The sequence below is a fragment of a genome, unplaced genomic scaffold (genome assembly GCF_019419815.1).
Source record: "Pyrus x bretschneideri cultivar Hongxiangsu unplaced genomic scaffold, Pyrus_bretschneideri_v1 Contig17, whole genome shotgun sequence".
NCBI classification, from domain to species: domain Eukaryota; kingdom Viridiplantae; phylum Streptophyta; class Magnoliopsida; order Rosales; family Rosaceae; genus Pyrus; species Pyrus x bretschneideri.
The window spans coordinates 877,548-1,020,320 of NW_025999468.1; the positions used below are offsets into that span (position 1 = coordinate 877,548).

At 36.8% G+C, this 142,773-nt stretch overlaps 13 protein-coding genes and 2 non-coding genes across 16 annotated transcripts in view; 7 read left to right on the top strand and 8 right to left on the bottom strand.

Annotated features, from left to right (window-relative positions):
* Nucleotides 1-8,875: 8,875 nt before the first annotated feature.
* On the top strand, nt 8,876-13,082 carry LOC103956998 (auxin response factor 17). The gene is made up of 3 exons (XM_018649812.2): nt 8,876-10,096; nt 11,302-12,046; nt 12,756-13,082. Exons 1-2 carry the CDS (start codon nt 9,011-9,013, stop codon nt 12,007-12,009), a joined length of 1,794 nt encoding a protein of 597 aa, XP_018505328.2. The 5' UTR covers nt 8,876-9,010; the 3' UTR covers nt 12,010-12,046; nt 12,756-13,082.
* A 527-nt stretch (nt 13,083-13,609) lies between these two features.
* LOC103956997 (protein GrpE) lies at nt 13,610-16,507 on the top strand. Its single transcript, XM_009369057.3, has 3 exons — nt 13,610-13,988; nt 14,480-14,992; nt 16,072-16,507. The coding sequence occupies exons 1-3, from the start codon at nt 13,725-13,727 to the stop codon at nt 16,258-16,260; spliced, it is 966 nt and encodes a 321-aa protein (XP_009367332.2). The 5' UTR covers nt 13,610-13,724; the 3' UTR covers nt 16,261-16,507.
* A 1,175-nt stretch (nt 16,508-17,682) lies between these two features.
* On the bottom strand, nt 17,683-21,764 carry LOC103956995 (pentatricopeptide repeat-containing protein At1g19720). Its single transcript, XM_009369056.3, is given in 2 exon segments — nt 17,683-18,077; nt 18,455-21,764. A coding segment is annotated over 1 exon segment (2,205 nt). The 5' UTR covers nt 21,451-21,764; the 3' UTR covers nt 17,683-18,077; nt 18,455-19,245.
* A 12,687-nt stretch (nt 21,765-34,451) lies between these two features.
* LOC103956999 lies at nt 34,452-36,093 on the bottom strand. The gene is made up of 2 exons (XM_009369060.3): nt 35,372-36,093; nt 34,452-35,285 (listed from the first exon to the last, which is right to left on the bottom strand). Exons 1-2 carry the CDS (start codon nt 35,726-35,728, stop codon nt 34,668-34,670), a joined length of 975 nt encoding a protein of 324 aa, XP_009367335.2. The 5' UTR covers nt 35,729-36,093; the 3' UTR covers nt 34,452-34,667.
* A 19,162-nt stretch (nt 36,094-55,255) lies between these two features.
* On the bottom strand, nt 55,256-55,328 carry TRNAR-UCU. Its single transcript has one exon. It is a non-coding gene; the product is annotated as a tRNA-Arg (tRNA).
* A 162-nt stretch (nt 55,329-55,490) lies between these two features.
* On the bottom strand, nt 55,491-58,791 carry LOC103957000 (RHOMBOID-like protein 8). Its single transcript, XM_009369061.3, has 6 exons — nt 58,389-58,791; nt 57,651-57,814; nt 57,372-57,535; nt 57,008-57,279; nt 56,777-56,903; nt 55,491-55,962 (listed from the first exon to the last, which is right to left on the bottom strand). The coding sequence occupies exons 1-6, from the start codon at nt 58,709-58,711 to the stop codon at nt 55,840-55,842; spliced, it is 1,173 nt and encodes a 390-aa protein (XP_009367336.2). The 5' UTR covers nt 58,712-58,791; the 3' UTR covers nt 55,491-55,839.
* A 138-nt stretch (nt 58,792-58,929) lies between these two features.
* Nucleotides 58,930-59,001, top strand: TRNAW-CCA. Its single transcript has one exon. It is a non-coding gene; the product is annotated as a tRNA-Trp (tRNA).
* A 988-nt stretch (nt 59,002-59,989) lies between these two features.
* Nucleotides 59,990-65,506, top strand: LOC103957001 (phosphopantothenate--cysteine ligase 2). Its single transcript, XM_009369063.3, has 12 exons — nt 59,990-60,109; nt 60,194-60,281; nt 61,548-61,709; nt 62,113-62,284; nt 62,382-62,505; nt 62,587-62,631; nt 62,739-62,824; nt 63,686-63,738; nt 63,851-63,910; nt 64,019-64,120; nt 64,422-64,541; nt 64,997-65,506. The coding sequence occupies exons 4-12, from the start codon at nt 62,137-62,139 to the stop codon at nt 65,234-65,236; spliced, it is 978 nt and encodes a 325-aa protein (XP_009367338.2). The 5' UTR covers nt 59,990-60,109; nt 60,194-60,281; nt 61,548-61,709; nt 62,113-62,136; the 3' UTR covers nt 65,237-65,506.
* A 104-nt stretch (nt 65,507-65,610) lies between these two features.
* On the bottom strand, nt 65,611-67,906 carry LOC103957002 (uncharacterized J domain-containing protein C4H3.01). The gene is made up of 5 exons (XM_009369066.3): nt 67,598-67,906; nt 67,414-67,488; nt 66,594-66,733; nt 66,294-66,431; nt 65,611-65,980 (listed from the first exon to the last, which is right to left on the bottom strand). Exons 1-5 carry the CDS (start codon nt 67,839-67,841, stop codon nt 65,771-65,773), a joined length of 807 nt encoding a protein of 268 aa, XP_009367341.2. The 5' UTR covers nt 67,842-67,906; the 3' UTR covers nt 65,611-65,770.
* A 7,184-nt stretch (nt 67,907-75,090) lies between these two features.
* Nucleotides 75,091-78,561, bottom strand: LOC125467834 (transcription factor TGA7-like). Its single transcript, XM_048581469.1, has 9 exons — nt 78,274-78,561; nt 77,595-77,756; nt 77,420-77,491; nt 77,175-77,234; nt 77,002-77,079; nt 76,821-76,884; nt 76,401-76,672; nt 76,076-76,303; nt 75,091-75,582 (listed from the first exon to the last, which is right to left on the bottom strand). The coding sequence occupies exons 1-9, from the start codon at nt 78,310-78,312 to the stop codon at nt 75,430-75,432; spliced, it is 1,128 nt and encodes a 375-aa protein (XP_048437426.1). The 5' UTR covers nt 78,313-78,561; the 3' UTR covers nt 75,091-75,429.
* Nucleotides 78,562-117,956: 39,395 nt separating this feature from the next.
* On the top strand, nt 117,957-119,312 carry LOC103957024 (ABSCISIC ACID-INSENSITIVE 5-like protein 3). Its single transcript, XM_048581797.1, has 3 exons — nt 117,957-118,724; nt 118,968-119,039; nt 119,232-119,312. The coding sequence occupies exons 1-3, from the start codon at nt 117,957-117,959 to the stop codon at nt 119,310-119,312; spliced, it is 921 nt and encodes a 306-aa protein (XP_048437754.1).
* Nucleotides 119,313-121,640: 2,328 nt separating this feature from the next.
* On the top strand, nt 121,641-123,714 carry LOC103957005 (nucleolin-like). Its single transcript, XM_048581798.1, has 4 exons — nt 121,641-121,759; nt 122,062-122,117; nt 122,293-122,530; nt 123,244-123,714. Exons 1-4 carry the CDS (start codon nt 121,652-121,654, stop codon nt 123,712-123,714), a joined length of 873 nt encoding a protein of 290 aa, XP_048437755.1. The 5' UTR covers nt 121,641-121,651.
* Nucleotides 123,715-124,146: 432 nt separating this feature from the next.
* On the bottom strand, nt 124,147-130,994 carry LOC103957006. Of its 2 annotated transcripts, none has more exons than XM_009369073.3 (14): nt 130,810-130,994; nt 130,390-130,508; nt 130,168-130,255; nt 129,376-129,475; nt 129,217-129,290; nt 129,057-129,128; nt 128,730-128,807; nt 128,348-128,472; nt 128,017-128,089; nt 126,400-126,461; nt 125,934-126,314; nt 125,504-125,606; nt 124,662-124,891; nt 124,147-124,359 (listed from the first exon to the last, which is right to left on the bottom strand). In XM_009369073.3, exons 2-13 carry the CDS (start codon nt 130,467-130,469, stop codon nt 124,694-124,696), a joined length of 1,434 nt encoding a protein of 477 aa, XP_009367348.2. In that variant the 5' UTR covers nt 130,470-130,508; nt 130,810-130,994; the 3' UTR covers nt 124,147-124,359; nt 124,662-124,693. The 2 variants fall into 2 exon arrangements, with proteins under 2 accessions (XP_009367348.2, XP_048437238.1); XM_048581281.1 differs by lacking the exon at nt 124,147-124,359 and adding an exon at nt 124,518-124,555.
* A 451-nt stretch (nt 130,995-131,445) lies between these two features.
* Nucleotides 131,446-134,782, bottom strand: LOC103957007 (uncharacterized protein At4g37920). Its single transcript, XM_009369074.3, has 6 exons — nt 134,528-134,782; nt 133,640-134,061; nt 133,109-133,277; nt 132,604-132,848; nt 132,029-132,216; nt 131,446-131,902 (listed from the first exon to the last, which is right to left on the bottom strand). Exons 1-6 carry the CDS (start codon nt 134,670-134,672, stop codon nt 131,743-131,745), a joined length of 1,329 nt encoding a protein of 442 aa, XP_009367349.2. The 5' UTR covers nt 134,673-134,782; the 3' UTR covers nt 131,446-131,742.
* Nucleotides 134,783-140,103: 5,321 nt separating this feature from the next.
* Nucleotides 140,104-142,773, top strand: part of LOC103957008 — a 4,952-nt gene continuing 2,282 nt past the window's right edge. Inside the window, exons 1-2 of the mRNA XM_009369075.3 lie at nt 140,104-140,382; nt 141,317-142,640. Coding sequence (XP_009367350.1) covers nt 141,408-142,640 — 1,233 coding nt within the window. The 5' untranslated portion in view covers nt 140,104-140,382; nt 141,317-141,407. The remainder of the gene's footprint in view (nt 140,383-141,316; nt 142,641-142,773) is intronic.

A 142,773-nucleotide genomic window follows, 5' to 3' on the forward strand; every position in this document is an offset into this window, starting at 1 on the left:
TTTAAAGAGTATTTCAATCTACTTATAAACACATGTAAAATTTCTTCTACCATTAATGCGAAATTCATTTTTAACAAAAACTTTAAAACGGGATAAAAGAGCAATCATTGATCCAATGTCACCCTTCTCTTACAATCCAATTTTATAAGAGCAAGTACCATCCACGAGCGCTTAACATTCGTCACGAGTTCTTATTGTCAAAGTCATCTTTACACAAATTTTAATATTACCAAACTCTCGAGTCCTTGTTAACAAGAAGACAAAGCTTAATCCATTATCTTCTTCGATCCAGTGGTTCCATAAAGTTACGTAAAAAGTTAAGATTTTTTATTTTTTTTAACAAACGATATTATCTACATTAAAATTGAAATAGTGACCTTAATCTCATAATGGACTAGCAATAAGATGGTTCAAATTTGCTTTTGGCTAAAGCCGAACTTAAGACCTTTCACTTATAAATAAAGAAAAATATCACTAAATCGTAGTACTAGATGATTAATAAAAAGTTAAGTTAACGCCAAGTATTCAAAACAAAGTTTAATAAATGTGCTTCCTTCCTTCTTCTTCTTTTTTTTTTTTTTTTTTTTTTTTGGAATGTTTTATTTTTTCTTGTGTTAGGGTCAAAATTTTTGTCCAAAAGTGCAAGATACCAACAATTACACGAGTTATGTCTACGTCATTGACTGTAGATGACAAAACAAATACAACAAATTGTCAAATTGCCACTCATGTCACGATAATACGTCACACGCGATTCCTAACTCACAAAATTAATAAATAATCACATCAAGCTTAGCAATTAATATATTAGCTAAGACAAAATTCGGGTTTCGTGTTGCTATTTTAATACGATTTTTTTTTTCTTTAGTACCGAGAAATAAAAAATTGTGTCCATATTATAGGCTAGGTCTTCGTTTCATATGGCATTTTGTCTTTTTATTTTTATACAGGTTTTTTTTGGTGCGAGATTTTAAGTTTAATTTACTTTAATAATGAATTTGATTTTTAATTATTATAGTTAATTTATTGTATGACTTAGCTTAAATTGTCCTCATCTTACATTAGAATATTGTTGTATATATAAAAATGCTGGGAAATTAGTTTTAATATTATTGTTATTTTTACTATTTTTCTTGTGGGATAAAGATTTGAATTCCTTGTTTGTTAAGTTTTTTGTCTTGTTCGTTAAGTTAGGATTTGCTTTCATTTTCTTCTACGAATAGGATGGTTTATACCGTAGTTGGAAGTAAATTAGTTAAAATGTATTCTCTCGGGTTTTGTAGCCTACTTGACAATTAGTAGTGTTTCTTAATTTTCAATTAATAAAATATTATTTGTAGTTTTATACTCCCGTTTGTTCTTCGCCTACTCTTTCAACCATATGTGACCTCTAACTCTTCATAAAAAAAAATTTGATAAAAACTCTGATATCTTTTTTTTTAGGGAATAAAACTTAAATAACAAAGCCTCACACTAACAGTCTAACAGTCACAACATTAACATTTTAATATTAAATAACACCTTCTTCATGAAAATGATATTGAAAAATATAATAAAAACAGAAATAAAGCATGATGATTATTTTGAAAATAAAGCATAATGATTATTTTGAATAAACTTGAAATTTGAATAAAATGTTAAGTAAATAAAACACAATCTCTATCCTCACTTAATTTCAAACATTTTTAATTTACTGTAAATAAAAGTTCCAAATATTAGTATTGAAGAAGTATTTTTATGCTTTATCATTACAAAAAGGTGGAAAATTGGAATTCAAAACCCTAATATCTGATTGCCGTCAATTAGTATTACGGTCCAGTCCTCTTCGCTTGTAAGTAAAATATCTTAGATTTGATTCTTGTCAAACATAAATTTAAACTACATTATTGATAGTTCATTATGAAACTTAACTTACTCTCTCATTCTTTAATGTAGATAACTTCGTTTAAAAACAAAAGAACTTATCTGATTGGCATTGCCATTGCCATGCTAAATTATTACAACAGAAAGTTCGTTTATAAAAGTAGAAAACTGAAAACGTTTTAAATGACAAAAGAAGTAATGATTAATTAAAACTGAGGGAGTAATTGATGAATTATGACGGTGAGAGTCCTTGTCTCCACACAACAACAGCTACGCATTAAAATCCGGTCCGTGCCGTCGCTGCCACTTTGACACCAACTCCTCCTCTTATCTTCTATACATATACGAGTGTGATATCCACACATCCTATTTTACTTCTCACATATCTTTTTAATTTTTGTCTGTTGGATCGGATGAATTGAAGAAGATCAACGGACAAAAATTATCAAAAGGTGAGTGAGAAATAAACAAGGTGTGTAGATAGCATACCCCTACATATAAAGCCAACCCCAATTAACAGTGTTGTTTGAGTCACAATGTTTCAAAATAAGTGGACAGAAATGTCCCTTAAACAAAAAACTTTAAAAGCAATTCAAAATAATGCATCAAATATGACATTAGTATTTTCTTCATTTTAACAGTATTTTTTAATAATTATTTTTTTTATAGTTTTATTTATTTATTTATAATTAGCACCTCACAATATGCTAGCAATAATGTAATTCAATCAGTTGTTCATTAAATATTATTTTCTCTATTTTTAAACTTGTTCAAGACATCTTAAGAAGCGTGTAATACCGGTTGTAAAAAAGATCTTTCGAGAACGTGTGCATGAAGACTAGTTTTTTTTTTTTTTTTTTTTAAGAGAAACAATAGCAGAATTTATTAGAAAATTAAAGGGGCATATAACATTGGGTGGTTTTATATAAAATTAATAAAAAATTACAATGTTATTCAATAGATTAATAATATATTTTTAATTATAAATAGATCAATCATGTAATGTGATACTTAAATGCACTTAAAATAAAAAATACAATTAAATTAAACAAAAAATTACAAAATATGTCCACTACAACTGACGCCTCCTTTTTTATATTTTTATATTTTAATATTTTGGAATAAGTCAATATGGATTCAGACACTTCAACGCAATGTATGTTTCCTGGTTCCGTTTTTTACATTTGGATTCAGACGTTGCGTTACAGTGTCCATTTCCTGGATATGTTTTCTTCATCACTCACACGCCTCCTACACTTCACACCTCTCGCAACTATTGTTTTTTTTATATTTGAATTCAGACACTTCAACGCGATGTTCATTTCCTGGTTTTGTTTTTTACATATGGATTCAGACGTTGTGTTGTAGTGTCCATTTTTTGGTTCGTTTTTCCATCCCTCACACACCTCCTACATTTCACACCTCGTGTGACTCTTGTTCTTTACATTTGGATTCAGGCACTACGTTGCAGTGTCCGTTTTCTAGTTCATCAGAAGCTAATGTACACATGCGACCAGTCCTTCTATAACCTCGCTGCCACCATCTGCTTTATGATCTCATGGAGGTCGTTGATGGTTCTCGGAGGAATCGTGTCAATTGCTTGATCAACTAGGAGGGAGCCAGTATGAGAGAACAAAAATTTGAATGTCTAACCATGCCCCACGCTAAAATCAACACAAATATTTCAATTGAACCTTACTACCTGAAAATGAGACGTACAATGAGGAATGAAAAATTACAAATATCAAAAATATGTCCGCCTGAATATTGTATTCTGCTACACAGTTTAAATCTACTTACATAAATGTTCATTGAGTCATAAGCAATGGCACTGGAACTCTCAGCAGCAACAGTTCCCATGGCTCCAAAATTTGCAGATGAAATTGAGAAAAATATGATGGAGGTATGATTTAGGGACAAGGATTGTCTGCCCTTTCACTTCCAGTGCCCTCCTATTTGTGTGGTCACGGTTAAGCCACGTCAACATTTTATATTACTATTCATTTTTGTCTTATTATCTCTATAAAAAAAAACAATATAAATTGTTGACGTTACTTAACCACACAAAACAGGAGGGCATTGGAAGTGGGAGGGCAAACAATCCTTGTCCATGATTTAGGTTGCATGAAGAGTGAATAATATGATGGAGGTATGATTGGAGAGAGATGGAAATAAAAGAGGAAAAGGACGGGCGGGAGTTAAGTGAGAGAATTGAGGAAAGGCCAAGATAGAATAGACTAGAAAATGATGAAGAGGGGCGAAGAGATAAGGAAATGAATAAGGTGAAGAGAGAAGGGTAAACATATTTGGCATGCTTCATTGACATATTTATAATTATTATAAATATTTCATTGATTATGTCCAAAAAAAAATTGACCAATGATATATAGCTGATTGGTAAAGATTTTATTGACCTTTGGCTAAATAACCTTATAATATATATATCAGAGGCTTCTTGAATCAACAAGAAATAAAACTTAAAAATAAGGTCAACATTTTTTTTGTTCCCTAGTCATCTAAAGCAAAAACCAAAGAAAATCTTCACTTGCTTATTTAATGGGTAATTAGCCCTAGTTTGGTATTGAAGTGATTATGAAAAAAGTGGCTATAAAAAAAAGCTAGGAGCTTTTTTATGTTTGGTAAACATTCAGTTTTAGCTTTTTTCCATAGTTATGGTTGAAAAAAAAAGCCAAAAACACTAAGCTGCAAAACCCATCTTTGAAAAACCAGCTTTTTTTCACATTTGTTTTACATAAAAATTTATCAAACACTATAATATTGCTTTTTTTTTTTAAAAAAAAAGCACTTTTACAAAAATGTTTACCAAACACTCTGCTGCTTTATTTCACAGCTGCTTATTCTCACAGCACAGCAGAAACAGTTTTTTTTTCAAAGCACAACAATACCACACCAGCCCTTAGTCATATCCCTTGTTAATACACAAAATCAGTGAGACTTTGGAACAACGTAAAGTGTCGAGTTTGTGACATTCGCTTAGTTGCTCCGGTCACCTAGTGATGATAATATGTAAAGAGAGAGATAAGGAAGCAAACACAAGATGTACATGGTTCACCCTAAGTTTGGCTACGTCCATGGGGTAGAGGAGTTCTCATTAATAGTGAAGATTTTACACAATACATAGGTTCAAGCATAATCAACATTAGTGGCTTCTAACGACGAGTTAAGCAGAGTAATGACATTCAGAATTAATTGTAGGAGAATGATTTTCTTTTATAGTTGAGGAGAGTTGTTGGCTTCCGTTCGCGGTCGATGTGGGACTCTAGGAGCTTTATTTTGATATTGACACATGTCGTGTTGTGATTGGTCTCATGATTGGAGAGGAACTTGTGTGCTTCGACAGGGATGCCTCAACACGAACCTTTAAGTGAGTCCCTAAAGGTATGGAGTTGACCGGTGCTATGTAGTTTCTGGATTGATGAAGTATGGTACAAACATCCCTTAAAACTGTCAAGTTTTTCTTCCATACCAATTGATGCTCCTAAAAGAAGAATGCATGTAGTTGAATGCCTCTATAAACCTGTTGGTTGGTCACCCCTACAAAAGTGAAAGATGATATATTTCACCTTTATATGGTCCCAAATACGTTCTCATTTGTGGGTAACTCGCGTCTACCATATAATATTTTCCTGACAAATAGAAAATTTGTTTGCAAATATAATAATTACACAAAGTGAGTATGCAAAATGTTAATAACAAGTATGAAGATTCCAAGCCCGTATTCTACACGACACGTCCTGAGTGGTGGATTACATGATGGTGGTCAGGGGGAGGTTGAAATGCCTTTATGAGTCCTCTCGGTACCCGAAAGGGTGAACTGCCGTGGCAAAGTCACCAGCTGGTCCTTTTTTTTTTTTTTTTAAAGTAAGAAAATTACCACTTGGGGGCATAGGAAAATTAAATTGGACTCCGTGGCACCGATAGAAAGCCCATTGTATCATATGGTGTCTTCCTATCTGATACAAGCAAATGTGAATTACATGTCTAATTACATGCGGCCATAACATTGTGTGTCAACCTTCCTTTCCTACCAATGTCTGAAACTTGACCCGGAGGTGGTATTGAAGTATCAACATGTACTACATCTATGACACCAATATAATCCTAAAAATAATAAGGTAAACGAAAACCGTCAACCAAAACATTATAATTACCAAATAAGATAGAAGAAGAATAAATAAAGTTTACCATAAAATGAGGCATGCATCTAATATTTTTCTTAAGGGATACTTTGGATGCGGTTCCTAATCCTTAACATTCTTTGATTAAAACCTTAATAGTATTCAAAGTTTGATCAAAGTCCCTTGACTTTGTACACCTCATTATATTACTATTAATATTTATATTTTTATAGTTTTGACATTAATTGTTTGATATTTTATGAGATTTATAATCCTATAAATTTAAAATCCCTCATTATAATACTATTAGAAATGGTTACAATAAAAAAATTCAAACATTTTGATTGAATAAATAGATAAAAACTATGCAAAAATAAGAAATAATAAATGGCAAAAGAATGTATCCATAGTGTTAAAAATATTGGTACATTTCACATATAACAAAGTGGTACATTAATAAAGAAGAATGAGTACATTATAAATAAATTAGGGTACAAATAAAAGATTAAAAAAATTATGAGTACAAATGAATTTTAAAAAAATATAGGCGCTAAAAGAAATTAATACATGGGTACAAAATAAAACTAAAAAGAAAATACTACTAATTAAAAAAAAATGTTGCAAATTAAAAGTGAGTACAAACTAAAAATATAAATATATGATACAAAGTTTAGGCATAAAACATAAATATACCATATGTAATTTTTCTATCATTGATTAAATATACAATGTCACGTGACAATATACGCATGGGTACAAATACAAATAAAACTTTAAAAAATATGGCCACAAAAAGAAACTAATATATGGGTACAAATTAAAAATGAAAAGAAAATTGGTACAAATTAAAAAGTATTTGCAAATTAAAAGTAGGTACAAACTAAAAATAAAAATATATGATAAAAAATTTAGCCATAAATATAAATATACTAATTGCAACATTTTTAACACTAAAGGAATATATTTTAAAAATAAAAATATTTTATTATTCAAATAATTAAATGATGTTATTAATACCCAAGGACCTTGATCAAAAATTGAAAATGAATAGGATTTTAATCAATGAAGTAACAAAAAGAAGGATGCGAACCTAATTTCTCATTTTCTTAATTTCTTGTGAAGTGCCACTAAACTTGGAATCCATCGATGCCATAATATCTATTGTCATTTGACATACAATATCCAATATAGCACCAAAATATCTACTAACAATGTCACTACAATGTTGAAATCTCACTTGTGGTAATCTATTTTTCACATCATGTCCCAACATATTATATTTTAGTTGCATTCATTCTCATTGAACCTCTCATTCCATAATTAGTTTGAACCATTTCAAGCAAATTAATCTCAGCAGTTAGTAACAGCAAACTAATAATTTTTTTGTTTTTAGTACAACAACATATTTTACACTAAGGGGAAGGGGGGAGTTTGGTTAAACCACATAATGGACAATCTAATTTGGTATTGAATTCGCCATCTACGAAATTCGAACCTAAAACCGCTCACTTACAAGTAGAGAGGAATACCACTAGACCGTAGAACTGAGCGGAAACAAACTAATAACTTTCAACACACAAAAATAGTGTATGGGAAATTATCCCATTAAACTTGAGTTGTGCAAGGCACCTACTTGGAATGTTTTGAATAGGTAATCCAACATATGGAAATACAATTATCCTTTCTTTTATTTTTCATTTATCCCAAACTTTCCCGAAATACAATTAACACAAAAAAAAAAAAAAAAAAAAAAAAAGCAGAAAATAGAAGCCGTTCATTCATAACGAAAACAGATGGACAAATTTAAGGCATATTCGGATATTCCTTTATTAACGTATAACTCGGAGTCGGGTATTAATCCCTGTAACCTAATTAAGAACAAACTTTACCATTGTTGGGACCGTAAATTCACAAAATTATCTTATTGGCCAATGGTAAAAAATACGTAACGAACACTGAGGAGAGTGAGAGACTACGTGGTAAAAAATATGTAACAAACAGGGGGCGGTTACGTTTTGGTGGGCTGGGCAACACTGTAATGTCGTCAGGACCAGCAATTGGCAGTTTTTTTTTCTTCTAATTAATTGTAATTTTTTTATATTAAAAATGTAAAAGGGAAAAATAATAAAATTAACCACCCTAAAACGAGGAGATTCTTCAATTATCAACTTGAAAATTAAAGGCTTATTTTAGGTATGCCTCGTGGAATTTTATTTTATTCTTACTTTGTTTATTGTAAATAAAAAATCATTATTTTATTCATTAAAACTTAAAATGCGTTTCATTTTAACTTGTGGACTTGCTTTTCTCACTGAAACTTATAGATCTTCTCCTAAAACATACGTGAAACCTAACATCCAATAAGATTATGTCACATGTGCAACAAATTGGATTATAAATCTTTATTATGCGTTAATATTTAACAATCAGAAAATATTAAGTTTAAAAGAAATTGAAGAAATGTATAAAAAAAAATGAAATACTCATGTAAGAAATTAACAGATCTAATTCGATGTGGAGTAAATTTTGAGTTCATATAGATGACTTTCAAGTTTTAGGGGCAAAATAAAATCAAAATCGAGTTCCAAAGGGCAAAGTGAAGTAAACTTTGAGTTTTATAAAGTAAAATAACTTTTGAATTATAGAGAACAAAGTAAAATTAAAAATTTAGTTACAAGAGTTAGCTAAAAATAAGCTAATGTTAAATTATTATTTTATCTTTTAAATTAAATTATTGTTCTTTAACATTTTAGTTAAAAATAATAACCTTTTCTATAAGTTCAAAATTTTAATATCGCCATCATTATTCCACTGCGCTTGGGTTTTGGTGGCGTGCCCGTTCTCCGACCCAAGCTTCCCCCCCCCTCTCTCTGTCCTCGCTCGCTCTCTCTCTCTCTCTCTCTCTCTCTCTCTCTCTCTCTCCCCCCTCCTGTCACACACTCTGAGGCAACGACCACCAAATCAGACACACTCCCTCTCTCTCTCATCCGTAGCTCCAAAAATCCAATATGCCTCCGCCCCATCAGCCTCACTCGCACTCTCACCGCCGTTCGATCGACCCCAAAATCTGGAGGGCCTGCGCCGGAAACTCCGTCCAAATCCCCTCCCTCCACTCTAGGGTTTACTACTTCCCCCAGGGACACCTTGAGCAATCCTCCTCCTCCAACTCCTCCTCCTCCGCCGCCCTCCTATCCCCTCTCCTCCTCTCCAAGCCTCTCATTCTCTGCCGGATCTCCGCCCTCCACTTCCTCGCCGTCCCCACCACCGACGAGGTCTTCGCCAAGATGCTTCTCGTACCTATTCCCCAGGAGTTCCCCAACCTCGAGCAGCCGAACGGAGAGGAGTTCGACGCCGATGATGGCGGGGACTCGGAACGACAGGACGACAAAGTCGTTTCGTTCGCGAAGATACTGACGCCTTCGGATGCTAACAATGGGGGTGGATTCTCTGTTCCAAGGTTCTGTGCCGACTCTATATTCCCTCCGCTTAACTACCAGGCCGACCCGCCGGTCCAGATGCTTTCCGTCACCGACCTCCACGGTGTCGTTTGGGAATTCCGGCACATATACAGGGGGACTCCGAGACGGCACTTGCTTACCACCGGCTGGAGCAAGTTCGTCAACCACAAGATGCTCGTCGCTGGCGACTCTGTCGTTTTCATGAGGAACGGGAGAGGTGAGATGTTCATCGGCGTCCGCCGCGCCGTTAGGTCCACTGCCAGCTCCGATTGCGCTAGGTTGAGCTCTCAGATAGGAGGCGGAGTGACGTACTCGACGAGGCTGAATACGGAGGATCAGGACTGTTCTGGAAGGAAGGTAATGTCAGCGGAGGCGGTGGCCGAAGTGGCGGAAATGGCGGCGGAGGGGAGGCAGTTTGAGGTGGTGTATTATCCAAAAGCGGGGTGGTCGGACTTTGTGGTGAAGGCTGAGGTGGTGGAGAAGGCCTTGAAGGTGTTTTGGACAGCTGGGATGAGAGTGAAGATGGCCATGGAGACGGAGGACTCGTCCCGGATGACTTGGTTTCAGGGAACTTTGTCAACGACCTCGGTACCGGAAAATGGGCCTTGGCAGGGCTCACCCTGGCGCATGCTTCAGGTATTGGTTCTTGAGGTTTTAGTCTTACTTGATATAAGTTTATTTCAGCTGTTATTATCTTCTAATTGATGCAAAATTAAGAAACTCATATGTTTTACTGGAGCCAATTCGTTTCCGAAAAACGCATAAACCCTGGGATTATCGTAAAAGAGGGACCTGAGTGACTCGCCCTAATCAAAGAGCGGGAGAGGGGCGAAGAAACTCGATCGGTTACTAGGGACGAGCAAGGGCGAGGCCCTTCTTTGAATTAGGGAACTGGGAACATATCGTGGTAGTTTATATTTGTTGAAATGCATCAGGAAGCAGATATGCACATAATTTTGAAGAACCATTCAATATTTGATTTGGTTTTGACCTGATCGGATGGCCTTTACGCTAAGCAGACAGTTTTTCTTTTGTTTTAGTTTATCCCCGAAGATGCAACCATGGCGACATTCTATCATGGCTATGTTTGGCTGATATTTCTGTTGAATTATAGTCCTGTTCAATTACTGGCATTTATTGATGAGAATTTTTGCTTCTTTTAAATGGTGTACAACAGGATAGGCCAATTTATGTTGCGTTTTAGTTTTTGGAGTAGAAGTTGACAAGAAAGAGCAGTTGATAGTTCCGTAGAGGCAGACGTGTAATTAATTAATTTGTATTGTGTGACACCGACTTGCCGGTAGAGTTATTTTGTTTTTGGTTCAAATATTTGATATCAATTAAGTTAAAATTCCTTAACTTATACATCTCTGACGGCAGAGAAAAAATGGAAAAATTAAAATAAGCTTTTGGTTGTTGCCAAACTTACTGTAAGAAAAGAAATACAACGTCAGAGTAATCTGAGTCGAGTTGTGGGATTTTCTTTCGAAAAGTTTGCCTGGTTTGAATCCCTACTTAGCCAGGGTTGTACCTGCCTATGGCTAGTTTTCATAAGTTGTGTGATCTTTTCTTGTCCTTTTAAGTTTGCGGTTTAGCAAAGCACAATTTCTCTGTGTCACACCAAAATTGAGCAACCTGTTAGATCAGCCACGGAGGGACAGGGAGAGAGGGGTATTATTATTAATATTAGTTTTTTATGCGGAAGTACATGCACAAATATTGTAATTTTCTACAATTGGTTACATTCTGAATTATTGTTCTTTTCTCTCTATTATTGACCGATGCTAAATTACATACTTCTTGATAAGCAATTCAAGTAATTAATTAGCTTTACATTATAGGTTACATGGGATGAACCTGAAGTTCTGCAGAACGCTAAGAGGGTGAGCCCGTGGGAAGTCGAATTTGTTGGATCAGCACCTTCAATTCATACTACCTTTTCCCCCACAAAGAGATTCAGAGCTCCTCTGAGTCATGGGCTGTTGACCAATGCAGAGGGAGAATTCTTTTTTCCTATGACGGGAGCAGCTAATTCAGCAATGGTGCCTTTTAGTGCATCCTTGTTGAACTATAACAATTTTCCTGCGGGCATGCAGGGAGCCAGGCAAGATACATTCTGTGTATCTAATCTATCCCACTTGTTAAGTGAAAACACTCCTCAGATGTGCACTTTCAATTCCATTGGCAAAAATGAGGGGCCAAAGTTGAAGAGGGTGTGTACTGAGTTGAACATTGGTAGTTCACAATCTGATGAATTGTCACCAGATAGCCAGAGTAGTGTGCAATCCTTTGGCATGGAACTTGATGGAAACCGGTCGCAGACAAAGGTTGGCAGAAGTTCGTTTCAGCTGTTTGGTAAGATCATTTATCTGAACCAGCCTGTTGAAGGATGTTTTGATGATGTTGGTTGCACCGAGGACAGTGGCAACAAAGGGTACAATGAAACTGAAGAAGGGCACAACCAACTGGATCTTTCTTTTACCAAACTTCTTGATAGGATTGATGTTCAATGTCAGAGAGCATCAGCTCTTGAAGCTTGTACTTTGTGAACTGCTGGTGGCTGCGGTGCCATAAGTTGCTGTACAGGTAATCTCTTCTCACCGAATGAGTTGTCAAGTATACAACATGTACCTTACAATCAATTTTGGATCGGACATGCTTCAGTCGTACGGTTGAGGGTTTTGCATCTTCATTCCTTTGTTAGACTTGCACAAATCCTGTTTTGCCACTCCCTTCGACAACCTCATGTACCTGAGATATTCTTTGTGTAGCTCTAAAGCTATTTACATCATTACACCATGCGGAACAATGTTCTTTCCATAGTTCAATTGCATTTCCCTGGGTTTAGGACAATGACATCGTTTTCATCAATTTCATCAACCATTTTATTAATTCAGAGATTTGCTGGTTTGTTAGATTTTCTTGAACTGCCTACATCTCTTTTTGCAACTGGAGGTACAATGTAGGATCTTTCCTGGCCTTGTCTTTTGTCCTATATATAGCTAGCAATGATATATTTCTTGTACTTTAAAGGATGATGAATCACATACAGGGAAGAAAAGAGGGACTGCTTTTTCGATCTCGGGTTATCACAACAATTTAAGTATTATGTGCATCATGTGTATCCTTTGGCATTTGAATCTTCAGCCGCATTGAACTGTCAGTTAAGCTTCTCTGAAGAAACAAAATATTATCCGACTGAACTGGTTTGAGCATCTTGTTTTTGGTTCGTGCAACCTGAATTTCTTTACCGGTGAGCTTTGCCTAATACTCGTCGTTCTGTATCTATTTGCAGGCGCTCAAGGCCGGCAGGAAGCTGGCTACTAGTCTTAAGGTGTTGCAGTAGTGAAGTGTTATTGTTGGGGTTTGTTTAGTTTGTTGTGTTGGACGGTTGAACGATCAGTGGACTTGGTTTCCTATGCTCCATCCAGACCAAGTTATTTGACGATGTTAATGCTAGAACGTGACATTATTATTGCTTTAGGAATTGGTGGCGCTCTTTGTTTCTTTGATGGGTTAATTTGATTGTTATTATTATTACTACCATAAATTTGATATGTTAAACTGACGTGGGTGATGCTTTCTTAAAAAAAAAAAAAACAGCAGAATTTGTGTCTTGTAATTACTAAATTGCTTATAGGTTTTATTTCTGGCCAGTTTTAATTAGAGGGATAGGAGGATAATTTCATTGAGTTTTGGTCGACAACTAGTTTAGATTATGTAATTCTTATGGTTTCTCATTGAATCCTATTCCGGATTTTGTGTTAAGAAGCGACGACGAAAGGTTTACGGCATTAATACACCGTCATTATAGCATTCAGTGTCATGAAAGTTGGTCTCCTTAAACGTTGCCATGAATTCTTGATTTTTTGAATAAAATTTATGTCGTCTCTTGTAAAAAAATAAAAAATAAAAATAAAGACGTGTTGCAACATACAATTGGGTGTCTAAAGATCTTTTTCGGATGTTGATAGAATCCCCTAGAAAGGTCATGGGTTCTTGAGCCCAAATGACAAAAGAGTGATGGGTCCTCAAGCCCATATATCGTCCAGTTCTCTGTAAACCAAAAGAAACCAAAATTACAAATTCATCCCTGCCATTTACCACACACCATCGTCCTCGTTGTCTGGAGCCTGAACCAGGAGCGGCAGCTGCCTACACAACAAGAAACATCGGCGCGGCGGCTTAAAGGCCTAGAGGGAAAGGTTGCCGCATCTCTATCTCACCGACCGTCTGTCTTAATTTTAATTTTGCTTAGTTTTTAATGGCGAATTCGTTGTTTCTCCCAAATCACACTTTGATAGCTCCGCCTCCTCGTCGCCTCTCCGCCTCCGTCTCCTCGAAACCCAACAAACCCCAACCCCCTCTTCTTCCTTGTCCTCCTCCTCTAGGGTTTATCAACTTCTCTCTCACCTCCAACTCTTCCTCCTCCATTATTAATCCCAGCAGCGGCGGCATCAGCAGCAGCAGGAGGCGAGCCGCCTCTTCCTTCAAGTCTCGTCTCGCTCCTCAGGACTCGGTTCCCCCAGTAAGTACGCCCTCTTCATCCTCTCATTTCTAATCGTACTTTCTCAATCATTTTAAAAATAAAAAATAAAAAAGGGGAAATTTGCTAAATTGTTTTCTGTTACTTGAGATTAATGGTCATGGATGCAGAGGATTTTCGTTCAAGTTTAAGTTGAGTTTTTAGTTTGCTGCCATTTTATATCTGAGCATTATTGCATCGTCGTTGCTGGATGTTTTGGTCAAAATTGAAGCAGCGATTCTAGTTACTTTGTTTCCAGTCAAACTAAACAATCAAGCATTTCGCTTTCGTAGATTCTGATACACTCATTTTAATGAGCTTTACGCTCAGGCCGAATGCCGAATGCCGAATGCCTACTCTGAGATTCATGTTTCGTAATCTTCCATGTTAGGCTCTTTTGTCTTGCCTTGATCCTTTCTGTAGATGGTTATCTTCTTTGTTTTTTGTTTATAATTTATATCTTCGCTTATTTTTCTTTATATTTTTATGTCTAGACGAATTCCAGAAAGGAAAGTAGTAAGAGCAATGCAGGACCTTCTGGAAGCGGAGGAGATGAAGAGCAGTTGCCCTCTTTGAAAACCCTCCTTAAAGTTTACAAGGAAGCTATTTTTAATGGGGATGGAAAAACTGTATCCGAAGTTGAGGCTATTATACGAGTGATAGAAAATGAGAAGAAAGAGTTAGTCGAGAAAGTATCTTCTGCATCGGCAGAGATAACGTCTGGGAAGGAGAAATTGATCCGCTTGCAAGCAGATTTTGATAATTGTAGAAAAAGATTTGAGAAGGAGAGGCTGACCGTAAGGACGGACGCCCAAGGGGAAGTGATTGAGAGTCTTTTGCCCATGGTTGACAATTTTGAGAGAGCCAGGCAATACCTTAAACCCGAGACTGAAAAGGAAAAAAAGATTGATGCAAGTTACCAAGGTATATACAAGCAATTCGTTGAGATTATGAGGAGCTTGCATGTGGCCATCGTTCCAACCGTGGGAAAGCCTTTCGATCCTTCGGTAAGTGAAGGCCTTTAAGATTTACTTCCTTCAACTTATGCTCCAAAAATTAAATTATGCCTTTTTTGGTCAACTTAAATTCTTGTGCCTGTTTGCTTATTGGTTTTTCATGCTTATTTTTTCTGCTCAACCAAATAAAGTGATCTTAGAATGCAACCTTGACTATGTGTACCTTTTGAAGGATTTAATATGATATATTTTCTTGGGTGCAAATGATGAACAAAAGTTACTCCGTGTTTGGAAGGGTTTTTGAGGTAGGATGACAATAAGGGAATGATACGGAAAGGAAAGGACGAAATTGTTTCCCCCTTTGCAAATTTTGTAATATTCTTTATGGTTATTAGACCCTTGCAGTTCCTCTACCCTATCCCTTCTACCAATTGAAGGAGAAGTTATCTTGCATTCTACTTTTTCCTACCCTCGTCCTTCCAAACATACTGTCCGTAAATTATTGTTTGTTTTACTGAGGTGTGAGACATTCTAGGAATAGAATTACAGTGTATATGGGTCAGTATAAATCAGGGACCTATGCATTCGAATCTTTTTACTCGGAAAAGATTGGGATAACCTTAATATGCACTAAGTCCCCAGTACATGCTCAAAGCATTTTGCGGTTTCCAGTCTCCGTACCTCCACTATTGCCCAAGGGCTTATCTACAATCAAACTTCTAGTACCTTCAGTGAACATTGGTCGTCTGTGTGTCTACTGTATACATCTCCCTGGTCAGGAGATTGTCCTGCTCTGCCAAGCAGCACTTTCTTGAATTCTTTTAAAGCTATTTGTTATTGACGATAAGGTGTGGAGTTTTCATTAAGATGTGGAAGATAGAAGAAATTCGTGGATTGGTATGTAGAGTGATTAATTTTGCACTTCGCATACCATTCTTATGTGTTTTGCTTCTTATTGATTTAGGCTTCGATGGGTCGAAATTTTCTTTGGAATGTATAGTAGATATAATATTTTTCTGGCTCTTGAACCTTGGTCATGACTGATGAAAATCTTTTTCTTCCTGCCACTAGTTGATCTGCACCTCCATAAACTTTCCCATGCCTTATAAGTTTTCAACTTTCTATTACAGTTGCATGAAGCTATTGCACGCGAAGAGTCTCAAGAGTTAAGGGAAGGGATTATAATCCAAGAAATCCGCCGCGGGTTTTTACTTGGAGGTCGGCTTCTGAGACCAGCTACGGTTAAAGTCTCATCAGGGCCCGGCAGTAAGAAACCCCCAGTGGCCACTGAGAAAACAACTGCAGGAGTGGAGAAATGATAAGCTCTCTCACGCTAGCTGAACTCGAAGATAAGATACATCTGCTTTCATCAGCCAATCCGGCATTTCCGAGGTATACAAGTTAAAATTAAATTGTCACATTCGCATTGTGTATGTGGTACATAATTTTCTTGAGGGGATATATAAATTCGTTAAACTTCGTTATTTGTTGGAAGAGATGCCAAGTGTGAATCGCCCGTCATGAATCTAATAAAAGGGTCCCAATGCAGACTGGTATTACACTGAAGAGGCCATTTGGAATTGTTTGGTAGAATGAAGGCTCATTAACATAACAAACGCACGAGTTCTCTCATAAAACCCGTCCTAACCTTTTTAATTTCAATATTACAAGTACTGACTGAAAACAAATTTAGGTACTGGTTAGGGTTGCAAGTTGGATTTGAATTGCGAGTTCAATATCTAAATGTTGAAATTTGCTGGTTTAGTATCTATTAGCATTGTAAGTTAGTGATATTCATCTTCACTTATAAGTGAAATATCTTATGTTCGGCTAAATCTCCCATTTAAATGAAATATGATTAAATAAAAAAAACGTCTTTGAGTATGAGGTCGAGTTTGGGGTTCTTATTCGTGTGGAGTCATAAGTTTTCAACTCAACGACTATAGTCCATGAGATTCGAATTGGGGATCTCCTTCAACAAAATGGAGTCTAAATGCCACGAGACAAATCCGACATTGATAAAAACAAATTCAATGATTATCGTCCGTGAGATCTAAATTCAAAATCTCCTTCAATAAATGGAGTCCAAATGTCACGAGACTAATGTGTGATTGATAATACCTGAAGGCCTCCTTTGGTACATAGGATTGAATGAAGAAATAAAAAAAAACCTAATGTCCGACCGAAGTAGACGATGAACTCATTAAGAAAATTCATTCATTCCAATCTATCGAAAAAAGTATAACTAGAAGGAAGAAGTTTTCTTCATGTCTAATCCCCTTATGTTCTTCTACAATAGCAACAACAAAGTCTTATCCCACTAAGATGGGTCGGCTATATGAATCCTAGAACATCACTATGCTCGGTCTTGTGCCATGTCTTCTGTTAAAAGTCCAAGTCTGTTCTTTGGATCTCTTTTTAAGTTTTCCTAGGTCTTCCTCTACCCCTTCGACCTGAGCCCCTATCTCGTAATCATATCTTCTAACCGGCACGTCTGTAGGTCTCCCTTCTATTCTTCTAAATATGAAAATCATTCTCCTCTACCTTTAATATACCTTGAATTTAAAAAATTATCCACTCCAATTCAATCCAAAAGAGACGAAACTAACTATTGCATGGTACGCATGGACAAAGCTTATGACTTGGCAAACAAGTTCTCTAAGGGAAATTCTTTGATTCAATGAATGGAGATACCAACTGGCCAAGTGGAAAGGACTCAAACTTCTTCCACACTGATTCCGTTCACTTTTAAATACCAATTAATGATATGAATGACAGTATGTATACATATACAATGTCCAAACGTCCTCCACCCTCCTATCTAAGGCTGCACAACAAGTGGGAGACTTCAAATTTGATAATGGGTAGCATGAAAGTCTGGTTATGTATATTTCTGCCTTTGCTTTTCTTTTCGGGGCAATGAAGCCCGTGTTCCTTGCTCGTTCTCAAATAACGGTAGCTGACAACAATAGAGTGCTAAACAAGTGTTGCAGGCTAGCACTGAAAGACGGGTTGGAATGTACTTTGAGTCCAAGCGATTTGATCCACGACATTACTAGTTCTTGGCCATACTCTTCGGAGCTTCTGATCAGCTGAATGTGAGACAATGCCAGGGAGGCATAAATATACTTGAACCCTGCAAAAAGTACTTGGCTGTAAGACATAATGTATATAGTCCCCGGAAGCACAACCTGCAACAGGGGTGCAACTTATGTTCGGTGAGTAATATAATTCTTGTAATATGTGTTGTGTGTTCATAACTTCATGTGCACCATGATTAGTTAATGAAGTTTCGATGTGATTTTGAGAAGCAAAATTGTTTAGTTAGTTCACTTAGAACATGGTTTCATAAACATTGATCAGAGCATCAGCCTGTAAAGGGATAAGGTCACCCCTTGATCTTATAAAACACAATTAATATTAACAATGTCATCGGCTTCGTTTATTTAATATGCTAAAATACACCCAAAACATAAGCAGAATGAACGAATAAACATTAACAAGGCAAACTACCTTCTCTGTGTTCTTGCTTCTTGCGGGATACGAACGCCTGGAAGAATGTCACGCCGAGAGTCTCCTCTAGTGGAAATCTGCACTGATCTTACAAATATCTTCTTAAGAGCAAACTTGGAAGGTCACATATCCGCAACAATGTAGGAATAGAAAGTGCCAAAACCTCTTTAACAATGAAGATAACTCTGTTGCTTTTGCAGCTTCCAACTGGTAAGCTCTATGGCATGACCAATGCAGGAACCAACTTTCTAAACTTATATTTTCTGGATGCTTGTGATACATGCTGCACAAGCATTCTCCCTCGATCAAACAACATCGAAGTTCAATCCAAATCTTCTTGTTTCCCCAAATGTTTTTCGTAAGCTCTTTTGACTCCAGCACAGATGTCACCATAGGAAGTAGCTTCCAAAACCTACAACTTGGTTCTACTTTGTGACTATACATTCGGGCATCTATGTATCCCGTCCTTCATGTGGTGATAGAAGCATAAAGATCTCCCTCTCATCAATCTTATGCAACTTTGTTCGATCTCTGGCAGTCAATAAATATTAAATTCTTAGACACGTCGATTGAAGGATTAGCATCTGAAAACTTTTTCATCTGTTCATTTTTGTTCTCCAAAACATGATTACGGAGAAATCAAAACTGGCACTACCGAAATAATTAACCATCCATGTGCCTGAAGGAGAAACTCAAAAAAGCACAAAGTTCGTTCTTCAATGATTTTGTGACATTTTCATCCTTCTTCTGCTACGCTATCATGATCACAAGCTCAACGAGTAAAGTAAAGGTTATACCTCAGGCTCAACCCCGAGTAACCGCATCTTCCGAAATAAGGCAATGGCCTTCTTGGCCGTTCCGTTAGTTAAATTAGCAGAAAGCAAGGAGCTCCATACAGAAACATCCCCTTTAACTTCAAAGTCAAAGACTGATTTAGCATCCTTGATACTACCGCACTTAGCATACATGCCTACTAAGGCACTCGCAAGGCTAAAATTAGACTGATCGAGATGACTCTTTATGATATGTCCATGTAATTCTCTTCCAAACCTGAGAGCTTCCAAATCACCACAAGTGAGAAGAAGTGTCATAAGCGTAACAGAGCTTGGTCCAAGACCTTCTTCCAGCATTTCACCGAAAAGCTCAAGAGCTCGGTCCAGCTGCTTGTTGTTGACATGGCCTGCAATCAAAGCGTTCCAACAGATTGTGTTTTTATCATCAGTTCTCCTAAATACTTTTGCTGCTGAGGCAATATCATGACATTTTGAATACATGTCGATCAATGCACTTGAGATATAGATATTAGGCTCGACGCTAGTCTTCTACGTGTATCCATGGATTTCCTTCCCCTGGCATAGTAGATTAAGATCAGCACAAGCTGCAAGAGCACCGGCAATGGTAATGGAGTTTGGTTGAACTGACTTATGGAGCACATCATTACCAAAGTAACCACTCGATGGGGATTGCATGGTCTGGAACACTTTCAAAGCTTCAAAACTAAGCCCAAATTGTTGAAATCCGGAAATTAAAACGTTGAACGAAATAATATTTGGCTTCAAATCCATTCGGACCATCTCATAAAGCAACTCATATGCCTCATTTATTTGCCCATTTCTTGCGTGGTCAGCCAATATTGTGTTATAAGATACCACATCAGGTTTTATGCCATGACTATGCATTACTCTAAGAAGTTCTATTCCCTTATTTGCTTCTCCTGCATTTACATATGCTGCAACCATCTCATTCCACATAGAAATGCTTTTACTCTCGGCTTTGGAAAAAATCCTCTCTGCGTAATCATTCATCCCACATTTTGAATACATATCAATTAACGAACCTTCCACGTAAACGTTCTCACACAGCTGACGCTTCAGAGCAAATCCATGAACAGCCCTGCCTAAGTTTAAATCTTTCAGGCCTGCACAAGATGGTAATATGCTTGCAATTGTAACAGAGTTTGGATCCTCAGGGAAACATAACATATTATTGAATGCATCCAAGGCATCCACAAAAAAGCTATTCTGAACACAACCGGAAATGATTCCGTTCCAAGTACTAACCCTAGGCTTCAACCCTTCTTCCTGCATCGCTTCCAAATACTGAAGAGCTAAATCAGTCTCTCCATTCCGCGCAAACCCTGATACAAGCGCATTCCAAGAGATCAAATCCGGTTCGACACCATTCACCTGCATGGACTTGAAAACCTCCATTGCCTCTTCAAAAAGACCTTCATTCATGAAAGCAGAAACAAGGGCAGTCCATGAAACTACATCTGTTTCCCTCATTGCATCAAACACAGTCATTGCAAATCCCAAGTCCCCACAATTGGCATAAAAATCAATAAGCGCATTCCCCACGAAAACATCGGAATCCAAAGCATTCCTTATCACAAGCCCATGAATCATTTTACCAGTCCTCAACATCCGCACCTGAGCACACGCTTTCAGAACCGTAGGCACAACGTATTTATCCGGCACAATGCCCTCATCAATCATCAACTCAAACACCAAAAATAAATCTTCCCACTGCTCTGACCGACAATATGCGCTTATCAACGCCCCATAAGTGGGTACAGTTCTCTGGGGAATATCGTTGAACATCTTACGTGCATGGTCTAAAAACCCATCACTCTTCGAGTAAAGCATAGCAAGCTTGTTTCTTACCCAACCATTAGCCTCAAAAGCTTCCAACTTCAGAGCTTGGGCATGAATTTGTCTACAGTCAGACAAAGGGTTGCTCTTCAGTAATGAAAGGAAACGACCAATTTCAGAACTGGGTTGGGCAGCTATTGGATTGTTGCTGATTTTGGCGGGAAAGGAGATATGGGTTTGTTGGTTTGCTGGGTTTGATAGTGTGGCGGTGGTGGAAACGCAGGTTGTGGCCGTGGAAGCTTGCAATTTGAACTTGGGTTTGTGGGAATTGCTGGGTTTTTGTGAGAGGGAGGGTTGGGCGAATAGGGGATTACTGGGGAGCAAACAAGTCCAAAGAGTTTCCATTTCCAAAACGAAAGAAATGGATAATGAAAGGACAACTCCGCCAAGTAAGAAGAAGAGCAAAGGGATGAGGAGGACGAGGACTCAGCAACCGAGCTCTACGGCGGCGCGCGAAGAGACAGAAAGAAGATGCGGAGAAATGGAAAATATTCAGAGGTATTTGTCGAAATGTCCCCAAACTTGTAGCCCACTGCTAATTTAGAATCCGTTTTACCATCAGATGCTAATTCAAAACGGTCAAAAAATGTTTGGACCAAAATGACGATACTGCCCTCTGAACTAACGGATTCATGGATGAAATGTGTGAGATTCAACGGAAGATGGGAATTTGGCAATAAATAAAAGTTTAGGACAGTAATTGGCTGAAATTAAATTCAAAGAGTAAATTAGCAGTACTAGGCTACAAGTTTATGAGGGATTTCGGCAAATAGGCTAATTATGTAATGGGCTTGTTTTTTCTGGTTTTTGAAGTGCAACCCCTCGCTGTTGATAAACACGCTCGTTGTCTTATTTTCTCTTCTACTTTTTAATATCAATTTTACGCTCTTGTAAATCGACATCTAAGACCAAAACTTATTGTCTGTATGGTAACATGGTTTTGCAGAAGACCGCTATTTTTGGGGCTGTAGCTCGTTGTCTGTATCGCTCTTCCTACCAACCAAGGCTTTCTCCTCCGAATTTCCGAAGAGAAAAGGTTGGTTGGCGGTGGAAAGGGGTTGCCGTCGAGTTGGGTTGGGTGGGCATAGATCGTCGGAGCCATTCCAGTGTCTTTTGCAGCCTCCCATGTCTAAATTTTTTCAATATTTTAGATCGAATTCTTAAATCATCTCTAAAGAATATGTCAAAATGATAAAAAGACGACAAATTTTTCCATCCAGTGCGTTTTATCTGATGTGGACTTGACGCCTCCCATCCAGGCGTTTGTTTTGACAGCAACGTCAAATCCTTTCCATTTGCATTATTTAATAAATGCCTCTAACAATCCACCAATCACATGATGTACCCAGACCAATGTGCACAATTTTTTTTTTACAAATTTTACAACAGTAGGACCCAAAATATATAATTAAAAAATAATTTGACTCATCCTTTGGAAAAATGAAAACTTAGCATCTAACTTCAAAGTGCCATTTCTCAATTGAAATTAGACAACCTAAATTTAACATCTGTATTGAAGATACTTTTATGCGAGCAAAACCTAGTTTTGCATATTGGTGATATGCTACAACATGGATGGCAGTATTGAACAATATCATCAACATATAGACAACAAATCCCAAACATATCGATAACTATAACAACTCATATTGACCATCTATTAGTATTATAGACAAAATTGTGAGCGAGCATACAAAATTGTGAGCATATAGACGATATACTCATGTTATCTACACTATGCATCAAATATCCGTGATATCTACACCGTATCAATAAGGTATCTACGTAGGGTTTTTTAGACATTTCACCCTTTCAATAATATGCCATTTGTGCAGTTCATGTCAATATTTCAATTTCAGCAAGTAGCGTTTTTAATCTTTCTATAACATCTAACTCCCCAAATATATTTGCCATCCTTTTTTCGACTTCATGAAACTATTGGATTTGGACACCACTAAAATTGAAAGGAAATATTGATAATTCTTGATAATTTAGGTGTGAGACCACTAAAATTACATTCAACCAAACTATATCATCTTAAGGTTAACTGCTCACTTGGAAACCTACTCAGAAATTACATTGCAATTAACAAACTTGTTGCATCACAGAATGAAGAAATCAAATAAATCTATATACAAGCAACATAATCTCGTGGCGTTCAAGGACCTGAATTTCCAATGCCAATTTGTTTTGTTGCATCAAACAAGCAAAATTTGGTGTCCGCGGTCCATCGCCCTTCAAACACACATGAAACTACCAAGTCTGCTATGATCGGATCCCGTGATTAGATTTCTTGAGTCAGATATCACTATTTATTGCAAGAAGCATTTCAACGACATTGTATTTAAAGTACGACGAAATAGGATTTTTAACACGTCATTGTACAATCCCTTGTACATACATTTATCAAAGATAATTAATATATGAAGCTGCCTAACATATGTTTCCTAAAGAACCATCTTTTCTATATTTGGAAAGAATCCCAAATGTTCTTGATTTGTAGGCAAAACAAAAAAACATATGACTAGTTTGCAAAAACATATGATTAGTTAGCAATAACCAAGGTTCTAAAAAACGTTAGGCGCTAGTCGGGCGGCAGGCAGGGGCCTAAGTGGGCACCTAGGCAGTTAGGTGGGGCCTAGATAGATTTATGTAAATTTATTATATATCTTGTAAATAAGTACTTATTTACACTTAGTACATCCATCCAACAAAAAAACCTATACTTGTATGGATAATAGAAGAATGATAAAATGCAAAAATAGAAGTAGAAGAATACACAAAGTACATCCATCCAACAAGTTCAATATTTAAAAAACAGTAAGTATATAATCATAATGAAGAGTATTCTTCAATGATATACTAAATTCCTCTTATTCATGATCCTTGCATTGGATTAGACATAGACTAAATTATTTAACATTGTTGTATCTAGTTTATTTTATTTTATTTTTTTTGTATGTATCCTTTCAAAAGTTCTCCAATTCATTTCACAATTAGATGAACTTGTAGTCAATCCATCCTTTGCTAATGAGGTACACCATTTCCATAAGTATACCACCATGAAACTAAAAAATAAAAAAGCACACAACTAATTAAAAAAAATCAAATCCGCCTAGGTGCTGCCTAACCGGCCACCTAGGACCGCCTAGGTGGCCGCCTAGCTCCAGACCGATTCTTCAAAACGATTTGCCCTAAATCGGGGCGGGTCTTCACCACCTAGGCCGATTTTTAGAATACTAGCAACAACATATGACTATTAGCAAGTTAAACTGCTACAAAACATAGATTATATTCAAATCCTTTAATTAGATATGAAATTACTAGCAGAAGAAACTCAATGGACCCAAATACTCAATTCTAGACTTGCAGAAGTAGAAATTCAAAAAAAAATAAAAATAAAATAAAAGAGCTTGAAAATGAAAATAAGAACTTACTATTTAGAAGTTGAATTGTTGGCTTCAATGGTGTTGTAAATTTTAGAAATACGACGAGTTTGGGGTTTGGGCTGGACTGGCTTCTTTTTTTTCCCGAAAATCTCTTGAACCAAAGGAACATGTGTAACAACCCGTCTTGAATAATTTTACGGATTTTAGAACGGAGGGGTATTTTGGTAATTTCATTGGGATTGGGCTAGATATTTTAAATTGTTGCTTTTGGGTTTTAATTTGTGTGCCTGGTGGGGCCCACTGGTTTTAGTTTATCTCTCCCCGACCCAACCTCATTTCCGTTCTTTATGTTCCATTTTTGTCTCTCTCCTTCTCAGACCTCTTTCTCTCAATTCTCTCATCCTCTTTTCTCTATAACATAGAGAAAGTCACCAAACTCGACGAATCAATGCTCCAACCACCACCACTTCCACCCTCTAGACATCACGAGCTGGAACTCGAGCTCTGTTACGTAGGAAAACCGAGCCTAGAGACTCCAACTCGAAGCTCTGACGAGAACAAACTTCCCCGACGTAACTTTGACGGATTTTGTAATTTTCCAACTTGGGTAAGCCTCAAAACACTCCAAATGTTTTTCTTTTCATCCTTGTAGTACATTTCTAACCGTGTTGGTGTGCGTTGGACGTTGAAACTGCAATGAAACCACCTCGGAAGGTTTTTCCCAAATTTTGGCAAGAACCCGTGAGTTTTAGACCGTTTTCCAGCCAACTCCGACCACCACTCGCCATGAAATTGGTACGAATCTCTTCCTTGTTCCTTGGGCTTCATTTTGGTATTTTGCATGATAGGTTTTACTTAGGTTTTAGGGTTGATCGGAACTAGGATAGCTCCAGTTTTCCTTTTCATCGAAATAAGCGAACCCAGCTTGGAATGGGTCAAACCCGACCTGCAGAACCCAGCCCAATCCTTTAGTCCGACCCAAACCTTAGGGCTACGTAACCAAGCCCAATTCGCTTAGCCCAGGTCCAACCCACCTAAACCTAACCCAAACCCAATTTAGAATTGGCCCAAAACCCCTCGACCCAACCCAGAACCAATCCCAGAACCCTGACCATGCGTGGGTGTAAGTCTTGGCTGGCGCGTGAAGCATATGTGCCTCCACTGGAGGTACTATGCTTCGCCGCCATCCACAGCGGCGTCGACGACTTTTCTGGCCAACTTTCCAATGACCCAAATAGGCGCATGCGGTGGTGCGTGGGGGTACTCAAGGTCCCTCATTATGTTTTTCAATGTCCTGAATCCATTTATGACCTCCGTTTCCTGAAATTCAATCATTATGATAAAGTTTTATTAATTGGACCCCTTATGTGCTTAGGTGCAATTATTTATGGTGTTTCCGTCCTCTCTTGTTTGCACAGCTCTTTGGTGGCGAAGTATTTGTGTGTGGACCTCTTCTAAAATGCATGATTTTACTATGAGAAATGCATGCATGAAAAGCATGAATTTATGGATACATTTTATGAAATGTTTATGAGTAAATTGATTTCACGCTTTATGAACATGCTTTATTGACTTTACGTTCCTTGTGGTATATATGATTGATGACTATATACATACTTGTGAACGTGGTTTTACAATATGACGTTTTAGCTACTAAGCTCCGTTTGTTTTAGCTACTAAGCTCCGTTTGAGATAGTATTTATATATTAGAAATATTATGTTAATGTTTTTATGTACTTACTTAGTGGTTATCCAGACGAATTGCCTACAGGCGAATGATACTTATATATTGGCTTCAATTGGGTGCTATAGGAGCCAACGTGCGATTGATATTTATATATTGGCTTCGGTCAAGTGTTGTAAGAGCCTACGGGCGATTGATATTTATATATGGCTTCGGTCGGGTGTTGTAGGAGCCAACGGGCTAATGAAGGCCTTCGGGCGAATGAAGTGTTCTATATGACTTCGGGCGATATTGATACCACTATTTAGCACCACTATATACGATATATGTTTTATGAAAGGTTCTATGGCTTGCTAGGGTTTTCAGAAAACCTATTACATATTACGCTATTGAGTTTTCATAAACTTTGGGGGATAGTACATTGTTGAATAACTATTTTAGTATTACTTATATATCAACTTGGTCCACTCATGTTTTGTTTTGCGCCCCCTCAGGACTTAGAATCGAGGCATACAATCCTGGCGTCAAGGTACTCCCGCATCGCCATCTTTGAGTCCTCACGGTGTATGACCCATCTCTTTGTTCATTCAATTTTATATTATTCCTATTTAATGTCTCAGATTAGTTGTATGCTCTAAATACGATCCACAATTGCATATTCATTATAATTAAATTTACAAGTTTTATTCATGTTAATTATTTATTTTTAGTTCTCATGCATCCTAATATGGCTTCGTCACCTTTGGGTGTCGGCCATCACATGTCTACCCTGTTGTTTGGTGAATATCAAGATCAGGCATGTCAATGTGAACCAGAACCAGTTTCCACACCAACCACCAACCTGAAAAATTCGATCGTATGCAAGAATTGTCACCGACCCAGATTCTCAATTCACATTCAATTACCACCAAAATTTCAAAAAAAAAATTAAATTAAATTAAAAAGTGGGGAATTTAGAGGAACGGTAACTACCAACGGAGATCAACGAGACGACGACTGTGATGGCAAAGATAAGACGCAATAGGAGGATGCTAAGGTAGTCCTAAGAGGAAAGCGACATCTTGGAGGAAGACGATGACTCCTTCGACAAGATCAACAAGTTTCTGATGGGTTTTAGTTCCAGTTTTGTGTACTGGGTTTTGACTTTAAGTTAAATAAGAGGCCTGCTTCATATGCCACTTTGTGGCACTACGATCTTGAGAATTGGTACCTAGATTTCGCCTGAAGAATGAGAACCTCCTCAAAATAAATTTAAATATTTTTAATTTTCTCCAATATCTTAACACAACTATTTCACCAAATAATATTGCTTGGAACAAAGTTGAATAGTTAGAGATCGTTCAAAATAACCTTGATGGCGGGCATCGGAGTCGTCCAATTACCGTCATAAAGCATGAAAGGTTATAGGGAGATGCTGTTGATGTGAAATTCAACATGCAAAGGGTAAAGGAGAGGAGTTTCAATTTGAAAGATAGCAAAGTGGCTGCTTGGTGAGGAGAAGTCGCAAAAGATTTTCAACTGGAAAAGAAGACGATTAGGCAAGAATGAATTAGGAGGAAAGACATATGTGCAAGGTATTTTTGTCCGTGTCAAACATGCAATAATGCAAACTAGCAGGGTTAAAATAGGAAGCACACTATGCTTATAAACATGGTTTCAAATTGTTTTGGGTTTCCCCTAATTGAATTATTAATCCCATGGTGTTCGGATGATTGTAAGATAGTCCTTGTAGTTAAAATATTAGTGTGTTATGCCCTCTGGTGAACTCTGTGAGGATTTGGGCCCAAAATTGAAACTGAACTCTCTGTTGATTGTTAGCACGTGAGGTATGTATCTATATTCCAACTACCCAATCACCGTGGGGACTATTAATCCAATTAAGCCTTTGGGTTTTAGTATAGATTAAATATAATTTGGGATTGGGCTGATGAGATTACGGTTGCAAGCCCAATTTAATCTAACAAGATCTTTACTGGGTTGGGTTGGTTAGCTTTCTTATAGTTTTTGGTCCACTTTGATTTGTAGAAAGGCCCAACCCAATTTTCACAAGTAGATTTCAAAATTTGACTTCAATTCGTATTACGTCTAACAATGTTAGAGCATCTCTTCATTGGAGACTCTAAATTTCACTCTTTAAATTTTATTTTGTTAAACTAAGTGGCAATTTAAAAGTAAAATTTATTAACTGAAACAAACTCTCAAATTTAATTATTTTATTTTTCTTAATTTATTAATTATTTTTATAATCTTTTGTTTGTTAAAACTGGGCACTTTTGGGCTCACGAAGAGGTACCAAACTGGAGAAGAGGCCTTAAGAGGCCCAAGAGACTTAGAAGCCCAAGGTTGAGAACATGGGAAAGAATGCGAATGAGAACATTAAACGCCGAACAATGTGAGCACCAACCAACTTGAGCATGTGGGCAGACTAACAACTTTGTGACACAGGTTTTTAGGGAAATGTCAACTAAGATGTCATTCAGGCCACGTGATGACTTGTAGTCGACAACGAAGACCCATGATGGGACACAAAGTGACTCGGAGCAGCGCTCGGGCAAATTATGTTGAGTAACCAAGGTTGATTGAGAGAATGGACTACATTATTCTAGGCCGACGTGTATTCAACTAGAAATCAGTCACGTCACTGTTGAATATCGAGTTGGCAAGTGAAAAAGGTGTCAGCAAGCTAGGCCATGTAGAGTGACACATTAAATGCTCACTAGGAAGTACACAAAGAGCATGGGGTTCATTGAAGGCCTATATAAAGGGGTGAGAAACCCCAATATTAGGGCGAGACAATTTGAGAGAGTGAAATTGATGTACTAGTCGAGCACTATCTTCAGTGTTATAATCAATAGAATTCGAGCAATACAGTGGACGTAGCCCAGGTTTTATGGGGTGATCCACTTACATCTTTGTCTATTTCATCTTCAGTCCATATCCAAAAGCCCAATAAGAGTTATATATATTTGATTGTTAGGTTTAAAGTTGGGTAGTGTCCACCTAAATTTGTCTGGGTTTGACTTGGAAATTTTTTAGCGTTAACATTGACTTCTTCTAATGTAGCTACTATTTAATTTTTTTTAATAGAAGAGAATTAAGTTGAAGAGTGAGAGTGAGGTCTCTAAATTTGTAGAGAGAGGAGGAGGTTCTAAATTTGAAGATCCGTCTTGTATAGTAGTCTCTTGAAGCATGTTTTGATGATGTGGCTCTACATATTTAGGTAGTTTGGTATTTGTTGTGCAGTGAAAATAATCACTTTGGGAAGTGACGTATGAGAAATCAGCTGAAAAAAAAAAAAAAAAAAAAACAATTTGGCGTGTGGTAAACTAAGTTTTAAAATTGATGTGAGTACAATAAGCAGTTTTTTAGTGTTAATAAATTTTGTATAAAAAATATTGTGAGATGTTTATAATGGCTAAGAAGTTCATTATTTTGAAATAATTTTTCAAAAGAAGTATTTGGTAGATACAAAAGCACTTAACTACCCCTTTTTATAGAGGATTTCAATACCATTTATACAATTATTATTTTATGGTAGAATGAGGCATAACAATGTTGAAATTATTGTTTTGCTTAGATTTCATGTGCAGAGGTCTTAATAATGTGGGTAACATTTCATGGATGACCAATTCAAGTGACGAGACATCACTGCAACTGCAAAAGTACCGAATACATACAAAATGTATCAATTTTTAACAGGTATTATGACATTAACCATCCCAACAGTCACAGAATGGATTATGAAGTTTTATGTATTGGTAGAGTAAATGCGCAGTTTACCTGTTGAGTTTCATGATGGTTTTAGCATCACATCTAGTTTAAGCATGTCATGATAAACTTTTATAACTAAGAGATTGAAGAAAGGAAATATGTCTTCTCATAGTTGTAGGGGTGGGCATATTGAGGCTAAACTCAAACCGAACCACTCAATGCCCACCCCTAATTAGTAGTGAAATTTTGGTCACTGGTAGTGTTGGACGAGAAAAACAGAAGTTACAGGGATGGAAAGTTGGAAACACCAACCTGGCAGCTTTAGGCCTTTAAGAAAATAGGGCAAGTCATTTGATCAATTGCTGACCTGCATTTGCTGTACATATCTGATGATTATAAGTGATGGCTTTAGAAGGAGCAAAGGTGTAGCTAATTTGTTCCCAATAGTGAATGATGGTTGGAGGTCTTATCGTTTCAGTAGTTCAATAAGCATCTTCCATTTGCACATATCCAAGTGTGCGACTGTTCTTCTATAACCCTTTTCCCGTTCACAATCTTATTGATACAGTGAGGAATTACGAAAGGGTCTGTGAGATGTGCCACATACTCTTAATAAAACTGCTATATTTGGTGATAATGGTGCTTTTTCTCCTGGAGGAGCGAGAATCGGTGAGTTGTCTTTGGCATTTGAATTTTATCTTCAGTATTCTGAAATTGCATGCGATGGTTTCTTCTTCTTTCTGCCTTCCTCGCAATGTATTGTTAAAAGTATTCTAATTCTTTATAAATTTCATGGTGGCATGATTCCGCAGCTTTGCTCAACGGTTGTCCTTTCTCAAAGTACATTTTCTTGCTCTTATGTCATTGTATCATAACGGATGCTACGCTCTCCTTTCTTTGTTCGTCTTTGCAGGTACTCCTGCTATGAGTACACATACAGAGGGAATATGGAAAATTCCAGAAAGATCACTGTTTCCATACAGAGGGAATATGGAAAATTCCAGAAAGATTTTATCAAAGGTCTCAAGAACAACAAAGATATTTACGAGCTCAGAAATCGGGTCGAAACATTTGCATCCCAGTTTGAAATGCCAGGATATGATTGATATATTAACATGTGGCTTACCATCTTGATTTCTTGGCAAACCCTACAATTCTTATTTTTTTGCCTCCAATTGATCTCTTGTAAATTAGAGAAATATGTTTGCCAAGTTTTCACAACTAGTCGCTGCCACATTGACATTCCTGCCCTCACTATGTCTTGGTTGTTTTGTATATAATTATAGGAAGTAAAATTATTAGGGAATTTTAACGAAAAGCTCACGGTACTGTTCACTTTAACGAAAAACTATATTTTTACACTAAAAAATCAAATCTGATACTATTCATTTTACCTTTTATTTTGTCTTTATCGTTAAAACTCAAAGTTTTCAAGTCTTTTTCATTAGTTTTCCTAAATTATTAACCTTCTACTTCTTTTGGTGAAAGTGTAATTAACTAAATTTATTAGGTTCGTTTATGTACTGGTTTGGTACTAGAGTGCTTTTATAAAAAATGGATCTAAAAAAAACTAAGCTTAAAAATGTATTTGATAAACACTTTAAAATAACTTATTTTCACAATTTTAGGTAAAAAAAAATTAAAAATATAAAGCAGCAAAAATAAACTTATTCTCATAGAACAACAGAAGTAATTTTTTATTTCTTCGTAGCCCAGCATGACCAAACCACCCCCCTCTCTCTCTCTCTCTCTCTCTCTCTCTCTAGTTGATCTGGATTCTAGATAAAGCCGGAATCATGAATACTGCAATGAACAGAGTTATACCTGTTTCTTTTGGCCATCTGTCATCAGATACACTTCATCTGGGTGGTTGTCAATTCCACTTTTGGACCCGGCTTTTTCTTCTGTGTTAACTATTTAGAAGAGGAGAATGGCTTGCATTGAATGAATTCAGTCACTATCACGTGATTTTTGATTAAAAATGTGTTGTATTATTAGACTGAAATATCGTGAATTTATTTTATATTCTACGTACGTTGCTCTCAGTGGTGTTCATGACTGATGCTACAATGTCACACTTTGTAATGATACAGGGCTCTACTGTGGCGGTGTACTCTTACCATCCAAGTTCCTCTCTTAACAAATGAAGCTTTAGCTATTGCAGCAGTTGATGGATGCAACAAAAAGCTCAAGTGCATTTACTCTATAGTGCGGCAGACCCAGAGACTACATTTGTCGGAATTTATTCAACATTCTGCAGATTTTTATATGATACCTCCACTGTGAAAGAAGCTGAAAAATCTCTCACGCTGCACTTTTTTCTTCCTTTTTTTTTCCCTTCTTTTATTTAGAAAAAGAAGGAATCATAATAATTGATGGTGTGGTTTTTTGTTTGGTGGTGGTTATGAATGTAAGCCGCTGTTTGCTGCTTTAAGGATGATAATGTCTTGTTGGGTCAGAGAAACTCTGAGGTGCTTGCTTCTGCGTCTGCCAAAAGTGCTTCTTTATGTTGTTTTCGGCATTGGTGTTCTGCTTTTTTCTGTCTTCTAATATTACTATTTTTTCTATTTATTAAAATAAGAGAAATATTAAGGAGACATATTTAAAAGTGAGGTTTTTCATGAATTTTATGTCATCTTATATTTTTTGCACAATAAAAGTAGGGACTAAGGTGGTCCCAGGACCTTCTGGATTCAAAAAATATACATGTGAAGGTCTTTTGAGGACCCTCCAAATTTTATTACAGGTCCTTTTTGTTTCTTCTAAATGCTTGATGTTCGTTATATCTCAAAATGTTGGGCCAATGCTTGAAAAGTTCTTTATATCACTCATTATATTGCTTAGGCATATGTCAATATATATATTGACATGTGTATAACAAGACCTCAAAGTGAATAAACTGATTTTTTTTGTTACGCATTTTGTGTGTTGTTCCTATCTAAAAAATTTGTATTTAACATTTAGATTCCAAAGTTCAAATCTTGAATCCACAACAAAATTCATAAATAGTTCCACTGAGAACAGTTCCTTTAACATTTCTCTTAAATTAATATGTTTTGTTGTCTTATAGTTCTTGGATTTGAGGAATATTATATTAGTTTTGCTTATGTTGGACGCTGCTATGGATCCCTTGGAGGGAGGCAAGGCATGAATTTCCGGCAGGGATAATAACTAAAAAGCATGGGATACGGTTGACAAGCAAAGCAAGTGACCCTAAATTTTCTCCCCCCTCCTTACTTTAATAATATTTTCTTCTAAAAACCCAAATCCAAAATCCCCAAAGAAGGGGGAAGAAAGAGCAAAATTATATGCGTGACAGCAAGAGAAAACAAGTTATACGTGACCGGTTTAGATGATTATATATCTACCTTTGAATTTGGTAGTCTGACTATTTAAACAACCTTACAGTTTAATTTCTTGCAATCAATCTTTACTGTTCATTTTTCGAGTTACTTAGCCGTCCGGATTACTAAAGAAAAATTACTATGTCTCTTGTAAGATGACTAATGAATTCCTTATGTGACTAATTAATAACTAGAAAATTTTTATGGTGTTTAGAAGATATGTGATAAGATTTTCTTCAAAACCTAAAGAAGGGAGAAGAAAAGCCGATTTTATATAACGAAGTCTCTATCGCTCTCATTACGTGATTGACCGAAACACATGTGAGGGAGGAAGAGATAGGGTTTGGTGATGATCAAGACCACTGCTTTGAAAGGGAAGGGAAAAATCAGACAAAATCTTCCTTCTAAGATGAAAAGAAGTTGGCTTTTTTTGACATAAAAGCAAATCCAGGAATCTTCATTCATGAGCGGTGCTTCTTCTTCCCTACATAGAAGAGACTGCTACAGTCTCAACCCTCACCTTTTTCATCATTCTTTCACAACTAGAATCATGACTCATTTACTATAACAACTCAACTCTCTCTCTCTCTCTCTCTCTCTCTCTCTCTCTCTCTCTCCTACGAGAGATTCACCATGAAAAACCCCAATTAGAGGCAAGAGGAAAACCTTTTCAAAATAAGAATAATCATAATCAACACTTTGGTAGCGTAGACTTGGTCGTAATCAAATTGTACTTGATGGTAACCATAGTCGTATCCAAACTAAGCAAAGCAGTTGTTAGTGCAGATGTGTGAATTTTTGTTTCCATAATTTGGATTAGATTATTGCTTAAATAAAATACAAAATTATCCAAATTCAAGATAATTAAATATTAGTTCATTAATAAATTAAATATTTTGAAGAAGATAATAAATTAATGGAGGATTTTGATTGTGCCACCAAGCCCTAAAGATAGAGTAACAAGAAGCTTCCATTCCAATTTTTCCCTATCTTTGTCCACCCAACCCTTTTTTTACTTTTACTTTTTCTTCTACTTTTGTGTTTTTTTTTTTAAATCAACTTGGAAGATCTTGCACCCACAATTGCATTATTATTATTATTATTATTTTAACCGTTTTATGGCTTAAAAATAAAAATAAAAAATGAAAATTCTTCATGTATTCAACCATGATAACCAATAATTACCTGTCAATGAGTCTACGCTTCGTCAAATCTAAATTACAAGAACGAAAATTCAAACTTGATTGTAGGCGGAGAACTAGTAACTACTAGAACAAAGTTGGAGAATGCACGAGAGAAAAGAAAGGTAATAAAAAAAAAAGGAAAAAGAAAATACAAACAGAAGTAAGAAGATGGGTTAAAAAGGTACAAATAAAACCCAATAACTAATTACTTCTCTCTCTACCCTGTAATATTTTTTTACTTTTTTATTTTTTACCTATGACTGCAAAAGTCCAAAAGCTTCTTCCTCCCCTCAACAATTTCATCAAAGAAATCATCAAGTTGGCTCGCAATATTCTCCGCACCAGATCTCAGCACCCCAAAACACGCTTTCAAGTTGTCCACTCCCTCCCTAATCCCGCCGCCGTCAACCTCCCACTCCACCACCCCCTGTTGGCCCCCCCTCTCCAGCTCCCCCCTCAGCTCCTCCATCGCCGCCTTCGACCTCCTGAACTCCCACATCAGAACCCCCGGCCTCTCTCTGATCTGCCCGATTTCCGCCGCTACCCTCTGCTGCAGCCTCGCCGTCGATATCATGAACGATGATCCGAAGATCATGCACCCCTCGTTGTACCCTCCCCTGCAGAAGCTCGACTCCTCCGGCAAGCAGAACACCAGTCCGTACAGCAAGATCATGAGTAGCAGCGAGCTCACGTTCCTCATTGCGTACAGGACTCCCCTGAACCCATTGAACCCGTTGAGCTTCGATTCGATGGAGACCCCTTCGTCGAATTTGAGCGACAGCGGCTGGATTCTCGTTTCCATCAGCCCCCTGTTCTCCTCTTCCAATCCGAACGCCTCTCGCCGACACCCAGAAATCGCGCGCACCACCTGTTCGACGAAATACCACAACGAATCAGTCAAACGTATAAAGCAAGTTAAAGATTGTGAATTTGTGATCAAATTGAAAAACCCACCTGGCGAGAGAGCTGGGGAGTGAGGTGGCGGTGGGAGTCGAAGGTGGAGGTGATGTTGAGGCCGGAAGTGTAGTAATTCTCCATAGCGGAGACGGCGGACTTGAGGACATGGCAGGCTTCCCAAAGCTTGGAGCTTTCGTCCATGTACTCGTCAAGCCACTTGTCCCCGACGGGCAAATGGAGCTTCTGGACGAGAAGGGCCAGCTGGGAGTGGAAAGATCGAAGAAGGGAAAGAGCCCTTTGGAGGAATTGGATTGACATGAAGTTGTTCGAAAGATAGACCCTTTCGAGATCGTCGATCCCTCGAGTCAGAAACGAATAGAAGCCATTGACAGAGTTGGTGGACGAAGGATCCATTTTTAATCTTCCTCTCCTTTTCAATTTCTTTTCAAATATCTTTTGTTTTGCTTGTGTAGAAAGCTTGAAATTTTGTGTGGGATTAAAAAAAAAAGAGGGTGCTATTTAAATGGATGAGAGAGAGAGAGGAGAGAGAGAGGAATGGAATTATGAGGAGGGAATATCTTTAGGAGGAGGAGAAGCAGCTCAGGTTTCTAAGGTTGAAAACGATTGTTGGGAGCAATGATGGGTGTTTCCTATAGAGGGGAAAGGATGAATGGTAATATGCCATTTTCATTGTTTTAATGGGATGGGATGAAACGATGTGTGAAAAATAATTGGAAAGACATAAGATTTATGAAACAAAACAAAATAGAAGCCTCAAAAAATAACCAAAAAGGAAACAGACTATCTGTGTGTGCTTCTTCTGAAATAGAGAGAGAGAGAGAGAGAGAGAGAGAGAGAGAGAGGCTTTGGGTCATTAGCTAATTAGCAGAGGAGCGGTATACTTATACAAGAAACAGAGCATGAAATTTTCATGAGCCAGCTCCCTTCCAATTTCTTACTTTTCTCTCTTCCAATTTTATACATGTAGGGTGGGGGGTAGAGAGAGAGAGAGAGAGAGAGAGAGAGGTACAAATGCAAGTGGGTATGATTACAAAATTTTAGTCGGAATTGTATGATATATATATTTTTTAATGTTTTGGATTTGAGGTTATTGGTTTGTAAAGTGTTTGACTGGATTGACTGAGTTTCTACTTGTTCTTGTTCCTCTTCTAATTCTCTTTTGGTTTCAATATTATTCTTTTGATTTGAGTGCTCTTTGGCTTCTTCTTTCCTCATTTCCTTCCTCGAGCTACTGACTTGGCTCCTTATTTCCCCCTCTACTCTATTGAAATTTGTGGGTTTTGTATTTCCTAGATTTATTTTTCTTGTTTTGTTTATTTTTTTCAATAAATGGAATGATGAGGTTCCTTGTATGTGTAATTTGTCTTGTAATTTGTAAACATTCTTACCAATACCAACCATGCAATAATCCCTCTTTTTAGGCCATATTTTTCTTTTAATATCTTGTCTTCAAAGTCTCTCGTTCTCTTAGTCACTTCGGGCTGTTTGGTGGGCTAATTGGGATAGATCGTGATTAATTAAAATAAATTTGAGTCCAGTCTTTTGTTTATCGTGTCAAATGTGAGATAGATATGACCATATATGATGAGTTATGAATCCACAATAGAGTGTGTTATCTAACCTATCATTAAACATGAGTTACAAGTCTTGTCTTACATGACTATGTCAATCCAATCTCAAATTTAAGGCTCAATCTCATATAGCTCACCAAATGACTGCTAGTGACTAATGATTTATGGTTATTTAGATTTGAATATAATATCGAGAATTGAAATTGAAAAATTAAAAATGCATCTATTTATTCTCCAATCTTGATATCAAACTAACAGTAAGTGAGTATGTATCACTTGATCATTGGGCGGCTGAGAGAACATTTCTTTTATTAAATAGTTTATATTGTTAATTAATTTTTCCTTTGGGGGCAAAATGGATGATGCTTCTTCATGAATTATGCCTGCAACTTGAATTGAATATCAATACATGACCCAATAATTTAATCCTAGCCGTTTAATGGTACTCCTTAGGACCCATCTAACGGCGGAGAAAGTAAATAAAAGTGCGAAATGATCAACTCCATGGGTCCCAAAATTTTGCTGCAGTCCACTCAATGAGGTTATGAATGATTAAGTTGGTTTTAAGACAATAATCTAAGGCTATAAACATGTTTAAAGGTAAGAGAGGTTTATGTGTATGTTTGTTTATTGCTTGACAAGCATTATCAATTATTTAATTATCTTTGGTTTAATAAATTATCAATTGTTTATTTATTTATTTTCTTTATTTATTTATGGGGGTCTTAGTTTCTTGATGTGAGGAGGAAGGGGGGGACCAGGAAATCTAATTTATGTTGGGGTATGTGACATTTTAGTGTTGATTTTATTTTAGTCTCGTTGGGTGCTCGTGGTTTTTTGGAAAATATGACACGATCTTAAGAGGATGTTGGTCTTTTGAGATTTCATTGGAAAGTGAGTAGGAAGAAGAAGAAAAAGAAGCTTATTTAGGAGTTAGGACCAGTTTTTTAAGTGGTGGTGGTCAAATCTTACCCATCCAATTTTCTTACCCTAACTTTTTTATACAACAAGTGCGGAATTAAACTACGCTGCATGATGGATGAGTCATAATTTGCCAATGGCATATTTTAACATTTGATATTTAGTTGAGATTGTTCATTAGAATTGTAATCAAAGTTGTATCAGAGATTGTCCATTTGAATCGTAACCAAAGATGTCTCAGTTTTTTTTTTTTTTTTTTTATAATTATTTTTTAAAATAATCTTAGTAAAAAAAGATGATGGTTTGACATCCTAATTTTGTTCAGAGCAATACACATTAGTCCTCAATATTTTGTTTTAGAAAAATACTATAGATATTAAAAATCCAACAAACATTTACAATTTTAGCACCAATTGGCATGACGTTGTTTTAATTGTTTTCATTTGGTTTGAAATTGTTTCAAGCGTTGATAACGATTTTATTATAATTTTAAGAACGGATACAAGCATTGCAGAAGACATTCTAAATGAAATTCAAGAGTGTTCCTCAATTCAAAATTTATTTGGTTAATGAATCACAGTATGAACTTTGAGTTTGGCTAACAAACTCAACCAGTTAAAACTTTAATTATCATAGTACACATGTAAGATCTCATTCGGTACTTTACTTGGGGATAAGGAGCCCCAGCCTGTGACCGACCACCAAAAATTTGGTTATCCAAATTTATTTTACTCTCAGAAACTCTCAGTTTGATGGTTAAAATATTCAATGAAAAGTGGATCCTTTTTTATTTTTTACTTCTTTTCTTGGTGAATTGTAATAATTGAGCTGTTCACCTACTGAATCTCATCCCATATACAGAGAAATTTTTCATGCGTATAGAGTAGTATATCATATGTCATTATAAAGTTTGAGGAAAATTTTATTTTTTAAATGTCCTTCCACTTATATAATTACATGTAGTGTATCATTCCGTATTCTTGGCACATTAAAAAATCTCTCCATATAGGCTTGTATTGGCAACTGAACCAGTTGTTCTACTAGGGAGTGCATAAAGAAAGAAGATAACTAGCCCTCTTTCTTTTGCAAAAAAATTCAGAAACTCATATTTGAATCCAACAAGAACACCAAGGAAGAAGAGCAATTTTCGCTGGACAGTTATTGTGATGTCTCATGTCAAAAGTATAGTGGTATGAAGCAATATAGTGACGGTATACCACTGGCACTGGCACGAGACAATAACCCTAATTCTTTGGTTTGGAATTTTGTTCAATGTTGAATGTAAGGAGTTCCCATTTTTGCCAAGCAAACAAAAGGACTTCCAAGAATCCAAATTTTGCCAAGTGAAATTGGGTAGCTGTAGATTTAGGATCCGGTGGGTGGGTGAAGGGTTGTCTGATTTTTAATGGTGAAAGATAAACTCTTGCTTGGAAAGTACAACAAAATTGTAAGTTGTGAATTGTCCTGGTTAAGATCTTTTACTACAACCAACTTTATTTCGGGTTGGTTGGTACCATACTGCACTAATTCTGAAGCTACCGAGTACTTATCAACTTCATACATTCAAGAACCCACTTAATGATTCGTGTTGAGGCAACCAGGAGGCCAATCAGAACTCAGACGCGTGTAAACATTAGAATAAAACTCCTAAAGTCCCACATCGACCGTGAACGGAAGCCGTAGACTCCCCTCAACTATAAAAAGAGATCATTCTCCTACAATTAATCTCTAATGCCATTATTGTACTTAAACTCGTCATTAGAACTCACTGATGATGATTATGCTTGAACGTTTGTATTGTGTAAACTTTTCATTATTAATGAGAACTTCTCCACCCCCATGGATGTAACCCAACTTAGATTGAACCATGTATATCTTAAGTTTGCTTTTTTATCTCTATCTCTTTACATATATCCTTACTAGGTGATCGGAGCAATCTTGCGAATGTCACAAATTGACGCTTTACGTTGTTCCAAAGTCCTATTAATTCTGTGCATCAATAGGATTCAAACGAACTAGATAAAATATATATATATATATATATATATTTTTTTTTTTAACAGTGAATGAAAGAGGTTTGACACCTCATGTAGGTCCATCACTTGAGGTGAAAGTAAAGCAATTGATGGCTAGATTTGTCCAACATCCCTTTCATCCCCATCATGATAATTACCAATAAAAGTCTCTGTTGAAGAATGTTTCATTTTCTTCTTAAATGAGCTTTAGATGGACACAACTTGATGATGGTCCACAGCCTCCTCTCTCAACCATGAACGATACAAAGGAATGATTCGAATGATTGTTTTATTTTAATTCAAATTAGGACACAATAGAAACCCTAAACAGGGAAATAAAAATAGTTGGCATCAGAAAAGTTGTATCGAAAGAGTTTTGACAATGTTTTGTTGTCGAATTTTGCATTGAAATTATTGATTACGTAAATTTTGGTTGAAGAACAAAGTATTCAAGCAAATCTATACTTTACTATCTCCAAGTGTCCTCTAATGATCCAATCTCCACTTTTTGGAACCCACCATCAACATTTAGCATAGCGATTTGGACATCCATCCTCCTATTGATTATTATGGACTTAGCTAGCTAAGAATTTTCCTTCAATGTCATATACCAATAATTATTTATTCAGCCTCTTGAACAATTTATATCTTAAGGGTGACGATTTTCACAATCTTGTTTTATCAAATTGAAACCTAAATCTTCACTGAAGTTTCGAAGATGTTCGAGAAATGATAATCTTTGCATCCCCTTGATGGAGAATGCACATATCCCTTCATAATATTATCCTTCGAGAAAAAAAACTTTGTGAGTGCGTATGCGTGATGAAACAGTGTACAAAATGTCAACCGAATAAGAGTTATTTTCTTCATTGAAAATGAAAGTTACTTACAAAAATTCTGTGTTCTTCGAAATCATTAGGTTTATAAGGAAAGATTGACATTTTTATCATTGAAGAACTATCTCGGTACATTTTAGTAGGACTTGACGTTGAAGTTTTGAAGATTTTGCTTGATGATGTTAGACTTAAACGTTCATGCAAGTAAAACACCAATGTACTAACCTTGCAAAGACATCACCCTAGCATAGCAAGCACTAAAAACTGCAGCAAGTACTCTCGAACACCTTGATCTGTAAGGAGGGCCTTCTGCACACTCACCACGACCGTATTACTCGAACCTATTGGGAGTTCTCTAAGTATATGTTTCGGTGGGGTATGCAGGGACCTTCCCTTGGTATTTATACTACTACAACCCTAGTGCGCATTCCCATAACCATACACTAAGATCCCTTATTGTACAAGGATATAATCTACCAAATCTCAATCCAAATAGGATAGTATCAAGAGCCCTTATTCTCCAATTATAATTGGATTATATACCTTACTTGGAGTCCAGGTTATAGCTTATAACTAAAACTTAATTGCACTTACATTCCATAACAATCCTTATTAAGTATATTGACCTATTGGCCGTTGGATTAGAGTCTAACATTCAACATTCTGCCACTAGATCAATTAGTTAATTCAAGAAAGAACCTCAATGAATCTGTAAGCATGATTCTTTATTGGCCAATGGATTCAGTTAAGCTATTAAGCTTTTTGCATACTTTTGTCAAGCAAAGATTACTCATTCAGAACTATCGGAGACTATGAACTTAGATAAGTGTTCATGAGCTCTTATAATCACTGAATAAGGTCACTTACATGAAGTAATCAATCACAGACTTGGTACAGAAGTGAGTTACAAAACCATGAGTCAAAAAAATCGACTCCATCGCTTCCAGGTCCACTTAATCAGTCTTATATCTGACTGTTTAATGCTTTTGATGAAGCTTTCAAGCTACAAGGATAGCTCACACATAATTTTGTGAAAAAACACTCAGTTCACATGCCAAGCAATCTCACGACACAACCAACTGCAGCTAATAACCTTTTGTTGCTACATTGTTTCATCGAAAAACACATCAATTGTTTATAACCTTTCAGCAACCTATTTCCAACAGAAAACATGAACTAAAACTATATTGAAACAATGTATGAATTACTGAAACAACATCTTTTTATTAAGCCTTCAATTTAACCAAGTGCAGCTACTAGCTAAACATAAAACCAAACTCAATACTAATTGTCACAATAATAACTACCATGCATAATTAAACTACATATTATCATTACTCCCACTAGTTCAACAAATATAGGGTTACAATCACTCTCATATTGAGTGCATGCTTATGAAAAGTTGCATTTGGTAATACCTTTGTGAGTGGATTAGCAAGCATTGCATGAGTGTTAATGTAATCAACCATGATCTCTCCAGACTTTACTTTCTTCCTTGTCAACGCATACTTGGTGTTCAAGTGCTTAGTTTCAGGGGACCTTTTATTATTCTTAGAATAAAAGACAGCAGCTTTATTATAACACCAAATTAGAACATGCTTTGCTATTAAATCCATAATCTCGAGACTATTGACGAAATTTCTCAGCCATATAGCTTGTGATGTAGCTTCATAGCAAGCTACAAACTCAGCTTGCATGGTAGAAATGGCAATAGTATATTGTTTCACACACACTGCCCCATTTGCCAACGTGAATATATAACCTGAAGTTGACTTAAGTTAATCAACGCAGCCTGCAAAATCTGAGTCACTATAGCCTACTAGTTTGAGTCTTGAATCCTTTTTCTATACTAGCTGATACTCTTTCGTTCTCTGCAAGTATCTTAAAACTTTCTTGGCAGCTATCCAGTGTGCATTACCATGGTTAGACTGAAACCTTCCCAATATGTTAATGGCATATGCAATATCAAGTCTGGTACATACTTGTGCATACATGAGACTTCCAACAAGAGAAGCATAAGGTTTCTAAACATTTTTTTCCTCTCAAACTCAGTCTTAGGGCACTGATCTTTACTGAGCTTTTCTCCCTTTGTTATGGGAACATCACAGCCATTCAAGTCTTCCATATTGAACATTTTCAATGTATGCTCTTTGTGATAAACCTAGTAGACCTTTACTTTGATCCCTTGTGATCTAAATACCAAGAACAAAAGCTGCCTCTCCCATATCTTTCATCTCAGAGTGTTTGGACAGAAATTTCTTGGTGTCACTCAGCAATGATGCATTATTGCATGCTAATAATATGTCATTTATGTAAAGAATGAGAAAAATAAAACAGTTTACATTCATTTTCATGTAAACACACTCATCACTAGGGCTTTCTTCGAAACCATGTGATGAAACAACCTCATCAAACATCAAATACCACTATCTCGAGGCCTGTTTCAATCCATAAATGGACTTGTTAAGTTTATAGACCAAATTCTATTTCCATTCTCGAATGAAACCCTCTAGTTGCTTCATGTAGATCTCTTCTTCAGGATTTCCATTCAAGAATGCAGTCTTAACGTCCATTTGATAAAGAAGTAGATCGAAGTGAGCCACTAGTACCATGCTCACTTTAAAAGAGCCTTTTGTAGAGACTGGAGACAATTTTTCATTATAATCAACTCCTTCTTGCTAAGTATAACCCTTTGCTACAAGTCTAGTTTTGTATCTTTCGATATCACCCTTTGAGTCTCTCTTGGTCTTGTAAACCTACTTGCAACCTATTGGTTTACATCTTTTTGGAAGCTCAACCAACTCCCACACTTTGTTCTTATTCATGGAATCCAATTCTGATTGCATATCTTCTTACCCATGTGCATTATTGAGACTCTTAGTTGTTGTCTTGAAGTTTAATGGATCTTCTTCTTGACTACTAAACTCAGCTTCTTGCAGATACACAAGGAAATCATCTGAGATTGCAGGCTTTCTTGCACGGGTGGATCTTCTGGTTTCCATTTGCACATGTTCAATATGCTCCTCTTGAATGGTTGGTGTGTTCTTCAACTGGACAAGTTCTTCTGCAATCATTTCTTCTTGTTGAGTAATTTGTGTTGGTTTTGCATTGGAATTAGTACAACTTCTTCTATCACATCATTAACTAGGGTTTCTTCTTGCATTGCTGTGATCTCTTCATTCCAGTCAAGATTCTTCTCCCATTGATCATCATTAACTTCTTCAATCAACTTGGCTCTCCCAGTTTCAATGAGTCTCGAAGTATGATTGGGGCAATAAAACCTGTAACCCTTAGTTCTTTCTGGATACCCTACAAAAAAGCATGTGATTGTTATAAGGTCCAACTTCTTCTCCATTGGATTGTATGCTCTTGCTTCTACGGTGTATCCCCAAATTCTCAAGTGATTCAACACTGGTTTTCTGTTAGTCCACAACTTGAAGGGAGTCTTGGGGACTGAATTGCTAGAGGCCCTATTTGGCAAGTAATTTGCAGTTTTGATTACTTCTCCCCAAAGAAAAGTAGGTAGCTTCAAATTACTTATTAATATCAAACTTAAACTTTGATTTAACAAGCATAATAACTAAGACTAAATTCATTCTTATGGAAGGTATATAAGCAACATCAACCAAATCTAGCAAAAAAAAAAAAAAAAAAAGAAAGAAAGAAAATAATTCAACCCTAACTACTCCAATGAACTCCATTGCCCACGAATACTGACATCTCATCCTTGTTTGGCACCCTCTTACCAATGTACCCCTACAATGAATTTGTTACATGAATTGTAGCACTAGTATCAAGCGACCAGGTATCACAAGACATCTCAACCAATTTCGGTTCAAAACAAATTGAAATTTTATGCATCATACCTTTGTTTTTCTTACTTTCTTTGTTTTCCTTCCAATGTTTATAACTAGTGCACTCATTTTTCTGATGTCCCACCTTTTTGTAGAAGAAACATTTTATTCCAACACCTTTATGGACTTTCAGATGGTTATTATGCTTATATTCACAAACCAGATCAGACATTGATCTTTTGATTACCATCAACACCATTTTGTTAGCCTTAACCCATCTTTCATATTCATTCTTCTTTTTTGCAGTTGCATCATCAGCAAGCTTGGCTGGTTCATTCTTTCTCAGAGTTAAATTGAAATCCATGAGCCCTAGTGTTATTTCAATATCTTGCCTCCACTTCTTATAGTTGGTTCTATTAAGTGTTTGAATTGAATCCAATGAGCTAATTACTTACAGATTTTCAAACAAAATAAGTATTCAAGACTTTATATTCTGCATAACTAAAACAACTCAACCTTTGTTTGGTTTTTCAAGTTTAATCAGTAGCAGTGCAAAACGTATAAGTTGCATAAGTAATGGTACAACATGAAAGCCATCCACCTTCATTTGGCAGTTAACTTTTGTAGCTTATGCATCTTGTATGTTTTCACTGAGCTATCAGTAACCGAACCAATGTAGATTAGTCACACCTTTATTTGGGGATATACCCTCATTGTTATGGCTACTGATACAAGCTGATCAATTAAACCTTGAATTTTTAGCAGTTCTAGAATGATTGAAACGAGTTTGTTTGTGTTTCATTCATTCAATTACATCTCAGAAAACATTGATCATGTTATAACTTTCAACATGCTTTGAACCTTAAAACTTTCGATCATTAGACATGCTTAACAATCAAGACTTCTGAAGCAAACAATTTTTGAGTTTTAATAGGCCAAAATTAGTTCTTACATCAGTTATGCATGGTAGACAGTTTTAGGGTTTTTGTGAATATAAGCATAATACAAGAAGCGGTCATGGCACTTGTTTGCAATCTTATATGTATATATTACTTAGTTTTATATTAAGTCGAGATTCGTATACATGTGCAGGGATAATATCTCTCAAACTTTGTACATATACGTATGCATGCAAGCATTAAATATAGCAACGGGAAAGAAACCAAAATCAAAACTTGAAGAAATTTTAGTTCATTCGTATTGCATGCATGATTTCATGTATGTTAGTACTCTTATGGATTTTAACTACATAAACGTTGGCTTTTATACCAACTATTAGACTTAAACGTTCATGCAAGTAAAACACATTGTACTAACCTTGCAAAGACATCACCCTAGCATAGCAAGCACTGAAAACTGCAACAAGTACTCTCGAACACCTTGATCTGTAAGGAGGGCCTTCTGCACACTCACCATGACCATATTACTCGAACTATGGGGAGGTCTCTAAGTATATGTTTCAGTGGTGTATGCAGGGACATTCCCTTGGTATTTATACTACTACAACCCTAGTGCACATTCCCATAATCATACACTAGGATCCCTTATTGTACAAGGATATAATCTACTAAATCTCAATCCCAACAAGATAGTATCAAGAGCCCTTATTCTCCAATTATAGCCGGATTATATGCCTTACTTGGAGTCCAAGTTATAGCTTATAACTAAACCCTAATCGCACTTACATTCCACAACAATCCTTATTAAGTATATTGACCTATTAGCCATTGGATTTGAGTCTAACAACCAACAGATGAACCCTGGCTAGAGCTATTAGGTGCACAATTAGTTTGCTTCCATTTTTAGGATGGTAGGATTCTAAAAAGATACATTGTCATTTTAAAGCATCTTAATTAGCTGTGTAGAGTCGACAATCAAATCCTACGAATAATTTACAATTAAGAAAGTATGAAGATATACATAACACATGCTATCAAAATTGACATTGCGAGTAATGAGCTTGGTGATTAGGGTTTTTCTTTTCAATTTTGCATCTTCAATCTGCAGAGTCTCAGGTTTAAACCCTCTTCCTCCCCTTAATCAATGTAGCTTAAAAAAATAGTTTTAACTATGGAATCTATAAGTATGAAAACATTTTTATTTTATTTTTTTTGTTTCCATCGACTTACGCCAAAATATAAAATTATTTTCAACTATTGAATTACGATATTTACTGATAAGGGTATAGTTTAGGGTATATGAGTCATATGACACAGTAGGTTATGTAACTTCCATCCAAACGCTAACCTCATTTACCATTTCTTTTTGTCAAACCTTTACCTCCATTTACCATTTGATTTGCGCTTTTGTCCCCCTAAGAAATTTTTCATTGCACCCATAACATGGGTGGTACAACATGTGTCATTACATAAGTGAAAGAAAGCTTTGTTTTTCAAATTATTAATTTTTTAACACAACTATTATGTCACTTGTATAATAACACGAGGTGTATTATTTCGTGTTTTGAGCACGTCGAAAAATCTCTCCTTCTTGTGGTGCATAGTTATAACCAACTGAGATTAAACTTGAAGCTTAAACAGTTCAAGCAAAAAAAAGGTTGGGAAGGGCATTAAGTACGATCTTTGAGCAGCAAAGATGCTCCACTTATCGCAGACACGGGCAAATCACTGCCTCATTTGGTAAAAAGGGGCAAAGTTAATTAGCTAAAGCTAGGTTAAAGCATCAGCTGTGTTTGCGTGACACACATGGCAGTGAGTGCCCAAATAGAACCGAATGACTCCAGATTCTTTTCCGTGATTGTTTATACTGTATACTATGTAATTAATTAATTACAATTAGTGTAAGTTTCCTATCTCAATAGGGACTGTTAACCGGAATATACATATTGTACTATTTTCTTTACATCAATACAAGAAGTCATGTTTTTTATATGGTGTGGTTGACAATAATCATAAGCTGCTTGATTGTGGGAGGTCTCGAGTTCGATGCTTCGAGTTGGTGAGTCTGCTTGATTGTGGCCACAGGTAGGGTGAAATTTTTCTTAGCCTCTTCAGATCTAGAAGGGATGGATAATCGTCACTTATAACCAGTTGTCCTTCTTTTTAAAGAAAGAAAGAAAGAAAAATCATACATGGTTAAAGGAATCCTTGTTTATTAATCGATTATTTTAAGTGAAGTTAATCGGATCGCTTATCATTGTTGTTATTGTTTCAAGCATATTTGTACCCAATACAATGTATTATTATTCTTGAAGATCTTGGAGTAGCTACATTATCTATCCATATATTTTAATATTGAGCACCAAATCTTTCTTTTCAATCGACTTAGGTGCTAGGATTCAGAAAATTCTCAATCATGTGGATGAAATCAACCGAAAAAATCATGTTGATGGAATCTTACGATATATATGGGTTTCTTTTTTGTTGAGAATTCAAGTCGATCTTGAACCAGCGACATTGGTTGGTTTCCTTATTTTCTTTACTTTAATAAAAGCTTTTTTTTTTTTTGTTGCATTAGAGAAAACGAAATATAAATCTATTCTAATCTTAATTTTTTTTAATTTTTAATTTTATTTTATGAACGAGAGCGCTAGTGAGTTAAATTGTTAGTTGTTTGGAGGAAGGGAAATCGGTGGAAATCAAACTCACACCATAATACATAGACATAATTGTTTTCCGTCGCTGCAATAATGTTATTTTCATCTCTAATGGCCTTTTTTTCCCTTGGCGCATCGATGGAGCACAAATAGCCCCCATAGAAAATTAACCTTTACACGTTAATACTCCCAACACAACTCACTTCTTCCCTTTACACATTGCACCTATTTATGCTTGAGTGCAAACCTATGTGAGAGATGGAGAGAGAGTCAACTAGTTATCCTTTTTATGGAAATAAACTAGTAGGATTCTTCAAAATGATAATAGATATTGAAAAAAGATGCAAGAGCCTAAAATAAAATCCAAACCCTTCTTCTTCTCACTTTGGATTTATAGAATATAGACTAAACCCATAAAAACCCCGTCAACGACTAGAGGTTTACAAGTTTTTTTTTTTTTTTTTTTTTGAAATTTTATTTTAATAAACGACATTATTTCCACTAATACCTACTCCAATTATTGGAGTAAAACTCAAATTTTAGATTCTAAACTTATCTCAACTTGCTCTAACCCTTGGGGCAAATATGAGTCAAAACTCATTTCTGGGACAAATTTAGCCCAGAAATTCCCCCGGAGCTGGGCCCCATATATGTATATATTTTTTAGTTTTATATTTATAAATTCATTGAATCTAATGGTTAAAATCTAATTTGATCAAATCCAACGGTAAAAAAAAAAAAAAAAAAATCTAATGGTCCAAATTTAAATCAAACGGCTAAAGTAATTAAAAAATTTTATTTTATGTGTTTCATATTCTTTCGTAATGTTTCACGAGTTTCATGGTGTCGGTTTAGTGCTTTTTCAATATTTATCAAAATCTAAATATTTTTAGGTTAAAATGTTCATAAAATTAAATTAGGATAGTCTACATATTTATGTTTTTTTTTTAAAGTTAATTTAAGAAAAAATTATCCTAAATTCATTATTTAATAATCTTGGGCCAAAAATTTAACTCATAAGGGTTGGAAAAGAAAGACTTTTTCTAGATTAAAAATCTTAGGTTTTAACCCAAAGGTTTAAGCCTTACATTGAGCTAATAATAATATAATTCAAATTCGTTTTTCGCAAAAATCAAACATAAGACCTCTATCATTTATAAGTGAAAAAAACAATCATTAGCTTGTAGTACTAAGTGACATGTTTACAAGGCTATTAGCTAGCCATAAATTTTTCTTTACTTTTTGGCATCAAACTAGGCAGAACCCACTTCAGGATTCCTTCGCACTATAGGGTTCCTTTCGAACACCTGTCTCTCTCTTTCCATACCCTAAAAGGAGGAGGAGCCTTTATATTATTTTGCAGCCAAGGTGAAAGTTTGAAAACCATCAACTTTCCTAAAGCAATATTTTATATAGTGCTTTATATAGGCCTTACATATATAACTAGAGTGACCTAAAGGAGAGTCTCTGCCTTGAAAACCCTAGTTTCCGTAGTATATATGCATTATTTTCGTACCACGATGTGCATGAGTGGGAGCTGCATGCGACGTGGTGCCAAATCAATGGTCGAAACCTCTCGATGGTATATTAGCATTACACTTGTAGAGACGCCAAGCACATAAGATTTTGACAGATCTGGCCATTCAATGAGTGCCTTAGCTAGCCAACTCATTGTACTATTGCAATATTGAGTCCCCATGACAATTTTTGCATTTGAAAGTAATTGATCATGGGAAATGGGGGTAAATTACTAACCACCCCTTCAATCTTGTTTCTTATGAGGACGAGACTCGGTTTTAATAGTGATTGTTAGCTTAATATGCATCGTCGTTTTATTCTTTGGCAATTTTAGTTTTGTGGACCTTCTTGTTGTTTAACCTGATATAGTTGGGTACTACTACTATTTTCGCAGGCAGAATGAAGTTGGATGTGTGTTATAACTCAATATCCATTATTTGCCTCATATGTCTTTGTTACCCCCACTGGTGGTCCAATCATACACTCACGCTGTGAAAGACATGATCAACAATGTGAATCAATGAGCCACACTGGAGGAGAACATTTTTAAGATCTCCCTGGAAACTTATTAAGTTGAATTCAGTTCTCTGTGTCCTCAGACTATCTGTGCATATCTAGACTTTGTTTAGATGACAAATGCTGGCGATGCTTTATGTTTCTAAATTCAGAATGAACCAAACATGAGGTTGGAATAATGCAATATTAAGTAAGCTTCTCAGTATTTGTAATCGATGTTACTTTTCTTTCAAATGTCATGTGTTATTTGTGCAATATAGGCACCTAAAAACATGTTTCCTTAGGCCATCTCCAATCGAAGGGTTCAGAGGGCTAGAGGGCCGAAAATAGCTCGAAAATTATCTTCAATCGAGGGTTAGGCCAGAGGATCCCATGGAATTGGAGAGGGTTAGAGGGCTGGCCAGAAAATAGAGCAATCCTGTTGGTTATAACGAACAGGATTGCTTAAAAAAAAAATTTGAATACAACGGCTAGTCAGCTAGCCATTGTATTCAAATTTAATTTTTTTTAATTTTTTGTTTTTTGGTTTTTTGGGCCAATTTTTTTTTTTTCCTATAAATACCTAAACCATTCATTAAACTTAAGTTCTATTTTTTTGGGTTTTTGGGTCAGTTATCGTTGTAGTTTTTAAATTAAAATAATAAATTATGTTTGGCCGTATGGCTCTTTGGCCCTCGGTTGGAGACAGTTTTTTGTGATAGGGCTAAAACGAGCCCTATGGCCCTTTGGCCCTAGGTTGGAGACGGAGGCAAATATGACTCTATACTATTCATTAAAATATTAATTTCTTGGAGGACCAGAAGGCTAAAACGAGTCATTTGGCCAGCCCTCGGTTGGAGATGGCCTTAGTCAAAGTATCTTTCAAATTTTACTTTTCAAACGAATTTCTCTCTTTAAAATCATTATTGGCAAAGATTAGCTGGCAATCGATCACACAAATAGAGAGAGAGAGAGAGAGAGAGAGAGTAGTAACTTTGTAGCCTTTGTGTGCTTTAAGGCTGCCCACAGGCATTACACCACTGCATGCTTTGTTTAAATTCTTTTGTGAGCTACTTATGGATGGATTTAGATGGAGCTTTTGGAGATAGATACGTATAAATGGAATGGTCCAATATCCGCTATTATTTTGGATGATTTTGTAATGTATTCTAAAGTCACTTGGTAGAACTTTAACTTTGAGCCGAAATTTGGGGTTGGGCTACAATGGTACCTATACAGCCTTTATACAAGATTTAATTGTTGTAAAGATTTATTAAATTTTTTATATGCAAAATTTAACTTTAATTTTACGATCACTCAATGTTACGTAACATAGAAGAAAAATGACGTAATATGATACGAAAACTTTAAAGTTTTCATCCCAAATAGTTAATACAAAAGTTGCAATAATATTTAGTATTATGGAGTATAATCTAGTGATATTTCTTTTCACTTGTAAGTAAGAGGTCTTAGGTTCGATTCTCACTAAAGACGAATTTGAATCACATTATTAATAGCATATTGTGAGGCTTAGCCTATTTTCCCATAATATAGTTTCTAAAAAAAACCGCAATAATATTTCTATTGCTAGCTTTAGCAATATATTCTCCTACTTGCCATTACCCTAGGAGGATACTCACGGGTCTCTTTGTGAGGATCCTGGGGATCCTCCAATCAGATCCGTTCATTGTATATGTGAGGTCGGAAATCATTATAAATTTTTTTATTTAAAATTGAATATAAACAATATCTGAAAAAAACTGGCCACATGATATACGATGAACGGATGTGATTGGAGAATCTCCAGATTCTCACATAGAGGATCCTAGTATCCTACGAGAATCCTCTCTCTCCACTACCTAATCCAACGGTGTCCAATCCGGTTAAATGCAACACAAAAAGGATAAAGGGGTTCTAACCCAATAAGCATATTGCATTTGGGAAAGGTCTAGCCCTGCCCAACAACCCTAGACCCCAAAAGTACGGGGAAATTAATAAACACGTGTTTATTTTTTACTGTATAATTGAATAAAACAAAAAAGAATTAAGAGATAAAAAAAAAAAAACAAGATGTGCAAATGGAAAAAAATGGTGTGTAGAAATAGGATGTAGCTATAATATCCCGTGAATTTAAGTTCAACATAAATGAAGTAGATGAAGATTACGAAGGTATATAGTATGTTTCTCTAAATTTCACTCATTTATTTTACACATCATTAAATACCACGCAGTATTGTAGAATCTCCGGCAGAAATCATTTGCCTTGAATGGTGTGAACTTTCAACTTTGTGGTGGCTAAACCTAAAAAGGCAAAACCATTAAATCATTGCGGCTTGCTGGCACTGTGAAAGGGCTGTGAATGTAACTGGAAGGGGCGGCAACTGCATAGACTTATTAGAGCCGCAAAAGGAGTCGCATCTCTGCCCAAAAAAATAATTAAAAAGAAAGAATTGTGGGTTGGATTTTGGTTTTGGTTCCCGGCGGCAGCCGCAGCCACCTTGGCTCTGGAGGAGGAGGAGGACACTTGTTAGTTATTGGGTTAACAAATGAGATGAGCTTTGTACCGTGAAATTAAATGCATCAGTAACTTTTTCACGAAAGAACAACTTATATGACATATGTACATGTCTTAATTTTATTGGCACGTGACGCTACTGTGTCAATTTATTTGTGTTTGTAAGTTCTTCTCTTCCCTCATGTACTTATTTGGTATTAACAACAACAAAAAAAGTATAGCAAGCTGATAGTTGCATTCAATTGGATGTGAGAGAGGGAATATTTTTCAGACGAAATGAAATAAATGGGGGCTTAGTTTAGCAGATTGATGGTTTCATATAAAACATTTGAATTTCCAGTCCAGTTGAACAATTTATACATCTTAGTAAAAGTGCTACACTCTAAGACCAACTCCAATGCTGGACTAAAAGCTAAAGTACCCTTCAAAATTTCTCCCCAAACCCACTCCAACCCAAGGGGAAAATTTGGGCTAAATGCTAAATGCTAAACCAAGGTCAAATTCCCCCCAAAATTTAGCCCATAAATCGGAGTGGACTCCATCCAATATTTATCGGAATTTAAATTTTTTTAGATTAAAATGTTCATAAAATTAATTTACGACAGTGTCCATATTTATTTATTTATTTAAAATTTAATTTAACAAAAAAAATAGCCTAAGTTTATTCTTTAATAATCTCGGGCTAGAATTTTATGCTAGAACGGTTGGAGCAGAAAAACTGTTTTTGGGCTAAAAGCTAAATTTTCCGGGCTAAAATATTTGACTTTTAGCCCAACCATTGGAGATGGTCTAAGGATGGGCAATTCTCTGTTCATTTGCGAATTTCCGGCGCATTTTTAATTTTTTACACAAACAAAAAATCCAAAACGTTTATTCATTAGATAAGAAACGACTTTACTATGTAAAATTAAAAGAAACACTTTCATGCGTAGTCTATTTTTTTTACGTTGTAGTTGTCTTTTTTTCCCTTGTAAGGGCAACGTGTCTCTTACTCTCTCTGAAGCTCCAAAACCATAGCTCCATTTTTATGTGTTGAAGCTGCTTCCCCCTAGCTCATCCATCTTCCACTCTTGTAAGTAGATCTGACAATTTCTTACACGACCCGTTAACACGACACGTAAACGACATGAAAATAACGGGTTTCGGATCAACACGATAACTAATCGGATCATTATCGTGTCACACGATAATAACCCGTTAATAACAGGTCCTTAACAGGTTTACACGAGAGTGACACGCGAGTAACCTGTTTCGACACGATAAGAAAAAAGTTATTTTGATGATTTTAAATTTTTAAACTACTAAAAAAACTTACTATAAAATACAATAGATATAATGAATATGTATATATTGTTTATTAATTATTATTCTATATAAATTTTAAAATTTAATTTACTTATTTATGTATTTTTATAGTATATTATAGGCAAAGATTAAGATTAAAAATCATAAAACACATTAAAAATAAAAATATCAAGCAATTTAAAAATACCAAACACATTAAAAAAATTATAATAATTAATTTACATGTGCGAAAAATATGAAAAAAAATATGCAAACGCTTGAATTTTTAAAACCATACAAACTCTCATGAATAGTATTTTTAAGGGAGTTCAAAATAAATAAAATTCATAATCATTAATGTATAAGTCTAAAAGATGTGAAAACATAATAAACGTTCCTAATTGCAACCTTAACGCTTAGATGATGGTTACATAGTCATTTAGATTTTTAAAACCCTCCAAATCTCATGAACAATGTTTTTATTGGAGTGCAAAGTTAATAATAATTATTGTAAAAATGTGAAAAATGTAATCATTCGTAATGAAAAGTTTTACAACTTTCATGAAGGGGTCAACTCTGAAATTTAGTATATATATACTAATTTAGTATTATGTTTTACATTTTTTTGGGTCAAAGTATGTTTTTCATTTTCATTTTTATTGATTTAAAATATATTTTTCTTAATAAGTAACGAGTCGAGTCATATTACTTGATAATATTAACGGATTGATTTTGAGTCGGGTCATATTACCTGTTTACTTTAACGGGTATTACACGACACGACCCGTTAAATTATCGGGTATGACACGAAAACGACACGAATGTCAGGTCTACTTGTAAGGACAAGTGAAAACGATATTCAGATTTAAAACAAAATGAATAAGTCTAAAAGATGTGAAAACATAATAAACGTTCCTAATTGCAACCTCAACGCTTAGATTACGGTTACATAGTCATTTAGATTTTTAAAACCCTCCAAATCTCATGAACAATGTTTTTTATTGGAGTGCAAAGTTAATAATAATTATTGTAAAAGTGTGAAAAATGTAATCATTCGTAATGAAAAGTTTTACAACTTTCATAAAGGGGTCAACTCTGAAATTTAGTATATATATACTAATTTAGTATTATGTTTTACATTTTTTTGGGTCAAAGTACGTTTTTCATTTTCATTTTTATTGATTTAAAATATATTTTTCTTAATAAGTAACGAGTCGAGTCATATTACCTGATAATATTAACGGATTGATTTTGAGTCGGGTCATATTACCCGTTTACTTTAACGGGTATTACACGACACGACCAGTTAAATTATCGGGTATGACACGAAAACGACACGAATGTCAGGTCTACTTGTAAGGACAAGTGAAAACGATAATCAGATTTAAAACAAAATGAAATAAAACAGGAGAGAGCACGCCCGGTGGGACTCGAACCCACAATCGCCTGATTAGAAGTCAGATGCCTTATCCATTAGGCCACGGGCGCTACTTATTAAATTTGCCCGAAACATTAGTAAATGTAGACAAGTCTGTCCATATATTGGGTCATTATGGACCCATCGGGAACAAACCAATGCAGTTTTACAGTGCTTTTCAATTGAATTTATCCAAAATGGTAGCGCTCAATTTATCAAGTTAAAAGCTTAAATTCAAAATTCTCCATCTGCATTGAGTAATTTTATAGAGTCGTAACACAACCTTCAAAATCGCACATTAATTTCCACAACAAGATTTGAATGATCATATATCAGCTCAAGAACATATACAAAATGTTATTTCGCTCCGATGTTTTTCTGAAAATTTTGCACTGCAAAAGTGAGAGGCCATTGACCTTTCTCTTCTATACTACCAAAATTAGAGGGATATGGAGACAATGGAAAAAACAGGGTAAAAAAAATGTTGCGAAGATACAACTGGACAGCTATCAACCCAGTATTGATGCTAGGAATTTGTCTCTCTCTCCATGTTGTTGCAATAGTCACCAAGACCGACAATTTCTATGAGCATATCACACTGCACAAGTCATTCACCCGATCTTGAGAGACGTTCGTGTACGGAAGAACCCTGAAGTTCCCATTGCTCATACAGGTCAAAGTCAGCTGTTCATTGCTCACCATGGTCTGCAGCATTCAAGGTCAATCATAAGGAATTCAAATTAGAACTCGTTTGGCTGCATTTGAAGTGAGTGACGAGGAGGAAGAGTAACTTTCAAATGGAAAAATGTTAATGCCGCTTGAGTGCACTGGAAGTGAGTGACTACTCATTATGCTAAAATGTGAATGAAACAGACAAGCTAGTCCATCATTATGCATTCACTCGTAAAATGTCAATGAAACAGACAAGCTAGTCCATCATAAATTGTTCTAGCATCTAACACTATTCTCATCATATGTGCTGCATTGCACTAATGTAGCCTAGTGTATCAGTTACCAACGGAATTCATAATGTCCATTATCTTCCCAAGCTCACAGACAAGACAAAAACATTCTTTTCCATTGTTTTTTTACGCAATTAGAATTCTGATCTTTCCCTATCAGTCCCTTTAGATGATTAATTTTGTACTGTAAGAATCCCCCTGTAGTGCTTTCTGCTCAGGTTGATTTGATGCTAAATGACTATTAAACACTGTAACTGGAATTTATATGTATCTTTTCTTACTCTCGGCAAGCTTTACTCCTTATTAATCGTACAGTGGACCGAGATTCTTCTCCAGAAACCAGTGCATAAAATTGAATTGCAGTGTCTCAGTCTCTTAACATGGCAAGCTTTATATTCAGGATTACTCCTTATTAACATTGTGAAGAAAGAAACTCGTGCAAAAAATTGAAATGCAGTATCTCTTCTCATGCTAATTTATTTTTCATCTAATCTAATTTTAGATTGCTAAAATCAGGATTATACATGTTAAGGTACTAGGATCAGATAAATACATACCTCACAAAAAGTTTCCATGTCCCTGCAGCTCCATCCTTTGAAAGGGATACAATCAACATACCGGCACCACCCGCAGTACTGGTTCAGGTCAATGCCTTGCAGAACTGCAACAAGACATCCAGCAAGCCTGCAGATCACATAGCAAAGCTCCTCTTATAAAACTCATGCCAAATTTAAACCGATAAGTAACAACAATGTACAGAATTTTCCATAAACAGGAGAACCACTCACATAACACCAAAGAGAACAAAAGCCACACTCCTATAAACTGGTCTGTCCAGCTTCAGCCTCATCCTCAACTTGATAGAACTTTTGAGATCATAATCAAGGAGGCCTCCTTTCTCTTGAGCCGGTTCTCTGACCTTAGGACTGGATAAAAGCACAGATCCAAGTAGGAACCCTGATATAAAGCCTCCAATGCTCGAAAAGTTGTCCACATAAGGTAGCAAGCCGAGGAGAAAATTCCCAATGGAGACAAATAGAACTGATACTAGAGCTGTGAACTGTAACAAAACGAAGGAGGAATCATTACATGCTATAATTAGATAAGAAGAAAGGATCTCAATCTGAATGAGAAAAGCAGAGGGTGGGATACCTTATTGGTGTACATTTCCCAGTTCTGAATCAGTGCGGCAAGTGTAGCTCCAAGTAACCCATATAGAGCTCCAGAAGCACCAACTGCCGGGTGTTTCTCAACAAAGAGTGCAGCCACCAACGTACCAACAAAAGCAGAGAGTATATAGATTAACCCTGCCATTACTGTTTGAAGGAAACAAATTGGGAATATCAGTGTCTAAAAATTACAAGAGCTACACACAGCCTTATTGATCTTGCAAAATAATGTGTACAAATTGAAATGGGAAGGAAAATCTACATGGTCCAAACTCTTGCTCCAAATGAGTTCCAACAAACACGACACTGCAAAGGTTGATCACAAGGTGGATGGCTCCGGCGTGCAGACATGGAAATGTGAAAAGACGCCATGTTTGGCGATTCTCTGTCAAAAAAGTCCGTCGAAGAGCTCCCATTTCATCAAGCCTGCAATACCACTATCAATTACGGATCGAAACCAGTATAGGAAGCCCTCTACCAAAGACTACAAACAAGTTCATAGAGGCCTCTCACTTCTCAAGCACAGCTTTTAGAATCACTATTTTAACAATTTGATAGGTAAGGCCAAATTCTAAGACCACAAAATCAGCAAAACATCGATTTTATGGCCCAAAAACCTTCAATTGATCATAAACTTAAGAACCAAACGCGTTATGTAAGAAAATTTCCAGAATTTACAATAATTTGGTATAACCCTTTGATGAAACTTCAAAATAACGGAGCAAATTATGCATAAAGATAAAAGCTTTTTTTATTTTCTCAGCAACCAAACAGAGGAAACCCGATTAAACCCTCAATACACCCAGAAACACAGAAGATTAAATGATTAAGATGGATGGTCTCGGAAACCCTAACAATTATTTGCGACATTTTCTCAGCAACCATCCAAACAGAGAGAACCCACCTAAACCCACACAAGATTTCGCCAAGAAAACTCATCTTCTTTTGAAACCAAACAAAAATTAAAGCTTGTAATCAAGAACGAGAGAATCACACTCACGTGGAAGCGGAAGGGCCGAGCAGCGGGTTCTCAGAGAGCGGCTGAAACGACAGCCGGCCAAAGGCTTTGAAGGCGCAGTCGCCACCAGACTTGTGCCAGCAGTCGTTGACGACCATGGTCGCCGTGAAGGCCACGATGTGTAGGATCACGAAGAGAGATATGAGCCAAGTGTCGGCTCGACGGCGGCGAGTGCGACGGTAGCGGGAGGCGAAGAAGGAGAGCTTGGGTTCTTGAAGAGTTTCGGGAGCTGATTCAGCGTGGAATGGAAGCGGTGGAGGCTTGATGTCGATCTGGGTCTGAAGCTTTGATGGGTCGGCGGCCATTGTTGGTTGGTCTCTCTCTCTTCTCTCTGCAAGAATGTGGGGAAATGGGTTTTCTTGGAGAAGACGACTCACTGATTTCCAGCTGTAAGCGGTCGGGCTCTGGCGGGAAGGCTCTTTAAACCGTTTTTGTAGCGTACTGAAATAGCTGAAACGACGTCGGACAAGAGCTTTTTATTGTAGTTGAGATAACTATCCACAAAAGCAGATAATTAATGACCGGATCCGTGGCGCAATGGTAGCGCGTCTGACTCCAGATCAGAAGGTTGCGTGTTCGATTCACGTCGGGTTCAATGCCCAATCCTGGTTTCTTTTTTATTTATTTTTTATGTTCATTTTGGTTGGTATATTGTCAAAATAAATAAAAACTCTCACATTCTTTCTTTTTGCATAATTTCCATGTTATAATTAGTTGCATTCTCCTAATCTTTTAAATTGTTTATTTTATTTTATTTTATGTTTTATAAGAGAACTAGTGTTAGGATGATAAAAGTGATGTTACATAAAAAATAAAATACAAAAACTTCTAGATCACAAAAGTTGAAATGTGTATTTTAAAATGGCACATGTTAGCGATTCTTTCAAAAGAGAAATTTGATTTGTTCTACCAACTTTCTGAAATTCTTAATTTATAAGTCATTTGCAAGGCATATAACTTATATTCATGATTATTTGAGACATTTCAACATCTCACTTCTCTTCTAATAAGTTGCCCCTTCATAAGAATAATTCTTGGGTTTCCCAAAACGGACAAAAGAGGGTTGATCAATTATATGAGGATCAATTAGTTGCCTTTGCAGCTTGGAAAAGGAAAACGGAATGCACTCACTTCTTTGTATTTCAAAGTGAAGATGATTAAAAAATATAGTCATTGGAGACCTTCCACTCTATAGTAAAGTTGGATGATATTATTTATGTTGATAAAATGTGTATAAGTTTATATGACATTTTAGTTTATGATATTCACGTTTGAGTTTTTAGATAAATTTTGTGTTATCCTATGTACTACGTTATCAGTTATATATTCTTAAAAATACAACAACCAAACTTCGGGGTGCGCAAACGGGACTTTGACTCCCGAGACGAGGAGGATTCAAGCGGTTCAGGGTGGGTATAAGACGGGTCCAATTTTTTTAAATTTGAAACAGGACTGGGTGGGGAGGTCCAAATTGCTAAAGAAATGGCCTCCCGACCCGAACCGTATCCACTGTCAAATATGTGGACATTAATCTCCACCGTTGATTAAATCTCCCACAACCAACATCTCAGTCACTCCAGTGCCTCTCAAGGCTCGAATCGAATCACACTGTCACACACATTTTACTAAAACCCATCCGCCAATCAACAAAGTTTCATAATACCTTCTTCTTCTACCGCCGATTTTCTCCCAATTTTGCTCAGGTACTCCTTAATTTTCGTTGTCCTTAATCTTTCACGTATCTTAACACCTAATCAATTTCAATTTCCATCATCGGATTTTATTAGGGCTTGCGGTGGTAACTGAAAACCATACCCTTTTCAGACTTGCGCTGCTCGACGCTTGCGATCGCTGACGACGTCGGAAGAATTTCCGGTGAGTGTATTTGCTTCCCACGATCAGTCCAATGAAATTCGGAAATTTGAGATTTGTGGTATTAATTGGGCACATTTGGAATGCAATGCTTGCTTCTACAACTATAACCCCAAATAATTGCACCCGGAATTGGATTCTATGGAACCAAACAAAGATTTGGCGCTGCACCTGCAAATTCCATTTTTTAGGTTCACCTGCTTTAGTTTATTTCCTGCTTGATGCACAGTTTGAAGGGAACATGTGAAAATTCAGGCTGGACCGGTGGACCAGTAGGGTTCGGTCTGTCCCAAACAGGCCAGGTTAGGTCAGGTTTTAATTTCAAATTTTTATCAACCGTCCTGGCTGTTTCGTTTCGTTTTCAAATGGTCTGGTTCCACCTGTTTTGGGCCCGGTCCGTGCCCTCCGCTCCCCACTCCAACCCCCCACTCCAAACTCGAGTCGAAGTAAGACATTTCATTTTAAAATAAGTAGGACTCAAACTTACGAAAATCACCAATATCTTCCCACTTTAATTTTTATTTTTTATGGCCGGCTGTGCTTTATAATATGAAATGGTGTGCGGTGAAGCATCAACACGTACATAAAATAAGTGTAGTGGAGATGAACATACTTCGTTGAATGTGTGAGCACACAAGAAAGGATAAGATTAGAAATGAGGATATCTGAGGTAAACTATGAGTAATCGAAATTGAAGGAAAGATGAGAGAAAATCAGTTTCGGTGATTTGGACATGGGAAACGAAGGCCTATTGGCGTTCCAGTTAAAAGATCCGATTATAGGATAGACGTTCAGGGCCAAAGGGATAGAGAAAGATTTAGGAAGACTTTGAAAGAGATTCTAAGAAAAAAAATAGGGTCAAAGGGGTAGAGGAAGACCTAGGAAGACTTTGGAAGAAATTCTAAGAAAATATTTAGAGTACTTAGATCTAACGGAAAACGTGATATAGAACCGAGCATAATGACGTTCTAGGATTCATATAATCGATCCCACTTGGTGGGAAAAAACTTTTCTTGTTGTTGTTATATGTGATTTTGATTTTGTTTAATATTTATTTAATTTTCATCACACGTGATGGTTAAATTTTTTTTTTTTTTTTTAAATAATAAAAAATAATGTCTAGCTATCAACTGTGAAATTACGTGGTGTAAAAATATGTTTAAATATTTGGCCTCCACACGCTTCCTTTACCACCTACCAAGTTGGACTGCCGAAATAAAGCCGGTGGGGTCAAACTTTGATTAGATCTTCATATTTAACCGTTCACAGTCACGTCTTTATCCGTTGATATTCATCGATTATAATATTTTCGCGGGAATCAACGGCTACGAAACGCTTCATCCTTCCATTCTTCCCAGAAGTTTGAATCGCCGAATCGAAAGACAAACCCACTTCGATTTTCATCAGCTGCTCTCAGCCCTCTCACTCCAGGTAGTTTTTCTTTTGGGAAAATTTTCCAATTGGGATCATTGCCCTGCATTTGGATTTTGAATTTCTTCTCAATTCAAATATATATGTGGAATTTCATCACTAATTTGTTTATTTATTTTTCCTGATTTGTAATGAATTTCTGGTCCCAGCATACATATATGGGTTTTTGGAATTTGAAGAATTTTTGTTCCCCATTTTACATTCACCTTTACCTCATGATCCTTGGGGTTTTTTTTTTTTTTTTTAACTTTGTGTGGTAATATTTATCTGAAAAATAATGGGTTTCATTTAGTTTCATTTCTGCCATGATGAAAATCTGATATTTTAGTCGTTTTCCTACTTATATGTGGTTATTAATTATGTTTATGTGAAAATTGAGATATATTTTGTGGGGTTTGACAAGGAATTGGAGGTAGGGAAATCTCAAATGGCTCTAACAAATGGGTTGGAAGTTCAAAGGGAAATCCTGGATGCCGAAATCAAGTCATTTTTTGACTCAGCTCCTCCTTTGAAGGACAGCGATGATATCAGTGGAAAACTTGAGGAATTTGTGAAGAAGAATTCAGTACCTTCCGGTATGTCTACCTTTTGATTTGTCGCGCATTGTATTTGTCATTTCTTTTCGTGGGTGATAGATTAAGTGGATTTTGATCCATTTGAAATGTGATGTAGAAAGTGGAGGAGTTAGGAGGGTTGTGTGTGTGACATCAGGTGGCACTACGGTTCCTCTAGAGCAACGATGTGTTCGCTACATTGACAACTTTAGCTCAGGTCACAGAGGAGCGGCATCCACAGAGTACATCATCTTACAAATCAATAAATATGCCACCTTTAGAAATACGGACTTATGGATTAGACTTGTCTGATAACATTGCAGGTACTTTTTGAAGGCAGGTTATGCTGTTATCTTTCTATATCGAAGGTAATTTCTGATTCTAGCATTTAAATTTCATTTAGTCATTTCAACAATTTTCCACGATAGAAGAGAATTATTACTAAACTATTTGGATTATCCACAATGTTATGCAGGGGTAGTTGCCAGCCATATTGCAGATCTCTTCCCGATGATCCTTTGCTTGAAAGTTTTGAATATACGGATGACTCAAATATTAAAGGTTTGTAGTTATTGTCTGCAGATTGATTATATGTGTTTTTCTTTTTCTATGTAGAACAAAAATGCACATGGATGACGAAAGAGAAACTTATGTTCCCTTCTCTCTAGTTTAAGGATCAAGAATGATTCACGACCTAGTTAGCAATGAGTCTCTTACAATCCTTCAGGGCAAGTAATAAGCCTTTCCCTCCTTGACAGCTCATAGCTTTCGAGGAGTATAGGTTGATTCTTGACAATTGGAATTAGAGTGAACCACAACGTGCAGGTTCTAGTTCCATAAGATGCAAGTGGCTTGATTAAAATGCCTAGGTATACTTGCGCGTAGTGCTAAGTCATTGAAACTCTTAGATGATTGAAGCTACCCAAAAGAAGAGTCTGCCATTGGTCTAGAATCATAGAGTAGGCTGATTGAACTCAGCTTCGAAACCAGGCTGAAAGGTTATATCCAAAAAGGTTAAAGTACTTAAGCCTTGAAGACTCTAGCTTTTGAGGATCATTAGCTGGTTCAGATTGCTCTTCTTGAGGGAAAAAAGAGAACTCAATTATCAGAGGAAAAATCAAGCTGTTTTTATCTGCATTAGTAATAGAGATGCCAAACTTTCTTGTTGTCATTTACATTGCTGTTTCCATTTGTGAGTAACTAAAATATTGTTTATGCTATTTATAGGATTTGTATGTGGAGTGTCAGTATCGGAGTTTGTTTTGTGGTTGATGATTGAGTTTTGGGGAAATGTGAGACAGGAATCTTTGAAGTTTTATTTTTAGCAGCTTTGTGGTGATGTCAAAAGTCAAATCTGACTTAATATTATATAAATATTTGATGGTTCCTGTTGAGATGACTGAATTTTGTTTTCTGTTCCAGTGTGCCAGTCGCATTCAGAAGTAGTGAGGAATGCCATCACTAAAACTCATGCTGTACGACCACTTATTCCATATATTTACTTCCTTTATGTATTTTGTATGTTGACTGTTTCTCTGTAATAGTTCAATCTAACAATGGGTTATATGTGGGGATTTTTTGTTGCAGGCAGTAACAGGAGGCCTCTTGTTGAAACTTCCTTTCACAACCATATTCGAGTACCTTCAGGTTCACTTCAGTTGGTTATTAGCTTCCTGCTTTAGCACAATGTTGTAGCATGTCTCCATATAAAATTTATTATCCTATGCTTGACATCTGTCTTTGCATTTTGAGCAGATGTTGCAGATGATTGCGTTTTCAATAAGAAGTCTTGGGCCACATGCAATTCTTTATCTTGCAGCTGCAGTGTCTGACTTTTATGTTCCCTGGAAAAGCATGGTAATGGTTGAATTTTTTGAAAAGTTATGTAGTGCTTTTACTACGTTCTCTGGCTTCATTCTGTAATTCAATAGACATATAACAAAAGCTAGCCCTTCGGAAAATAGCTAGAGAACTTGGTTTTGACCTCATCATTCCTTGAATTGTGTAGAAAATGCTTGATTATGATCTTTGAAAGATTGATAGCATTTCGTTAAATACTTATTACTCGTTTTCAAGTTTTAATCTTGTATCATTATTAAGTCTCATTTAAGAATAAGCATAATCTGCGCCATTTTCTTAGCAAAGCATGATTGTGCAGGCAGAACACAAAATTCAGTCGGGATCTGGTCCATTGGACATGAGACTTGTTCAGGTGCCAAAGATGCTCTTAGTGCTGAGGAAAGACTGGGCGCCAAGGGCCTTCTGTATATCATTTAAGGTCAGATTTGAAGCTTCTGCTTATTTCTAGTTAGTATCCTATCCATAAATATACTATTTGTTAGTTCCGTTGCTGCACTTTAGTGGATGAAAATTCGCCTTTTCTTTACTTGTATCCATAGACTATCTATATGATAATCTTTAGTCGAGGGTTGTGGATGGGGCTGGGTAATGGTAGCCTGAAGATCACTTAGATATTTCTTTTGGAGGCTTTTCGTTTAACAGATTTCTAATCTGTTCTTCTGTGACATCAGACTTGCGTCGATAGTTGTCCATTATGTCTTCTGTCTCACAGAATCTTCCTCGACATGCATGGTGCAGTCATATATATCTAACATCAATATCGTACCCCTTAGCTTTGTCACATGATTTTTATCGGCTAATAAAGTTTTACAGGTTACATGATGCAGAATTACTTTTTTGGACTAAAAACCCTTGACATGCTTGCATAAACAGCTAGAGACGGATTCAAAGATTCTTTTAGAGAAGGCTGATATGGCTCTTCAGAAGTACAAGGTGCATATGGTTGTAGCGAATGAACTTTCAACCCGCAAGGAAGAGGTTGTAGTCGTCAGAAGTAATGAAAAGATATCAGTTCGCCGAAACCAATCTCCGGGTGTTGTTGATGTGGAGTGTCCACTAATTGAACTTATTGTGGGAAGGCATTCTGCGTATATCGAGAATCCTGATCTATGATGAGTATCGATTTCACCTGGCAGAAGATCAGTGCAACATACAGTTGCCATTATGTTCAAGATAGCAATATTTGGGCATTCACCGTAGCTGTTTTATGTCCGCGTACTATGTTCGAGCAAAAGATTCTAAACAAAGTTTTCTCTTGAAAGCAATCAAATTACTTGTAACACACATAACTTTTAAGGGGAGATAAAGAAGTAATTATCTCCCTTATTTCGAGGAACTGCAAAGTTCTGGTTAATAAAGCTCAAGCTCTTATTATCTTTTTTATTTCAAGCAATGGTTTGTTGGATCAGATCTGAACTAGCCATTGGCACTGTATGCAGAAACCTGTTGAGAAACTTTGAAGGTGCACGAGAACGGATGCACTAATATAATTGCAGGGTAATTTCTCGTTAATTTCTATAAATTTCTTCGACGAAAGATATATACAGATTGATTTTCTCTCGTACAATAGACGGATGGACGGATTTGTCTGCAGTGGCGATTACAAAGTGTATTCTGTAATACAAAGCCAAAGAAGGAAGTCTTGCTCTACCGTTTTTCTTCGTCCTCTGTGTCGAGCTCAAGTCCCTCTGCGGCTAAAAGCTGACCGATGAGCTTTTTCTTGTCTTCCTCTGCTTTCCTTCGCATTAGGTCCCTTTTCTTTAAGACTAGCGTGTGTCGCTTGAGGGTACTGGAGAAATACTCTGCCGAGGCCTTTTTTTCTCTTGCCAGGATTCTCTTCTCTTCATCTGGGTCAACCTGGATGCCGAATACATCGACCCTAGGAAATCAGTTACAGAGAAATGCAGCCGAAACAAAGACACGATAGCTTTATCCGAATTTCTAACAATAAGATCATAGAGAGGAGCACGAGATTCTGAATAGTGTTTGATCGGTAATGATAAGAGACAAATAGAATATATGATTCCCGTTTATGTTTTTTTGCATCCTGCAAAAGGCTGGGCTTGCAGTATTTATCAAACAGGTAGAATGGAGAACTTCCATTTTTATTTCTGAACTACAGAAACTATGTTTAACAGCTGATTCGTGTACTAAGAGAATGATTCTATACCTTGGAACGAGAAAGTCGACGTGCGCGAATATTCATCTCACGCTGCTGTTGCTCTTGCCAAGCTGCTATTGCCATATCACCTCGCTGATCAAAAGCTTTTCGCTTTTTAATTAGCCATTCCATCCATGCTTGAGATGCCTGATACAATTGTGCACACAAAGAAATCGTTAAAAAACAACGAAAATACGAGCTGGTCTGATTAATGCAACTCGTGAATCTATTCTACATTTTCCTATATCTATCCTAAAAAGAATAAGCAAGAAAGTACAAAGCAACTTATATGCAAACTTCAAATCTTACTTTCATTGGGTTGAGTCGGTTATCCCTATCATATTGGCCCCTCTTCTCGTCATCCATGAGCAACTCATAAGCAGCTTGAATCTTAATAAATCTAGCTTCAGCTGTTTCCCCATCCTCTAGAGTCCCTCTACCATTGTAAACTTGAAAAAGGAAAGAAAACTAGATCAACTCCAATTTTCAACTTTCAAGCAAAAACCAATACACAAAAGAAGACGGCACAAAATATTGTAAAGAGCACATTTACTGACGATCTAACTTTTAAAGGTAGAAACCAATACGTGCAGCAACCTAATACGCAATGAAAGGCGAAAAGCAACGTCTGATATCAGTTTAAAAAACATGACACGAAAATTAGGCCACCTTGAATTGGATTCGAGGTATATTGAGGGAAGACATGGAGGGCAACTTCGAAATTTTGTCCAAGTTGAATGAATTACATAGATTTGTCAGAAAACTTATCCCTCCTTCAGCTTAGACAAAATTTGGAAGTCGGCCTTCGTTTCTTACACTAGCTAGTCATCCAATTCCAATTCCAATTCTACACACCAAACGTGGCTGCAAGGAATAAAAACAACTCCCAATGCCATAGGGCCCTTTTGCACGATAGCTCTGTTGCACACAAAGTGCAAAAGGTTTCTTCAAGTTGAAACTAACAAAGCTTTTACAAAAGGGTTTCTGCGTCTCGCCATATTAAAGCAATAATTGTTTACACATATTACTTGTGATAGCAGTCACCACTACCAAAGTAGCAATTCACAATTTCACAGACATGAAATCGAAAACTTGGAAAAGCATTTGGAAACAAGACAAGGGAACAAACCATCCGGATGATAAAACTTGGCCAGCCGTCTGTAAGCAATCTTTATCTGGTCATCGTCAGCGTCCCTCTCTAATTCTGCGTTTCAAAAAACAAAAAAAATTCAAAAACCAAAAAGTCAGAAACAGTGAAAACGTTGCAAATTCCAGAATTTACAAAACCAAAGATCAGAGCTTAATTCAATTACCAAGAGTTTCGTAGGGAGATTTGGGGTGGTCCCAACTGGAAGCCCGAACCACGGTCCGTCTCTGATTGACCCGGAACCACGACCCGCCCCAATTCAATCTCGCGAAATCGGACACCGGAGGAAAGCGAGGGCTGCAATTAGGATTTCGAAACGAAACCCTAGAACTGAAGCGAGCTTGGTGTCTGCAATACACGAAGGAGGTTAAGACCGTGTGGGGCCTACACATGGTTCTCAAATTGCTCATTTTTTTGGTTCCTGTTCAGGTACTTCTCAGGCTGTCGGATCGGGGCTCCGACCGAATTGGAAAGAATTGGATCCAACAAAATTGGAAATGGAAATTAGGGTTTTGAATTTGGGGGTGAGAAGGTTTAGAGGCGTGAAGGAAGTGGAAAGGTTCTGATAATGAATATTTTCAGAATCTGACTGAATCTGGGTTTCTTTGTTTTATTTGTAATTTTGGCTTTTTATATTTTCGCCTTTTATTTATTTTTTTTCCCGGGAAATTTTCTGGACAGAGGCCTCCTGCAGCATGACAGTTAGGATCTTGGACTTACCCGCCAAAGGAGAGAATATAAATGAAGGGTAATGTTAGGTAGGTCAAAATTTTAAATTAAATAATTTAGTTGAAGATGATTAGCTTATTACTTATGTGTTGATTAACGTGTTTTTCTTCTGTTGATAACACATCATTTGATTTGCAAAATTGGTTTAAAATTTTGATCTCTCTAACATTACTTATAAGTAAAAGACGTTTATTAATATTTAAGTAATAAATTAATCATTCACTTCCTGTCCTTTAGTTTTCAAAATGTTGTCTATAAATTTAGTCTTCCTAGCATTACCTTATATAAAAAGAGTACCCCAAACTATGGTATTTTTCAACTTATCTTTTATTTTTATTTTTTATGCATGAGTTAGTCATTTAGTTCAAATTCATCATAAACGAGAATCAAATTCAAAACCTCACTTATAAGTGAAGATAAAGAATGTCAATAAATCGTTATACTAAGTAATGTGATAATTGTTATTAAATTGTTGACCAAAAATGCACATTTAGATATACATATATATATATATATATTTTGTCCTAGTTGTATGCCTTATTGTGTTGGTATCTTTTTTAGCGTAACACAAAATAATGTTATATATAGCAGCGTCAGCTAAGTTTTTCTCCTCATCTTACATGACTTTTGATGTTCAGATTTCAATTTTTAAGATCAATAGGGGAACTTTCAATCTCATAGCTGGACTTAAATGTGTGTTTTGAATTGGTAATACTCGGGCACTAAACTTGTTCATATTTACACTTGTGAACTACATGTATCAATGGAGACTAGGTGGCAGCTGACTATATCAGTTCATGGGCAGAGCAGGCGCTGAGGGGTTGCAAGTGGTGCTACCGCAGAGGGCCCCCATCTCGGAAGGGCCCCTGATTTTTCAATTTTGCATGCATATACGTATATATAGTAGTAAGTGTAGAATATTACAAACTTGAGTCTTAGGACAAGTGGAATTATTGCTTCTTTACATCATCCTAGAGAGTCAGAGTTTGAATTTTCATGTTATTATGTGGAATTTTTATATTATTTTGTGGAAGCTTATGCATTTAATAAAAATATAAACTGAAAAAATGATGGAGATAAGTTTCGAACCATTCCACCTTTTCACTTGTTGATTTGTTAAATTTGTTTGTACTATTAGAATTTATAGAAGCTCAATTGAAAACTAAAATTATTATTTTGAACAAAAAAATTAAAAAAAATTAAATTCTTAGTACTTTTTAGGATCTCTAATTCATTTTCACACAGGACTTCTGAAATCTCAGGACGGGCTCTGTTCACGGGGTCAAGCAGTCCAACGAGAATACAGGGGATGTGGCCGGTGAAAGTCTTCCCTCCGTGCAAGCAACCCTCGCGTTGCTTGGTGCGCGTCATTAAGATTCGAGAGAGTTTCTGCAGAGTTTTCTGCCGAAGATCATCATATGCCTGCCTTGGACAAGATAAAAATTGGTAACTAGCATAAGTATATGGGTAGCTTGAAAGCATGGATCTCATGTTTAAACAAAAAAAATTAAAAAAAAAAAACAAAAAAAAAAAAAGCATGGCTCTCATGAAGCCACTAATGCCTCAAAACAAATAACATAAATATTTGGTCTTTTCAAAACCTGAATTTCATAAGTAAATTTTAGTGATATATCACGCAACATATATTTATTTTTCCCATCACACTTTGTGTGATAAATGTGTTTGCATAATATTTAGTTGATTGGTGCATATTTATATTTTGATCGATCATTGTAAAAAATAAACTCTAAACTCTATAAACTTTGAGGTATGGGAGAAAACTAAAAATTAACTACACATTCAAGAATTAGTTGATTTTATTAATAATGCAGAACAAATGAACTATAACAGTTGCAAAAAGTTTAAGAAATCCTAACTGCCTATCTTGGTAATTAATTATATATTAATTAAATTCAAAATTAATTAATTAATTAAGGCCATTAGAGCAACTCCAGCCCAAAGAAAATGGACTGGCACCAAGTGAAGAAAATGGACTGGCACCAAGTGAATCTGCTCCAGCCCGTGCAATTGACTGGCACCCAGCCCGTGCCAGTCAACAGCCCAGCCCAAAATGGACAGACCCATAAGCCGGTCTGTTTCTGGCGCGTGCAACACACGCGGTGCCCGGGGCGCGTAGCCGACAGGCTGTGCAGGCGCTGGGGCCCGCGTGCAGGCCCACTTGCAGTCGTCCGGGGTGAAGGATACGTGGCCTCCTCAGAGCCGTTGGATTTCCAACGGCTAGTTTTTTAGGCCGTTGGATTTGCAACGGTAAAAAAAATTTAAATTTAAATTTTAAATTGGACCGTCCGATCACAGATCAACGGTCCACGTTTATTTGACCAAAAATTAAAAAAAAAAAAAAAAAAGGCCCAACGGTCAGAAATTTGACCGTTGGCCACGTGGCATCGTGTTGGCTGTTGGATTTGATTATTTTTCAAATCCAACGGTCCCGATTAATTACAACATTAAAATTTATTAAAAATTAATTAAAAAATGTCAAAATTTTTTTAAAAAATACAGAAAAATTTTAAAAAATTAATTTTTTTTTTCTATAAATACCTAACCCTCATCTTCCACCTTACACCACATTTCAATATTTTCTACACTTTCTACACTTTCTACATTTGAATATTTTGTACACTTTGAGAGAAAAAAATGACTTCGTGGAAGCTCAGTGAAGATGTTACGTTGTGTGAATGTTGGGTTCGCACTACTCATGACCCGATTACGGGTAATGAGATGGATAAGCGAGAAATGTGGAGTAAAATTACGAAATCGTTCAACGATGTACATGGAAAAGATGTACATGGAAAAGATGCCAGATCTAGTCAAGGTCTTCAAGGTCGTTGGAAAAAACTCAATGCATCCTTTACTTGTTGGAAAAACACCCTCTCTCATGCTTCTGGTAATTTGCATAGTGGGACAAGTTTAGCGGATGAGGTAACAATATTTTTATTTATTTATATGCATTCCACCCACATCAATATTTTAATTTATTTAATTTCTTATGTAATTTTTATGTAATATGCATTCCAAATACTTATGTAATTTTTATGTAATTTTTATATAATTTTTATGCATTCCACAATTCTTATTTAATTTCTTATGTAATTTTTATGTAATATGCATTCCAAATACTTATGTAATTTTTATGTAATTTTTATATAATTTTTATGCATTCCACAATTCTTATGTAATTTTTATAGACACTACAAGCACAAGCATTCTACAATGCAAAGAACCATAACAAATCATTCAACAAATGGGAATGTTGGCAAATTGTCAAAGATTGCCCTAGATACAAAATTGTGGCAACCGGTCCAGAAGTTGTCATGCACGGTATGGGTCTACACAGTTCGCCAGAAGCAGACACAGCCGAACAAGAAGCCAACACATTTGAAGACACGGAAGGGATGCCTGAACAAGTGCCAGAGACCCAACCGACTCGTCAGTCCCTCAGGCCTCAAGGTAAAAAGGCATCAAAGAAAAAAGGTAGTTCTTCCAAAAATGACTACACTAAATATATGGAGGAACTTACTCGTCAAGGTGAAATGAACATGGCATGGGAAAAGGCTAGAGATGAGGAAAAAGCTGCTGCTGTGGCAGCAATTATTGCAGCTACTGAGGCTCGTGATGCGGCGTCTGAGAGACAAAGAGAAATAGTTAATCGAGAGAACGAGATGATTAGAGAAGCACTTCATCGAGAGAATGAGATGCTTAGAGAAGAAAGGATGGCTCAAACAGATCGTGACACTATGAACAAGTCTCTAGTAGGACTGTCTCCGAATTCAAAATATTTTTGGACATCAGAAAAAAGAGATGTCGTGCGAAGGAGGCGTGCAAGAGATGCCGAAACAAGTCAAGGGGGTTCCAGCTACAGAAATCCTAGCAACCAAGATCCTAGCACCACATATCCTAACTCCACAGAGTTTGTATAATTTCGCATTTATTTGTACTACTTTATTTAATTTCTTATGTAATTTCTTATTTATTTTTAGAACTTTATTTAATTTCTTATTTATTTTTAGAACTTTATTTAATTTCTTTTGTAATTTCTTATTTACTTTTAGAACTTTATTTAATTTCTTATGTAATTTCTTATTTATTTTTAGAACTTTATTTAATTTCTTATGTAATTTCTTATTTACTTTTAGAACTTTATTTAATTTAAACTTCAAATTACATAACCTCACCATTTAAACTTAAAAAAAAACCATTTAAACTTAAAACACCAAATAAAATTACATAAAACACCATTTAAACTTAAAACACCATTTAAACTTAAAATTACATAACCTCACCATTTAAACTTAAAACACCAAATAAAATTACATAACCTCACCATTTAAACTTAAAAAAGAAAGCAAACACACTAAATAAGATTACTTAAAAAACAATACACTTTATTCTTCAACCACAAGCCTTATTTTAATTATCTTCGCCTTCGTGCAATCTCCACTGATGGTCAATCAAGTCATTCTGGCGGGCTATGTGCCAATATGGCTCTTGCAATGAAGTGTATCGTTGAACGATCAATTCATTGTAACGTCCATCCCGTTCCAACGGCTCGTGTTGCACGGGATCTTCGGTCCGGTCATGAGCATAGTAGATTTGTGTTCTTGAGTTGTTCATCGGATCCGGCTCGTATTCATCGACGGCATCATAATCATACTCGTCTTCAACAATCATGTTGTGGAGAATAATACACGTCATCATGATGGATCGAAGAGCCTCGACATCAAACATTCTAGCTGCACACGAGCTTGCAGGATACCAAAACAACGCTCGACATCCTTCCTACACCCTTCTTGACACTTTGCGAAGTGTTTATCTTTTTCACTCTGCGGGTGTGGCACTGTTTTGACAAATGTTGACCACCTTGGGTAAATACCATCTGCAAGGTAGTATGGTCCCTCGTATTTAGTACCATTAACCCAATATGTGCATCTCGGCCCACGCCTTTGTAGCAGTTCGTCAAATACTGGAGATTGGGCAAGGACATTTAGGTCATTCTGAGCTCCTGGAACACCAAAAAAAGCATGCCAAATCCATGTATCAAAAGAAGCCACCGCTTCCAAAATGATGCTTTTGGCTCATTTTCTGTCGCCATAAGCTCCTTGCCACGCACTTGGACAGTTTTTCCATGTCCAGTGCATGCAGTCGATGCTTCCAATCATGCCAGGGAAGCCTCGCATCTCACCCTTCCTCAGAAGCCTTCGCATGTCCCTTGGCGTGGGTTGCCGAAGGTACTCATTGGTGTAGAGGGCTTCAATTGCAGAGCAAAACCGCATCAGGGACTCCAGAACTGTTGTTTTTCCCATCCTTGCGATCTCATCCACTTGATCTGCAGATGCTCCATATGCAAGCATTCGCAAGGCAGCCGTAATTTTTTGCTCAGGAAGAAGACCTAGCACATGAAAAGCATCCTCTTTTTGCACAAAATATGGATCATGGTTGCAAACATCACTCATGATTTTAGCGAACAAACTTCGTTGCATTCTAAAACGACGTCTAAAAACATGATCAGGGTAAACGCTGTTGGGAATAAAATAATCTTCCAAGAGATCTTTACCTCGTCTTTCCCTTCTTCTATCGATGTTTGCCGCACGTCCGGGTTTGGCTATCTGACCCATAGCTTGCATGATATGGCGAGAATGTGAGGCCCTCCGCCTTCTATGGTGATCATCCTCATCCTCCTCCATTGCGAAGACCTTATCTCCACCTCCATCTTGGTCAAGATTGACCAATTCTTCCTGTTGTGCCAACAACCTTTTTTGCTGCTCTTGCAACTGTTTATACGCTCTCCTTGAAGAAGACATTGTAAGAACTCAAGATTTGAAAACGATAAAGAAGAATTCTGAGCTAAAAAAAAGGATTGAGTTTAGTGTGAGGATGGATGTAGGGATATAGGGTTTATATGGACAAAAAAAAAGAAGATGAGGTTCTGGACAATGCCACGTGGCACTACGTGATTGGTTGAAAATCTTAGCGGAAATCTATTCAAAAAATAGTACGTTCGGATAATGACACGTGGCGTGACGAGATTGGTTAAAAATCTTATCGAAATCTTGCCTAAATTATTGTAAACAGGAAGTGACACGTGGGTTGTCGGGATTGGTTGAAAATCTTAGCGGAAATCTATTCAAAAAATAGTACGTTCGGATAATAACACGTGGCGTGACGAGATTGGTTAAAAATCCTATCCGAAATTAAAACTATTTTTTTTTATTATTTTATAAAAAAATTATTTAATATTTTAAATGGACTGGGTGCCAGCGCATTTTGTAGGGGTGGAGATCGTTTGTGCCAGCGCATTTTTAGACTAGGTGCCAGCACATTTTTTTTTGGGGTGGAGATGCTTTGGCCTATTACTGTTCATTGAGTCTGTTACTGTTCAATTAAGTGGATAAATGGGCTGGGTGCTGGCGCAAAGTGGATAGGGGTGGAGTTGCTCTTAGGAACGATCCATGTATGACTTGGTAAAAAATAATTAATTAATTAAATCCAAAAAATAATTAATTAATGTAATTATTAGAGCCCGAGCCCAATGCCTTGGTACACCCCAAAGCCCAATATTAAGGGTGAACCCAATTTTAATCTTCAAAGCCTATTACTCTAATAGTTTTCTATAAAGGACAAAACATTATAAAGTGAAGAAATCTTTTGAAAATTGCCAATGTGGGACAAAGAAATTTCTACTCAAAATTTCCAACAACCACTAGTATGGTATAGTCCGGTTTAATTTGGTATGGTCGGTACTTGGTTTTTCAGTTCAATTAGTACAGTCGAGTTCAACTTTTCATGATAATATTATACACTTTTGATCATGACTACGCATTCAGGTTGTACGCACTAATTGTGTTTGTTTCTCTTCTCGTGCAAAAGAGAAAATTGTTGCCCGCAGGTTTCAGCTAAGTTTTCCTCGTAATCTTGCATGACTTATACATGTGGATATAATGTTCAGAATCATCAAGCATATACAGAAATAATTCCAAATTATACATCAATTCTGGCTACAATCAAATGACTCGAAAAACCTTAATACTGCACCCAACAACAGATAAGCGTTTTGGCGAGCAAATGATTCCTACCCTTGAGAAACTAGTATATGCTACATGCATTGGACATAACTTGAAACCTATATGTTTTGAATTGGTAACCCTCATCATCAAGCTTCTACATATTTACACCTGCTGAAACAGGGAGATATAAGTTCGTAATATAATGGAAAAAGAATACATATAACTACGGAGGGTACATTGCAGCTGACTATGTTGGTTCACGGGGACGAGCAGTCCAAAGAGAACTGAGGGCACGTAGCCGGTGAAAGTACTCCCCCATTGCAAGCAAGGCTTGCGCTGCTTGGTATGTTGTGAGGATTCGAGACATTTGCTGCAGTGTTTGCTGCCGAAGGTGATCTGCCTGCCATGGACAAGAGAAACATACAATATACCTCATCAAAGGGAGTGAATTGTCACAAGGAATTTCTTACATTATCGCTTATTAACAGTTTCTCACCCCATTGAAGTTTGAATTCGTTATAAGAACGTGAAGTTATATAACAGAATTTAGTTAAATTTTGATGAGTCTTTTTTTTAGGGAAAATGTACACAAATGGAACCAATTCGAGTTACAGATTTTTTTTATCAAAATTAGAACTGAAGGGACACTAAACAGACACTCAAGGGGCACTAAACATTTGTTTATGTACGGCTTATTGTTTGTTTAGTGCTACTCGGTTCAATTTTCGATTAACAGTCAGTAACCATTATATTTTTACATATTACCCAATTTCTTAGACCCTTTGGAGAATAATCAAGAAATACAATTAGTATTGGATCTATGCAATTTTATTAAGTACCCTGCAATTATGAGTCTAATTGTAAAAAATTATGATTGGAATCTGATGAATCACCTGGCTGACAAAGTTCTCTAGTGCTTCCAACTTCTCAAGTGCAGAAGCCATCTGAGATCCGAAACTTTGTCCACTCATTTGATCAGCTGCTATGCTGAGTGCCAATGTCTGCTGCAGTTTGTCCATACCCTGCGAGAGAGCATCCTCCGCTTGCTGAGACGATAGCCGCAGGTTACAGAAATCCAAAAGTTGTTGATCAGTCAATGGCTGAAGCTGCGGCAACACAATCTGAATAAACGAAACAATAAGCAGCATGTTATGCACTTAAATGAAAAAAATATTGCACTATAACTCATCAGAAATGATGTGAACTAAGTTAAGTTACGTTTAGCAGCTCTGAGGGGCGAAATCCTCCAATCCAATGAAAATAGCGTTCAACTGATGTTCGCCATATGCCAGAGAGTAAGTAAAAGACATCAGCCCTTGCTGCATCTGCCTTCATTCGGAAAAGATTGGCGTAGTGGTTCAAGGCACCCTTCACGAGTTTCAGCAGTTCTATGTCCGTTACATGATCTTGCAGTGCATTTCTGAGTTCAACATTCTGTCTGTATTGTTCTTCAACCCAGTGTCCATATTCCATCTCAAATGTAGTGATCCCTGCAAGATCCACAACTGGATTAACAAAATGGCACTATAAACACAATAATCTACGAAAAACACGTAAAAATTTCTCGAAAACAAATACGTCGTTAGGTCATTGAGGGAAATATTTTTGCAACAATTTAAGGAGTTCAGAATCACAAACCTGAATTCAAAGCTCCGTTGTATCCCATATGACTAGTACCTAATGCATTGCCTGCATAGGCACCCTGCAAATCAGGCAGTCACGGGTTCATCCGATGAATACCAATTTGATTCTGCCTAATATGGAAACAAATGTATCTGGTAACATGATCAAAGATGAAGAATGGTGATTTTCAACTCACCTGTTTTCTAGCTTTGTCAAGTTCCTGCTCCAGCTTTGCTAGTTTTAAGCGGCTTGTTTCGAGTTGTTGAACATAAGCCTGTGGTAGTACAAGATGAAATCATTCAAATAACTTCATAGGATGTAGCAAGAAATGCACCAATAAATAAGGACTTGTATGTGATTGATATTCACTTTTTTTCGTATACGACTCTTGCGTGCAGCTTCACGATTTTGTTCTAACCGTCTCCGTGCCTGTGAATATGTGCACTTCAGAATCAATTTACACGAAAATGATAACAAAAAATACCAAAATTGCATTGATGACAGTATGGTCTTTTTTATTGATAAGATATATGAATGAATAACAAAAATGACACAGATATGTTGCCTTGCTAGTTAAGAAACAAGGAAAGTTGGGGAGAGCATAGCTATATCACCTTATCAGCCGATCTGTTCGGTTCATGATCATTGCCAGAAGGCATCATGGATTCATGAGAAACAAATCCAAACTAGAGGAAGAAAATCAGGAAATTAATTGAAGCTCAATCAGAAGAAATAAATTGAACTAACATTGAAGAAAAAGGGACCAAGAGATTCATTTATGTTCTTCACCTTGGTTTCGATCCCAGAATCCACTTCTATAATTGAGGAAGCAGCTGTGTTAGAGCCGTGATCACCTCTCAAGGTTTCTTTCCACACATCAACCTGGCGGAACGGCTCGTATATCCCCATTTGTCTTGAGGTGGCAAACTGAGTTGATGGATAGCTCATACTCTAGCAACAAATTCAACAAACAAACAAGTAAACGAATAGATTTCATAATCACTGCTGCGAACTCACAGCTTCATGAATAAGACCAATAAATATGTCCCGTAAATATGTGCAGATAGAATCCGTTGCAAACTTTTAATCAAAAAAAGAACCGATGAGACACCGAACAGACAAAAGTGCTAGAAAATGGCCCGAAAATTCAGAAATTGAAAACACAAGGTAACAAGTAATATTCAAACAAATTATAACTTGAGATGGTTCTAACTACAGCATCAGAAAGTTGAATTTTTGGGAACCTCCTTAAAAAGGAAAGGATTTGCATGGTGAAACAGAAGCCTTAAACCAGGAAAAAAAACATTGAAAACCAAAGAAGAAGCATGAAAACATGAAAAACTTGCACTTTAAATGATTAGACGAAATGGATAACGATCAATAAAAACTTAGGGAGGGAAGTGATAATCTGTGCAGTAATATTATAGTAATATATGTACTTGCAAGGGAAAACAATGACTTTAATTACCTCTTGTAACATGCCTACTCCAGCAAAAGTGGAAGCCATGAAAATAAACTATCTTTCTCTCTCACCAAACGGAAAGTAGCTTGAAACTTCAGAGCTCTGAGTCATTCAATCAGACCGAACAAATTAATGTGGGAATTAATGGAGGAAGATGGTGAATAGGGTTTTCTGGGTTGGGTTGGGGAGGACCGTGGTAGTTCAACATTCCCAAAGATCATTTGGGGAAACCCAAATTTGTGGGAATCATTTGTCATAAAATTCCGCAGATGATTTTTAAGCAAAACTTTGCAGGAACCCATACGCCCCCACCGTAAAATATAAATTCTTTCCTCAGAGCGCTACAGTAAACTGTTAACGTCTCTACGTCCCCACTAACATCTTTTTCATTACTTTGTATCTTTCTTTTCTTTTGCTTTTGCCGAAAAAACAAACAAAAGAAAAAAAAGAGCTAAAAAGAGAAGAAATAATTGTGTGCTTCAAGAAATTTTTATCGGTGCAAGCACGTAGTTTATCATGAACATGATGAGAGGAAACGATAAGATTGATATGTTGCACTTTTATAGTATATTAATAAAATTTGAGTTTATATATTATAATTTGAACAAAATAGTAACGTCACATAATCGCATTTTAAGTACACTGAAAACTTACTTATTGTGTACTACACATACACAATGTAAGTTGGTTAATGTTGTGTAATGTACCTCCCCCATATATAACTAGTATTTTATTAGAACACGATTTTGTAGTTTGGCTCACTTGATGGACGTCAAAGTGAGCAACCAATGAGTAACACGTAATCTAATGGCTCACTTCGATTGTATTGAATCCAATGATAAGATGATCAATACTCATAAGGGTTTTTTAGGTTCATTAGAAAGAGATTTTTTTTGAAATAGTCGGTTACTTATAATACAAGTAAATTACATAATGGTTTTGCTAATTTAAGGAACATAAAAGTAAGTGACTTTTAGCAACACGTAATTTAATTAATGGCTCACTACCTCTGTATTTGGTATCCTACTTGAAATGATTTTAAATTCAATGGCTAAAATGATCATATACTATTTTTTGGTTATTAAAGTTGTAAACTGAAATAGAAAGGAACGAAGTTACCCGAAAAATGTAGAAGCCTTGAGTGGTGAATGATTCTTGGGATGAGTCGCGGACTAAGCCGCTCTCTTTAAGACGTTTCGCGGCTCTGCCCAAAGTGTGCAAGTAGTTCACAAACACCACGTTGTCCCCAGGATAAAACAGCCCATAATATTCTTCTTCTGATAAGATTCTTCTTTGTACATGTGAAGAACCTTCGAACTCACACCTTTTCGAAATGTTGTTTTTTAAATCAATATATGTAAAACTTTTTTTCCTTCTTTTTCACCTCTACTATGCGCATCACTTATATATTTATATATATTATATATGTAAAGAGACGTTTTTGGACTAATATTTATACATATATATATTATAAATAAAGAGACGTTGAGGGGTAATTGGGGTTTCAAAACCGTAGCAAATCAAAACGGACAAATCATAAAAGCCACAACGGGATAAAATCAAAACATAAGTAAATTCAAACTGAAAAAGAAAACGAAATGGTTCGATTGCATGTTTCATATTTAGGGGAGATAACTCCTTAGGCCAAAATTAATTGACTTTTAATATTGATAATAAAACAAAACATAAATATATTTAAATGAAAACATAACTGCTCTAACAATCCCCCACTTGTTTTTATTTAAAATATATATCAAGCAACATATCATAAAGCTATGCATAAGTAAAGGTGTTTCTCAACTTGAACCTGTACATAGTGTTAGCGATCCAGATTATACTAGAGTAACTCTATCTCTGACAACACCACACACATAACTTTATTAAGGTGAAGTTCAAAAAGCCAGCACATTACGACCATGTTCTTGTATCCCAGTATAGTGAACGCTCTAGAAACTCGCCCAAGATTTCGTAGGAAGTGGCCTCACTTCCACATTCACATAGGTAAGACTATCAAGGATATTCATGTAGCTAGATATCCCACTCAACATAGAGTATAGACCTTACTAAGAGAAAAAAAAAAATCTCAACCTAAAAACGCTTCAGGATGTCATGCTTCTTAGGGATGAACATGGAATAATATTTCAAATTAAAATTAGCAAGACTTCACTCATATCACTTGTGACTTGTTATTACCCTTTGAACCTATTTCTTGGGATCTCCAGCCTATAGGTTGGGTTTCTATCACAAATGACTCAATTTTATACGGGCTTTAGTCCCATCCCTGTCGAGGTTTTCCAAGCCTTTTCTCGCACTAGTCCTTTCGTCAGAGGATCAGCCAAGTTTTCCTCAGACCGTATATGATCCACTCTTATAGCTCCATTAGAGAGATAATCTCTTACAGTGCTATGCTTATGACGTATCTGTTGCATTTTCTCATTATAATAATGGTTTTGCACTTTAGCTATTGCCTCTATGCTATCACAATGGATCAAAATTGCTGGAATTAGTTTCTCCCATAAAGGGGTATCTGACAGTAGGTTTCTCAACCATCCTGCTTCTTCTCCCATAAAGGAGTATCTGATAGTAGGTTCATTAATTTTAGAAGAATTAGAACCCCCACTATTTCGAAGATTAAAAGGAAATTTATTCTCATAAAAAATCAGCATCAAGTGACTCAATTATGACATGTTTCTTCAAATCATAAAATCTATATGCTTTGCTATTACATGCATAACCAATAAAAACACATTCATATGCTCTACTAGCCAATTTCGATCTTTTTGGATCAGGTTTACAAACATAAGCTAAACAACCCCAAGTTCTGAAATACAACACATTTGGTTTCTTATTTTTCCAAATTTCAAAAAGAGAAATATTTGTTTTTGAGTTAGGAATTCTATTTAACACATAACATACAGTCAATACAATTTCATGGTAGATTGATACCGTCTTAAAATTGTTGTAAACTGAAATAGAAAGGAAAGAAGTTACCCGAAAAATGTAGAAGCCTTAAGTGGTGAATGATTCTTGGGATGAGTCATGGACTAAGTCGCTCTCTTTAAGACGTTTCGCGGCTTTGCCCAAAGTGTGCAAGCAGTTTACAAACACCACGTCGTCCCCAGGATAAAACAGCCTAGAATCCTCTTCTTCTGATAAGATTCTTCCTTGCACACCGGAAGAACCTTCGAACTCACACCTTTTCGAAATTTTGCTTTTTAAATCAATATATGTAAAACTTTTTTTTCCTTCTTTTTCAGCTCTACTATGCGCATCACTTATATATTTATATATATTATATATGTAAAGAGACGTTTTTGGACTAATATTTATACATATATATATTATAAATAAAGAGACGTTGAGGGGGTAATTGGGGTTGCAAAACCGTAGCAAATCAAAACGGACAAATCATAAAAGCCACAACGGGACAAAATCAAAACATAAGTAAATTCAAACTGAAAAAGAAAACAAAACAGCTCGATTGCATGTTTCATATTTAGGGGAGATAACTCCTTAGGCCAAAATTAATTGACTTTTAATATTGGTAATAAAAAAAAACATAAATATATTTGAATGAAAACATAACTGCTCTAACAGAAGCGAGCACTGGTATATAAAGTTAAACCATAATTAGTGAACCGACATGCAATACACTTTTCACATGACATAATACAGGTAGATTTTGTACATCATATACATATCAATAATTATATCATATAGTGTATTGAATTTACTCTTACATTTTGGGATGAATGATAAATATGCAATAGGGGTAAGAAAACAATCTTATAATAGGTTTCGGGGAAATGATGCTAGGGTTCTTTGAAGACTTGTGGAGGCACCAACGGTGCATAGGGTCAAGTATCCTGGTACGAATTCGGCTCTGGCCCCTGTTTCTTACTCTAATTTGCATTTTAGTTAAAGTAGATAGGCTAATTAATGGGTTGAAAGTTAATTGGAGAATAGATAATTGCTGGTATTTAGTTTAGTTTCACAATTTAGCTAATTGCTTTAGTGTAAATGCTTTGTTCAATGATAAGTGTTGGCGGGCTGAAGGTATTTATGCAATTTACAATCCAAATTGCAGCTTTTGTCTAATTGAGTTGTAGTTAGGATTTTTCATCTAGCTAATGATCAATGGTGGGTTTTGGGGAGTGGAGCCTAGAGGAAAATCATTAGGGTTGTAACCAATTACTGGAGGTTGAAGAGCTCCCATGTGTTTCTTACTTCCAGTTTAAAATTGGGATTTTGGGCATGCAACGATTTGGGTGCCAAAGAAGAATTCGAGTTAGCTGCGATTCAATTAAATAGTGCCTCACAAAACCGTGGTTACGAGTTTCTAGAGATTAATTGCTCAACCCTTTGCAAATATATAGGGTTTGTAGCTTATCTAATGTTTAATAATTTTGGGGAACATGAGATAGAAGCCTATGTGAGAGTTCATGTGATATGTGGGCTATCTGGGGAACAAGTAAAGATGCAGGGCGCTGAAGTAGTGAAGATCTTTGGGAGCGAAGATGAAGGTTTGATGCAGGAACCTGACATTGTGAAAATAAGATTCAATTATCATTGGATGCTTAAGGTAATGCTGGGGATTCTGGTACATGACCAAGGGGTAAGCTCTATGAATTGTAGCTCATCTGGGATTATAAATTCTATCTCCAATCTTTTTACTTTTAGACAAAATGATGATAGATGGATAGTTATCTCTAGTATTAATTTTATTGACTCTATGTTTGGTGATGACGAGTTCTTTGTCATGCCATGTGACAATAATCTTGTTTGTGATTATAAAAGTGTTAATTTTGATTTCTTTGATGTTATGAATGATCTTGCTTTATACCTAGTTGTAGAACGTCAAATGTGAAAAGTGAGGAGGCTAAAACTAGGGAGAACACTAGAAATACGGTTTCCGCTTTTCTTAAAGTAGAGGTTGGCTCTGTGAGTGCAAGGCCCAAAATAGGAATGATGAGTCCAAAGAAAAGAGTCTGTGAGGAGGATGTTGTTAAAGCTGGGCCTAGTGGTGGTGACCCTCATGCCACTGTTAGGATGCTGAGTTCGAGAAAGAGAATCTAAGAGGAAATTGCAAATAAGGAAGAATTTAGTTATCTTGAAGAATTAGATTGATGAAGTGTCTTGCATGGAATTGTAGGGGTATTAGGAGGAGGAAATTTCCTAGTAATTTTAATTTTATATGTAGTTTAGCTAAATTGGACCTTTTTTGCTTGATGGAGATTAAGGTGGCTGTTCATAAGGTCCCCAAGAACTTTTATTCCAAGTATTTCGACAATATTTTTTGTTGTTATCTAATTGGCCGTTTTGGGGGCCTCTGCTTATGTTGGAATAGTACTAAGGTTTTTGTTAGTATAATTTCTTCCTCTCCGAGATATATCCATTGTTCTATAAAGGACTTAGTTACTAATTTAAAGCAATTAGTTACTTTCATTTATGCCTTTCCCCAAAAACATTTGCAGTGTGACTTGTAGGATGAGGTCCTCAAGTTAGATCCAATTCATAGTCCTCGGTGCTTAGTTGGAGATTTTAACAATATTGTTGAGCTTTCAGAGAAGGTTTGAGGTAATCAAACCCATACCATGGACATGAACAATTTTGTCAATTTTCTTAATCGTGGCAACCTTTTGTCTTTAAATGCGTCTGGAGTTCCTTTTACTTGAACTAATTGCCATACAGATCATACGGTTGTTTTCGAGTGATTAGATAGGGTGGTGGCTAACCCTTTATGATTAAATATGTTCCCTAATTATCATTTGCATAACTATCCTATTTTTGGTTCTGATCATAGTCCTATTTTATTATCTCATTCTAGTGAGGAGAAGAATAACTACTTCTTGTTTAAATTTGAGGCTATGTGGCTTAATCATCCTTAGTTTAAAATGTTTGTGCAAAATTTTTGGCATTGTGACCCTACTATTAATCCTAAAGATAAATTCAGAGTGTGTACTAGTAAGTTTAAATTTCTAGTTTGTAAATGGAACAAGGACACTTTTGGCAATTTAAAGGAGAAAAGAAAGAATTGTTAAATGAAATTGATGAGCTTCAAAAGCAAATTATGAGTAACAACTTTGTTGATTTGATGATGGAAAAATCTCTTCGAGATGAATTGAATCATGTGTTACTTTGTGAAGAAATTTGAGGGCCCAGAGAGCTAAAACTAATTGGCTGCAACTTGTGAATAAGAATACTAAATTCTTCTAAACTATGGCTACTTTTCGTAAAAAAGGAATGAAATTACAAAAGTCAAAGATGAGAATGGTTTTTGGTGGTCTGTTGGTCAGGGCCTTGAATAGGTTTTTGTGCATGATTTTAAAAAGTGTTTTTCCTATGGCAGTCCTCCATCGGGGGCTGACCTAAGTAATTTAGCGAATATCATTCAACCTTGTGTTTCTAATCATCATAATGAAAGTTTGTTGTTTCTTGTTACAGATGAGGAAATTTAGGATACTGTGCGTAGTATTGGAGCTCTTAAAGCTCCGGGTTCTAATGGTTTAAGTGCGGCCTTTTCATGGTTGTTGGGACCAAATTAGGGACTCTGGTTCCTGTTTGGTCAAAGATTTTTTCCAAAATGGTTCTAGCTTACGACTTATAAATCATACTAACATCGCTTTAGTTCCTAAAATAGATAATCCGGAAACTATTAGTAACCATAGGCCTATTAGTTTGTGTAATGCTAGTTATAAAATTATCACAAAGATCATCATTAAGAGACTAAAACCTCTTTTGGATCTTTGCATCTCTCAAAATCAAGGTGTTTTTGCTCCTAGTAGAGCCATTCAGGATAATATTCTTATTGCTCACAAAATGTTTGCTGGTTTCAAAAAGATAAAAGGAAGAACTGGAGCTATGGGTGTCAAGCTGGATCTGGAAAAGGCATATGATTACTTAAACTTGGATTACATTCGGTATGTTCTTCTTAGATTTGGTTTTGATAATCGTTGGGTTGAATTAGTTATAGAATGTATTACTTTTCCTTCCTTCTCTGTGCTTATAAACGGGCAACCTCATGGTTATTTTTATCCGAAGCGGGGAATTAGACAAGGGGACCCCTTGTCCCCTTATGTTTTCATCATTTGTATGGAATCGTTAATTAGACACCTCAATAACCTAACAAATAATCCAAAGTCTCATATCGGCATTTTGTCCTCACCTAGAGGATTTAAAATCCCAAATCTAGTGTTTGATGATGACTGTCTCCTGTTTGCTAAGGTCACGCTGAAGGGTGCGAGGAATATTCTTTAAATCCTTAATATGTTTTCTAAAGCACGGGCCAACAAATAAACTTAAATCGTCCTTGTATTTTTCTAAGAATACGACTTCTCCAACTAGAATTGATATTGTTAATATTTTACATATTCAACATAAAACTACTATTGGTAAGTATCTAGGAATTCATAATATTGTTTTCTGGAAAGACTAAGTTAATCATAATGAGTTACTTAAGAGGGTTAAGCAAAAATTAGCTGGTTGGAAAGCAAGCACTCTTTCAAGAGCGGGGAGGCTTACTTTAATTAACTATAATCTAACGGGTATGCCTAATCATGTTATGTCTTACTTTAAGTGTCCTGACAAGATTGTCAATAAGCTTAATAAAAAGTGTAGGGATTTTTTCTGGGGTAGGGATAAGAAAATTTTTCCAGTGGCTTGGGATTTGGTCTATGCTCCTAAGAAAATGGGAGGTTTGGGAGTTAGAAGACTTGATCATTTTAATAATGCTTGCCTTACTAAGTTGGGTTGAAAGGTTATGACTGAGGAGGATAACTAGTGGGTGAAGTTAGTAAAAAGTAAGTACCTTAGAAAGGAAAATTTTCTAGATAATAAAATTAGACAAAATCATTCTTTTGCTTGGAAAGGTATCTTGAAAACTGAGGACTTAAAGGTATGAGATGGAGAGTGGGTAATGGTAAGAACATTTTATTTTGGTGCCACAATTGGGTTTTTCCTTACCCGTTGTTCCATCCCTTACCCAATATTGACAACCAAAACATTAATTGGGACTTGAAAGTTAATGAATTTATTGATAATTATTGTTGGGATAGGAAAAAGTTTTCGCAAGTGGTTAGTAATGAAATTGTGAGAAAAAATTGCAATATTACAATTCCCTTGTAGGATTCCAAATATGTGCTAGTTTGGGGTCCAAATACAAATGGTAAGTTCTCTGTTAAATCAGGTACTTGGATCCAGAAAGGGACGTTGACTCAATCTACAAAGCATAAGTTAATTAATAAGATGTGGAAACTTAATATTCCTCCTAAAGTTAAGATGTTTGTGTGGTTGTTCATTCGTGATAGACTTCAAATTACAAAAAGATTAAGTCATATTGTAATTAATAGTGATAAGATGTGTCCTTTTTGTAATTCCGTAGACGAGGACCAAATGCATTTATTTTTTAATTGTGGTGTCACTAAATTGATTTGGGACCCTTATTCAATTAAGCGGGGCAATTTCACTAATGCTAACTTCAACTCAGCAATAAACTGGCTAAATTCTTTAAAGCATGTTGATAAGGAAGTTCCTAGTGATTTGAGCTTGTGTTTGTTCTTTTGTTGGCAAATTTGGAATGACCGTAATAATATGGTGTTCAGGAATATTTTGTCCATCCCGGCAAGATCTAAGTTATTGGCTATGTCTATGGGTGAACGATATCTTAAAGCCAATGGTAAAGGTTTGAGAAGAAATACTAATGATACTTCCATAATTGTTAAATGGCATCCGCTGGATAAGAGTTTTTTAAGTTAAATTTTGATGGTTATGTGGTTAGGGACAATGCGGCGGCATGATTTGTCTTGAGGAATCATAATGGGTAGATTATTGGAGGTGGAGCTTTAAATCTGGATGGTGCCACTATTTCTGAAGTGGAGGCTAAGGCTCTCAGAGAGGGCCTTCTTTTTGCTCAAAGGAAGGGCTATAAAAAGATTATGGTTGAAGGTGACTCTAAGTTGGTCATTCAATCAGTGTTGGATTGGGGTGCGACGCCATGGAATCTGGTTCCTATTATTAAAGATATCAAGTAGACGACAACCAATTTTGATTGCATTGACTGGAAGCATATTTATAGAGAGGCTAACTTTGTGGCAGATACCTTCGCTCGCCATGGCCTTCTTATTACTGATTGTCATATTTGGGATCATTGTATTCCTTTATTTGCTCTTCATGCTCTTCAGTTTGATTTTGTGGGGAACGGTTGTACCTGTGGGTTTTACCTTCAATATATTTTTATTGTTTCAAAAAAATTTTGGCATGAATAACATCATCAATTGAAAAGACAGGTGGAGAATGCTAGATGGTTGGTGAACGGTGACATCTTTGACCAATGAGGATAAAGAAGGTATGTACGCTTAGAAGGACCAGGGTCAGCTTTGTTATTTGAAGAACAACGAGATAGAATCAGACAGAGCTGTCCAACAAGCTTTTTTTTTTTTTTTTTTTTTTTTGGAAATAAACTATATTATCTACACTAAGAAGAAGAAATGGGCTTAACTTCATAATAAAGTAGTCCAACAAGCTTGTTAAGTGGTCAGTACTTTCTGACTATACTTGTGAGAAGCTAGAATTTCCAAAAGATGAGATTCTCTTCCCTCCCTTGTTCCCTCCCGAAAAGGAGGAGAAAAAAAAGGGAGAGAATCCTTGTCCATTTCCAAATTCTACCACTAGACTAAACATGAATTATGTTCTCCAATACGTTCCTTTACGAGTGACCCCACAAGGAGTTACAAAGAAAGTCAATTTCTACATCCAAAACTTGTCAAGTTAGTGTATTGGCACTAACACAACTTTTGGAGAGCCTAGTCATCATCAAAGAATTAGAGCCAACACAATTTTTCGAGAGTCCAGTCATTCAACATCCTTAAGCTAGAGCTAGCGTAACTTTTTGAAAACCTAACTTAATGAGGCAAACCTCAGTAAATTAGGGCCAGGACGTGGCGAAGAAATAGTAAGCTCTAATGCCATGATAAACTTTAAAAGCCTAGTATAGTCCACCATCAATATCACCTATATTGTGTCAACTTAACAATTTTATAGATTTTTTTTCTTTTAAATATTTTGTAGTGAAAGATATAGGGAGAAATATATATATATATATATTCGGTTTTTTTTTTTTTTGTTAAAAGAAATATTTCGTTTTAAAATTACAATTGCATGCTACAAAGTACAAAATGTCAATTAGTGGTTTTGCTAATCTAGCACATATTTAAATTTATTCTGTTTTAAACACTAATCAAACTCCAATAAAAATATATTTTTACCACATTTTTCATACCATATTTGTACCACCTCTTTAATAGATATAAGATCTACATGTATTCGTGAGCTTTGTCTCTATTAGAGAGAGAATACAAATGTCTTGTGAAAATGTGGTAAGTGTAGCATTACTCAACTCCAATATGAAGAAAAAATTTATATCTAAAATATCTCCAAAATAGAGCCTAAAATGAATATTATAAGGGCAGTGCGGTGTTGTATTATTGTAAGTTCTTTGTACCAAACATCTTTTGAAAGTTAAATCAGTGAAGGCATTTTTACTTACAAGGGGCGTTGTATCATTGTAAGTTCTGTGTTTCGAACATTTTTTTAGAGTAAAATTAGCGAGGACATCTTTACTTACAAGGAGTAAATTTATATATATAAAAAAAATATGTTTCACCCTCATTTATGTCATATCATGCATTTACTAACAACTATATAAAGAGTGCAACAAAGCAGCTCATATTCTTGCCAATCTTGAGGAGGGACATGTTTGGTCGAATTTCTGGTCGAATTTCTTCTCTCTTGTTTGATTATTTATATGTAGCTAACTTATAATCAAATTCACCAATCTTCATCAGCATCCGTTACACCATGATCACCTCCATCAACCATGTTCTGTTCCTTTGATATTATATATTCATGCATATTCTTTCTTACTAGTGCAATATTCCTCGCTCGATATTGTGTAGATTTAGAGCTTTAGACCAATATTCATGCATTACACATGACAATATTTCAAAATTCATCCCGTACGTCTTTCTTAAAAACCAATATTCATGTACGTACTTTTTAACATATTATTTTTTCACAAAAAAATATGTTGGAAAATAAAAAGATACTATAGGCCTAATTTACTGAACTATAATAAGAACAAGGAGAGATGAGGCCCGCAGCACAGAGAGAGATGCGTATTTGTGACATGTGTTATATCACCTCATTGTGCCTTTATTTATAGTAATAGGGAAGATAAATTCCTTACCCTAATATGTTACAACTCTAATAGGATAATAACTAGCCCTAGAGATATCTCATACTTTAGGATTTACACGATCATATTCCTAATCTAATAGGACTAACAAAGGAAAGTATTTTAGAATTTGATTTAATTAGTGATTTTATATGAGGGAAGCCTTTAAGGGAAGGGATCCCCCTTTCTTCTTCTTCTTCTTCTTCTTCTTTGTTTTTTTTTTTTTTTTTTTTTTGAAATTTATAAAAAAAAAAAAAAAGGGAATTAGTTGTGGAGTTCACACCATATCAAACTTTAATGATCTGAACTGTCTATTTTTTAAGTTGCACCTCATAGATCATCCTTGCAAAATATTAACCAAATTGGAAATGTTTAAGACATCTAATTGAGTTCAAAGAAATTAACAAATACTTTGTTATATGAGAAACAATGATAATTAAATAGGCAAATGGTTTCAAATTGAATTGAATTTTTGTAAAGATGATCTATGAAGCGAGACTTACAAAATAGATGTTTGGATCGTTGAAATTCAACGTGGAGTGGACCCCACACCTAATTCCCATTTAAAAAAAAAATGGGGATCCCTTTGCATAAAGGGCCTGTTTATATGAGTTAACTAGGATTTGGATATGATTTGATTTGGTCTAGATTTCCTTGTCATGTTGACAAAGGATTGTTTAGATTTATTTCCTTGTATTGCTTCTATGTAATCTTATAATTACCTTCTTATGGAGAAGAATAAAGTGTTGAGGTTGTTATTTGAGAACTATGAGATTGTAGAGAATTCTAAATTTACCCTAAACCCTTTATTTTCAACTTGTTATCATAGCAGAGTTTGATTCTTGGTTGAACTTTGTTGTGAGTGCTTACCTGTGGGTGCACGAAGCTAATTTTCTTCATGCATTCACATACCATGAATATGAGGGGGAAGATTGTCTACGATTGTTAGAAGAAGAAAAATTTCCGCTGCCATGAAGAAGAATAAAGAGAAGAAAAGTGTGGTTTCAATGCCTTGGAGGAAAGAGATTAGAAGAAAAAAAAAAGTTTTGTCAAGGCAAGATACGTTTCCTATCATGAAGACTTTTGGGTTTCGTTTTATTTATTTATTTATTTATTTATTTTTAATCTAGTTTGATTATGAGTTTGAGGAAGAAAAAAAAAACAAGAAGGATGAAACAAAAAATTGAAGAAAAAGAAAAAGATTTGGTGATTGGGGCTTTCAAAAAGAGGGTTTAGTTTTGGTTGTGCTTTCGAAAAGATTAGCGTTTGTTCCAACTGGACTTTCAAAAAGAGGCGTTCATTAGTTCCATCATATCAAGAGATTTATTTATCGCGCTTTCGAAAAAAAGATGTTAGTTCCAATTGGTCTTTCGAAAAGATTAGCATTAGTTCCAGTTGAGCTTTCAAAACGAGGCCTTAGCTCCGAGGATTATGATTTGTTTGACGGGCTTTCGAAAAGAGACGTTTGTTCTAGTTGAGATTTCGAAAAATTGGCGCTAGTTCCAGTTGAACATTAAAAAAGAAGCGTTAGTTCTGAATGATTGTGATTCACTGAGCTTTTGAAAAGATTGGCGTTAGTTCAACGTATCAATGAAGATTTCCTTCTTGGCGTTAGTTCACATCATGAGTTTAAAGGGGTGTTGGAAAATAAAAAGGGAAGTACTTTAGGATTTGATTTAATTAGTGATTTTGTATGATTTAATTAGGGTTTTGATATGATTTGATTTGGTCTAGGTTTCCTTGTCTTGTTGAATTAGGGTTTTGATATGATTTGATTTGGTCTAGGTTTCCTTGTCTTGTTGACAAGGGATTGTTTAGATTTATTTCCTCTTATTACTCCTATGTAATCTTATAAATACCTTATTATGAAGAAGAATAAAGTATTAAAATTGTTATTTGAGAATTGTGAGATTGTAAATAATTCTAAATTTACCCTAAATCCTTTATTTTCAACTAAATATACAATGTTAAAAACTTTAAATGTGTTGTAAACATTGGTGGATGAATAAATGCCCACATAGTAATGTGGACTTAGGAAAAGAATGATGTTTGTGTGTGACGACCCGTCCCAATTTATTATATAATTTTCTCCTCGAGCGTGTAAAGTGACGAATATGCCCTCGTTGGCTAAGTGACATGGATGTGTATATGCAGTTTTAAATTAATATTTCCTCTGTCCTAATTAAATCGTACTCGACGTCTCGAGTGCGTTAAAGTGAGTTAGAACCGAATTGGAGCCATAACGAAAAAGTTACGATTATTTAGGTGCGCAAATGGGCAAATTGTGGACCAATTATATATGCTCCTATTTCTTTTAGCCTAATCAGATAAGTTGTTTTTCTTCTTTTGGGCCAATTAAAATTAGCTCTCTTTCTCTTAGCCAATCAGAACACACACACATACACACTCACTCACTTTTCCTTCTCCAGACTTCTCCCTTCGTACACCTGAGACACCCCACATACACAACCATCATTAAACTCAAACGGATTGAACTTTTGGAAACCACCACCATTATCCTCTCGACCACACGATCACCAACATACCCTTAGTTTTTCATTTTGGTGAGTTTTAGCTTGGAAACCAGAAGCTCCGACGAGGAGTTAGTTTGCTCCGGCATGATCACGGACGATTTACAAGGTTTTGAAGCTAAGGATGATCTCTATGCAACTTCCCTAGCACTTTAGAGTAGATTTGGAGTGGAATGGATGTTGAAATAGGTGAGTTCAAAGAGTTGCAAAGTTGGCTAGATTTTCCAAGGAATTTTCCAATTGTTTTTCCTTGGATTTTGGACTTCTAATAGGTACGAACGTGTTTAACTCTTCAAAACTTTCAAATCCATATAAATTTCATGGATTTTGGTTAAGAAATGAAGTAGATATAAAGCTTTGAAAATTTTCCAGAAACCGATATGTGTAGACAGAGGCAGACGGTGGAGACCAGCGGGTGACCGAAGAAGAAGAAGGTATATTCCATTAACTTTAATGAAATATTCTAATAGCGTTAGGTAGCGCCGTTAACATTTAACAGAATATTCCGCCTATTTTGACGGAATATTCCTAACGTTGTTAGGGTTTCCGTCAGTGTACCGTGCACGTGCTTGCACGTGGCCGGCACTTGTGGCCGTGCCTTGTTGGCGCGTGAGAAGGCATCCGGTGTCCAAAAATCTTTCTAAAAATTTGTGTGGGTTCGTAGCGTCAAGTAGATCACGTTCGTATATTCAAACCTTACATTTGAGCAAACTATAAGGAGTTATTCCTGGATTTCATATATGTTCTAATTAATTAACGTAAAAATAATTGTATCGCATACAGGTGAGACGTACCTTTAGGACGAGTGTGGACAAACGAAGCTAGAAGGCTACGATCCTGCTACTTATCAGTGAGTGGGCATTTGTTTTATATATATATATATATATTTATTTATTTATTTATTTATATACAGTTTCTAGAAACGTTTTTATATGGAACTATGCTTTGCTTGCCATGTTGTAAATAAGTTACATTTTAAATATTGCATTGTTACACTTGTGAATTGTATTGTGTGATGTTGTGGGGACTCAGGTAAGCTTCAGGTGAGTATTATGTGATTAAATGGGTTGTATTGCATTGGTATGCACACATTTATTTAGAGCTCATCATGGCTGCACCCCGGTATTAGTGTTCCTGCCCGGGGTTAAGGCCAGCCTTCACGTGATTGTTCACCTCCCGCATCGCACGCTCACCTTGGATCCAAGTTTGGTGCCAGCCTATTGTACAGACTACAATAGGTGGTTCCGACTCGTAAGTGACCCGTTAATTATCGTACAACCTTCACATAATCGTAGCACTTGAGCGTACATATTTATACCCAGCCTGTCATACAAATCACACTAGGTGACTTAGACTCATGTGCTAGCCTAGATTGATGAGCTACAGGTCAGCTTAGGTGACTCTGACTGGCATACTATTTTATATTGGTTTTATGCCTGGCTTACATTTATTATTGTTGAGATATTATGACATATGATACTTCAGTTTTCACTACTCTTGTGCATTGGTTTTCATACCTACGTAGTAGTATTTTCTGGGAATTATACGGGTTTTACAAAGAGGGGTTATTATATTTATAAAGATAAATATGTTTTCAAACGCTTGTTTTTTTTGCCCACCCACCATTCTGTTTTGCGCTCCTCCAGGTTTTGGGTAGCTGTTCATCTTTGGTGGCTTACGAGGACTATTGGGTGGTTCTGACGTTCTACTAAATAAAAGTAGGGATCTTTTCCTTGTTTGTATAATTAATACTTAGTTAGTTTGACTGCACTTTCGTTTTAGCTATGCTCTGATATGCATGTATCTTATACTTGATCACTTTCACACACTTACATATTATCTCTAGTTAAATACGTTTAGTTTTGGTTCTTATTTATTCACATTTTCTTATTATTGTTACTTCTGTTGCGCACTTAGCTACATCACCCTCACGTGACGGCCAGCATGTCTCGACTCCAGTCGGGGTGTGTCATTGTGTGATACTTTCAAAAAGTGTGTGCTGTTATTTTCAAGATGTAATTGTTATGTTTGTTTGGAGTTGCTCTATAAATAGAGTGCTCTGTGTGTTATCAAAACACACTGCAAAAAGAAAAGATCAATAACATCAGTATCTCCCCCTCCCTTTTTTATCTGTTCCTTTTGTGTTATGGTTACAGTGTGATATTTTACACCTGCTTCATTCCTGTCACTAGCAAAGGTTATCTCTCTAACTTTTGCCTATTTATAACACATTATCAGCATGACTCTCTAACTAGTTCTCATCTCCCTTCACTAAAAAATGCTTCCTCCAAGGATTTTGCTATTCTTCATATTTTGCCTCATCTTCTTGATATATCCTCGTGAAAATCTGTCAGCACTATGCCTGCTTCTAGTTCTCAATATAATGATTACATATATCTTTGATTTCTTGTTCGGTGTAGTTCCTTATTACTAACCTAGTGTTTGTTTATGTTAATTTTACTGCAATCAAAGATGGTGTGGTACAATGGCCCATCTTGAACTGCAAAATTTAATCTTACTGCAATCCAAGATGGTGCTATATCATCGCCTATCTTGAGCTGCAAATTTAATTTTATTGCAATTTTAGGTGGTTCGGTATAATCGCCCACCCTGCTCTGCATATCTAAATTTTCCTGCTACTTGAGTGGTGCGGAATAATCACTTATCTTATGCTATATTTTGTTTTCAATGAGAATGGTGTAGTACAATCACCCTCCTCATTAATCATGTAAATCTCGAGCCTGAAGTTTCGAGTGCTTATCATTTTGGCCTGAAGATCAAAATGAAAAATTTGTAATAACCAGAAGTTCTAACACTACGTCCCTCTAGAATACATATTATTGCAAGTTCTTACACATCTTATTTTTCTTTCAGAAAAGAAAATGGAAAACTTGGCAAAGCTTGATTTTGTTACCCTGGACATTACAGGGAAGAAACTACCTTGCCAAGATCCATCTGGAAGCAGGGAATTTTAGAGAAACAATCAAGGAAGAGAATAGTGCATATTCTCAAGATCGGGCGAAGGCCATGATCTTTATCCGTCGCCACCTTGATGAAGGACCAAAGAGCGAATACCTAACGGTTAAAGATCTATTAACCCTCTGGAAGGCGCTGAGAAATAAATATAATCACCCAAAAAAAAAATGTTGATTCCTCCAAAGGCTCGTTATGAGTGGACTCACCTGAGGATCCAAGATTTCAAGTTAGTGGCTGAGTACAATTCTGCGATGTTCAGAATTAACTCCCAGATGAAGCTTTATGGGGAAACCATCACTGAGGGAGATATGTTAGAAAAGACTTTCAGCACCTTTCATGCCTCTAATGTGCTCCTGTAGCAGCAGTATAGAGAGCGAGGCTTCACTGAATACAACAACTGATATCTATACTCCTAGTAGCTAAACAAAACAAAGAGATTTTGATGAAGAATCATCAGTCCCGACCTAGTGGATATGAACCATTCCCAGAAGTGAATGTTGTTTCCTTCAAAATGAACACCACATCCTCTCGTGGTAATAATTACAAACGTGGACGTGGCCACAGACGAGGACGGTGGAACAAGAAAGGCAAGAATCATGGTGTTTAGTTTCACAACCAGATTCCAAGGCATAATTTAGGCCCGAGCTTCAAGAATGTAAATCGCCATAAAGGCAAAGCTCATATGAATAACACTCCTAGAAATCCTGAAAGGGTTTGCCATAGGTGTGGTGGCAATGGGCACTATGCGTGTACCTATCGTACCCCTAAAACATATGGTGAATCTGTATCAAGCTTCCCTTAAGGAGAAGGGTGTCGAGACCAATTTCCTCGACCAGGCTAAACCAATGGATATACCTCATCCAGTGTGCGATTTATCAGGGTAGTTAAACACAATCCACCTAGATGTCTCAAACTTCATTGTGGAAAAAGGGAATGAAGTGTATTGGTCTGATTGAATCATTTCAGTTTAATGTACTTTTATTATTCTGAACTTGTAATCTAAATGCTTGCATTTCAAAATCAATAAAAGTGGCATGTCAATTTCCTTTTATTATAAATAAATTAATTGTGATTTCCTTACTCAAAGAGCATGGATAAAAACTATGGTCATTCTCAAAACAAGAGCAATTGCAGAGATATTTATCTTGCAGACAACGCAACCATGCATACAATACTTCGAGATCGAAAATATTTCCCAAGCTTGATGTTTACAAAAGTAAGGGTAACAACAATATAAGGCCAATCAGATGTAATTGAAGGCTCAGGAAAAGCCTAGATCATGTTACCAAATGGAACAATGTTGTCCATACAGAATGCATTGTACGCTACTTGATCTACTCGAAATTTGTTAAATTTTAAAGACATATGTTTAAATGGATACCACATTAAAATGAAAAGTGTAGAAAATGTGGAGTATCTATGCATTACCTCCAATGATACCCAGAAGTGTATATTGGAGAAGTTGCATGGTTTGTCGAGTGAATTGTATTATACATACATAAAGACAATTGAATCATATACTGTCATGAACCAAAAGTTCATTGATTCAAAAATTTACATGCTTTGGCATGATTGTCTGGGTCATTCAGGATCCACAATGATTCATAAGATCATTACCAACTCTAATGGACATCCATTATTGAGCAGACACATTGCTATCTCAAATGATAACCCTTGCAAGGTTTTTTCTCAAAGGAAGTTGGTAATTAGACCATCACAACTAAAGGTTGATGCTCAATCCCCATCATTTCTGCAAAGAATTCAAGGGGATATTTGTGGGCCTATTCAACCATCTTGTGGACCATTTCGATATTTTATGATTTTGGTTGATGCATCTACCCGATGGTCACATGTTTGTCTCTTATCTACTCAAAATGTAGCTTTTGCGAGACTTTTTACTCAGATAATTAAGTTGCGAGCACAATTCCCAGATTACCCCATTAAGTCAATCTGACTTGATAACGCTAGTGAATTTACGTCTCAAACCTTTGATGATTACTGCATGACATTGGGCATTGATGTTGAACACCTTGTTCCTCATATCCATACTCAAAATGGTCTAGCAAAAGCATTTATCAAGTGGCTTCAATTAATAACTCGCACTCTGCTTATGAAAACAAACTTGCCAGTTTCTGCATGAAGACATGCCATCTTGCATGCTGCAACATTGGTTCGATTGAGACCTATAGCCAACCATCAATACTCATCAATACAACTTGTGTTTGGGCATCAGCTAAATTTCACATTTACGAGTTTTTGGTTGTGCTGTTTATGTGCCTATTGCACCGCCACAACACACTAAAATGAGACCTCAACGCAAACTGGGAATTTATGTGGGTTTTGATTCACCATCTATCATTAGATATTTGGAACCCTTGACATGTGATATGTTTACAGCTTGTTTTCCTGATTGTCACTTTGATGAGATAGTCTTGCCATCATTTAAGTGAGAAAAGGTCGTTCCAGAAGAATGGCAGAAGCTAACATAGGTTGTACCCACCTTATCTCATTTTGATCCACGTAGCACTCAATGTGAAAAATGAAGTGAAAATGATCGTTCATCTTCAAAGTATTGATAATCAAATGCCAGATGCATTTACTGATGCTATGAAAGTGACAAAATCACATATACCAGCTGCAAATACACCTGCAAGAATTGATGTCCCTGTTGGTCAAAATAAAGTGGCAGCGAATGATTCATATGGTGCACGCCTGAATTATGGTAGACCCCCAGGTTCAAAAGATTCAGCCCCTCAAAAGAGAAAGACGAAGACATAACTAAATCCAAATGAAATTATTTAGGAAGAGAAAATGAATGACAAATCCACAATTCATGATTCTGTACTTCTACAAAAAAAAAATGTCCTTGATGAGACACATGTCCCTGAAGAGACAGAGGTACATGAAAGCAAAGAAATCTCTATAAATTATGCTTGTACTAATGAATTGTGGGATCAGAATGAAATAATCATCGACGATATGTTCATATTCGCAGTAGCCACTAAAATCATATTAAGAGATGACATTGAGCCCCGCTCTGTTGATGAATGCAAACAGAGACAGGATTGGCCTAAGTGGAAAGATGTAATCCAAGCAGAATTAAATTCCTTGGAAAGGCGGACCAGTAGTCTAAACCCCGCCTGGTGTAAACCCCGTGGGTTACAAATGGGTATTCACAAGAAAGCGCAATGAGAAAAACGAGATTACGATATATAAAGCATGACTCGTTGCACAAGGCTTTTCACAAAGACCTGGAATTGATTATGAGGAGACATACTGTTAGATCCCATATTGCCCAGGGAAGAAGATCGTCTATGCCTTATATGTACATGCCCATCTACATATAACACGAGGCCTTTTGGGAGCTCACTGACTTTGAAGTTCATCGGAACTCAAAAGTTAAGTGAGTTCGCGCGAGAGCAATCTTAGGATGGGTGACCCCACTGGGAAGTTCTTGTGTGAGTTCCCAGAAACAAAATCGTGAGGGCGTGATCAGCACCCAAAGCGGACAATATCGTGCTACGGCAGAGTCGAGCCCCAGATGTGGTGGAGCCCGGGTCGGGATGTGACAATTTGGTATCAGAGCTAATCCCTGGCCGAAAGTGTGTTGACGAGGACATTGGGCCCCTAAGAGGGGTGGATTGTTAGATCCCGCATCGCCCAGGGGAGAAGATCATCTATGCCTTATATGTATATGCCCACCTCTATATAGCACGAGACTTTTTGGGAGCTCACTGGCTTCGGAGTTCATCGGAACTCCAAAGTTAAGCGAGTTCCCGCAAGAGCAATCCCATGATGGGTGACCCATTGGGAAGTTCTCATGTGTGTTCCCAGAAACAAAATCGTGAGGGTGTAGTTAGGGCCCAAAGTGAACAATATCGTGCTACCCCGTAGTCGAGCCCGGGATGTGGTGGACCCCGGGTTAGGATATGACACATACTGTCCTGTAATGGACGCAATTATGTTCCATTACTTTATAAGTTTAGTGGTTTTAGAAAACCTTGACATGCAACTTATGGATGTCATCACCGCGTATCTATATAAAGAATTTGATACTAACATATATATGAAGGTCGCAAAATGACTTAAGTTGCTTGAAACAACTAACAAACCACGAGGTATGCTCTCAATCAAATTAAGGCGATCATTGTATGGGCTGAAACAATCTGGACGAATGTGGTATAATCATCTTAGTGAGTATTTGATCAAAGAAAGATATACCAACAATGTCATTTGCCCTTGTGTGTTCATTAAGAAATCCAATTTTGGATTTGCTATAATGGCAGTATATGTCGATGACATGAACCTAGTTGGAACCCCTAAATAGCTTAATAAAACTGCTGAATATTTGAAAAGCGAATTTGAAATGAAATACCTTGGAAAAACAAAATATTGTCTCGACCAACAGATCGAGCATTGTGCTAATGAAATTTTGGTCCATTAATCAGCTTACATTGAAAAAATCTTGAAGCGATTTGGCATGGACAAGACTAATCCACTCAGCACACCAATGGTCATTCACTATTTGGACATTAAGAAACATCCATTCTATCCAAAAGAAGATGATGAAATGGTCCTTGGTTCAGAAGTACCATATCTGAGTGCTATAGGTGCTTTATTGTATTTAGCACAGTGTATTCGACTAGATATAGCTTTTTCAGTCAACTTGTTAGCAAGGTATAGCTCTGCTCCAACAATTCGTCATTGGAAAGGAGTCAAAGATGTATTGCGATACCTTCGTGGGACAATAGACATGGGTCTCTTCTACTCAGAGTAATCCATAAATGACCAGATCCTTGTTGGATATGTAGATGCTGGTTTTCTCTCTTATCCGCATAAAGCCCGCTCACAAACTAGATATGTGTTCACTAATAGATATACAACAATTTCATGGCGCTCAACAAAGCAAACATTAGTTACTACATCTTCAAATCACTCAGAAATACTTGCTTTACATGAAGCTAGTCATCAATGTTCTTGGTTAAGATTAATGATTCATCATATCCGGAATTTATGTGGTCTACCTTCAAAGACAGACACTCCAACTGTCATCTATGAAGATAATGCAGCATGTATTGCCCAAATGAAGGAAGGATTCATCAAGGGCGATAAGACTAAACACATATCTTCAAAGTTTTTTAGTGCACATGAGCTTCAGAAGGCTAAAGTTGTTGAAGTCAGACAAATCCGTTCCAATGAAAATATGGCAGACGTATTCACCAAATCTCTACCAAAGTGCACATTTCAAAAGTTAGTGCAGAATACCGAATTACGTCGACTTACCAATCAGCTAAATTTGGAAAATGCGGAATTAGGAGGAAATACATATCGGGGGGAGCATCCATGATACATGCATGTTGTACTATTTTTCCTTCGATTGGGATTTTTCCCACTGGGTTTTTCCTATCAAGGTTTTAACAAGGCAACATAAGCATACTTAACACTATATCAACAATCTAGGTAAAGTTGTACTCTTTTTCCTTCGTATGATTTTTTCCCATTGGATTTTTCCAAGCAAGGTTTTAACGAGGCAGCTGATGTTGATATATAGGCATCTAAGGGGGAGTGTTGTAAACATTGGTGGATGAATGAATGAATGTCCACACAGTAATGTAGACTTGAGAAAAGAATGATGATTGTATTTGTGTGATACTTTCAAAAAGTGTGTGTTGTGCTTTTCAAGATGTAATTATTATGTTTGTTTGGAGTTGCTCTATAAATAGAGCGCTCCATATGTTATCAAAATACACTGCAAAAAGAAAAGATCAATAATATCAATATCTCTCCCTCCCTCTTTTATCTGTCATCCTTTTGTGCTATAGTTACAGTGTGATATTTTACATCTGATTCGTTCCTGTCACTAATAAATGTTATCTCTCTAACTTTTGCCTATTTATAACAAAATGGTACCAAAAACTATCCGACAACAAATGTCCCCACTTGTCAATGTAAAGGAGCACAACAGGGACTATTCAGGATTCATGAAAAAGTAGATAAAATGAAGAAAAGTGGTACTTTCCCATCAACTGGGAAGCAATATGTATGTGTGTGAGTGTGCGTGCGTGCGTGCATCAACTGGGAAGCAATATGTATGTGTGTGTGTGTGTGTGTGTGTGTACACTCTCTACCACGGTAACGGGTGTAAGCGTGAACGAACAATTGCATTGCCAAAGGGAATGCATTCACAAGCAATTGCATTGCCAAGTCATCAGTTTTTAATTAACTTCGAGAAAGTGTAAACAAACACCTGGTTACTAGAACTTGTGATATGTTTGAATAAAAAGTATTTAGTGTTTATATTGTTCAACTGTGAATTTGAATGATTGACCGTATAAATCTTGATATACGTACATACATGCAATCGAATTCACAAATACAATATCAATATAAAATATTTAACAACATAGCTAACAATATAAATCTAACAAAATAACATTATCCTACGTAGCTTGTTGACAATTGGCCGTCATATTCTATTTTCTTTCGGTTTTGGTAGAGCATAATGGTGCACTGCCAATGTGTATGCCATGCAAGACAAAGAAATGCTGAGTCAACCTAGCACAGACAGCGCAAGAAAAAAGCAGGAATAAACCAATAAAAAAGAAGATAAATATAATCAAGTGGTCTTTTACAGAACCAATATACAAACGATGCTTGGCCATTTGGTAATATCAAATGTGGTCTTTTTACATGATCGCCACGAGGTTGATCACCAATTATTGAGCTGTGATACTCATATATTTGGTTCAAAATAATACTAATTACCACAACTAATAATCAATTAATTAGGTAGCCTTACACAAATAGATTTCTCTTTTACTTTCCGAGTTCATACTGTGTTAAATTTGCCAATATAATTCACTTTACAGTAGTTTAAGTTTGTAAAGTTATTGGGTTAAGATATACAATACGGAGAGATCAATTAAACAAATACATGACCGAAACATTTAGCGAGGTCCTATGCTTTGATAAAGTATAACTATAGCTAACGAGTTTGTACCCAGCTTTATTTTTTATTTTTTATTTTTATTTTTATTTTATATTATCTACATTAAGGGGAATGGGATAAGGTAAACTTCACAATGAGCTAACAATAATATGGTTCAAATTCGTCTTTGGCGAAAATCAAACATAAGATCTCTCACTTACAATTGAAGATGAGTACCACAAGATTGTAATACTAGGTGGTTGTACCTAGCTTTAAGTTACATAAAATATATCTGTAAGAGAATTGTAGTTTGAGTGAATAAGAGTGTTTACTTACGACTCGATGGAGGTTCTATATTTGAGTCTCTTCTCTTAACACTGTTAGTATAGACAGATTAAACTAATATCATCAAATCTATCTAATATCTACTGCAACGATCTGATGTTGCCATCACATATCATAAACAAATTGTTTAAGTAAATAAAAATATAAAACTGGTTAGTCTTGAGGCAGCACATATATGTTTTACGTATACAGAATTCAGTTCTAATCAGAAAAAAAGATGCATCTTCCACTGAACTGTACAAAGCTAGGTCAGATTACTGAATAAATTAACAGAGGGCTCACTTTTGCTTTATTTATAATGCTTCAGGATGGGGCCTTGATTTTCTTCCACCTGTTTATAATTATTTGTTTTCATGAAGTAATCTGCTTCCCAACTTCCATCACTTACGAAAGTCTAAAGTGATTATCTAGTGCTTACACCATACGCATCTCCAGCATAAGATAACTTTAAGAAAATCATTTACTAAAAGGTATTTTGTTTGGACTTTGGCCTATCCCGCGCCACCTTCTCTCTCTTTATATCTTTCACTTGTCATTTCTTCTTCCTTTCTTCTTCAAATTCTAATAGCCAAATGATATAGGACTTCTCAATGTCATACGCATGTGGTTCAATATCTTAGTGAATAAGATGTTGGGTTTCTACTCATACGTTCCAGTTTGAAGCTTCCCCTCCCCTAAATTATTGTAATAGTTTCAAACTCTCCCCTCTCTCGCTAATAGTAGCAAAAAATAAAAAATAAAAAAAATATCATACTTGTTACGAATGACATAAGTTCCAAAATGAACTAAACATGAGTAATCAGAACAATTCTTTTGTTTCTTGAGTAATGGAAGAAAACCCAGCATTTTCACTCTGTTAGTGTGCATGCAATGCTTGATATTTTCAACGAGAGATTTATATTATAAATTGTTGGAAAAGTTAGAAAGCTTAGCAATTCGATTTATTTTTATGTCAGGGTATTTGTAATTTTATGTATTAAGCTTTTCTAGTAGGATAAAAATTAAGATTGCTTAATTTCCAATAATAATCTTTTAAGGTTTAGGTTACTTTCCTGTTTATGTATTGCTTTTTTTATTTTTTTATTTTTATTTTTATTTTTATAACTTTTCTAGCACAAACAGAATTAGGTCTGACAAATTCTTTAGTTATGTAATCATCTTGACAATTTATAGTCTTTTTTTTTTATTTTGTGTCTTGTCCTTTTAATTTGTTAACATGAACAACAATCACACATGCACAATTCAAGAAGAATATTTGTGCAATAATTCATAGTACTTAAGCAATGTAACGTCTGCAATTCGATATGGATGCATTCGTTGACTTGAGGTCAAAGCATTTGGAATTTGTGGCTTCAACATGAGCAAGTTTCCATTACTTCATATATTCCTTTTTATAATTTATGTGTGATGTATTTCCGCAAGATGTCACAAAGTACACGCAAAGTGCAGTAGAATATGGCCTAACTTGCCAGTTGATTAGTCCTACGATCGATGAGATACTAGTCCCTTGCTGATCAATCCACACTAATGGATCATTGAAAATTCACCAAATAGAAAAGCAAGAGCATTTCAGAGAACACCAACCACTTGGGGTCTCAGATTCATACCTACAATCCATTATAAATGCGTAGAAAGATTCTCCATTGGCGTGCTGGTGATTGTCAGATACTCAAATTCCTATTCGTTATGGGAATATCATCGGAATAATTAATTGATCATCGTCAACCGCCCGCTGTGATTCCAACTTTCCCACCTGAAAAAAAAAAAAGTAGTTCTGTCACAAACGCATACATACACCTAACATGTTGATATTCCTCTTAATTTAATATTCTAAGTTATTGGCCGCTAGTACTGTGGTTTAGTTAGATGTTTTAGTTTTGACTTTTATAAATAGTGAGTTTAATACTAGATTATTATGGTTGCACATTGTGAAGTGTAAAGCAAATTCTACAAACCCTCGTCACTAATAGGGAAGTATTTTCTTAATTTATCCAAGCCGTTTTTATCACCATTAAGCATAGGAAAGAGTTAGACATGGCTTTAATCTAAGCCACTTTTTATCAACATTCCTTTTCTTTGATTGTCATGGCATATTTGGAACACTCAGACCCTTTGACGTCATTCACTTAATCACTAAGGAGACAGTGTTCATCAGGGATGCAATAATTTTGGCACTCGACACACTTCGATCCCCGTCCACTCATTCTTTCTTTTTTCTTTACTTTCTGAATGGATATTTGTCTCTTAATGATATTGTAAAAATAATTTATTCAATTTCAAACCCTAAAAATGATTGACAGAAATAGCAATTTTTTTCTTTGAGAAAAGTGACTAAAATGATTAGAAATTAAATTTCACATGTTGAATTGATTAAAATTAAAATTGACAATATAACAATCAAATAGTATTGATATATCAATAAGATTTTGAAGACAAAACGATTAAATCTCAAGAACGCATTAAAAATCAATCATATCTGCAAATGAAATTTGACTTTGAGAAAGAATCAGTTTGACCAATTTTTTCTCATGTTCAAGTACTATTAGTGCGATCTAAGCGATGCTGGTACTTGGTACTACTATTTGGGAATATAGAAGCATTTGGGAAAAAAAAAAGGAAGGTGTTTGACAACAAACATACATGTTTGGTTGATTCTATTGACTTTGACCTTTTTGCTCTGTCCTCGTGCATTATGCTTATTTTGGTGGTGCAAGAGGAAGGCCTTTATGAACCATATATTGGTTTGATTTGGTTCCTCTAGGCCTAAATCAAAGCACTAAACTACAATTTGGATTTCTTATTGTAAAAAAATAAAATAAAACAGCAGTAGTAAGGTGTTGATGCACTCTTTTATACAAGTGAGATTCGCATATAATAATAAAATACACTTATATTACAGAGTATATCAATAAATATACCAAAGTTGTGTGTCTAAAATTTTATTATAATACTGTGAACACGAAAGTTCCTTGAAACAAGAAACAAGAATAACGTGTACAAAATAATATTTTGTGTTTAATGATTTTGGGGTTACGATCTCTTTGTAATTTGATCCTCTGATTCTATCTCCGTAAGATGTAGATTTGTTGATCCAAGGGCCGTCGAGGCTTGATCTTGGATGAACAGTTGTAAGTTTCTTCAAGGGCCTTCGTGGCTTTGATCTTGAAGGTTGATGGAAGTTTCTTCAAGGGCCTTCGGGGCTTGATCTTGAATGTTGATGGATGAGCGGATCTTCAAGGGCTTTTGGGCTTGATCTTGAAGAACAGTTGGTTTTCTTCAAGGGCCGTCGAGGCTTGATCTTGAATGAACAGTTGGTTTTCTTCAAGGGCTTTTGGGCTTGATCTTGAAGAATGGGTGTATGGATTTGTTGAGGTTGTTGATCCAAAGGGCCGTTGGGGCTTGAGCTTAGGATGAACGGATGATGAATGATGAACGCTTTCTTCAAGGGCCGTTGGGGCTTGATCTTGAATAACGATTGGATGTGTGGATTTCTTCAAGGGCTTTTGGGCTTGATCTTGAAGATTGATGGATTTGACGAAGAACGAAGAGTGCTTTCTTGATCCTTCGGGATTTTCTTGAGAGCTTTAGAACTTTAAGGCTTCAAGGTTTTGGTGTGTATATTTGTTGATGTTGTTGATCCAAAGGGCCGTTGGGGCTTGATCTTAGGATGAACGGATGAACACTTTCTTCAAGGGCCGTCGGGGCTTGATCTTGAAAGAGGATTTAACGAAGAACGAAGAGAGCTTTCTTGATCCTTCGGAATTCTTGGGAATTTGGATGGTTGGAAGCTTTGGAGTTTCAAAGCTTCAAGGATTTGGGGAATTCCTCTTCTAATTTTGGAGTAGAGAAATGTATTTGTGAATTCCTTGATGCTTGATACCTTGATGGAGAAGCCTATTTATAGGCTTTGAGAATGAATCACCACCACAAAAATATTTTTTTCCTTTCCAAGCACCATTGCCTAATTTTCCCACTTAATGCAATATTGAAATTGAAGTGGTGTAACTTATGGCCTAATTTCCCACTTAATACCATTTTAAACTTGAAGTGGTGTAACTTATGGCCTAATTTCCCACTTAACACCATTTTAAACTTGAAGTGGTGTAACTTATGGCCTAATTTCCCACTTAATACCATTTTAAACTTGAAGTGGTGTAACTTATGGCCTAATTTCCCACTTAACACCATTTTAAACTTGAAATGTGTATGCTTTGTCATTGCCCAAATGAGAAAAACTTGCTTTGATCCGTAATGGATTGAAGTGTGCTTGCCTTGTCATTGCCCAACATGAGAAGAAAAACTTGTTTTGATCCTCAATGGATTGAAATGTACTTGCCTTGTCATTGCCCAAAATGAGAAGAAAAACTTGTTTAATCCTTCAAGGGTATTTCTTCCTATTTTGTTGAGTCACACGCCATGTGTACAATTTGTACAACACGTGGCGTATGCCATGTATGCCTTGACACGTCAAAACTTTAATGCATTGGTGAACATTTGTTTTTTTTACTGAAATTTCGATGTCTACAAATGCCCCCACTTCAAGGCGCGTCGTAGACATGTGCTTGACACGTGTAGAAGATGCGTTTTGAAGTCCCTTAATGTAGATGTCAACCCAAGGGCTTGATCTTGAATTGGGCTGGAAATTTCTTCAAGGGCCATTGAGGCTTGATCTTGAGTTCGACTGGAAGATTTTCTGGTTTCCTCCAATCGTTGATTTTCCTTTGTGCTACTCTTGAACTGGGCTAGAAATTTCTTCAAGGGCCATTGAGGCTTGATCTTGAGTTCGACTGGAAGATTTTCTGGTTTCCTCCAATCGTTGATTTTCCTTTGTGCTACTCTTGAACTGGGCAGCAGGATTCTTTTGGTCTTCTCCGAAGGTCTGAGCTTACTCCTTTTTTTTTCTGTTTCTTTGTTCAATCTCTCCAATTCGTATTGAAGAGGGTTAGAGGATAGCTCAGCATATGCAGTTGTAGCTTGTCTCCACATGCTTCAATGTATCATTTTCACTTGCCTTACTTGCTCCCCTTTGCAGAAGTGGTATTTCCTTATGCAGGTTTAGCATCTTCTCTTGTAGTATTTGTTCCTGATGCAGGAGTTGAATGCAAACCTTGCATTTGAATGGACCATCACTTCTTGGTGGCAGCGCAAGTTTGAGTGGAGGTTCCGACATATTGCTTTCTCTGTCCTTGTCTTGGCAGGTGAGAACAAGGGCAGAGGAAAAGATAGGGGAAAAGCATGATATGAGATACCTTTGCTTTCGCCCTTGATAATATGAGATACTTTTGCCTTGGTGTCATTTGTTTGCAAGGGCATTCCCGGAGAGGAAGAAAACTGAGCATTTTGAGATGCTTTGCTGGGAGTGTACTCTCGGAGGTGAGGAAGAGTTGGGCATTTTTTTTTTTTTTTTGTTTGCAGGTCTGCCTTGCCATAAAAGATGAAGGTCGACATATATAGGGATTTCCCAATAGCAAGTGGTGGTACTGTTCTTTTACCCTTGTCGACAAACGTTTTGATCCCGCAAATCCGGCTTTTTGAAATAGTGACGACTCTTCGATCTTTGAATACGCCTCTTTGATTTATGAACGACGCCTCTTCGATTTCTGAACGAGCGCCTCTTTTGACAAAGCTGCACGCGTTTTCTGAAAAGCAGAGAAAGCGCAACCGAACTTCGCGCTTGTCGGCTAAAGATGTGTAGCTGCGATGATGACCTCCACATGATCTTTTGACAAAGTGGCACCCGTGATCTGAAAAGCCGAGAAAGCGTCGCCAACTTACGCCGGAAAATCCAGCTTTTGAGATTTGCAAAGCGATGTCTCTTCACTTTTGAATAAGCGGCCCTTCGATTGCTGAGCAAGCGCCTCTTCCTTTTTTTTATAGAGGTATTGATCACCTCTAACATGCACACTTTGAAGGTTGCTCATTCCTGAAAATCATCTCCGGCCTTTTGAGTTTTAACTCCATCCACCCATCTCTTTTAACACTTTTGAAAAATGGCTAACCCATCGAACCTTAGCTTAGAATTGAGTCTCAGCAGTGATCCGGTTGCGCCGCGTCAAGGTAATGTATGGTGCCCGTCTTTCTTATCTTCTAACGGTCCTCTTACAGGTGAAGACTTAGTGATGCAGAATGCAACAACAGCTACAATAGTAGCTAGGAACCTCCTCACACCAAAAGATAGTAGGCTGCTTTCAGGACGGTCCGATGAGTTGGCCGTTCAAGAGTCCCTCGCTCTCAGTGTTCAGTGTGCGAGCTCTGTGTCCAACATGGGCCAACGCCTGCTTGCTCGGTCTCGTCAAGTGGAATCATTGATGGCAGAGGTGGAAGATCTTAAGCAGGAGATTAAACAGCTTAAGTACGAAAATAGAAGTTTGCATGTGCTTGCAAATAACTATTCGTCGGGCATGAAGAGGAAGCTTGATGAGATGCAAGAATCTCAAGGTCGAATGCAAAGTGACCGTCAAAGGCTTGCGTCTTTCTTCCAGAGGCACCTTTTTCCTGGATCATCCAGCGTTCCGCCAAGTATTGAGGCCTCGAATGCTCTATCTCCGATGCCTCTTGCTCCGATGCCTTCTGCTCCGATGCCTCCTGCTCCGATGCCTCCTGCTCCGAGAGTGTTGCCACGTAGTGGGGCTTCACGTACACATCCTTTGTGAAAGCTTCATCTTTTTTTTTTTTTTTTTTTTTTTTTTTTTGTACGCACTTGTAATTTCTCGGAGATCAATGAACATGCTTTATTTTATCAGTGTATTGTGCTAAATACAGATAAAACATATACATCACCAAGATGTGTTATTTCCCTTTTTTTTTTCTTTTTTTTATTTTTTTTTATTTTGATGATGTGACTGTACTTGAAGTTTTGAAGTTTCAAATTGCCTACGTACCCTTGGTTGAGGAGGGATCAAGTCATGACGTAGTTCAAATGAGTGATGGTTTTGATGATGATTTTGCCGTACACAGTTTATGCTCTTGCGGGCCAGGAGCATGATACATGGAAGACTTGTGCTGCTTGAACTTGTATTTGTCGCAAAGCTCGTCCACGAGTCGGTTGGAGAACTGTTTTCCGTTGTCAGTGATAATGTAGCGAGGCACCCCATATCGGTGGATGATATGCTCCTTGATGAAACGAACAACAGTTTCCTTTTTTACTTCCCTTAAAGGGATGGCTTCAGCCCACTTGGAGAAGTAATCTGTTGTAGCTAGGATGTAAGCTTCCCCTGCAGATGACTTTGGCGTAATTGGTCCTACAACGTCCAATCCCCATGCGTCGAACGGCCATGAAGCAACTGTAGGGTGTAATGGTTCAGGCGGTTGATGTATGAAGTTGGCGTGGAATTGGCAGGCTTGGCACCTTTTGGCGTGTTCCAGGCAGTCCTTCACCATGCTCGGCTAGTAGTAACCCATTCTTTTAAGCCGGAAATGTAGCTTTGGTCCAGACTGATGTGCCCCACACACACCTGAATGTGCTTCTTCCATGGCTAGATTAACTTCTTCCTCACCTAGGCATCTCAGGAGCACTCCTTCAAAAGAGCGTCGATAGAGTGTTCCTTTGTAGTAAAGGAAGCGAGGTGCTCGTCGACGTATTTCGGAACGGTGTCTGAGATCATCTGGAAGCTTTCCGTGCTCTAAGTAGTCGATCAGCGGCTGTCTCCACTCTTCAGCATCGACTGGAAGTACTGAGATGACATTTGTATCATCTAGTGACATTTCATTAACGAGCGGAATCACCCATCTTTGGAAAACTGGCACGTCTGCAACTTTATCTTTTCCTAGTGTCATACTCGAGGCTAGATTGGCGAGAGCGTCTGCCATTTGATTTTCCTTTCTTGGCACATGTTCCAGTGTCACAGCTTCGAACTTTTGTAGCAGTTGGGTCGCTAGCCGGAAGTATGGGACGAGATCATCTTTCCTCACCTCATATTCAGTTAAGAGTTGATTGATTATGAGCTTGGAATCGCCATATACCTCAAGAGCTGTGATTTCCATGTTGATCGCCATTTGGAGCTCGATGATCAATGCTTGGTACTCAGCAACATTGTTGGAGCATAGCTCATTCAGTTGGAAGGAGTAAGGTAATATTTGCCTTTGTGGCGACATGAATACTACTCATGCCCCCGCTCCGTCTGCTCGTGCAGATCCGTCGAAGAACATCGTCCATGTTGGGAAGATGTCGATGTAGAACACCTCCTCGTCAGGCAAGTCGTCTGAGATTTTCCAATCAGCCGGGATTGGATGATCGGCAAGGAGCGTTTGGTGCCGTTTGCAGTTTCAGCTCGTGCAGGCAAGGAGCGTTTGGTGCCGTTTGCAGTTTCAGCTCGTGCAGGCAATGAGCGTTTGGTTGTCACCTTTTAGGCTCGTGCGAACGAGGAGCTTGTGGTGTCGTTTGCAGTTTCAGCTCGTGCAGACAAGGAGCGTTTGGTGCCGTTTGCAGTTTCAGCTCGTGCAGGCAAGGAGCGTTTGGTTGTCACCTTTTAGGCTCGTGCGAACGAAGAGCTTGTGGTGTCGTTTGCAGTTTCAGCTCGTGCAGACAAGGAGCGTTTGGTTGTTGTTGTGGATTTGTCAAGCGATCTGGGAGAGGCGTTCCTCGCAATCTTCATAGGAAGGAACCTTGACCGAGTAATTGAAGAAGTCTTCTGGGAAGAGGTCGCACATTGTGATGGGGATGGACGATCTTTGTGTCGAAATTTATTATCTCCAACACTTTCACATTGTTCTGGAGGTTGACAAGAGCTGTTTTGCCCCCTTTTCGACTAATAAACTTGTGGACAAGATGGTTGCTGCTTGTCCAATTTCTTCGAAGCGATCTTCGAAAGGCATTCCTCACAATCTTCATAGCAAGGAGCCTTGATCGAGAAATTGAATAAGTCTTCGAGGAAGAAAAGATCCCGCATGAACGATCTTTGTGTTGAAATTTTCTTATCTTCAACATTTTCACATTGCTTTGGAGGTTGGCGAAAGCTGCTTTCCCCCCTTTCTGATTGGTGCACTTGTGGAGAAGACATATGTTTCTTGTGTAGTTTCTTCGAAGCGACATGAGTCCATCTTTCAATTTCACTTGACTTGGAGCATGCCCCCAACAGTCGAGGTGAAGACTTTGAGTCGAAAGAGCCAGAAGTGACATCTTTCTTAGGGATTTCATCTTCAGTGCCGTCCTCTTGGGTTTGTTGGCATGAAGATTTGCCAGTGTGGACGATGATGCGCCTCCTTACCTTCAGTGGTCCTTTTGTGTCGACCTCTAGGATTGCTTGGCGCTTCATCCTTGAAGGAATCAAGCTTCGAACGTCGCCTTTTTCTGCTAACCCATCGAACTTTTCTTCCTTTGGTGTTGTCTTCCTCTTTCCAAAAGGCTTCTCATTATTTTCAAATCTTTCCGAAGCTGATCGTCGCAGAGGAGAGATAGCTGTGTTGCTTTGTTTCTTAGGCTTTAACAACCTTTCAAAAACAGAGCTTTGGGATGTTGGCGCGCTAAGCCTCTTGAAGACAGAGGTTCGGCCTTGACTACCAATGCGATTAAGCGCTGAAATTCTGGAGCTTGAATGGCTCATCCTATCGAAGACCGACGTCCGAGGGGCGGGTTTAGGCTCTTTTTGGTCTTGTTCAATGCTCACGCTGATGTGTTGAGCGCTAGCTTTCTTCACTTTGCTTGAAATCTTCGCGGGTGCATTTGGTGTGAAGCCAAGTCCGGCTTTTTTGTTGTCAACTCCGTAACCATGCTCCTTCAACTTCTTTTGAGTTTTGGTGAGGTTACGTTCTTTGTCATTGACGGTGTTTGAAACCTTCTTTCCAAGATTTGAAGAGGAAGCAAAGTCATGCCTAGCCTTTGACATGAGTTCGTAGGCATTTGGGTTAAAGCCTTCTTCGGTCTTCTTAGTTGGAAGAGAGCTTGGTTTCATTTTGACGCCATGCTGTGCCTCCAGACAGTTGATGAGTCCGGCGGTTTGCAAGTTTTTCTCCTCTGCAGTCCGTGTGAGCTTTGCGATTGCTTCATTCATCTGAGCTAGTTGCTCCTCGATTGAAGTTACTCCAGTGGTCATGACTTGCATGGTTGTACTGCTGCTCGAATCAGCGTCGGAGAGTAGGGACTCTGAGTATTTCCTCAGGCTTTCCCCTCTTGATGCCCTTAGCGAGGCTAGGGTGATCACAGGCTCGTGCCTCAGGTGCTCTTGTTCCTTTGATAGAGTTAATGCAGGGCCGGAAGCCGCGGCAAAAAGAGCTCTTGCCTTACTTTGGGTTATGGTGCCCGAAATATCACCACTTGCGGCGATGATATTCTTGTTCTTTGCTTTGATTGCAGGAACAGCTTGATCCTTTCTTGATGCCATTTGCGTTTTTCGATGATTTGAGGATAGAGATGAGAGGTAGAGATGTCCCACCGAGCGTGCCAAATTTGTGAACACGAAAGTTCCTTGAAACAAGAAACAAGAATAACGTGTACAAAATAATATTTTGTGTTTAATGATTTTGGGGTTACGATCTCTTTGTAATTTGATCCTCTGATTCTATCTCCGTAAGATGTAGATTTGTTGATCCAAGGGCCGTCGAGGCTTGATCTTGGATGAACAGTTGTAAGTTTCTTCAAGGGCCTTCGTGGCTTTGATCTTGAAGGTTGATGGAAGTTTCTTCAAGGGCCTTCGGGGCTTGATCTTGAATGTTGATGGATGAGCGGATCTTCAAGGGCTTTTGGGCTTGATCTTGAAGAACAGTTGGTTTTCTTCAAGGGCCGTCGAGGCTTGATCTTGAATGAACAGTTGGTTTTCTTCAAGGGCTTTTGGGCTTGATCTTGAAGAATGGGTGTATGGGTTTGTTGAGGTTGTTGATCCAAAGGGCCGTTGGGGCTTGAGCTTAGGATGAACGGATGATGAATGATGAACGCTTTCTTCAAGGGCCGTTGGGGCTTGATCTTGAATAACGATTGGATGTGTGGATTTCTTCAAGGGCTTTTGGGCTTGATCTTGAAGATTGATGGATTTGACGAAGAACGAAGAGTGCTTTCTTGATCCTTCGGGATTTTCTTGAGAGCTTTAGAACTTTAAGGCTTCAAGGTTTTGGTGTGTATATTTGTTGATGTTGTTGATCCAAAGGGCCGTTGGGGCTTGATCTTAGGATGAACGGATGAACACTTTCTTCAAGGGCCGTCGGGGCTTGATCTTGAAAGAGGATTTAACGAAGAACGAAGAGAGCTTTCTTGATCCTTCGGAATTCTTGGGAATTTGGATGGTTGGAAGCTTTGGAGTTTCAAAGCTTCAAGGATTTGGGGAATTCCTCTTCTAATTTTGGAGTAGAGAAATGTATTTGTGAATTCCTTGATGCTTGATACCTTGATGGAGAAGCCTATTTATAGGCTTTGAGAATGAATCACCACCACAAAAATATTTTTTTCCTTTCCAAGCACCATTGCCTAATTTTCCCACTTAATGCAATATTGAAATTGAAGTGGTGTAACTTATGGCCTAATTTCCCACTTAATACCATTTTAAACTTGAAGTGGTGTAACTTATGGCCTAATTTCCCACTTAATACCATTTTAAACTTGAAGTGGTGTAACTTATGGCCTAATTTCCCACTTAACACCATTTTAAACTTGAAATGTGTATGCTTTGTCATTGCCCAAATGAGAAAAACTTGTTTTGATCCGTAATGGATTGAAGTGTGCTTGCCTTGTCATTGCCCAACATGAGAAGAAAAACTTGTTTTGATCCTCAATGGATTGAAATGTACTTGCCTTGTCATTGCCCAAAATGAGAAGAAAAACTTGTTTAATCCTTCAAGGGTATTTCTTCCTATTTTGTTGAGTCACACGCCATGTGTACAATTTGTACAACACGTGGCGTATGCCATGTATGCCTTGACACGTCAAAACTTTAATGCATTGGTGAACATTTGTTTTTTTTACTGAAATTTCGATGTCTACAAATACTAATAAAATAATTAGCTTCATTTCTTTGTATCAAAAGTGAATTGGATTTTTTCTTCTTGTTTTGGTTGAATAGGATTGATGAAATATATTCGTTTCTTAGAGCAATTTTGGGGCCAAAAGGAACAAGACAAATCATGTAAAACCAAAGGAGCAAAAGTGTTTTCTTAAGGTTATGGGCAATAACTTAATGAATTTTCACCCGGGAAAAGAAACTTAAACACTAGTATTTCCCATAACTGAGGGACACCCTTTAGTCATGCCTTTGCTAATGTTGTTTTTTTTCATAAATTTGAGCCAAAATGGTCAAATGGGAAGGTTTGGGTAGTGGGAACAATGGTCTTGAACCGAAGAAGAAAGGGAGAAGGGAGAAAGGAGAAAGATGAATAGGAGTGCATGAAGTATAAAGAGGATAATGAATCAATGGAGGAGAAACAGGAAGGGGAAGGCATGAACTTATAAATTGACGAATCTATCTTTACTCCATGAATACTCCATCAAGCAACTCTTAATTAAGAAAGCGTCGAGCAAATTTCATGGTGGTGGAATCTATTACATGTCAGTTGTGGACTTTTGACCACCGATAGAAGATCTGCCCGACGGAGAACTTCGTCGGGTAAGTTTATCCTACACAACAAATGGTTGGTTCGTCGGTTAAACAATTCTCTTCTTCACACCAAAAGTTTCCCCAACGACCTATTTCTTAACCTACGAAGTGTGTATGTTGCTTAAATACTTTTAGTCAACCCAATATGTTGATTGATTTTGCCATACTAACAAAATTATCCATCGGGCAAATATGTTTCAACCAACGAAAATATGTCCGTCGGGTAAGATTTAGTAGGGCAAGCCATAATACATGGTAGTGATTTCATACTGTAAAAAAAGAAAAAGAAAACAACAACAAGATAATTTTATACAATTGAGATCCGTATCTAGTGATAGAACCCAAGTGTATTAGAGAATGTATCAATAAATATACCGAATTTGTGTGTCTAAAGTTTTACTATAATAGCAACAAGATAATTTTAGCTGCATTTCTTTTGTATCAAAAGTGAATTGGATAAATTTTTTCCTTGTTTTGATTGCATAGGATTGATGAAACATATTCGTTTCTTAGAGCAATTTTGGGGTCAAAAGGGACAAGACAAATCATGTAAAACCAAAGGAGCAAAAGTGTTTTCTTAAAGTTATGGGCAATAACTTAACGAATTATCACACTGAGGAAAAGAAACTTATATACTAGTATTTCCCATAGCTGAGGAACACCCATTATCCATATTCACATTAACTTTTATTGCAATTCAGCCTGGAAGAAAAAGAAGCAAAATTTGAGTGGTGAAATTGTCGAGACCACGTTGGCAAAAGGAAAGGACAGTCTTTAACTGATGGATAACATAATCTATTTTTTCCTTTTTTCTTATGAAGTTGAAAGTTAGGGGGTGCAGCAACAACATATACAACTATAATATAATGAACTTTGGAATTTCATATTGTGATTGCAGTATTAAATACGAAAACAAATACAGTAGCCTGAATTTTGGGATCAATCACTGGCATAAATTTGAAAACCCATTTCAAAATTGTTTTGACTTTCTTCATTTTTTTTTCTTTTTCTTTGAAGGTGTTTTGATTTTTTAAGTTTAATGAAAGCCTAAAAGTTATACCATATTTCAAGAAAAGAGTCCACAAAATTTAGTAATTTTCCATTTTAATTTATTGATTAGTGAGTTCAAATCTTCTTCACCAAAGTTCTATGTGGCTTCTTTGTGACATCTCATTTGTTGAAACATGGTCATTCATTTAACCTCACTTAATAGTATTAATTCTTCAATTTATCTCCTCAGTTAAAAAAATTAAAAACTAAAGATAAATTAAATCAAAATGACACGTGTCACTCAAGAAGATAGGTCATAGATGATTTTTGGTAAGAAGATTTATTAAACTCTTGATCAGCACTCCATGAAAACAAATTAACTCAGAAAATTTTCCTATTACCTATTTTACCCTGAGCATATCAATGGTGGTGATAATTTTGTATAATTTAATTTCAAATTTGTTAATTTATTTCTGTGCTGGAATTTTGAGGCTCCTCCCGATGGTGGTGGTGGTTTGGTTCAGGAAGATTTATGAGGGTTGCTACACCCAAATTTGTTTAGCCGTTTTTGTGTTCTAGGCTCTGTAATAGCCTTCCTCCGAAAGCCTTCCCTTGTTCCAAAATTATCACAAATGTCCTGAGCTTTGGGCTTAATCAGCCTAATAAATATGGAAACCCAACTTTGTGGGTGGACTAAATTCTTAAGATAACCCAAAAGAAAGCCCACTGTTGAGCATGGACCGCGGAGTCTTGTGATCGAATGTGCCCTTTTCCAATTAACCTTTGGAAAAAAGAACAACAAAAGAAATTAAAGTAGAAATTTGGAGAGAGAGAAGTGTTGGAATTTTTATGAGTATTTCAAAACACAAACAATGCTTGTTGAAATTCATAGTAACGACTCCTTTTTCTTCAAATCTATTTATTTATTGAATATTTGAATTAAAATTCTAGTCAATAATGTTGGTATTATTATTCATGGTTCATCGAAACAATCATTAGAATTGGAATGGTGGCACTCGTGCAACCATTCCTCTCTTCATCTGATTAGTGATTATTAATGTGCCGATTTGTTCTTTAATTCTCCAACTTTTATATGCGTAGTAAATGACCAACGTCTATGAAAAATATCATTCTATTCTATATGTATCTTTCTTTCCTATACCGAATATGGGATCCACCCTTCTTTTTTCAGACTGACCCAGTTTTCTTAATATGATTGGAACTTCTTACTATATGCTCTTCCCTTTGCTTGTTTTGAAAGTCTCAAATCAAGGGAACAATCGAGCTGCTCACCCAGCTCAAGTATTGTGGTATCCTAGAGGGTAAGGTGACAAAACTTGCTATATCGAAATATCTCTAAGAGGAGATATCTACTCTTAAGGACAATGAACTAATTACATGATTAAACCTAAAATTTTATTCTAATCAAGCATCGACAAAGAGCGGTTTCTACACTCTAAAAGATAAGTTGCGTTGTTTTGTTGATTTTTTTTTTTTTTTTTTTTTTTTACAAACAATAGTCTTAGTGGGTTAAAAGTTATTTATTAGGGGGGCATTGGAAGAACTAGTATTGAAAATTAATTTTAGAAATGAAAATTATCATTATGTCATCCTATATGAATCCTTGCAGAAGAAGTAGCATCCATCCCGCCAAATTTTCCAACAAGGGAGTGTGTGGATGGTTGGGTCTCCCACAAAAGCAGCAAGAAAATCTGGTATGGCTGTTGAGAACTTGATGACCCTCTCTCTCTCTCTCTCTCTAAAAGTAGGATCCACTACAACAAATCAACTTCATCCAGATCATTTCTGGCGGCTCAGATTTCGCTCCTAAAAATTCTTCATGCGGCTCTCTCTACTCCTCACTCTTCATTCTACACAATCTAATCACCATAAGTCCGTCCTACTTAACTCATCACACATGGTTTTAGTTTTTCCTTAACAATTGTTTTTTTTTTCTATTCTTTTACAATTTCCGATATACATATAAGTATCTAATATTTGTGTTCTGGATTGAGTGAAAAAAAAATTGACTTAAATTTGATCATGCATGCTTCTTAATTGGTATTGCATGCACTACCGTTTTTTCTCCACTGTGAACAGTTTATTGGGAATAACTTTGTTTTAAGAAGTTCTCCAATAATATTTTCAATCAAATTTAGGGTTTGGGAGTAATGGATGACAGGACTTTGGGGTCTGGAAATGGAGGTGATCAGAGGCCGCAGTTTCCTCCTTTGGCTAATTTGGATGAGGTTCAAAGCCAGCTCGGAAATATAGGCAGCAAGCCTTTGAATGGTATGCATTTTGATGAGTTACTTAAAAATGTGATATCAGCTGATGAAGGGCAGCTGCTACAAAACCCTAATTCTTCCTCTTTTCCCACTTCGTTTTTTCTCGGGAATTTGAATGGAGCATTGAGTAAGAAGAGTGCTGATGAAGTATGGAAGGGGATTTCTCACCATGAGCATGCCAATGCTGCGGTCAACGAATCGTTGCACCAACGTATTATTAGGGAGACAGCAGCTACACCTGAACATTTTTTAGTTCGCACCGGCGCCATTAACTCTGGAAACCAAAATGCAATGATGAATGCTCAGCCGGTTATGAGTATTGATCCAGCGGTTACGGTGTCGCAGCCGGCAGATTGGTTTCAGTTTCAAGTGTCTTCTGTTCAGCAGCGAATGACAATGCTGGATTCAAATTTCAAGGTTTTTGAATCAGTATATGATAGCTCAGCTGTGAATAATCTTGATTACTCGGAGAACCAAGCGGGCATGTCAATGCCAATGCCTGCAATATCAGCATCGTCTTCAGAATCTCAAGCAACCGCTGAGCGGAAGCGCCATTTTTCTGATGAAATCAAGGAGAAAACGATAGAAAGGAGGCAGAAGCGGATGATCAAGAACCGTGAGTCAGCTGCCAGGTCTAGGGCAAGAAAGCAGGTTATACTCAAGTTTAAGTTCTTGAATCTTACACAAGTTTTATGGTGTAGTTAGAGTTCAAAAAATGTTCTCTTGTCAAACTATTTTCACCTGAATGTGTGACCCAGATTAATAGTTTGACAACTTAAACATTTGTTTAGCAAGATAAGTCTAGCAAGAGAACATTATCCGTTATTCGTAAAATAGATATTCAATAAAAACTTGCCACTTATATATTCAGTATTCTTTTGTTTAATGATTTAGGCTTATACCAGCCAGTTGGAGCATGAAGTATTCCGGCTGAGAAAAATGAATAGCTGGCTCAAAAAGCAAAAGGTACCACCACAGCCTCAAATTTCAAATAAATGTCCAAATTGTTACATACCCTAAACTACGCTAGTGCTAAATGAAACTAACCCTACTATATTTATATATATAGTAGCAAAGTGTTAATTATATCTAGCTCAAGGGAAGCAAGACAGATTGGATAAATTTATACTTACTGCTGCTTGGTGTTTTTGGTTGCAGGAGGTGGAAATGATCTTATCTTCAAACCCTAATTCTATGCCTAAATACCAACTCCGGCGAACCAGTTCGGCTCCCTTCTAGCATCTTTTTCTACATGTTCTTCCTTCACTATGATTTTACAGGGGGCCTTCATTATGATTGAGCTTCATCTATTGTTTTTGTCTATGGATTGCAGAGATTTTAGTTTTACATTTGTGAGAATTAATTGGTGTGTTTCATAAGAAGGAAGTTTCCTTTCTTCCTTATTTCTCATGTTAAAAGTAGGAGTAGATTTTACACAACTAAATGAAAGTTGCGCAGGAACAAGATGCAAACAAAAACATGAGCTATTGGGTTCCAATTTGGTCTTGGCTTAGCCCAACATGTGGAGAGCAACTCCACACAGCAACCAGTCATTCGCTAAACCATAACCATTGGGAGCCCTCTCTTCCTCCAATTAGTAGCCCACTGGCTCCAAGACTTGTATCAACACCACAATGGCTTTCGTAGAGTCCCACATCGATCCTAACTACACTTTTGGAACTATGCATGGCTAACCATTGATTTGTACGTTCTTCCAAGAAATTGTCATTTATTACCCTCAATCTGTCCATGTGGCATTTTATTCTTTGCTAACTTGAGCATCGAAAGCTCACCGGTGCTCTTCGATACTTATCATTCCTTCCTTGCAAATTGCCGAGGCATAATTGCCAAACGATTGAAACACCACTACGGACAGAGACGGATGTACATTGGGACCAAGGTAGTCCTAGGACCACTTAGAGTTTGGGAAATATACATGTGAAGATCTTTCGAGACCCTCCGAATGTTTGGACGGGTCCTTACGGTGCTCAATAAGTGTTTGATGTAATGTTTGCTAGGTATATGTCGACAGGTTGCTCAAAAGCACTCAACAAATCCTCTCGATATTACTTATCAAATTGTTTCGGCATATGTCGATATATGTTTGACACGTGCACAACATGATTTGGTTGACGACAATAAGGCCAACAAGTATTTGAAGAAATGCCTCAATGAATAGATTGGAATTTTTTTTTAGTGTTTCGACTTTCGCGCTCTGTTTCTATCTAGAAAACTTGGACATTTAAAATAGGAAACCCCAAGGTTCAAATCCTGACCCGCCACTACCATGGAGGTTCACTTCATTATTCTAAGTTGATCCACTTTTTTTCCATCAACAAGGTCTTTGAGCTTTTTTTTTTTTTTTTTTTTTTAGCTTTTTAGCCAAAATGACCTTTGATATTGGCATAACTTTTTATTTTGGTATCTGACAAAGAAAATTGAGAGAAATGGTCCTTGAGTTTATTAACCGTAAGTCATTTGGGTCATTTTGTAAAAAATTTGTCAATATCTTCATTAAAAGCTTCTTGTCTTGAATGACTTCAGTGGTAAAACTACGTAAAGGATTGGATAGAGTACAACCCAACAAATCGACCCAACTCTTCAACTCAGCCCAATTCACCTAGTTCTCCCCCTAACTAAATTGCAATAGAAGATTTTTCTGTTCACAACTAAACAGTTGAGATTTTAAGTGATTAAAATTTAGTTAAATCTCAACCATTCACACGTGAAAAAAAAAAATGTGTGAGAGGGCAAAACTCATATCTCTATATATGGTGGAGGATTAAAAGAAGAATCAAATAAAAGTGTGGAAGTCCTTTAGAACAAACATTACCAGTGGAATTTGGACACTTTCACAAAAAGAATACTTTGTCTCTAAGATTTTGGGAGATTAGTGCGGACAAATGCTGAGATTATGATATTATTCTTTATCTATTATCTCTTTCTTTTTGCTTTTTCCAGTGCTCCAACAAAGTGGTTTGAGCCAAGAGTAACGAAGAAGCTACCAATTCACAGAAAATGATAATTAAGTTGATGATTAGCCTGTCCAACTAATTAAGATAACGACAGATCATATGTGTCAAATATCAGAACACCCGCTAGCAACATGTGATAATGTGACTATGTATTGAAATATTTTTCATGAAGGACTATTGTTTTATAGCACGCCCATTTAACTATGGGAAAGAATAATGTAGCTTGAAAAATGAAAATTATTTGTACCACGATTACTCATCGGTCTTTAACAATTAATTGGATTTACTAAAAAAGAACTTAATCATAAGAAAAAATTTATGTTAATGATAAGTGGATATACGCATTGTAAACATATTTTTATCTCTCTGTCATCACATATATTGCTCAAAGTTATTTCATTTTCATCTGCGGAGATTTGGGTCTAATAGAATAACTACGTTCCCATTTCAACGAAAATGATTTCAAACTCAAATTTCATAAACGAGAGTTGTTGAATGCCATAAAATAAAACAAATACAAAAGGGTAAGTTATTATATATATTTCCACGTTTTTTGGGTCGATATATCATAAGTTTGACAAGCACTCTTCGGGCAGCTTAAGCATGGTACTGTATCACTGCCCATGCTGCCCCCATTTAACCTACTTCATTCATTTCCGACTTTATGCCAATCTCTCTCTCTCTCTCTCTCTCTCTCTCTCTCTCTCTCTAACACACAAAGAGAGAACCTTTCTCCCCAGGATCACAATCCAACGGTTGAAAATCAAAGCCATTCCAACGCAAAGCTTACGTACTGACGCTTTAGAACAAACGAACTCTCTCTCTCTCTCTAACACACAAAGAGAGAGAGAACCTTTCTCCCCAGGATCACAATCCAACGGTTGAAAATCAAAGCCATTCCAACGCAAAGCTTACGTACTGACGCTTTAGAACAAACAAACTCTCTCACCGAACCGCAACAGCTACGAACAAGCTTCACAATTCTCAGATCTCTCTCTCTCTCTCTCTCTCTCAGCAAACCAAAGTATTCAGTATCAACTACTTCCACGTCGCTCTCAGCTCTCTTCAGGTAACCACTCTCTTCGACGCCGTCGTTTTCTTCCCTTCCTAGTTTTCCCGGAAACTCTCCGGCTGGCTGCTATAGTAGTTACAGTTCGTTTTATTTTATTTTTATTTTACTATATATTTAAAATTTGTGAAAAAAATTTGTAATTGTACTGGCTGATCCAACGGTGGCGCCAAAGATGGGGCAACAGATCTGAAGGTCCGTCTGGATCGTTGTTTAACTTGACAGGGCGTTTGGCGTACGTCGTCGAGTCCGTACAAATGGAGACCAAAAGCCGTACGTCGATGAGTCGTGGTGCTTCTGCTGCCGTTCAACTACTTGAAGCTACGTTTGGTCAGTTTTTCTTGCTAACGTGCGCCTGGGATGCTCTTCTTGCGAATCTGCTCACCGCCGCTGCCTTGCTCTCTCTGCCTCAAGTGAGTAGCTCAGTTTTATTTTTTTTATTTCTTTCGTTATATTTTTTTCTTTTTAAATTCGAAATCACATAAAACTCTCCTTTCCAGTTTTCTCTATGATTTTATTTTTCACCACTATTTTTATTTTTTATTTTATTTTCTCGAAGAATATGATGATAGGATCATAGGATATTCTGTGTCTTCTTGTTTGTTTTGCTATGGCAGTCAACGGTACCCGTACAAGTTATAAGCTCATTTCTTAAATTAAAAATAAATAAAAAATATTTCAGATATTATCTCAATACCTGTCATGTCAGTTTGGATTTTGAAATTTAAGAAAATCTTTGCTACCTCTACTATTATTATACGTATATCACAAATAATTCACAGTTAATATTAGTTTGGAAATACATGTTTGTTCGCTCATGTAAGTAACTATCAACTATCAATGCAAATGGACGCCTAAGTAACCATCATTCTCGTTCTTTTATGGAGCCATGAACAAATGATAATCAATCCCACGCCCACAGACAACTCTGTCCCAAACACATGTGGCAAAATACCAATCAACAATAAAGGGTATTTAAACTTGAAACCTTTACAATATTTATAAAACTACTACCACTGGACTGAAAGTTGGTCACATTAGTATTAGCTAGCAAAATATAACGTACAGTGGTCCATTAATTCTTGACTTGTAGGTTTTAAGTAGCACTTTTACTCTTTGGTTTCAGGATCCTTCTGCGCTCTCAACCACCTGTGGAAAGAAAAGTCACGGAGACGATGAGGGCGAACATTCCAACTCCAAAGCAGTTGATGGTGACGAAGATGGAGACAAAGATAAGATCGGTGATGGCGGCTTTGGAGACACTGAAGAGGAGCTATCTTCGGAAGACGGAGGAGGCGCTGGGGACAATCCTAATCGGAAAAGCAACAATTCCAAAGCCAGCCCTGGAGGAGAAGGCGGAGAAGTAGGCGAAGAAGGTGAAGAGGAAGAGGAGGAAGATGGCAATGAGAATGATCACGATGGCGAGGATGATGGGGATGATGGGGATGAAGGCAATGAAGATGATGACGACAATGACGACGATGATGAGGGCGAGGTCAAGGACGAGGAGGAAATTGTGGACGAGGATGAACCGGAGGATGATGAAGAAGAGGACGAGGAAGAGGCCCTTCAGCCCCCTAAGAAGAGGAAAAAGTGAGAGAAGTCTTTTTCCAACTTATGAACCATGCAATGCTGTTTAACATTGTACTCTTTCCTTCATAGGGAAAACTTCTGTGCCACAACTGTTTGAGCTAATTTTATTGTATTTCGTAGGCATTTCGTTCCAATAATATCTAGTTTCGAAAAAAGAAAGACTCCGGATTCATTTCATCTCATCTTACTGTTAATAGTTTTTTTTTTTTAATTTTACTTTTATTTATTATTTTAATATTTGAAAAATATTAAATATTTTTTTTAATTTTTAATAATATTTTATTAATTTTTTAATAGAAAGTGATCCTTGTCTCTTGCCACGTGAGCATTTAACAGAAAAACTAACAGAAAAATTGACAGAGGTATGACATTGTCACAAATTCGTAAGATACGGTATGATATTGTCAATTTTAAAAGATAATGTATGAAACTGTCGTGATCCCAATAATTGAGGTAGTTTTTTGTATTTTATCCAAAAGTAAAAACTCTTCGATCGATATTAATTTACAAGAATATACAATACAACCACAAGATCAGTTATATTTACAAGCTAAGTATTGTATAATTTCGAATTAAAACACTTCAAAAGAGTTACAAAGCCCTGCAAGTCCGCCAGCCTTGCATTTTGTTGAAGTCTACGTTGATTTACCTGCCCGGTATGGGAAAAAAAGGAAAGTAACATCAGAAACAGTAAATTTCAAGCCAGAAAACGAAGAAAAGAAGGCGCAAAAATACTCAAAAAACCATCTATCATAGAAAAGAATTGGTTAGTATTCAGGACATATATATAGTGGCTGGTACTGGTGCATAAGCAATATTAACCAGTTTCGATTTAAAGTATGAATCTAAACCAATAAAAGCTGTAGTTCAGTGAAAATGTCGATGTTCAACAGGACTATTCAAATAATTCCAAGCATAAATTGTGAAGAGAACTATTCAAACGATACTTACAGAGAGCAGAAAGACCCCATTCTAGCACTGAGTCATTTTCTTTTAGCATCGATGATCATGGCTCGCGTCCAATGCTCAATATCCTCGGGCTGTGATGGTGGAGGCGGAAAAGTAGGACGTTCCACAAGATCCCATTCTTCAATAAGGGACTCATTCTTCCCATCTGACAACTCAGTGGAGCTAAGAAAGGTGGTGGAATAATTTGGAAGGTTTTTTTCATACAAGTTCTTCTGCAATGAGAAAGAAAAATCTATAAAAATCAAGTGCAGTATTCCTGCACCCATTGAGCAGCAGCTTACCAATTTAACAGGTTACCAAGTTCTTTCTTGTTTCTATTGATGTGAAAAGAGTCAAAAGACGTCAATGATAATATCAGCCAGCTTCCAACTCAAATAAAACCCAAGGCAGAAACGCTAAGCAATGAAGCTATGTAAGAAGATCATTCCTAAGAAGGCAATTATGGGTTTTCGAAGTATTAAAGTGTGTAGTCATATTTAGGCACCAATGAAGGATTCTATGATTGTATATCTTTATAGGCCCCTTGTTGGAACTTGGATCATATCATGTCAAGCAACACACAGATTGGCAGCATACACCAAGAAAAGACCACTAAGATTCTACAATCACGGGCGGTGAAGGAAAGATGAGAGAGGGGAATCATAAGGAGAAAAGATGAAGCATTGTATTATGAATATGAATAGAAAAAGGGGAAGATACTTGAGGTCATGGCAGGGCATAAGCCCTACAAATAGGGTAAACCAATAGCATGTTTTATTAGGAAAAAAAAGTACACTAAGAACCCAAGATCTCCCAAGGAAACAGATTTTAGCCCAAAAATGTACCGTTAGTGCCATTGTATGTGTGCTATCCAATAGAGTGGTTGACGATATGGCCGAATCCACATTCCACACAGATTTGTTTAGTTGCTGAACTTGCTTACATGACCTGAAAGTTAAAAGCGAAATTCCAATCAAGGTTTAGTTTATATACCATTCATAGCATGCCTAGTATTCTTTAACAAACCATTGAGATTTAAAAAAAATACATTTATAGTCCCAAAAAAATGATGCAAAAATTGTCCAAAAATTTGTTAAAAACTAGATAACAGTTATTACTTCGCAAGAAAAAAAACTCTCTCAGTAGTTCAGGACTTCATTTTTGTCCAATTTTTTTTTTTAAAACTAACAGTTATTACTTCATATCTGCACAATGAAACTGAAACGAAAACACAGAAAACATAATTCACAAAGAAGGGAGCTGTGGACAATGTACCTTGAGCAAGCCAATTTTAACGAGAACACAGAATGAACTTCCTTGGAAGAAGATAATGTGGCCAACAATTTTGCAAATGCTTCAAATGTAGATAACTCAGAAGGAACATCTAAACATAGTGAGTTATAGCAGTATGCTGTAATGCATGCGACACTTTTCTTAAGAAGTGAAATCCCTCTCTGCAAATCATTGTGCGTTTCAACAGTGTGTGAAGAAGCGGAAGTGTAATTAAAGCTACCACCAGAAGAATCCAGATGTGGTTTCCTCACAGATTCTATTGAATCAACACCAAAATTATTACTTGAGCTTTTGTCGGACCAAGAATTTTCCCCAATACTGGAGCAATAATTTTGGCGTGGTATAAATAGGGGATATTCATTGCTGCAACAATATAAATTTGTCAGTCAACAGCCTGTGAAGTTTATGCCATGTCAATGATGTTATATAATATATCTAGCCAAAGTACCTCCGAGAAGAAGGGCACGCATTCCAATAAGAATCTCTTTGCCATATCCTAGAGCAAGAACCCTGAAGACAATCCAAATTTAACACAAAACACAGGTATAACTAATGCATAAATACTTCACAAAAAGCTTATTGGCTAGTTTTAATGAAGCTTCAAGTGGCTCTCTAGAAGAAAAGCCCACCTCCAAGAAATAAAAACAAAATGCTTTCACTAGAATGTTCGCAATGAAAGTACAATTTTTCTACAATGTATTCCAGAAAAACTTAAATAAAACACCAAATAAAATCTAGTAAGAGGTAACCGGTTGAGTTAGGGTCCCACCCGTGTCACACTTTTGTTTATCGGTCCCACCACAGCAATAGCCAATCTTCAACCGCAAAGCTCATCGTTGTTCAATCCGGCCTGGATTCTACGTTCAGAGTTTCATAGGTATCCTCTTTGTTATCTAGCCTGGATTCGATGTGAGGGAGCACCGAAGCAGGTGGTAATGGGATGAGCATTTGCGATTGAGGTTTATGCACAGAAAGGGAGGGGGGGGGGAGAGAGAGAGAGAGAAGGGGGGGGGAAGAGAGAGAGAGAGAGGGAGAGAGAGAGATTATGCGCCAAATAGTCAAGCGGCGTTGGGGTTTTCTTAACTCCCCACCACTACCTTCTCAATCCTAATAAATTCTTATTACATGTTATTTAGAAGCAAACGAAAATCTCTAATCCCAATAAAAAGGCTTAAATTTCTTGATGTTGTATTGAGTAATTAATCTTGCTGTTGTATTGAGTAATTACGTGGTGTTACACAATCACATGCGTTTGAGTAATTAAGTTGTTTTGAATCGTAAGTAAACACACGACCGCGTAAGTTATTTGAGCCCTAAACCCTCGGTTTCACAGTCGATATCTTCGTTCGGCATGCTGTCCCATTCTACTATAAAAGCCCCTCTCCCATTCATTATACCCCACCCCATATATTCCCATCAGATCAAAAAGGAGAGTGAAGGGCTGCATCATGAGTGAAGTTTACAAGCTTGAAGGACCGCATGACGACGACCAGCTTTGCTGGTGAAGATGGGCTATGGCTGCATGAGAAGTGGTGGAACTGATAAACAAAAGTTCAAAGTGGGTGGGAGCCTAATTCAACCTGTTACCTCTCACTAGATTTTATCAACTTGGTGTATAATTAACTTTTCACAAGGTTTAAACTTGTTTTAAAGGAGACCAGTTAGATTTTGATCTAACGGCACGGAAAACTAGATTACTGTAGCCAATCCGATAAAGGTAGGCTTTTCTCCCGAACCAAAAGTCTTCCCAATATTGAGAAAAATATAAACGCATGTTATAAGCTGACAATATGAACAATTTAAGTTGACACATAAATCACTTTCATTTTGTATGTATATATTTAAAACACAAGGAAATTTCTGAGAATGTAAAAATATATAAGCCCCTTATTACTTTCGGAACATTTTGATGAATTCTACAATCATCATTAGTACTTTTAAACCCCTCAAACATTAGTCCCTAGTAAATATGGTTTTTGGGAACAACAGAGCTAAAAAACAAAGATATTCAAAACATGGTCTTCATAGAATATTTAAGTTCATCAGGAGGGTGAACAGTGCTTACCGCAAAACCTGAGTTATGAAGTGCTGGAGCAGCTAAGTTCTGAACAACAAGATTCAGGAGTTGAACCATGTACCTGTTCTCCAACCATAGCGATCAGTTATCAGTGTAAAATGCGATACCACCTTAGCTAAAAATGATCCAACTGGATAGAATTTAACTAAGAACAGTAACTTCAACTTTGGAATGCATATTAAATACACAAGAGGAACAACGACATATTTTCAGCAAGAGGTGATAAATCTCAGTAAGATAACATAGCAATTATATCAAACACGACAATAGCATCCTTCTTAAAAGCATCGCTGGATATACAACTTCAAACAGAGATTACCCCAAGGAAGCAGCAAGCTCTTCTGATGGAACTGAGTGTGGATCTAGCCCTCTTGGTAAGCATACATTGCAAATTTGATCGTATAAACCACCAGATCCATAATTTTTCTTTTCATCTACAATCACCTAAAAGAAAGAATGAACATTAAGAAACTTGCATTTAACAACCCTACACCCAAACTATAGTTATGCTGTTTTTTCATAAAAAATAAGTAAATTGGGTGCTCTATAATTCTACTTATAAAAGTCGGCCAAAAACTTAACACAATCATCAAGGTTTATCAATATAATAAAAAATTGAGTTCACAATAATGAATACAATTATAGGTCATAACTCATAAGTCGTGCTTATGTCAAGAAATATTTGGTTTTAAAGTGCTTACCCGACGTTGGGGAAACAATTTGCATATTTGTTTTATAACTACTGACTGTTTATGAAGGCGTTCAGAGGTAATGGCCATCTGCAATTCAAAGCACATCAACCATCAATTATTGATCAAATAAGAAAAATGACAAGAAGAGAAGGAAAAAAATAATACATGGCAGAGATAGATCTCCAACCCATCAAGATAGCAGCACTTCAAAGTGGAATAGATCAAAGTAAAAACATAGTTATCGTCACGCATTCTTGTACCATGAAGCTATACTAACTTCCATTAACTAGTAAGGATTAATAACGTATCTATATAAGGAGTATAAATATGCCTTACATGCCCTAAATTCTGAGTGTATATAAGGTTGGGATAGAACTTATCCAGTTGTTCCGCACGATTCTTTCCCAACTGCAAATAGGAAAATATAGAAGCCAATATATATCTGAAAGATCATATGATGGCGTTAAATACAAAATTATTCGAAAACATGAGGTACCACAAAGAGGGCTGATTCAAGCACCCCATCCTTGACTTTAATGTCATGGGACGCCTTCTCAATCTTAGCCTTTCCTGTAAACATCTAAATCAGTCTAACAAGTTCATATAAATACATCATTGATTTCAACCTAGATTATATTTGACAATAGGCATCAACCTTGCACAAGCTGTTCTTTATTACGCCGGAGCTTTTCCCTTAACCTCACAAGCTTCTCATTTTGAAGCAGTCTCCAATTTATTTGATCATCGGCCTTACCCTGACGTATGTGTAAAGCATTAGTACAAATAAACTATTATGATACTTCAATTGGAAATCAGGTGTACAGAATTCTGATGATTGCATATGCTATAATTTATGGGAAAAGTGATATTGATTGGTTGAAGAACATGACAAGACGTACCCATGCACATACCTAAGAAGCAAAGTGGATCATCCCACTGATTTTTTTATCACAATGGACATATTTCAAATATATGGGCTATCCAAGATTTATTCTAGCTCAAGTTAACTAATGAAGATGAATGAGTAATCTTATATTACAATAATCATCATTTTAATTTTAAGCAATAGTGTAATAGTTCCATGTCACAAACCAAAGTCCTCCTCAAAAGACTCAAAAACTATTTAGAGTCCACGACCCATCTTTACATCCTCAATATATTTTCGTTTTAGTGATATTACCCTTGGCACAAAATAGACACCCTATGGAGCACTTCCGAATTTCAATTACATCAAATTCCATAGGCATTTGCAAACATTATACCGCGTAAATAATATCATTAACACACAAGATAATATCGTGTGATAAAACATTTCAATCTACTTAACTCGCAGGATTCTATCTGATCATTCTATCTGGTGGAATATAGTCCATTTGAGTGCAAGGAATACAAAATGAAACAACAGAAAAGAAAGGGAAACGTCGGCTCTTCCAAGACAGATACACACCTTTGCGACAAGCACTTCAGTCAATCTTGAATACAATGAATCGCGACGACTCTTCAGTGCCTTCAGAGAATTGTTATACTCATTTAATCTGAAAACAACACGCATGCATATAATTATTTGGTTATTAAAGACAATTGTTATACTCATTGACTCTATAACAATTTGAATAGGTTCATAACATCACCGATAAATTTAACACCCGATCTGGTTCAGGTTTCATACCTGTAATTCACACAAACAGCACAGATAGAAGCAAGATTTGAATTCTCACAAATAGCACAATTACTAGATTTCCGGTTCATCCCTCCGAAGCAGCGAATCAGCCTACGCCCGTTTGTTTGCTGAAAAAAAAAAAAAAAAAAAACAGCAGAATCCAAATCCGTTCATTACCAATTCAACTAAATTGATTGATTCATCTGCCGATGATCATGTTAGACTACAATTTCCTTATGCCGAAAATTGAACAGTAATGAATAATTGAACAGAATTAAGAAAGAAATTAGATTCAATTCAAATCTCAACTAAAAGTTGTAACCTAGAAATTAATTTTGTTTTCCTCTGAATTCCAAACTGTTTGCAGCAAGCAAGCAATCGAAAATCCATGAAAAATTAGAGGGGAAAAAAAACAGCAAGAAAACATACCGGCGGCTGAATTGTCAGCGTGCAATCTATACGATCGAGGCTTGAAATTGCGCGCAAAAATCTGTTATTTCAAGTGGACTCGATACTTTTGGGATGTTTTTCCTTCTCATCGTAATAATTTGATTACTGACAAGAGGGCGACGCCTCAACTCGGCGTTTGGCAAATGGGAAAGAAATTAAAAACAAAGGGAGATTTAAGAAAAAGCTCCAGTTTTGTTTCATTTTAACGAAAAATCATATTTTTACATTAAAAAATTAATCACAGTACTATTTGGTTTACCTTTTATTTTACCATTATCGTTAAAACTCAAACTTTCAAAAAAATTTCATTAATTTTTCTTAAATAAAAAAAATAACGAAACTACAAAATATGAAATGATCTGTGGTTTCTTGGGCCTGTAATGGGCCGGATTTTTTCAGTTACACCAAGGCCCGACTTTTGAGCCGAACTCAAACCTCGGGGGGAAAATTTTACTCTGAAACTCCACAACTTACTCGACCAAACAAAAGTCCAGGCTCATAAGTTGCCTACGTGAATAGGTCTAAATTCATAGACCGACAACATATGACGCCAAGTGGAAGCATATTAACAAGATTGCGTAAAGTTTCCTGTTAATTATTTCAACACACAGAGGATGAGGGACTTACAATGGACTAATTTTCAAACTTATGAGCCGATAATCTTCCAAAGCTGTGTAGTTTACAATGAAAAAGGGATTGGTGTACATCAGACTACAAAAATCCGAGAAATAACTCAAAATTTTTAAACCTATAAGCCTGACAGATCAATTCGATGTTTGAAGTTCCAAGCGTCGCAGCTCATGCCACCGGAAACTTCAGAAAATCTAAAGATTCATGGATAAGGTTCTTTTGAATATCCCAAGTTGATCTGAGATAAATAGACGGTCGAGGAGGTGAGTTAATTGATCTTTGTCACAGGAACTTGTTTTCAACTAACTTCTTCAGCTCCTCCATTTTTTGAATGATCTTTGGATTCATGAGGTCTCTTGCTTCCCTTATTAGAGTGCCTTCCTGGCTGAAATGGTAAGCGTCCACAATAGCCTTCATCCAGGTGTGAAGCTGCACCGGGGTCCTGACAAAATATAACAAGGAGAAAAAAGGAGAGCATGGATGAGCTTTTGAAATACGAGGATAGCCATTAAACTTCTTACGATACTACAAATTTAAGAGTAAGAGTAGTTGAGTTCCTGATGCATACGTGAAAAGGTTATCTACATCCGTCCCTTCAAGTTCCTCTCCTGGGGTAAATGCATCGTGTAAGGCAGCCAGACGCTCCTCAGGATCCTCGATTGTGAGAAGATACTTAAGTATCCGAATTTCTGTTGGCATGAGTCTCTGAAGATTACCTCTTGCGGTCACGTACAAATGATAAAGTACGTCCTTTACCTATTCAAACGAAGAAATAAAATTAGCAGGAGCATTACACTACCAAACAAATGAAAAATTGTCTTATCTTCTTCTGCTTTTCTTGGTTCCTTTCCCATGGGGGGCACAGATACACAATTCTGTTAAGTAGCCTCTATGAATCCATTAACTGTTCATATAAATAAAGGACCATCAATGACCCTAATGCCAAAAGTTATAGCCGAGATCTACATGAGAATCCAACTTTATTGCATTGCCTGAACGCATGTTGTATATGAAAGAGGTTCCCCGCTTCTCCGACTAAGTAATCAAAATGATACTTGTATCTACCTTACACCTACGATTTGTAATGATAGTGCATCATAATTGGAGAAAGACAAATATTTCTGAGGCAAGCCATCATCTCACCTCATCTTTCGTCATGCTCGACTCTTTGGCAGCTGACCAAGCTTTTGTGATCATCATCACCAATGCTGAGTCAAGTTGATTTTTCTCAGCCAAGTGATCTATCTTCCTACAAGCCGCATCAACAGTTGGAGAGTCGATAATATCTTGAAATTTCAGCTCTGCAGCATTCAGTGCTTCAATGCTTTCAGTTGCAGAATCATATGCTTGCACAGCAGCCAAGCACATATTTCCAATACTTGCCAAAGCTAGTCATACAAAAAATAAATTGTCACAGCACCACGCTACTGATTAGAACTTAGGACAGAGGTGTGTCATACATACAAATGAAGATAGGACAAGTATTTGTCCCTTCTAACAATATACTAAGGAGACGATGGACAAAGGCAAGGAGGAAGATGGCGATTAAATAATACGTATGCTTATGCTTCGTAAGTAGACACAACATGTGTTAATAGAGTGCACATTTTCAGAAAAAATCAAATAATTAAATGATACATAGTCTCACCAGTTTGCTCTGTCGGATTGTTGTAATAGGATTCGGCAACAGTGTGGAGATGCACAAAAAATTCTTGAGTGAAATCTTTACGACGTCTGGAAACAATTTCACTAATTTCTGATTGAGCCCCTCTAACGACTTTAAGAAGTTCATTGTGTCTTTGCACATCTTCATCAATCTGTGAAAGAGTAGCAACCCACTGTCAATTCAATTCAAACAAATTTAACCATCCCTTGAATAAAACAAACGCGAACAGATTGATTCCTCATAAATTTCATCACTACAAGTGATCAGTCCTGAAATTGTAAACATCCTTTAATCTTAACTCCCAACAAGTATTGTCTTAAGAAAGACAAACGCTAAATTTTTCATTCATGAAGGGGAAGTTGTATTGGATTAAGGAATTTGTCAATAGTATCATGGGAAAATTAACATACAGACATGGTTAAATCACCCATACTCTATAAAAAAACATCCGAATAAAAGACATTTAGGTAACAAGTACGATAGTATCACTCTTAAGGGGTTCATAATACCAACCTCTTTCAATTTCCGTCCAAGCCGTAGTAGCTTATGCTTCATTCCAGGATCATCCTCAGCATCTGCACGGTCCTGACACCGCGCATAGAAATGAGGCCGGATATCGTCCCATTCCTTACTGAAAGCTAATAATCTTCTCCAGTCAGTTGGAGTGGGCTTGTCAACCAAGAAAACCTCAATAAGCTTGTCACATATTCGGGCCATCTTGTGGTCATCCAATCCCCCAATCCCACCTTTCTCTTCCCCTTTCTCACCATTTCCACTGGGCTGATCTTCCACCGATATGGGATTAGAAGAATCAGAAACGGGCAACTCTTCTCCACTAGAGCAACTATTTGGCACTGCAGTTGTATCACCAACCGTAGCAGCAACAACAGAGGACCACCGTAACTTAACTGGTTCTCTAACTACTAAGTCACAACCTGGCAGTAGATGACAGATATCTGTTAAAAAATGACTTCGAAACAGCAACAAACACCCTCAGCACAGATACAACAACAATTCCTCCTAAAAACTAACATGGTATTTCCCAATTCCTTTGATGCTTTCAGGACACGAGTTATATATAAATATTTTTCTCACTTCCGAATTTAACAAATGAAAACACACAAAATCTTTGATAACACAGAAAGACAATTACTTGAATGCTTAGTGCTAATTAAAAATACCCAGTTTATGAGAAATCGAAAACAACATCCATCTGTTGCAGAGTGACTCCAAATCAGCAAAAACCCCTCATACCAGAAACAAAAATTGTGAATTTGGGACCCCAAATGAAGGATTAAAACAACAATTATTACACAAACCGATATCCCGTTCATGAAAAATTCCAGCTGATGAAGAATTAAGCATGTAATTTTCAAATAAAAGAACGTATAAAGTGCGTACCTTTGGTGATGCTATAAGATACGGAGATAGATTTAGGGGAGGATCTGATGGAGGAGAGAGAAGAGACGCGTTCTCTGGTGGCGGGTTTAGGGGCTCTGAGTGGGAAAGAACAAGACGGTTGGAGGGTGGCGGTGGAAACCTCCATGGATTTTGTACCAAATTAGTTTTGCTTGTCCGGGAGAAATGAGTGTGGGAAAAGAAATGGCAACGGCAGAGGGTTTTTCACCTTTCAGGCAATGAACAAAGAGGGTTTTAGTGACGGGTCCCCTTTCTCGAATGTTTATTATTTATTATTGTAGTAAATAACACAGTATACTACATTTTACCACCTCAACTTTAAAACATATAACAAACTTGTACCTCTTTTTTAAACATTGCAATAAAAGGGCGTTGTGATTGGGTTACAGAGGTAACAATGGTGGTAGAGGCGGCAACAACGATGATGGTGCAATTGTGTTATGGTGGTGGTGTTCACGGTGGCGGCAAGTAGTTGTAGTGGTAGTGGTGGCGAGTATGGTTGTGCGGCAGTGGTGGCGGCACGATTGTGGTGTGGTGGTGGTAATGGCAATGGTAGTGTAAGAGGTTAGGGTTTATAGTGGTAGGCCTTGTTCTCCAAGGAAAAAATGTGTTTAGAAGAATAAGTAATGTTATTTTTTAAAATTAATGAGCTTATTATAAAAATTAAAAATATTCAATAAAGAATCAATTCTGCTTTTTGTTAAAAAAAAATTTTAAAAGTAATTTACAGACAGTTTTTAAAAATTGTGCTCGAAGATCATTGGTTTTAAAATAAGTAGGATATTTTATTTTAATCAAACATTTTTTCCCTGTTTAACTTTAAAGTAAAACAGTTTTTGATAAATATATATATATATATATATATATATATATATCAAAATAGGCCTCAGGAAAAAATTGACCAAGACAGAAAAATATGTTTAAAGCTTTATAATCCTCGAGGAAATAAATTCAAAAACTAAGAAAATACATCATTTCGACAAAAGAAAGGAAGAATTAATTAATTTTGCAATTATGAAATTTATTTGTTACCTAATACTACAGTTTAGTTGTATTTCACTTTTCTTGACTTATAAGTGAAAGATTTTAAGTTCAAATCTTGTCAAAAATAAATTTAAATAATATTATTGTTAGCCCGACTTTGGAATAAGAAGTTCATTAAAAATTAATTCCCAACCCGATATGTAACAAGCCGTTCCAAATTTTACGTTTTTATTTTATTTTAAAAGCGTGAATTTACGAAATTGCCCTAGAGGTAAGGACTTTGACTTATGTTGACCATCGACTTGAGAGATGTGAGACTTATTCTTTTAGCATATCCTCGTAGTACTCATTGGTACGAACGTATAGGCGAAAACCGTTTGCGAGTCCGGATTATAACGGTATACTTATGGACGTTTGAAATTGGTTATTTAAATATTTGAATTCCCACCTTGTGGGATTAGTGGACCAATTAAATTAAAGGGACAAGGAACCAATTAGAAGAGAAAAGTGAAGCTTGCAGCCAATCAGAAAGAAAGAAGAAAAGAAAAGAAAAAAAAAAAAGGAGGGGGGGTGGGGGGAAAGCTTCCCGTGCACCCATACCCGCACCACCGCGAGTCCATTTTCCAAGGCCGATTCCGACCAACTCCGGTGGAGTTTTTCGATGCCACCACCACCATCTTGAAGCTCTCATTCCCCTCTACAAAAACCCACCCAAGAACCACCTTGATTAACCATGGTATGTGGCGGTTTGAGGTCACGAAAGTTGACGAAAATCAATGGTGCTCTGGCCACCCTTTTCGATTTTCCAGCAAATCGGCAAAGCGATAGCCGATGCCACCACCTGGGCTTTGTAGCCCATCATCCCAGGAGAAAAACCCAACCAACCTTGACCCCGTTGGACCACCGTAGACGACGAATCGACGTCGGGAAGTTTTAAGCACCCGCCGACTTTGTGGGCAAAATTGACCATCTTCCGTCCACTTTTGGACTTTGTGGCAGGTATGAAAGTTGCTCCACTCACTGAGATCTTCATTTCTGTGAAGTTTGAGAATTTTTTAAAATAGTTGGATTTTCCGGCGAGTCGGGGCGGCCGACCGCCACCCGCGGCAACGCGTGGCCAGTGGGCCGCCAATGCTATTTTTAGGCTATGTCAAATGTCTTGAATTCAGTTTTGTCATTTGAATAGCGTAGGTTGATGGTTGGAACTTAAATTCGTTACGATACGTTACTTGATAAAAATGTGAATCGACGATCCGACCGTTGGATCGTCACCAAAATTGGATACATTATAATACGTAATATTTAAAGATCATAGGAATTTATGGATCGGGAATCCGACTTACGGATCTTCCTGAATTGGATTTGTAAGTTAGTAAAATAAATGTTCACGGCCACTTGTTTTAGGCAATTGGCGGAGATCTGACTGTTGGATCATAATGAAATTTTAATATGTTATTCTAGAAACATATTGTGGATCGTTGGGAGTTGCAGATTGGAAATCTGATATGCGGATCTTCCGGGTCAAGTTATACAGGGTTATAAACCCTACCGTCGATCTTTGATCGACGGTTGACTTGTGGTAAATGGGTCCCAAACTATTTTAGAATGTCGTTGAGGTTGTGTTTTATGTGAATTACGTATTCTTCGAATAAGAGTTCTGAGATGTGATTTGATAATTGGTCACAATGACCAATCATTCAGGACGCCTCGATGTGTGCGCTAGAGAATCATAGCGTGGACTCCAAGTAAGTGGATCTTTTCCTTTTTATCGTACATATTGTTGAGAGTTCTATCGACACTTTTAAATTGATTAGGTATATTACTTTCATATATAATTATTGTGAATGCTTGAAGTACTATATGAACTACGAATGGTTTGATCCCTGTTTAGGATACGTAGGCAGTCTAACGAGACGTTAGATGTAGCCATAAAATATTTGAGACAAAAGCCTTGCTTGGGAAATTGAGTAATGCGAAGGAAATTGGTAAAGACAAGTTTTAGTTTTATGAATTAGTTAGTTAAATTAGTGTTAATTGGGTTGTCATGGATAATTATCCCTGAAAATAAGTAGTTTGGGAGTAAGACGTTATTGATTATACATTTCTCATTGTATTGTTTATAATTGAAAATGCTACGACATGGTTGAGTATTAGATTGCATCATGGTATATTCATATGTATATTACTTGCATATAATTATTGGGAATGCTTTCGAGTGCAAAGGTGAACTCAGGACACTCAGGTGAGTTTATGGTATTAGTTGAATCGATTGAGTTATAGCATGACTACAGTTATGTGTTAGGCAACTTCGATACTGTCGTACTGGTTGCCATGAGTTCCACATGTTATATTGAGATGCATTGAGAGCTCATAAACCTGCACCCCGATGTTAATACTCCCGCCCATGGCCAGGGCACAGTCCTTCACGTGATGTTCACCTCCCGCACCTTACGCTCACATTGGATTCAAGGTAGGTGCACAGTCCTGTTGTACAGACCACTTTAGGTGGTTCCGACTCGTAGGTGACCCGCGATTATTCGCTCAGTCTTCACGTGATCGTAGCACTTGAGCGTATTTATTTACACCCAGTCCTGTCGTACAGACCACTTTAGGTGATTCCGACTCGTGTGCAGGTATACTTATTGAGCTATTGGCTAGCCAGGATTGATGAGATATGGATAAGTCGTACAGGTCACTATAGGTGACTCCGACTTATATGCTAGCCAGGATTGATGAGATATGGATAAGTCGTACAGGTCACTATAGGTGACTCTGACTTATATGCTAGTCATGATTGATGAGATATGGATAAGTTGTACATGTTATTTTAGACGATTCTGACTAATATATCACTTTGTATTGATTTAGTTCATTTGGCCTACTTATTAATGTATGGTGGAGTTGATGGTAAACCGTGGTTTTGGTCATTTCTGAGTATGGTTTGGATATATGTATATATGTGGTACTGTCTTATGGAAAATGATACGGGTTTTATATTTATGGGCATTACTTTTAGAGAGGTAATAACTTTGGGAAGCTTGGTTTTATTGCTTACTCACACCTTCTGTTTGGTGCCCTCCAAGTTTTAGCTGCTGAGTTTGTATCGACAAAAATCTGTGGCGAATCTTAGTATTGATGGATATTTCTAAGGGTATGATTCTTACCCACACTATTGTACCTTACTTATGCTCTGACATCGCGTGTGAAATGGGTTCGCTCCCACTCGTATCGCACTCTGGTACTTAGACACTTTTAGATTCAAATTTATTCACTTTTTATACACTATCACATTTTATGGCTTCGTCACCTTCTAGGTGTTGGCCAGCACAGCTCGATTCAGGATCCAAATGGACTTTCTGAATCGGGGTGTGTCACGATAAGCCCACAAGAATATTCAAAGTCCAAAACCCCGAGTGTGTAACTTTCATGTTTCCAGCCCACGAACTTCCCGCTCCCAGCGCTCCTCTCTTTTCCCTCTGAAAATCGCGGTTTCATTTCAATCTTCTTCTCCCTCTAAACCCCCAAATCAAAACTATAACTTTCACCCAAATCAAAATATAATTTTGGAAACTTTAACTTAAAGAAACGACGGCGTATTCTTGATGGATCATACTATCGAATTGGGCCAAGCCCAATTATAATTTAGATTGGATTGAGTATGACCCCAAACGCAAGGATGACACTTCGCCTGACGGCCTGAAGATACGTAAAGTAGCCTGGAGGAGAATTTTATTTAGAATTCTCTTGTAATGTGAACGTAAACTTGAACTGATACTGAATACTGAGACAGGACAAATTTAATGGGAAAGCAATCGAAGATTGCTGTTATTTTATTAACTTTGTAAACAACAGATATCAACAACTTATAATATGATTACATCAATATTATATTATTATATTATATTATCGTACTTAACATAAAAATCTAACTTAATAAACTTTCCTTTTTTATAATTCGAAGAATTATAAAAAGTACCATCCCACAACAGATACTGAGTCCAATAACTATTCTGATGAATAGATATATTATAACGTTCTGAAATCTGATCTATACTACGTAACCAATCCTTGAGAATATGTCGAGAAGGAAAACTATTGGTAATTTGAATAATTAATCCTCCGGATAAACATTTTATGATAAAATGTTTCATATACTCGACATCCTCTTCTGTAATTGTATACATATCAAGACATTCAACTTCATGAAATGAATGCTGAACAATAAGATTGATGGTATCAAATCTTGAGCATCTTCGATCAAAGCTTCGAAGAACATAATCCTTATAGTAAAGACTCTTGATATGATCTGTAATCTCAGATGGAAGTAGAGACCAGAGAGATGAAAATGAGGTTGAAGATGAACTCACTTTCATTTTTTTTCTGCTTCCTTGAGTCAAACAAATATCTTCCTGGTCGCTTGCTAAGCTCCTTTTCTCCCGGAATCTCAAATAAAATTGATAAATGTGAGTATAAATCTCGCACGAATGGGTTTATATCGGCGGAAGTTACACCGCCTCTGGAATTATATTATTATTTTAATCTTCGTACGTGCGAGAACCCGATAAGCCCACAAGAATGTTCAAAGTCCAAAACCCCGAGTGTGTAACTTTCATGTTTTTAGCCCACGGACTTCCCGCTCCCAGCGCTCCTCTCGTTTCCCTCTGAAAATCGCGGTTTCATTTCAATCTTCTTCTCCCTCTAAACCCCCAAATCAAAACTGTAACTTTCACCCAAACGTTTATTGCCCCTCACTGTAACTCCTTTGAGATCTCTCTCTCCTCTCCCTTCTCTCTCTCTGAGCGGTTCATCTCCAATCCAACCAATCGCGCGCGCTCTCATTCCCTCTCAGATCTGTGAGATTTCTCTCTCGTTTCTCCATCGCTTTGCGCTGATTTTTAGTTGATTCTCTGTAATTCGTTTGTTAATTGTTGAATTGGCTGCTGATTATATTTTTTTCCGTGTTTGTTTACTGAGAAATTGATGAAATTAGGATGGAAATTGGAAAGTCATTTATTTGGTCAAAATAGTTGAAAATTCACATTTGCTTAATGCTATTTTGTTGGTTATTGTTAACATTGGTACTTTTTTCTGGGACTGCAAAATTTGTACTGTAATTTTTTTTTTTCACTGAAGCTATTCATACTTTTGATTTTGACCTGTTTATTGGGCAGTAATTATACTATAAACGTGACTACAGACTACCTTCTGTACTTCTCAGTTGCAATTAGCCACATGGGTTCTTGTTTCTGGGAAATTTTCTCAATTTCGGACCCTTAATCAATGCATGCATGTCAAATAATGCTGTTACTATCATGCTAGATTAGGATTGACTTTCCAATAAATATATAGCAACATGATCGGTGAAGATAACTACTTTTGATTCTGACTTGTACGTTACATAGAAAAGGAAAATTTAACCTGGATGCTTATTCTCTTACCCATCTAATCAAATAGTTCCTTTTGTCGTTTAATAAGGAACTAAGTCAACCAGGTTGCTATTAATGAAGGTCAATGGATAAACTAGTGTTGTATAAGGATTAGTACTGGTTTTCAACTAGGAACTACACACAATGCTTTCGCTTGGTGACATTTTATTAAATTATTATGTCTGTTTAAACTTTAATTGGTATTTGCCAATAACAATCTTGCTAGACTTGTTTGTAACCATAGTTTTGTTGCAATATTGTTAGTTAGTTAATATCAACTAACATTTAGCAGCTTTGCATTTTATTTTGTTAATAGCTTTCCAAGTTATGACATTCTTAATTTTTGTTTAAACTTTTGCAGGATCCTGCTTAAATTCATTGAATTATAGAGTTAAAAAATTAAGGGCTGTGTTGTAATGAGTTAGTGCTTGAAATTCATTCTTCCTGGCCTGATGGAGAAGGAGGCTTCACCTAAGGAAAATATCGCAAGTCTTGTGGATGCTCAAGATTTGGACAAAGATACACTCGCTCTCCAGAAAGATCAGGGTGAACCATCAAAGGAGAGCACTGGTGGTCCCAAGGTAGACAATGATGGTGGAGAAGATGTACTAATTGATAAGACAGCCAGGAGTGGGGATGTGAAGTCTAAAGATGGGGGCAAAAACTTGGACAATAACCCAAGTCACGGTGACATAGGTGGGAAGATCGATGAGAGTAGAGATTTGGAATCAAAAGTTCAAGACAAAGAGTTAGACTCCGATAAGGGACAAAAGGACACTGCTCATAAGGTGGAGTCCAAAGAACAAGAAGAAAAATTGCACAAAGATGGTTTACATGATAGCTTGGGTAGGAAGGCAGATGAAAGCAAGGATTTGGAGTCCAAAAATGAGGAGGAGACAAATCAAACCACAGATGAAATTCTTGGCGAGGAGGAAGAGCAAGAGCCGGTGTTTGATGGAAACGAGATTCCTGGGATGGCAGCTAACAGAAGTATGTCCACTCGTTCTTTAGATCTTGATTCAGAGAACCAGGGGGTAGTTGAAAAGGCAGTGGCACTTAAAAACCTTGTTAAGGTTAAAGGTGTAGTTGTGGTCTCCACATTTCTGCGTCGCCTTTCTGGCAAAAGAGATGAAGATGGTGATGCAGAAAACAAAGCTGCACAGAGGGAGGAAGTCACTGAAGGACGAGTACAAGCTATAGCCATAAAAGGAAGAATTATTCTGTACACAAGATTAGGATGCCAGGACTGCAAAGAGACTAGGTTATTTTTCTACAGGAAGAAGCTCCCATATGTTGAGATCAATATTGATGTGTATCCCAGTAGAAAGCTTGAGTTAGAGAAATTTGCTGGGTCTTATGCTGTTCCAAAGGTTTTCTTCAATGAAATCCTGATTGGAGGCCTAAGTGAGCTAAAGGGCTTGGACGAGTCTGGAAAACTTAATGAGAAGATTGAATATCTGATTAGGGAAGCACCGTCATCTGAAGCTCCTTTGCCGCCACTTTCGGGTGAAGACGATTTGTCCAACAGTGGAGCTATTGATGAACTAGCTTTACTTGCCCGGAAAATGAAAGAATTTGTTGATGTGAAGGACCGTTTTCATAAAATGCGCAGGTTCACAAACTGTTTTTCAGGTTCAGAAGCAGTGGATTTCTTATCAGAGGATCAGTATCTGGAAAGGGAAGAGGTTTGTTTTTTTATTTTTCTTTTCTTTTTTAAAATTGTGGAAAGCAAGTTGAACTTCGTGAGTGGTCATAGGAATTCCCCCTGTCAACAGGATAGTTTATATTTACATTTTACTTAAGAGGTTACTGGGCAAC

Coding starts and splice junctions, on each gene's coding strand:
- LOC103957002 (XM_009369066.3), bottom strand. CDS start 67,841: ATGAGCAATTTGAGAACCATGTGTAGGCCCCACACGGTCTTAACCTCC. Junction 67,489..67,597: donor ATCTCCCTACGAAACTCTTG/GTAATTGAATTA, acceptor TTTGAAACGCAG/AATTAGAGAGGGACGCTGAC. Junction 66,432..66,593: donor ACCGACTCAACCCAATGAAA/GTAAGATTTGAA, acceptor CAATTGTATCAG/GCATCTCAAGCATGGATGGA.
- LOC103956998 (XM_018649812.2), top strand. CDS start 9,011: ATGCCTCCGCCCCATCAGCCTCACTCGCACTCTCACCGCCGTTCGATC. Junction 10,097..11,301: donor CACCCTGGCGCATGCTTCAG/GTATTGGTTCTT, acceptor TTTACATTATAG/GTTACATGGGATGAACCTGA.
- LOC103957000 (XM_009369061.3), bottom strand. CDS start 58,711: ATGGCCGCCGACCCATCAAAGCTTCAGACCCAGATCGACATCAAGCCT. Junction 57,815..58,388: donor CTCGGCCCTTCCGCTTCCAC/GTGAGTGTGATT, acceptor GTGGTATTGCAG/GCTTGATGAAATGGGAGCTC. Junction 57,280..57,371: donor GGGAAATGTACACCAATAAG/GTATCCCACCCT, acceptor GTTTTGTTACAG/TTCACAGCTCTAGTATCAGT.
- LOC103957007 (XM_009369074.3), bottom strand. CDS start 134,672: ATGGAGGTTTCCACCGCCACCCTCCAACCGTCTTGTTCTTTCCCACTC. Junction 134,062..134,527: donor ATCTTATAGCATCACCAAAG/GTACGCACTTTA, acceptor ATCTACTGCCAG/GTTGTGACTTAGTAGTTAGA. Junction 131,903..132,028: donor GATGTAGATAACCTTTTCAC/GTATGCATCAGG, acceptor ATATTTTGTCAG/GACCCCGGTGCAGCTTCACA.
- LOC125467834 (XM_048581469.1), bottom strand. CDS start 78,312: ATGGCTTCCACTTTTGCTGGAGTAGGCATGTTACAAGAG. Junction 77,235..77,419: donor CGAACAGATCGGCTGATAAG/GTGATATAGCTA, acceptor ACATATTCACAG/GCACGGAGACGGTTAGAACA. Junction 77,080..77,174: donor AGAGTCGTATACGAAAAAAA/GTGAATATCAAT, acceptor GTACTACCACAG/GCTTATGTTCAACAACTCGA.
- LOC103956999 (XM_009369060.3), bottom strand. CDS start 35,728: ATGGATCCTTCGTCCACCAACTCTGTCAATGGCTTCTATTCGTTTCTG. Junction 35,286..35,371: donor CTCCCCAGCTCTCTCGCCAG/GTGGGTTTTTCA, acceptor TTCGTCGAACAG/GTGGTGCGCGCGATTTCTGG.
- LOC103957006 (XM_009369073.3), bottom strand. CDS start 130,469: ATGAACCGGAAATCTAGTAATTGTGCTATTTGTGAGAATTCAAATCTT. Junction 130,256..130,389: donor GCTGTTTGTGTGAATTACAG/GTATGAAACCTG, acceptor TGTTGTTTTCAG/ATTAAATGAGTATAACAATT. Junction 124,892..125,503: donor CACATACAATGGCACTAACG/GTACATTTTTGG, acceptor TTCTCATTGCAG/AAGAACTTGTATGAAAAAAA.
- LOC103956997 (XM_009369057.3), top strand. CDS start 13,725: ATGGCGAATTCGTTGTTTCTCCCAAATCACACTTTGATAGCTCCGCCT. Junction 13,989..14,479: donor CTCAGGACTCGGTTCCCCCA/GTAAGTACGCCC, acceptor TTTTATGTCTAG/ACGAATTCCAGAAAGGAAAG. Junction 14,993..16,071: donor GAAAGCCTTTCGATCCTTCG/GTAAGTGAAGGC, acceptor TTTCTATTACAG/TTGCATGAAGCTATTGCACG.
- LOC103957001 (XM_009369063.3), top strand. CDS start 62,137: ATGGCTCTAACAAATGGGTTGGAAGTTCAAAGGGAAATCCTGGATGCC. Junction 63,739..63,850: donor CCATCACTAAAACTCATGCT/GTACGACCACTT, acceptor TTTTTGTTGCAG/GCAGTAACAGGAGGCCTCTT. Junction 63,911..64,018: donor CCATATTCGAGTACCTTCAG/GTTCACTTCAGT, acceptor CATTTTGAGCAG/ATGTTGCAGATGATTGCGTT.
- LOC103957024 (XM_048581797.1), top strand. CDS start 117,957: ATGGATGACAGGACTTTGGGGTCTGGAAATGGAGGTGATCAGAGGCCG. Junction 118,725..118,967: donor GGTCTAGGGCAAGAAAGCAG/GTTATACTCAAG, acceptor TTAATGATTTAG/GCTTATACCAGCCAGTTGGA. Junction 119,040..119,231: donor GCTGGCTCAAAAAGCAAAAG/GTACCACCACAG, acceptor TTTTGGTTGCAG/GAGGTGGAAATGATCTTATC.
- LOC103957005 (XM_048581798.1), top strand. CDS start 121,652: ATGGTACTGTATCACTGCCCATGCTGCCCCCATTTAACCTACTTCATT. Junction 121,760..122,061: donor TCTCTCTCTCTCTCTCTCTA/ACACACAAAGAG, acceptor TCTCTCTCTCTC/AGCAAACCAAAGTATTCAGT. Junction 122,118..122,292: donor TCGCTCTCAGCTCTCTTCAG/GTAACCACTCTC, acceptor GTGGCGCCAAAG/ATGGGGCAACAGATCTGAAG.